Genomic DNA, 144,179 nt, shown 5'->3' on the forward strand with positions numbered 1-144,179 from the left:
TCTAGAGCCCGTGCTCCGCAACAAGAGAAGCCACTGCAATGAGAAGCCTGTGTACAGCAATGAAGAGTAGCCCCGCTTCCTGCAACTAGAGAAAGCCTGCACGCAGCAATGAAGACCCAATGCAGCCAAAAATAAATAAAAAAAAAAAGTCAAATGTACCAATATTTTCTCCTTGACCGTTTTTGTCATTTTTAGAAACACTCAGGTTTGTGTGACTACACAAGGTTGCATGTTTTCTTCCAGCACTCTTAAACTCCATGATTTAAATTTCAAAACTTGGATCTACTTTTAGATCTTGCATCTGGTGTAAGGACAAAACAAGTGATCCTACTTTTTCAGATTGTTAACCAGTTTTCTCCACAGTTTACTGAATAGCTATTTCCCCACTGATGTGAAAGGTACCTGGCCCCAGTCCAAACACACACAGGACACAAAGCACAGTCCTGTACTTTGTGTCCTGTGGTGGCCCCAACTTCTTTTCCATTTTTAGCTTCTTTTTATATATGAACTGTAGAGGCAATAAGAGAACAGAATGGGGAAAATTTTTATCGGGACTGCAAATTTATAGATGTCTTTATGATGTTATCTTTCTAGCCAAGAATAAGATAGTCTTACTTTTTTTTTTTTTTTGGCGGTATGCGGGCCTCTCACTGTTGTGGCCTCTCCCGTTACGGAGCACAGGCTCCGGACACACAGGCTCAGCGGCAATGGCTCATGGGCCCAGCCGCTCCGTGGCATGTGGGATCTTCCCGGACTGGGGCATGAACCCGTTTTCCCTGCATCGGCAGGCGGACTCTCAACCACTGCGCCACCAGGGAAGCCCAGTCTTACCGCTATTAATTTGAATGCTTGGGAATTTAGTTTTTTTCAACATCGGAATGCATACTATTCCTTATTTTCGAAGGCAGTACCAGAAAAGTCCCTAACTGCCACAGGACTTGAGAATCAGGCAGGATGGATCAATCTCACCTGGTCCAGTGCTTTCAGTTCACAAATCTAGGCGCAGAGAAGTGTGATGGCCCAGGTCACACAGTGATTGGGGAGTCAGGATGGGAGGGGATCCCTAGGTCCCATGCCTTCCCAAACCATCCCCTGAGGCTGCAGGCTGGTGAGATACCAAAGCCATGGGGTTCCAAGCAGCTTCCCAGTCCCCCGCCCCCACGTGTCCCTGTCACACAAAGTCAGCGACCCACAATGAAGAGAAAAGGTATTTAATTATTTCTCCATCTAAACTCTTAAAGCGCTCAAAATGTTTTCACAAGTGCCAGCATTTTACCAGTGATTCCGACATTCGCAAAGAAACTCCAAATCACCGTGCTTTATACTTATTTTAATTTCTGCACTGGAAAAGAAAAGGACGGTGTAAATGAGGACAGGTTAGTTTACAGTGACTCCATCTTTGCCTTTAAATTAATCTTTGCTCTTGGGAACAGAGGGGGATAGAAAGACAGGAAAACATCAAAGCACGAGAGTGAACCGGTGACCAGGATGCCTCCCCGTCCTGCTAACTAGGGATCTAAAAGCCTAGAGGCAGCGCCATAAACACTGAGAGACATCAGTTAAGATACATTAAAAAAAAAAAAATCCCCACGATTCCATTCTCAAAATCAAGCACAGAAACTGACAGTGAAACACGGGTTCCATGTGCGCCCATTGGCCCTGAACGAGCACCACTTGCTCTACAGCATCCGCCCTGCCGGCCAGGAAGGACCCGCAGGTGGGGAGTGGGAGGGGACGCAACCCCCCCGGAGCCACAGGCGGGTCTGTGTGCTTTGGAGGCTCTGCCTCTGGAATGTTCTGCGCGGGCAGGCGGTGGGTTTGAGTCACGCGCCACACGTGGTTGAAGTGCTCACTTTATTTTCCATGTGCAAACTGTCACCGTCTAAAGCTTTCAGAAGGACTTGTACAGACAGCATCACCCTGCGAGCGGGGCAGGCGGGCAGGCGGGGAGGAGGCAGGGTCCTCCCAGGGGGCGGGGCCGAGGGCGGGCACGAGGTGAGGCCCCCCCCCCAGGGGCAGGGTGGGGGCGGGGCAAGGGCGGGACACAGAAGTGACTGTGGAGCTGCGTTCAACCCAAGTCCCTGATTCCGTTGGTCCCGAGGAGGGCTCCTCAGTAGGCGATTGTCCACTCTTTGACAGAGGCGTCGTGGGAGGTCGTGACCAGCGTGTGCTCATCCAGCCAGGCCAGGCTGCTCACGTGGTGGAGCCGGTGTGCATCTGGGGAGAAAGAACATGCGTTCTGAGCCAAACCCAGGAGCTCTGCTCCCACAGGTACCTCAGACCAGAAGATGGGAAACCCGGGCCGAGATCACCCACAGGGCCACCGAGAAACCCAGCAGGATCCTGGTCAACCAGACCCCTTTCCTCTTCTCAGTGGGGAGCGTCTGGGTAATGGGAGGGGAAGCAGGTGTTCTCAGCCCCCCGCCACTGACGCTCCCTGACCAGCAGCGATCCTGGCTGCAGCTCCCAGCGCCAGCACAGTCCTGACAACCACAAACGCCCCTTGGAGGCAAAACTGCCCCTCCCCACAGGGGGTGAACAAGTCTTTCTATGTATAAAGCAACAATGTACAGACAATACACAAACAGTGCACAGTATATCTGTGGTGTTAAAATGGGGAGATGAGGAATAAAACGTTGAGAAACACAAGGCTGGGGTACCTGTGCACACAACAGCCCGACCTCAGGCCAATGCACGTCCAGTGACCTGTGACCCCACGGCCCAGACAAGGACCGGACTTTCCACCCTCTACCCTGTGAGCTCTTGCTGCCTCTTGAACTTGCTCGAGTCTGAGTCTTACTACAAAACTGCTGCTTTCTGTGGAGACCAGGATGGCCCATCTGAGTCTGCTCTGTCCCCTCCTCCATCCTGGACCAACCGCCTTCCCACCCACTTGGGGTCAGCTTGCGGGTCCCCTCCCTCCCCCTGCTGGGCATGGTAAAAAGCTCTGTGGGGTTGAAACAGAACAATTTTTGAATAGGAAAGGATCCCACTTACGTTCAAGACAAAAGGCTGCCTGCCAGGTAAAGAATGGATGGAAAGGGACCAGAGCCCATGTGAGATGGTGACACGGGAACAGGAGATCTGAGATCCACCCTGGGTGGGTAGGGTCCCCACCAGGGCCATGAGCCAGATGTGACTACAGTGCCCCTGAAGTGAGCTACTGCCACATGTGGAAATATGTTGGGTTAAATAAAACTTACTATTAATAATTTCACCTGTTTCTGTTTTAAATGTGGCTGCTGGGAAGATGTCAAGTCCACGTGTGGTTCTTGTTATGCTTCTATTGGACACTACTGTCCTAGAGTGAGAACCCAGTTATGAGTTTATATTGAAGGGGGGTGGGGGGGTGGGAGAAAGCAGGTATTACAGTCTGAATGTTTGTGTCCCCCCAGAATTCCTAAATTAGAAATCTAATGTCCAAGGTGACGGTGTAGGAGGTGGGGCCTTTGGGAGCCTACCTAGGTCACAAGTGGGATGAGCGCTCTTATACAAGAGGCCCCTTCCACCACGTGAGGACACTTGACGAGAAGTCTGTGACCTGGAAGAGGACCCTTTCCCGGCCAAGCTGACACCCAATCCTCGACTTCAGCCTCCGCAACCGTGAGCAGTAGACTTCTGTGCTTTAGGGGCTGCCTAGTCTGGGGTATTTTGTGACGGAGGCCCGAACAGACTAAGACAAAGGAGATGCCAGGAAAACCCTTTTACTCAGTGTGTGTCCCAGAAACCGAGACCACCTGCTTTCACGCTGGGCACACGGGCGTCCTCTGCCCAGACCAGCAGAGCTGATGTTTGCTGGAGCGCCAGGCTTCCGTGAGGCCACCTCCCTGAAGCACAGAAGGGACCCTCGAGCCCTGGGGACACCTCTCCGGAGCTGCCTGGGGAGCTGAGGAGGGCGCGTGAATCACCTTGGATCTTGACCCTGGTCTCGGGGTCACTCAGGGTCCACACGTACACCATCATGTCCATGCCGCCCGAGGCGAAGTGCTCGTTGTCTGGAGACCAGGCCAGGCAGACAATCTTCGCGTGGTGTCCATAGAAAACGTTGTTCTCCTGCGTGCAGATTAAAAACAGGTGGCGGGTCAGGGTTCAGGCCAGAGTGAGTGGGCAGCACGTCACCTAACCTTCACGAGGGCCAGTGCTCATGAAACGCTTTCTCTGTGCCTGGCTTCTGAAACTCTCACCAACTCACTGACTCCTTGTAACAACCCCAGGGTGCCCACTGCTTGAAGGCACAGAAAGGGGCAGCCCAAGATCAAACAGTAGCTACTGTGCCCCCCAGGACCCGGGACTCCAGGGCTGCCCTTGTAGCATCTATCACATGGGCCAGATGTGCCCATTCGCCTGCACAGAGCTCTCGGCCTAGGAAGGGGACAGACAGAAGTGCAAAAATGGGAGGCGCGAGAAGGTCTCGCCTGGCGTGGACGGAGCTCTGTGCATATGCGGATGGAGGAGGGGGCTGCCCAGACACGCGCCCTCACCCTGGAGCCTGGGTGGGGTGGGTGTGGCCTGCAGGCAAGCAGATGTGTCTACAGGAGGATGTGTCAGCCTCGAGCCACTGCCTTACCCATGACCAAAAATAACGCTTTCTGCTAAAGCTTTAGGAACGCTTTTACTTCAGAGCAGTCCATCTTGTTCTTACTCCCTATATTAACCATGATCTTCTTCTTCAAGGTTGCCTCTTCCATCTTTTGTTGATTCTACTCTGCAGATTACTTAGCACGCTGTAAACAAGGCTTGCTATATGCAAATGAAATTGCTTAAAGTGTGATAAACGCAGAATCTGATAAATGTGACACTGAGGTGGAAGGAACCTCCTGGGACGTGACATGTTCTTTATGTTAATGGAGGTGTGGGCGTACGTGCAGGTGCAGGCATATGCACAGCGCTGGTGTATACTTATGTTCCCACTCATCCTTCATTATATGTAAATTTTACAGCCAAAGATAAAACTACTAAACTCTAGTTAATAATATGTAGGCTGATATATTATACAGATGCCTGTAATTTACTTTAAATGCACTAAAATATTAGATTACTAGGTGGATAATGTGACATAGTAAAATGGTAATGGTAGAATCTAGGTGGTAAATTCTTTTGACTCCGCTGTAGATTTCAAAACTGTCCTAAGTGTTGGAGGTTGGGGGGAGGGGGCCAGGCTGACTCCATGGGAAGGACTGGAGGACGCTCCATCTGCCCCACGCCCTGGGGTCCAGTCACACCCAGCGGGTGACCGAATCCCTCCAGAGTGCAGTCTTGTTTGTGAAATGCGACTAACACTGCCCAACAGGGTTGGCTGGTGACACATGGGCACTCTCACACCTCACACGACAGTGTCCTTGGCTGTCCTGCTCAGAGCGGGATGAGCTTCCAGGGCCTTGGCAACCGGGTCCTCTCTCTCACCCATCCACCGCTAGGGAACCCACCCGCCCCCGAGTGCAAGGCCACGTCCGGACGACCAGCGCTCACACTTTATAGGACTTGAAGCAGCAGTGAGATTCAAGGGAAAAAAAAAAAAATCTAGCCTAAGCCTTTTGACAGAAGAGAAAAATAAGGCTCCAGAAGTCACTGAACCAGGCCGCCAGGTGAGCCAACCAGCCCGATTCCACAGCAGCCTTGCTGCCGCCCAGGCCCCTAACCTTTTGACAGCTGCTCTGTCCCGGGCCCACAAACTGCTGGACTGCAGGGTAAGTCTCCTTTTCCCACGTCATTCACGCTCTAGGAGCAACGAAGCTGCGTGTCCTGGGCACCCGCCCGGTCGGTGACGACAGGGGAGAGATGCCAGGGCCCCCTCCAGACGTCTGCGCTGCCCAGTGTGGAGACAGGGAGGGGGCCTGCCCACTCACCGAGTAGCCGTCAGCAGTGCTGAAGACTGTGACCACTTTGCTGGCGTCGCACACGGCGAGGAAGGCGCCGTCATGGGAATACGCCAGGTCCGTCACAGGGCCCTTGGCCTCCAGGAGCTTGCCCTCCTCCTTCAGCGTGCTGCCCAGGATGGAGTATAGGCGGACGTTCCCATCCTGTGGGAGGACAGAGGGGCAGTGGGTCACTCCTGACACGTGAGTGCGTGCACACACGCACGCATGTGCGCGCACGCACACACACACACACACAAACACACGCTCCCCCGACGTCCTTCTTTTTGGAGGGAGGCACCAGGGTATCAATAAGAAGCAGCGCCTTTCTTCCTAACCACTGCCCTGGCTCGGCCACCTGCCCACGTGCTGGCTCCTGTGCCAGGAGAGCTGCTCCTTTGTCCCCCTGGCACCAGAGGGCAACTCCTACAGCCCTGCGGCAGCTCTTGTGGTTGCACAGGCACAGTGGGCAGAGTTACATTAAGATAAGTTTAATTATTACATTAAAATTACATTAAAACGCAGAACCCCCCAATTGTGATTCTGCGTGTTTGGGGGCTCACGAGTCTGCTTTTTCCACAAAAACTCCAGTAAGTTCCAGCGCAGGCGCCCACAGGCCAAGCTCTGAGAAGCACCTGTACACGAGTTACCTCTCCAACAAGGGCCCCTCATCTGCCCTGACTGTCCTCGGCCGGAGCCATCTGCCCGTGCCCTGTACCCCACACCCGGCAGGTGCCCTCAGGCACCAGGCTCCTCTCCCTGCTCTGTCGAGCCCGGCTCCTAGCAAACGCCCCATCCTCGTAGGGTCCAGGCACCTCTCCTCGGGGGCCAGGAAATGAGGGGAAAGAGCAGGGGACAGAGGAGCGGCCAGGATGCGGGCAACAGGAAGTCAGACTCAAGGGGAACTGAAACCCTCAGGCTGGCACTCCACTTCACGGGTGTGAAGAATCTCCTGTCGCCTCCCTGAGCCCAGCGGGCCCGGCTCGGGACGCAACTCCTTTTACACGTGCTCCATCCACGAGCTCCCCAGGCCAAGGCATCCCTGCCCTGTACCCGCACCCCAGCAGAGCCCGCCTCACTGCCCGGGACCCTTGGTCTCCCAGGAGGCTGCCGTGTCACCTGGGGCTGGCAGCCTGGGGGGAGGGTGGCCTCGCAGGGCAGCCCAGGGAGGCTCTCACTTGGGCGGCAGGAGGCACCCCAGCTGGTTCCCGCCGCCATCCCTCCTGCCCTGAGGCAGCCCGGCACTCACACAGCTCACAGCGCCCCCAGCCCGGCCACATACCCCAGGGCGGAGGGTGTGGGGACAGGGCCTTACCGCACCCCCGATGGCCACCGTCTCGCCACCCGGGTGCACAGCCACCACCTCGGGCTCATAGCCGGGGCTGTCGATGCTGAAGCACTTCCTCTGATCCTTCAGCAGGACGATCTGGGAAACACACAGGCAGCCGTTAGAGAGAGGCCCCAGGACCGACGGCCCAGGCCCGGGCTGGGCTCCATCTTCAACCTTTTGGGGGCCAGGCTGGGGCTCCAGCCACACTAAGTGGGACTGGCCCCGGCCCTGTGGTGTTTCTCCCTCATCTGTCAGTATGAATGGTGCTGTTATCGCCACCCGCACGGGCTTCGTCAAAAGCCATCTGACGCCTGAACTTTGGTTCCTCCAACTCTACGTCGAACGTAATAAATGATCTTTGCAGAGCCGAGTTCTCACGGGTTCAAGAGGACGCAGCCCTCGGAAGTGGTGAAGCTATAAGCTGACATGGGAAATGAACAGGACAGGCTAGACTTCCAAGTTCTGGCTTCTCGGGTCCAAAAAACACCCTTTGCGACCTTGACCCGTGGTGTGTGAAAAAACTGATGATGTCCGTGCGTGAGTCCCCACAGCCCAGGGACACAGGGCTGGCACTCCACCTGCTGGGAGGGAACCCAGGTGCTGACTACAGCAGGTAGGCAACAGCGCCGCGAGGCTCTCCGCTAGCCCTCAGCCCCGGACGGGAAGGGAGGACAGGACAGACGGCTCACGGTGAAGTGGCCTGGAGGCACCCAGTGCACCACCCCCTTGCCCCGTCCCAGCCAGCACCTGCCTTGGCTCCCTCCTACTTGACAGGGCAGCACACGGTCCACGGACGGGGCTGAGCGCCCGGGTGTGCAGGCCCCACTGAGGCGCCCTGATGGCCCGGCTCAGCCCCCTGCTGCTGGGGGTTGGCGGGGTGGAGGGGATGGGATGGGTCACACACACCGGTTCATGAACTGAACTGAGCCTTGGCCTCCTAGGGGTAAGAACCCAGCAGTGCCTAGATGTCATGGAGACGGAATGCAGGGCTCAGAATAAACACAGGGCCTAGCAAAGGCAAACAAAAACAGCAGCTACAGCCCACCGTGTGGGAGCCACGCGCCTAACTAAGCGCGGTGTGTCTGTCCCTGGCATGGCAGGGTCACCTCCCAGTGTATAGGAGCAAATGAGATGCAAGCCCCGCAGCTCTCAGGGCCATGGGGTCCCAAAGCCCCGCCCTGGCAGCCACAGTGTGCCTTTGCCCTCTGGCGCACAGCCCAAGGCAGCCTGGCACGGTGACCTTCCACTGTCCTCACCCCCTCTCGCCCCTCGCTACACCCTCCTGGTTCTAATTCACTGGACCGTCCCAACAGGGTAGCCTCTCTCTGTGACAGCTCTGGCTTCACCCCATCACATCCCTGCTCAAACCACCAGCTGTCCCAAGGGCAAGCAGGCCCCTCCCTGCCCTCGGGGTGCGTTGCGGGCTGTGCTGTCAGGTAGGGGAGGCAAAGAAGCACCAGGCGGATGGGCGGCAGCACCCTCCCTAAAATTTGCTACAGAAAACGCACCTTGAGAAACATTCACCTGCATCACCTGCCCGACTCTGGAAGCACACTTACCCACCTACACCTGACAGGGGAAGCCTGAGGGCACTGGCCCAAATCTGCCTCAGAGGCAACACTTGAACGTGGCTGTCCCCTGACCTAAAATCGCGGGCCCCTCCAGGACACTGTGCGGACCCTGTGACCAGCCATGGGGAGTTCGGGTCAGGACGCCCTAGAGAACCAGGGCAGAGACAGTACATCACAGGACAATGGTCACACCTGATCCCGTGGGCCCTGGACTCCTCGGAACCTGGGGGTTGGACCCTGCTCTCGCCAGCCCCTCCCGAGCAGAGCCCCAGGCGGCTCTTCCCTGAACTTCCCCACGTGAGCCCAGCGTGAGCCTCAGAGGCCACAGCCTGTCCCGACCGCAGCTCCAGACAGGAATCTGAGGCCAGTGCGGGAGGCCGAGCAAGGCCGCAGAGCCCAAGGTCTCACCTCTCACCTACAGGCCAGGTGCTCAGACACGAGGCTGGGGGAGCCCCCTCCATGGAGCGGCAGCCTTCCCGCCCGTCCTTCTAGAAGGTCCTCGTCCAGTCTTTCCCCCACTTGCTAAGGCGCTCACGGCCCTTGATTCCTCTTGCGCCCCTGTTGACTGCCCAGGCTGTCTGCAATAACTGCTTGACAGGAGGTTCGTGTTATCTAGGACACACAGGAATCCACTCTCCCCAAAGCACTGAAGCTCCCAGAATGGAGGAGGGGTGGCGGATCTGAATGACAGCTTTCGGCGGTGGGTCTGTCACTTGTGCCAGTGGGCGGGGGCTCCGTCACACCTGCCTCCTCTGATCTGCACGCTGGGATGCCCAGCCCGCTGACAGATGGCGTCTGCTGCAGAGCAGGATCCTGGATAAAGTGGGTCAGACTTGGGTCTCAGTCAAGGGTGCTTCGTTCCAGAAATTCCAGGAGACGGCATGTAGAGACCTTACCGCCCTGAATGAGAACCCAGGCTGCGGGGCTGAACACCAGATCCCACTGTGCTGAGGAGCGGCCCTCTACGCCACCCGCCCATCACGTGGCCTCAGGGAGTCACGGTCACTATCAGCCTCCTCGCTCATGGAGATGGTACAAGGAGCCCGACACACACTTCCTCATAATCCTCCCCGTGAGCTGCGAGGGATGAGAAAACTAAAGCTCAGAGAGGGTGAGGAAAATGCCCGAAGCCACACCACCCCAATGCTACAGGGCTGGGATTCGAATGTGAATGGACACAGCTGCCTGGGCCGTGCCTCTCGTGGGCCTCATGGGCGAGGGATGTGCAGGGTGCGTGACCCTTGAGCGCAGGCTCTCACCAGGCTGCCCAGGTTCAAATCCCAGCTCGGCCCTTTGCTAGACGCAGACTTTGGGCAACTTACTCTCTGTGCCTTGGTTTCCTCACCTGTAAGGTGGGGATGACGCCATGCCTGACTGATAGGACTCCAGAGGATTCAGTGAACACGTGGGAAGCCCTCAGCACACGCAAACGGGGCTCAGTAGAAACGGGGTTGAATGCGCCTGAGAGGGGACGCGGGGACCAGACACTGCGCAGTGTCAGCCTGAACTGAACCCGGGTGGGAGCCATACCTGACCGATGCACACGACCACAGTGTAGCCCCCGGGGCCGACAGCCACGCACTTCGGCTGGATGTCCAGTTTCACGACTCCCTGTCCACTGTGGAGAGGAGGAAGTCGTTATTTCAGTCTCCAGGGGCACAGGGTGGGTGTAAATACACACTCACTGCAGGACCACAGCACTCGGGTGACTCAAGGAAATTCCACCTTGATCTCTACTGCATGAGCCTTTGCTAAAACACAGGAGGGGGTAAGGGAAGACTCAGCCTCTGGGAGAGAGATGCGGAGTCATGATGGGGGCTGGGACGAGAGGAAGGGGGTGGCGAGAGGAAGTGAAGGGATCACTCCCTGTTCCTACGCATCTGTGCCAAGTGCCGCCCCCACAGCTGCCCTGTCCTGGCTTCTGCCCACGTCCACCAGTTAGAGACCCCGGAACTCCCCGGGTACAGACAAAACTGAGCTCTGACCCCACCCGCCCGCAGTCATAACCAGTCTCCTCTGCAGGGCAATTAAAATTAAAAAACCCTGTTACTTTTAATTGGTGAAAATTGTGTTACCTATACTTTTGGTTAAAACTACGAAAACACAAACTAGAAAAAGTTGCACACGCAAAGAACTTCTTGAAAATGGTAAATGGAGAAAAATTCCACGTAACTGGCAAGTGTGGCGTCCCCAAGGCTCAGTGAATGGGCCCCTGCGACCGGGTGACCAGGCCGTGGCTCTGCCCTGGGTCCTCTCATGAGCCGAGGCTCAGGGCAGCGGCCCGGCCCCTCAGAGGGCTTCACCAGGGACGTGCTCAGGGAGGGGCACGGACTGGCCCCAGGCAGCTCTCACCTGTAGTCCCGCAGCGTGAGGTTGGTGTACCGCACCGTGTCGTCCATGCTGCAGCTCACCAGCTGCCCGCACTCGTCCACGGTCATCCTGGACACCTGGTTCGTGTGGCCCTTCCCGGCGAAGGAGTCGTTCTCCCCCGTCTCTGAATCCCAGTAATGTGGAGCAGAGATTAAGGAAGAGCCTGACGTCCAGGGCGCGGCGCGAGCCCCCCAGGGAGGCTGCAGCCAGGCCCTTGTCCCGGGCCTGGGGGACTCCTTGTGCATGTCCAACTCCGAATTTCAGGCAGCAGACGTTCTGGGGAGAGGGCCAGTAGGCCATTTACAACACCACACACCCAGTTAGACACAGTCCGCCCGTCTTCAGAACAGGAACCGGGCAGTTCACGGGACTGCGCTGCCCCGTAACAATGCAACAGCACAGCGCCTCCCTCTGAGAGCGGGCTCAGAAGGAAGATACCTTTCCCTGGGACCCTGCGTAACTGGGCCAAAACACAGCCCCCCTCCCCCGGCTCTTTCTAGCCTGCTGTCCAGCCCACGGTCCTCAGCAGGAGGCTGGCTGCGCCCCGTGGCTCAGCCGATGGCCACCTAGGTGCCACTGGGTAAATGGGCCTGGGGCTGACCCACCTGGGCAGGGCCAGCGTGTGGACTCTCAGCTCGAGGGGCTCAGGTGTGAGGTGTTTTAAGTTACAAGGTTCTCTTTTTACATCAACAAATGAGAGTGTCATTTGCACCGAAGACTGTTCCCTTAGGAAGCTGCATGTATATTCCACTCCTGACATGGTCTTGTGAAGGGACCGCCAGCCATCGATACCGCAGGAGGTTAACGTATGAGTGGGGAGGAAGGAGCGGCTCCAGGAGGGGGGACGCTGGGCAAGACCCTCCGCTGTACCATCTCCTTACGTATGATGGGGTGGAGGGTGACTTCTCAGCCCTCCTCCCTCGGGGCTGAGGGAGACCTTCCCAGGGAGGAAACCCTACAGACCAGGTGGGTCTGCGGAGGTGGGAGAAGCAGGGGGTCTGGAACAGCCCCTCCAGGAGGCAGGGCAGCCGCGGACCAGGAGCCAGGCTGCACGAGGGCAGGCCTCTCTCGCAGCCATGACACACGCACTGAGGCGGGCCCCTCAGACGACCCCTCCCACGCTCGCCATCCTGGGAGGAGGAGGTTGGAAGGGCTGCCGGGAACATCTCAGAGGGACTGCAAAGCCCCTCAGCGGGGAGCGGGGGTTTGGTTCCCGCCCAGCTCAGCCGTCGCCAAGCGGTGCAACGTTGGGGAAGGCACTTGAGGCATCTGAGCTACACTTTCCCCATTTTTAAAATAAGGGGACTCTCCCAAAAGGCTCTAAGTCCTTTGGGATTCTAACACATGTCGATTCTGCTGCTGCTCGTGAGAGGGAAGAGGCCGACACCAGGTCACAGACGGGGAGAAGCAGCTCAAGTTCAGGGAGGTCCAGCAACCATTCAAGGCCGCACTACGTGACCCACCAGGTCAAGGCCGCGGCCTGGAGCTGGAGGCCCCGAGTACGGACACGGCACCTCCCGGCAGCCAAGACCGGTCAGAGGAGCCCTGTGGCTGCCAGCCGGCTGGCCTCGCCTCCGGCACCGTGGGAACAGGAAACTCCCGACTCTCCTGCCAGGGGCCCCAGAGCCAGCGCTGTGAGTCAAAGGATATTAATGTGTCCGTCGTGGCTCCCAGAGTAGATGTAAGACTTGCCGCCGTTTTTATGCACCGTCAGGCACTGGATGGATTTGCTGTGGCCCTGCGGAGGAGACAGGCGGGGGGGTGACTCAGGACATGCCATCCTGCCTGTGCTTGTCAAATGCTCTCCACCGGCTAAGCCCCTGGGAGGGGAGGCAGAGCCCTCAACGCCACAGCCCCGGTGGGCCCGAAACAGCCCCAAGCTGAGCGACCACCTGACAAACCCTTCAAACCCTCGACATTCGGGCCTCCCCACCGAGGCACTCAACCCGACCTGGGTGGAGGATGGGGGTCTAGTGGAAGTCCCAACAGCGCACCCAGTCTGTGCAGATGGACCCAGCTACCCTCCCTCCCCACACAAGGAGGAAACGGCCACAGAGGGTGAGCCCCTACCCGAGGGGAAGCAGCAGTAGTGGGGAGTAGTCTTGGGAGGGACCAACCCTTGCAGAAGCAAGCAGGGGGACCCCCAGGCCACTCGGAGGCCCAGGAGGTCCCGGGTGCTGCTAACGGTTCTTCCTCTACCCAGGAGCACAGCTCGCGGCTCCGGCTCCAGCCCCTGGCTCGTGAGGTTTCTTCTTTCCCAGCTCTCCCCTTCCCCCGGAGGCTGTCCCAGGGCTGGGGCCCCACAATTTCCCCGACCGGCAACATGGTGGGCCCAGATCACTCATTTAGAACCAGTTGTCTGCTTCAAGAAAGGCACTTAACCTCCCCCGTAACTGCTCCTTGGATGGAAACAACCCGGAGGTTGGTCTAATCATAGTTCTTTCCCCTCACCAGAGGCAGGCGGGTCCCTCTGAGCTTTGCTGACTGTTGCCACAGTGTGGTGTGTATCTTCAGAGAAAGGTACACACCGTTCTCAGAGACGGGAGAACCAGTGAACAGACCCCGAGTCCTTTCCACAGGGCAGCAACCCACTGGCCCTGCTACTTAAAAGCGTGGTCCTCAGACCAGTGCTGGCCTCACCGGGAGTGTCGCCCCATGCAGCCTGGAGACTGAGAACCTGCGCTCGACAAGATGCCTGGCGACTTGTGCACGCCCCCCGCCTAGGGCAGCAGCCTCGCCGGGAACTTGTGAGGAATGGAGCTCTCCCGTGTCCCACAGATGAACCCTCTGAGCGTTGGGGTGTTGCCCACCTACCGTGTTCTAACAAGCAGCCTGGCTCAGGTGATTGATGCCCCTTCAAGCTTGAGCCGCAGGGTCACCTGGGTGCATCTTAAAAGTACCGGCACCTAAGAGCCATCCCTACGGTCTTGGCCTCTGACCGCATCCCACTGGGCCCGTACAGAGGCATCAAGCCCTTTGTGGAAGCTCCCAGGTGATCTCAACGTGCGCCGGGGCTGAGAACCGCTATTCTAACTATGTTCTTCTAGCTCCAGCTTGTTCCTGGGCTCACTCACAGCCCGACGTTAGCACCAAACACTGCTCGGGACTCACACATGTGCGGCAGGAGGGCTGGGATGTTTTCTCTTGACAACTGTAAACGCCCATGAGGTTCCTGAGCTGACCTGGGGGTGGGGGACAGGAGCCTGGCTAGTAGCGCCTATGCTGTCGGCGACAGTGACATCAGCGGGAGCAGTCAGGCCCAGGCCTCCATCACTCCCAGGGCGCCAGCAGACATGGGACGATGCCTGGGACAGCCACCCGAGCCCAGCATCAGGGCGGCTCACGGGGAGCTGCTCTTCTGGGCAGAGGAAGCAGGTGGACAGTAACGCCTGACTCTCTCCAGCAATTTCTCCCCATCGCATGGAGGCCCAGAGAAGTGACTGCGCCGGGGACCCCTCCCAGCTCCCCTGGGCTCTGTGCTAGGATGTATACACCTTCACTTTACACTCATCACACTGGGCTGGAAGCCTGTGGAGCAAGTGGCCCCAATGGCCCCATCCTCAGGGCCAAGTCAGATAAACCTTTGTGGAAGCAGAGGGTGCAGGGCCAGCACTGAGGGCCGAAGCAGCTGTCGCTCTGGATCAGCCCTTCCCGTCAGCAACGCCCCACTTGAATGGGATGCAGCAGGCACCGAGCCCACCTGGGTCTCACGAGCTAGTCACACAGGGTTAAGGGGGCAGACAGCCAGGCTCGGCCCCTTCCTTTGGACAAGGTCATCTGCACACCGAGTCCACAAGGGCCGCGACCTCAGAGACTGTGGGATGGGATGTACAAAGCGCTGCAGGGCCGGGCAGCTGGCCCTCACTGGGCCTGAGGGGAACAGTCCCAGGCTGGCCAACCCCAAGCCCGCAGGGCCCAGCCGTCTCCCAGAGCCTGTCTGCAGAGCCCTGAGGCAGCTGAGCGAGCAGGCTGTGAGGAAGCACTGGGGCTTGGCCCCAGGAGCTTCAGCTGCCAGGACGGGGTGCAGCGTGGAGCTGGGCTATGGAAACCCCTCCCTTGAGGGCACAGCTCGTCCAGGGTGACAGAGCAGGCGAGGCCGACCCCGAGTTCCCACCGCAGCCCACCCTCCAGCATAAGCAGGTCTGCAAAGGGCAGTGCCCAAGCAGGGCCCCAGGACACAGGAGCTTCTAGTCTGGCTGCGATTTCCCGAGAGGCCAAAAATTCCAGGGCTGACGGAGCGGCAAGGAACAGTCCCCACTGGAGGGGACACTCAGGGCAGACCCTGGTGATCAGCCAACCTTGAGTGAGCCGTTCTGGGAGACGAGGACGGGAGGCAGGCCCTCTAATCACTCCCTGCTGCCCAAACCTCACGCCTCGGCACCTTGGGCTCCGACTTGTCCATTTCCTCCCACTCCCCAACACCCCCTCATGCCTGCCCTGCTCTAACCACAGAGGACAAGTGCCTGCCCACACCCGTTCCCACGTGCAAACCCCGCACACTGTCAAGGCCCAGCTCCAAGGCCTGCTGGCCACCCACGTCTGCGGTGATGCCCCATGACGTGCCCTGTCTTGGGCTTCAGCATCTTCCTGGTCCTGCCTCACGAGCGGACACAGCCAGTGGCCTCCTAACTGGGGGAGGCTGATCCCCCCCTGACAGCAGGGGCACGGGCTGCTGCCCTGAACCCCAGGCCCCGAGCATCCAGCTTCACGGTAGCTCAAAGGGGAACGTGGCATCTGGCCTCCCACCTCTGCTAAACTCACATCCCCAAAGCAACCAGCATCCTGCCATTCCACTGGGCCTCACCTCACCGCAGTTGCCCTACGTCTGGCCGGGCGCCCACCTCCCCTCCAGCCAGCCCCTGCACACACAGCAGCTCCACAGCCCGGCCATACCTTGATGACCCGCAGAGGTTTGCTGGGGTTGTTTTTGTCCAGGTAATTGATGTAGCCGGACAGGGAGATGCTGAGGAGGTGGTCCTTCTGCCACAAGCAGCCCAGCTGCTGGTCCAGAACGTTGGAGCCCATGGTAAACGTGTTGACAACAGAGTTCACATTGACGTCCCAAATCTTAGACGTTTTGTCTCCGGAAGCAGAAAGCAAGTGGGTGCTATCGGGACTCCAGCTGACCTACTCAAACAAACGTGGTCATGGGTCAAGCATTCCAGAGGCGGAAGAGACTCAGACAGCAGCTTGTCCACAGCCCCCATTTCTGAGCAGGGAGGATGGCCCAGAAGGCGGTGGGACACACCAGGGCAAGGACAGGATGAGCATCCTGGCCACGGGCCTCTCCAGGCCACGCCACCGTGTCCCACGTGACCCTGAAGGTCTCTGCCACTGCCCCTACTTCTAACCCCCCATCTCAAGCTTCCAACTTTAACACGTGTGTACAGATGACAATAAACGCAGACATGGCCCGACCACGACCACAGACCACGTTGTGAACACGGACCCATACTTACAGCATAAATGCCGCCGTCGTGAGCCTTGCTTCCTCCCAGGGCACACAATTTCTCCCCCGTCTTCCCGTCATAGATGTAGATCTTTCAGGAAACACAAACAGATGCAGATCAGGCGTGCGTGTGTGGAGGCCCAGCATGCTGGCACGCTAAATGAGCTCCTCATTCCTGCTCCACCATCAAGAGGGAGGCATCAAGACTGTGGCTCTAACAACAAAGAATCTAAAGACAGATGAGTTTCGAGCTCCTTTAAAAGGAGAGAGATGGAGAGACGGGTCTACCATGCTTTGAGGACAGAGCCCCTTAACTGAGCTGCATCCCAGGAGGGGGAAGGAGGGAACTGTACATCGACACCAGCTTTACTAAGTCTGCCTGTTCTGAACCATCGCAGAGGACCAAGAGATGAACCCCTCCCTCCAGGACCCACAGCCCTTACCTGACCGTCGGCCCCGGCTGTGGCAAATCTGTTCCCATCAGGAGAGAACCGCACACAGTTGACGAAGCGGCTGTGGTCCTGCAGGAAGTGGGACAGTTATCCGGTGACAGGCAGTTCAGGAAAGCTCTCTATGCACCACGCGGTCCACAACCACCACGCGTGTGGATGCCGGTCCACGGAAGATTTTAGAGCTCAGCGAGAGTCCCAGCCCGCCCGCCGTGGCCGGGTGCATCTCTGCCTGGAAGGCCTCCCTCCGCTGTGACGTGCTCCCTGAGCTCCGTAGACAGTAACGCCCCCCACCCGCCCTCCAGCCCCGGAAGGGGGCTCAAGGCCGGAACCCTTAGGCTTATGAGGCCGGGACCGTGAGGCCTCATCCCCGAGTCCCCAGGGCCTGGCCCAGGCCCGGCACACGGCAGGTGCTCAGCGGGCATTTGCTGAACAAATTGAGGTTTTCAAGAAATTAAACAGTGGTGATGACCTTTGTGGGAACAAGAGTCTGAGTGACTGAGGAGATGTGATCTCCAGGGGCGATTCTGTTACCTGAATAAGTAAATGAGCTCATTCTTTCCTCAGTCAAGAAGGGTCTGCATCAGAGAATGATCCTCTGAAAACCCCACCAGCCTCCCATGCAAAGCCTGGCTGTTCTCCCACCGCACCTGCAAGCACGCAGGAAGCGTTAGCTATCAACTCTCCTGAAGGTACGTGGGGTGAACTGCCCCTGCAGCCATGGACGCCCAACCTGCAGGAAAAGCAATTCACCTCAAAGTGCATCACCTGCACCCATCAAGGTAAACCACCAGCAATTTTAAAACAGGAGCTGCCGGGGTGGTAGGAACTGCACGTGTTTGACTGTGTAACGTTATGGGTTGACTTGTGTCCTGAAAAGGTAGGTTGACATCCCAGTACCCGTCAATGTGACCTTATTGGAAACAGGGTCTTTATAGGTGTACTCAAGGTGAGATGAGGGCCTTAGCGTGAGTCCTGATCCAACACCACTGGTGTCCCTATGGGAAGAGGGAGATTCGGACTCGGTGCAGGCACAGGGAGACCACGTGAAGATGGAGGCAGAGCCTGGGTTATCCCCCCACAGCCAAGGCCTGTTTCGCCTTCTTGGTCTCTCGGGTACATCTATCCTGCTTCCACGGCCGAGCTTTCCTGCTCTAGGGTTTGTGTTCTGAGCTGGAGGACGGCCATTTCCCAGGAGGCGCACAACGCAACAAAAGCAATGATCTTTCCAAACTGGGATCTCTCAGGCCCTCTGACTGTTCTTCCCCCATGACTGTCACTCACCCATCATCCTACCACCTCGAGGAGCCCCGGGGAGCCTCGGGCGGCCCTGGGGAGCCTCGGGCACTCTTCCTTCTACAGGAGACAGGAGCCTGGAGAGGCTGGGTTCTGAGAGCCCAGTCTACGGTTTCTCGTCCAGAGCTCTCTACGCGAGCAAGCTGGCCCCGGGCCCTGGCCAGGAGGCAGGCAAGACGGGCGGGGAGCCAGCTGCACAGCCAGGGCCCGGGGCCCTCTGTCCCTCGGGTGGTTCAGAGCCCGTGGTGGGAGGGCTGCTGAGACAAAGCCCCCAGGCCTCTCCCAATCCCCCCAGGAACACTCTGTGGGAAGGGGAGGATGGACAGGCAGACACAGCTCCTCCTGGAGTAGGTCAAAGGCAAAGCTCTTAAGTGACAAAACCTCCCACACAACTGCCCAAACGTCTGGTCCTCTTGTCCTGACCTCTACTGGCTGACCTGGCCCTGCTGCTCCGGGGGAGGAGGCTGGGGCCGGCTCCCTGGGACGGACGGAGCCCCGGCCAGACCCCCCGAGGACCGGGGTGCCGAGAGCTCCCCTGGGTGGAGCAGACCACGGGGCTGAAGGGGGGCTGCGGTGGGCGGCGTGAGGAACACGCCGTGAACCAGAGGGACCCTCGGCTACACTGCAGTTCCAACTCGTCAAACTCCAGACACAGTGGTTCCCTGAGAGAACAGGACCGGCCCCCCCACCCACCCAGCTCAGGGGTCAGGGTGCCACAGCGGGGCCAGCATAGACACCAGGCCAGAGCCACCCTGCTTACGCCACTGCCCCCGCTCCCCTGACCACCTGCCCCCCTCTGCGCCCCTGGTGCTACAGGGGACGTCACGCATGTGGACGTGTCTGTCGTCTGTCTCCCCGCCAGGGGCAGGGTGCCCTTCCCCAGGCCCAGAACAACACGGGCTCCCGGGGTTCAGACTGGACAGGGAAGACGCCCACCCTAGGGACCAGGCGCTGTGGCTTTAGAAAGTTCTGTCAGGTTTTCTTGCAACTTGAGCCAAGAGGCCAAATGAGCAGGAGACTGATGTCTGCTCCTGAAATAGCCCATTTAAAGGGAGGAACAGTGAACAGCCCATTAACCAAAAAAATGAGGGCTAAAAACAGCCCGGTCCACAGGGAGGGGAGGCCGGAGGACCAGGAAGGAACGGGCTTGGGGAAATATCATGGGGGGGCGGTTCAGACGAGTGGGCGGGGCTCCTGGCCCCCCGTCCCTGCTAACTGTCCTGGAGGGGCAGCACCACTCCAGGCGGCCACCTCCGGGGTTGGGGCTGTCCCGCCCGGCCTCAGTCACAACCAAGCGGAGCTCTGGCTGGAACCTCCCCACCGTAATCACCCCCCAACCCTGTTATCACCTGTTCCCCCATCATTACCTCCCTCACCCTGTCATTACCCCTCCCCCTCAGCACTGAGAAACCCGAGATGGGAGCAATTAGCAATCATTAGGTAATGCACCCAAGTCCACGTCACTGACAGGGACGCAGCACCACCGGGCGCCACGGCGTGACCAGCCCGTCAGCTCAGGTGTCCCTGGGAGCCCTCCCGGCTCCACCAGCCTCAGCTGTGCCCTGCAGCAGGACTCCTACCCTCACGCTGAAATGCCCTGTGCCCACCTGCCGCGCTCCCTCGTCACAGGCTTGTGGAGGGACAAGCAGTTCAGACGCCCGTGCCCAGCACCCCGCTGCCTTACCGAGAGCATCATGTGCCTCCACGGTCCGCACTCCAAAAGTGGGCGTCCACCCCGACCTGAAACGCTGCCTCGCCCTCCTTCAGGCCACCGCACCCTCCTAAACCGGGCTCCCTGTTCTCTCTGCGAGGTCCTCCCTTAAAGTGCCTAGAAGGGCAGCACCGCATCCCTCGCCCTGCCTTTCCCGTCGCCCAGCACAGATCTGCCTGCCCAGTTACCACTTTCCCCTGGAGAAAGAGGACCTGATGAAGGGATGAAAGGCTCCTTCTAATCCTCTTTGGGCCACTGACCACCCATGGAGCTTTGCCGGGTCACTCCCTGCCATCGGCTCAGGAGTTCACCGGGAAGGAGATTGACCCTGCTGACCTCCCGGCTTTTTGAAAAGCCGGCACGGGTGTGTGTGTGTGTGTGTGTGTGTGTGTGTGTGTGTGTGTGTGTGTGTGTGTGTGTGTGTGTGTGTGTGTGTGTGTGTGTGTGTGTGTGTGTGTGTGTGTGTGTGTGTGTGTGTGTGTGTGTGTGTGTGTGTGTGTGTGTGTGTGTGTGTGTTGGAGCCAGTGCAAGGCGGGCACCTGATACACACTTCAACTCAAACTTCCATTTTCTGCCCTGTTGTAAGGACACAGGGAACAGGAAAAAAACAACCAGAAAACCTTGCATTTTAGAGCTCAAATTTTACTTGTCTAGGAAGGTGATACTTGTAATAACAGCAGAGACAGAGATTCCTAGAAGGAAGTGTAACTCCCCGTCAGGTAACGTGTGAGACACACAGGTGACAGGTTGTGCAGCCCACCCGCGCGGAGGAGGGAAGGCCAGGCGTCCCCTTCGCCGCCAGGTGCGGATGGGTGACCTGTTCTCAGAGGCTTGGGCAGATGCGGCAGGTAGTTTCCAGTCCAGATCACACGGTCACAGACTGACAAGCAGGCCCAGGGCAAATAAGAGTCCTGACACTTGTTGCTCTGAGCAATCATTTCATCAGACACACGCTATCCCATATACTGTGGACACAGCCCTCAGAGGCGCCCCCTCTAGGAGTGTCTGCGGTCACCTGGGCAGCCAACCTGCTCACCTGACAGAGGAAGACGCAGACGCTGGAGAGGCATAGAAACTCACCCAAGGCCACAGCGGGCCAGGTGCACAGACACACGGGTGAGCTAGAGACGCTTAGTGGGGCCTGTTACTACACATCCAGACGTGTCTATCACAGGAATGCACTCAGCAGGAAGAAGGCTCCACGGGAGAGGCAAGGTCCACCTGCCCACTTCTTTTCAGGCCACCCTTAGGGCCTCAAAGGGGAACCTCAACCCCTGCGCACAGGACACCAGAGGTGGACACCGTGCTGTCCATGGCCTCTGTCCCACAGCCGGTCCCCTGTGACCCTGGAGTCACTGCCCCAGGTGGACTGGGGCTAATTCCAGGGGAAAGCGTCTTCCACCTGGTGTTCCTACAGCCTCTCAGCCCGTTTCAGGTTCAGGTAAACAAGGACAGAGGACCAGGCGGGAACCAGGGCAGTCCGGCTAAAGTTGGGCCATGAATCAGCCTCGTCTTCACTCTCACTCTGCCGCCATGAGAAGTTGGTTTAAGCTAACGAACTCATGAACAAGAAGGAAAAGCAACTGGACCCCCGCACTCAGGCCAGCAGGGAGGACGGGTGGCCTGACTCGCTCCACACGGCCGCCCCACTGCTTTCCTTCCACGCGGGGCTGAGCCTCCTTGGAGTTGTTCTGGCCTGTACTGAAATTCGGAACACCACTTATTCCTTTTTGAGGCAGCAATTTGAACTCGACCCCTCTGTGCTCCTAACATAATCACGCCTTACCCCACGGTCCTGAACAAGGTCAAGAGGAAGGTGGCAGGAGCTGGAACGGGACGAAGGGCAGCCCTGCATGCTACAGCTTTACTCTGCGGCCGCGAGGGCCCAGGGCGGCTACATGGAACAGTCACAGGCTGATCTCAAGTTGTCAGCGTCTTACAAGGCTTTTCAGGTGGGTGTGGGGACCCGAGTGTCCTCCTGTCCTTCCTGCTTGAGGCCAAATGAGGCTGTTAGTCCTTTCCAGCAGAAAGAAACCCAACAATTCCTGACGGACACTGAGACGTCCACCAGCATCTCTCCTGTCGTCCCCACAGCTCTGCGGGGCCACTGGAGGAGGGTCATCTTCACCCCGTTTCCCGGGGGCCCAGAGGCACGGCCAGCTGGAGGGCCGCAGAGCCACCATCTGCAGCACTGGGCTGCCACCCCATGTCCCCCATTCTTGGTCCACAGCCCCTTCTGATCTCTCACTAGGTCCTTACGCAGGAAGACCTGGGGACAAGCTGTGTGCCCACCCTGGAGACAGGTGCCTGCCAGGGCCACAGGGTGAGGGCAGCGCTCTCAAGTTAGAAAGGAAGGGCTTCCCCAGTGGCAGAGTGGTTGAGAGTCCGCCTGCCGATGCAGGGGACGTGGGTTCGTGCCCCGGTCCGGGAAGATCCCACATGCCTCAGAGCGGCTGGGCCCGTGAGCCATGGCCGCTAAGCCTGCGCGTCCGGAGCCTGTGCTCCGCAACGGGAGAGGCCACAACAGTGAGAGGTCCGCGTACCGCAAAAAAAAAAAAAAAAAAATCTATGAAAGAAAGGAAAACGGAAAGAGGAAGAACCTTCGGACAAGTCCCCAAGTGAGCACACGGGAAAGCCTGGCAGGGTGGTGAGGGGCACAGATTCGGGACAACTCTGGACTCGAATCCTGGCTCCAGTCACCCGCCACCGAACCGCTCCATGCAGGGTTTAACCCACATCTGCAAGGAAGAAATGAATCCTTCTGGGGGGCGGTGGGGACAGGGAAAGGAGCCCTGCCCAACCACAGCCCAGATTATGGCCATGTGAAGCCAAACAGAACACGTGTGGCGGGCGTGGGGAGCAGGGCTACTTCACGGGTACGAGCTGGGATGGCCTCTCGCTGCCAAGGAAACCTCCCCTCCCTCCTCCCCTGGGTGCCGAGCAGGAAGCCCAAGTACTTGACTCAGCCTGACTCACCGGTGTCCCAGGGTACTTTATCCCACTAAAAACACATCGACCTTGAACCACGGCCTCCAACATAGTGCCACCACCTCCCCATGAGCAGCAGCCCTGGAGTCAGCCTCTGGGAGATGCGGGGTGTCGGGAGGGACTCCAGGCTGCCCGCCCTGCAGGGCGCAGAAGCCAGCCAGGCCCCACTCGGCGGCCCCGGGATGAATCCAACCCCATTTTACTACAAACAGGTAACCTGGAGAGCCCCTCTGCAACTGAGCCGAGACCTACCTGTGTCTGGACATGCTGCCCACGGCCCACCCCTGGGGACCCACCGAGGACCATCACCGCCTTCCCGGCCACGCCTTGCCTGCTCTTTGGGCTTCACTGCATTGTCATCAAAGTTAACAGGACTCCTCAGCCAGCCAGTAACATTCGAGACACGCCCCCAGACCTCAGCCAACCCCAGCCCAGCCGCCTCCAGAGGAAAGAGCTGGCCGTAAAGCACCGCGCATCCTCCGCGCTGCGGCTCAGCACGGTCACTTCCACCTCCACCCCTGGTGCTGGCTGCCTTTCAAGTGTTTTCACAAGACAAACTGGGAGGGCAGGTTCAGAACTATGGCTGCCATGACACTGGCCTGAGGGCCATCCCCTGCCAGGCGCCCTTCCTCTGTGCTCCAGCCTCAGACCCCAGGTCAGGAAACAAGCATCGTGGGCCGCTCTGGGCCTGCGGGCCCTATGCACAGATCAAATCCATGGTTAAAATGCTCTCATGTCCATGTCTCCACACCCATCTTGCAGATGGGAACGGTGAGGCTTCGAGGGTTCAGGCACTTGCCTCAGTCAGGGAGCACGTACAGAGCTGGGACTGAGGCCCCGAGCCATTTATACGCAAAACCTGTGTCACTCCACTGGGGCGTTTAGAGCACATACCCACAGGCAAAGCACCTAACTCTGCTCACCCTGTGTCACTTTACAGGTGTGACCCTGCCCATATCATCTCTCCCGGGGAGGTGCAGGAGGGAACAAAACCAGACATCCCTGGAAGCCCACCTCCTCTGCCACTCTGGTGGCTCAGTGGATCTCAAGCTGGTGCAACTAGAGGGCAGGCTGCCGCTGGGCCTGGGCTCCCCTTTCTAACAAGGCACCTCCAGGCCAGGATGCTCGCCTGGTCTCACAGCATCAGAGTTGTGCTTACCCCCACCCAGAAATACACCCATCATCCCAGGGCGACCCCCGCCCCATCCTGGCATTAATGCTGGGCGCCCGTGACCTTCTGCCATCAGCTTCTAACAGGTCTAGACTCCACTGGCTTCACATACAAACCATAAAGTTCACCGGAAAACCACCCTCCGGAGAAGCCCACTCACGCCAATTGTGAACTTGAACTTGAATGGTGGCCCCTCAAAGAATGCAGCGCAGTTGTCGTCGCTGCCGGTCACCAGGCGGTATGGCCGGCTCTGCTTGATGTCCACGCTGTTGATGACTTTGTTGTGTCCCGTGATCTCGCCCACAGAAGAGCCGCTGTCCCACAGGAAGACGGCTCCGAACCTTTACCCAGGAGGGGAGTCACAGGAGAGAACAGTCAGTCCTGGGAAGGTCACCACGGGCAGTTGTGTCCCCAGCAGTCAGAGGGCAGTGGTGCTGGCAGGGCAGCCCTGCTCACGACTGTGCTTCATACACGCTCCCCAAAAGAGCCAACACTGACGGCACCCAGGATTTGTCTGAAGGATAGGAGAACAAGCAGAAGCAGTCCCAAGTGCCTCTGGGAAGGGACTGCACGTCTGTGTCTTATGGCCCAGACCCAAGGAGCCTCCCACATGAAGGTGCCTTAAAAGCACCTGCCAGGGAACAGCTCGAGGCTTCATCAGTTTCACAGCAGTTTTAATAAGGGGTGGGGGGCGGGGGAGTGGATGGGGCGGGTTGGGGTTGGGCTGGGGACCAGGAAACACATTGGTTACCATCCCCTGCTAGAACGGAGATGCTGCCTTGCTGTCAGCCAGCAGTCTACAGTCAACGAAAATGTATTGTTTGGGTTACCATTTGTGACCAACAGGAATGACCTGAAGAAAAGCTATGGAAGAATGAACACCTATCAGAACACACATTACGAGGAGCCTCTAGGAAAGGGAAACAAAGATATGTGTCTGACAAGTACAAGTGATTGAGGGCGGCAGAGGTGCCGGGGAGGGAACCCTGACTGCACTCGGAATAAGACACCTGGGTTGTGGTACTGACCCTGCTGGTCACTGGCTCCGTGAGTGCAGCAGCCCCCCGGGGCCGCCCACCCAGCGTCCTGTCGCCCCTTCTCCCTCCTCAGTAAGGTGGCCATGGGCTGTGCCCAACTAGGGAACACATCCGGCCTCACTCTCGGCAGGTGTGGTCGTGGCGTTGCTGCTGGGAGGGACCCGATAACACTCTTAGGAGCTGCATCGCTTTCACCTGCTCCCTTTCCTGCTTCCTGCTGCCTGGATCGTGGGCAGGACAGCTGGGGTTCTGGGAGGTGAAGGGCCAAGGACATCAGATCAGAGAAGGTGCCTGGGCCCGGAGACAAACCCTGGGGGTTCCCGTGGTTACGTGTGGTTTTCCCTTGTGTGTTGCCGAAGTCCACCCTGAAGGAAGCCCAGCACCCACAGGACTCAGCACACACCAGTCCAAGCTGCACCGACGTCAACGCACCCCTCCCACCGGGGGCGTGCGGGAAAGAAAGCAAAGCAAGGGACACAGGCAGGAGGGGTCGAGGCCAGACTCACTTCTCCCTTCCTTCCCCGACCACTGCGATCCTCTTACTGTCTTCCGTCCAAGCAATGTCCTTGATCTTCCCAGCGAAAGGCTGATACTCATACTTCAAGAGGTGCTCCTTCTGCGTGGTATCCCAGACCCTCAGCTTCCCAGATACATCTGCGGACACAACAGGGCGGCGAGAGCCACGTTCACCACTGTGCCGGGGCCACGTGGGCACAAGGCATGGCCACCCAGCACCACCCAGGGTTTTGGAGCTGGCCGGGCGTAGCTGGGAGAAGGCGTGTGTGTTCATCAGATAAACAACACCCAGCCACCGCCAATCAGAGCCTGCTGCCTCCATGAGGACCAACAGGGGGTCTCTGCATTTCTCCAGGCATCACAGGGATCTCAAGCCTTGCATGGGTGTCAGGAAGCCCAGGGACGCACGGTGGCAACCCCCCACTCCTCCCCGCCGCCCAGGAAGCAGCTTGGGATATGACTGTATTCCTTTCCTTGGAGGGTTCCCTAACTGGCATACGGGCCCCGGGACACTCAGGAACTAAAGATCTTCATTTGTAAAACACGACAGTACTAGTGACACTGCATCTCCCGTGCAGGGGCTGCAGTCACCAGTACAAACGAGGGCATTGCTGTGTGTGCAGCTGGGCAGCTGGGGCATGCTGGGTCCCGCACGGGGGCCCCACCTGGGTCTGCAGGCCCCATTTCCCTCCCAGCTCCTTCCCCGACTTGGGCAATCGGCAGCCCCTACTCGGTAGAGCAAGGCACCATCCCACCACTCATGGCTGAGCCATGAGTGAGACCCTCTTGTGAGACACGCAGGTGGCTGCTGGAAGGAGTCTCGCTACAGGCAGAACTTGACGCCAGGCCTGTTCTCACTGCAGCATTTGCAGCAGATCGGTGATAAAGTAACACCCCCTTCTCTCCCCACCACCATCCCATCACCAAGTTCCCAGCACCAACCCCGACACATCCCCTTCCCAACTGAGCACTGACTTCCCAAATAAGGAGGAAAACTGGAGCATTTTAAATTAACTCGAGGCTAAGACCTCAGCCCCGCGTAGGTCTGGGCCAATTCCCCCCAGCATGTAAGCTCGAGTTGTATCCAGGACCCCTGGCCACTTTAGCACTGAACGCAAGGTCTACAGACTGTTCCAGTGGGAACAGCTTTCAACTTCTGTTCGGGTCCAGTCGAGGGTGGGCATCGGCTGCAGACATGGCCCTTGCCCCACACGGCTCTGTAGGCCTAAAACACCACCTACAACTGCATCCACAAGAGGGGGGATAACATGCCACCAGAGGGCTGCTGTGACGATAAAATGAGTCAACACGTATAAAGCCTTAGACTAGCCCCCAGGACACCGCAGACACTTGTAACGAGTTACAGTTAGTTCTAACTGTCAGTGAATTAACTAAGGCTCTGCAAAAGCCACTGGAGACCCCTCCCCGTGGGCAAACACGCGGGGCTCACGTCCGCCGTGGCACAGATGAGACGCTAGCCTCCCTGTGAACAGCACTCATGAGGGGGTCCCGGGGGCCCTGGCCTCTGGATGAGGTCCAGTCAGACTGCCTGGCACGCGGCCCGAGGCGAGCTCCAAGGCTGACCCAAGCCAGTTAAGTCCCTTGGCTAAACAAATGGGCCAACGGGGAAAGAAAAGGAAGGGGCAGAGGCCGGAGCCAGAAAAGGAGCACTGTGTGTGCAGGAAGGAAACACACACTCACGCGTGTGCTCACATTCATGCACACGCCGGGCTGTGTGGTCCCCGTGCTCAGGTCAGCGCAGGGTGCTACATGGAGTCATGGAGAACACAGTGTCTGCAGGCACAAGGCCGAGCCCGTTCCCCTCCCCACCCCTAGACAGCAGGAAGCCGCTCTCCACCCCTTGAACTCAACGGGTAACCCGCTTGTACCTCCCTCAGCTCAGCCCGCCTCCAGGCCAGGCATCCTAGTCATTCTCCCACTGTCTCCCTGCCCGGACCATCAGCCTCTTCTGATGGGCCCAACTCATGCATTTGATTCTTTTCAGAAGCAGCTGGGGCTGGAAACAGACAGTGGGGCTTGGAGACCAGGCACTCAGGCCCCATCCGATGAGGGCGGCCCTGACAAGGTGCACCTGGGTACCAGGCCCTGTGCCAGGTGCTGGGGGCGCAGCACAGACCAGGCATCTGCTGGCGCACACACACACACACACACGTCCACGCACTTACAGGACTACGGAGAAAAGCACCGCAGTGCAAGGTGACAGCGGGGAAGGGGCTCCTTCCCTCCAGCAGGGCCTCCTTGCACCACTGGGAACAGGTCTCCTCCCGGACAATAAGCTGCATCCGGTAATGGCCGTTCGTGGTGAGTCTGCCCCCCACCCCGCCTTGGTGTGGAACACACACCAGCATTGCTGGGGCAGCAGCGGCGGGGGCGTACTCTGCTCACACCTGCTCTGGCTCTGCAGCCTGGTCTCCACTCCCACGTGCCTCACCTGAGCAACCCTCACATCCTTCTCAGGGCACGGAGAACCCTATCCACGAGAGCCTCTACCCCGCAGCCTGGGAAGATCCCCTAGAAAGGGAAATCGGGCCCCGGAATGGCTCCGCCCTGAGAACATCACACAGGACCCAGGGTTCCCCAGGGCACAGACTGCCGTCTCATTCAGAGCTGGGGGTCCAGCCCCTGGCATGGGCTCCTCCCACGGGCCTTCCAGAAGTTTCGATCATTTTGCAGAACGTGGACCAGCCAGACTTACAGGGATCTAAAGACTCGCAGATCTGAGGTTGGAAACCGGTCTGGGAGTGACTGCAGGGTTCCCGAGGTATGGGGACCCCTGCCCTCAGGGACCCCAGCCCCACCCCAGGCACACCGGGTGCCGGGCAACCCACTTAGCCAGAGGGCACAGCACCTCATCTCCAAACCCTACACACCAAACTATTTTTATGTTTAGCCCAGAGCCCTAATCTCTGCAGTAAATGTTTTGTAGTCTTTGTTCCATTCAAAGGGCCAGCTCGCTAGAAACATAAAATACACCGCCCACGCCTGCCTGCAGCCCAACCTCCCTCACTTCCCCCACCAAGTCAGGGCGCTTGTAGGAGAGGAAAACGTCAGATGGAGCCTTTACTTCTGTGGACTGTCCTTTGCAACGGTCTGTGCACCAGCATTTGAAGAGCGTGATTCCTGTCTGGTTAAACTACCTGCCTGGGAACCGGAGGGCAGGCCTGGGCTCGTGAGTGACTCAGCAGCCGGGCCACAGCTCAGAGAGCAGCCAGGGAAGCTGTGCCAAGCACACTTCTCTCCTGAGAAGACACGGTTTTAGAAGGCACGAGGCCCAAATCACGGCGCTTTAAATGAAGGGGAGTTCTGCTCGCAGGCAGGGGTGGGGGGCGGGGAAATCACAGGGCTAGAGTAAATCGTAGGACATAAATTAGAGCAAGTTTTACAGATGGAGTCAGAGTAGGTCTAAACATAAAAATCATTAAGTGACCACTTTGTGCCAGCTCCTGGCCGAACCCTTCACACACAACCCCAGGCGGCCAGCATTAGCCGTCAGCCAGCACGCCTGTCACCCTGGTGCGTCCGGGCATTCAGTGACAGACACCACGGTCCCCTGTGGTGCCCACCAGTGCCAGGGCTGCCCCAGGCATTGTACATGCATTGCTGCACCGGGTCCTCCCCAAACCGATCTGGTAGGAACTAACAGTCCCAGTTTACAGAAGAGAAAATTAAGGCCCACGAAGGTAAGTTATTTAAGGAAGGCTGCACAGCTAGGAAGGGGCGGCCCCTTCCGGGACAGGTCTGCATTGCCTGCCATGCAGGGAGTGAGGGCACTGTAGACAACAGGCCAGCGGGGTGTATGATCCCGGCCCTCCCCCACTGGCCGTTAGTTCTTTCAGCAATTTGCTCATTTCTGTCACTCTCCAGGGAGGCTGATGAGGCCCACATCAGCTCATCCACCTGGCTCTTCATGGGGCCTGAGACCAGGCTGGACACAGGCAAGACAGCCAACATCTGCTGAGTGTATGAATGAACGAATGAACGAATGGGAGACTCGTGGTAAGCCACGCTAACTTGTGTGCCTCCCTTTCTCATCTGTAAATAGTAAAAGACCAGCCTCGAGGAATCGGGTGAATAGAGCATCCTACAATGTGATGAGCTCATGTCCCTCCTCTTGCCCAGCCCGGCTGGATGGAGCCAAGGCCCTGACCACCAATGGAACAAGTGCTTGCCTGAGGCTGGCGGTGTGCTCGGTACAGGGAACGGAACAGCAAAAGGTGACATGAGACAAAGCTACAAGTCAGAAACACACACACACACACACACACACACACACAAAACGGGCTCCGATACATCACGGTACAGCTGCCCGCAGAGGCCTCCAGCCAACCTCACGTGAGCATCTCCACTGACCTCCGAGTTGGAACCAGCTGGAACACGGCCAGCTAGAGTTCTGGAAAGGGGCTTTTTGCTGGCTTACCCTCTCCTTGTCAGCCCCAACTGAAACTCATCACATTCGCCCCACCTGCCATCCCCATCCTGGAGGGTCTTCCCTCTTCCTCCCTGCCTCCTCCACCCCCCAACCCTCCCAAGCCAGGCACCCAGCTTGGCCCCAGGACTGGGGGGAGGGGGGCGGCACACCACATGGACCAAGGAGCCATGCGCGAGGACAGACAGGTACCTCCAGAGGCGATGTAGAATCCGCTGGGCGCGTACTTGGCCACCACCACCTGGTGGGCGTGCTCCGTGTAGATGTCAGCAATGGCCGGGTTCTGCAGGGAGGAGACCAGAATGAACACAGGGAACCAAGAAGCAGGCAAACTGCTTTCCGCTCTCTGGATTAATGGATTTGGGCGGGAAAATAACACACACACACACACACAAATACTGAAGTCAAAACCTCCATAAAAAAATCCCAGAAGTATACTTACCTGCCTGAGTGATAGAATTCTAGGTAGTTTTTAACTCTTTTATAAAATTCGAGGTGATTTTCTTGCCTTTGTCTGCTTTTCCTTCCTTGCCAGAGTACAAGCAAATATGTACTTGTGAAATATATACAGGAAATACAAGTTTCATTAGAAACTTAGAAAAAATTAGAAAAAAACCTATGACTCTCATTTTCTCCCACTTTGGGGAGCTGCCGGCTGCTGCTGCCTTCTCTGAGTCCAGTTCCCCCAAAGCAGGTCTCCCCTGTTCAGAACCAACTCTATCACAGGCTGCCAGGCAGTGTCTGACCCGAACCAGAGCCTCTGGCCTGGAGATGCGGCAACAGAGGGGGGCAGGCAGCCAGGAGCCTCTCCTCGTCCAAATCCCTTGTTTGGGAAACTGCCTTTTGTGGCACAAATCCAAGGCTGGCTGGACTCTGCAGCAAGAACAGGGCCAGCATCTGGGACCAGGAGCATCTCTGCTACTCAGCAGTAAGGTTTCAACGTAGAATTTACTCTAAGTAGATCACGGCACTCCCTCCACCCCTGCACACACAACCAACGGTTCTCAGCAAACCTGGAGCATGTGCTGTGAGATGCTCTCCATCTGTCTCCACAGCCGAGCCTTCTCCCAGGAGGGAAGAAAGACCGAGCCATCTAATCCCTGATACCCATTGACAGCTTTCCGCGAGCCAAGTGCCCGTGGAAAAGAGGCAGCTTCCCACAGGCTGTGGACACATCGGGTCCCAGGGAGGCTGCTGCAGGCACACCTAACCTGACCCCCAACTGACCCCACCTCTACGACCACCCCGTTGTCTCCCCCCTCACCCCCTCCTTATGCCCCTCGGCAAGGTCAGAGGCCTGGACTCTACTCAGCCTCCCGGCCACTGGATCCCGCCCCCCATCCCACCAGAGTAAGCCCGGAGAAGCGCCCCCTAAGATCTAGCCCCGGCAACCACACTCCTGCCTTTCCTGTAAGCCCCCTGTCTCCGTAAATGCCGTGCCCTCGCCAGCAACGCCTCTCCCTGACCGCTAACACCCACTTATCAGGCCTAACTGAGGGGAAACCTGCGCGAAGCCTCCTGTGCTTCTCTCTCCTGTGCTTGCAAAGCAGTTCACACGCCCCTAAGGCAGTTATGACATACCAGTCCCTGGCCTTCTTGCCCCTCTCCTCCAACTTTTCTTTGACCTGCTTCATGTGCATTTATCTCTTTAGCCATCACAGCAGTTGGCAAATAACAGATGCTCAATAAGTGTTTTTTTTGGGGAAAAAAGTTTACATAGTCCTTTTCCCCCTAGGACTTAACACTCAGCATCATATGATACAGTATGTACGTGGTTCATAAATTAATCCATTGCAGAATAAACATTTGTTTAATGAAATTAGAAATATATCAGGCATCCAAAGATATTCTTAATGGCAAACAGGCACATGAAAAAGCACTCAATGTCGTTAGCCTTCTGGGAAATGCAAATCAGAACTACAATGAGAAACCATGACATACTCACTAGAGTCAATAAATTAAGACTGATGTCACCAACACTGGCAAGGATGGGTGGGGTACAGACTGGAATGCTTATATATTGCTGATGGGAATGCAAAATGATACAGTCAGAAAATAGTCCAGCGTGTTATCTATGAAGATTCACTTATACAAAAACACAGCGACCGCACTCCTAGGTATTTGTCCAAGAGAAAAGCGCATGTCCACAAGAAGACACACGTGGTTGAAGGTTCGTGACAGCCCCCAAGTGGAAACAACCCAAACATCCACCCACAGGTGCCTGGAGAAGCAAACCGCAATGTTCATCCAGCGGAACACGACTCGGCCAACAGAGAGCAACAAACTGCTAAACACCCTCAACCACAGGAAGGAGCCTCGAAAGCCTACGCTAAGTGACAAAGCCGGACACAAAAGAGAACACACTGCGTGGTTCCTTTCTGATCAAAGTCTAGGAAAGGTAAGCCCACAGTGACAGAAAGCAGGTCGGGGCTGCCAGGGTCTGGGGGGAGGGTGGAGAGGCTGACAGAGTGCAAGGGGCAAGAGGGCGCTTTTGGGAGTAACTGGAACGTTCTGTACCATGATCATGGCGGTGGTGATGGGACAGTATCAGTTTGTCAAAACTCAAGTTGTGCACTTAAAACGGATGGATTTTATTGTACCTAAATTACGCCTCAATAAAATGATGACCCCCAGGATCCATTAAACGTCCGTCTAACCCAACCTGTCCCTGCCCAGGTTAGTCCTTTGTACCCGAACATTCTAACGGAGACAACTTCCCTCACAGAGAAGCTGGCAAAAGCGGTCTGTGGCCAGGCCACCACAAGGGCTCTTGTTCAGTTGTCCATTTCGAGGCTGACCGAGGACTCTCACACCCACATGTGGGCACTACGGATGGGAAAGCCATCCCCCCGAGGGCAATGCCCATGCTGGATGTACAGCCTGGCATTGCCCTTAGAGGGTGAGTGGGTGGCTGGTGGAAGATGAGTCAGCAGCTGCTCTGGGAGGAAGTTCTGCCTCTAAAAGGTCAGGATGAGTGAAACCCCAGGGTCATCCCCAGCAGGCTCGGCCTTCTAGCAGGCTCTGGGCTGGATGAGACAGCACCTCTCCGTATTCCCAATACAACTGGGGGCAAGTTCTCCAGGCTGAACATAAAGAACATAATACATCCAACCAGGAGCAACCCCTCCCTGCTGCTCTGCACACAGGGAGGCCGGCTGCTTGAGCCAAAGATGATGCCTCCCTGTGCCCAACGTGTCCACTGCAGGCCAGGCTCATCACAGACCAGCAGGGTCAGGACTCAGACACTCAGGGTGGGCAGCAGTTCTTCCCCTCCCCCCTCCACGGTCTCCAGGCAGAACAGGATTTGGGGTGTGCAGTTTATCTGGGATAGCACTCGGGAACGGGGAATGAGACAGGAAGGGAAGGAAGCCAACTCCAGGAGCCGCGGGGAGACCTTCAGAGCAGGGCTGGGTTTTCTGCCCTGCCAGAGGGTGCGAGGCTGGCGTGCCCCTCCCCTGGGACTTCCTTCCTGCCCTGCCCCCATCAGGGGACAAGGGACCTCAGGCAGAAACCAGGAGGAAGCCCTGGCATTTGAGGCCCGTGGGTCCCTAGCAGATATGGGCAGAGGCAGGCAGAGCCCGTGAAAACCTCCTGTCATCTCACCGAGACCCCAGGCTCACCTCAGCCTTGCCCCTCACCCTCTACCCTGGAACTGTCCCTGCTCTGCCCCCCACCTGTGACCCCCCAACCCCACAGGCCTGCCCCAGCCCTGTCCCATCTTCTGCAACAGCTCTCAACCCCACCTTGTCTTTCTGCCCCAGCCAGACTCCATCCAGTTCTTCCTGCCCCTCCTGGGACCGGGACAATATCCTGACAATGTCGTTCGAACTGACCCCTCTGCCTTCCATTGATCCGCCAGGCTCTAAGTCCCAACTCTGATCGCATCATTGCAGAGGGCTGGTTCAGGGCCCAGCAGTGCAGGTGCCTTGGAGGAGGAGGCCACGCCCACCTCCCACCTGTGCGCGGAGCCCCCGCCCAGCAGCAAGCTAAGCAATCTCCCCCCACACCTTTCCACAACACAGTGGGGAAGTCAGTAAAAGAGCCCCTCAAGGCTCTCTCACGTTCCTTTGTCCTGAGGCTCAGGTGCTGAGGTCAGAGGTCACCACAGCACTTTACAGGTAAGGTTAAGGGGTGGCTCCGGCCACAGCGCATGGCAGCTTGCCACGGCACACCTGGCCCCCTGTGAACCCAATGGACATATCACGGATCGGGAAGGCCGCCCAACCACTGAAGCTGGGGACACGGCACTGCGGAGGCCTCCAGAGAAGGACCTGGGCCTCCTCCAAACCAGGCAAAGTGAGCACGACCTTCAGGAGGATTAAGTTTCCAGAACACTGGCTTTCTAAACACAGCCAGTTCCTAAAAGCAGGCGCTGGTGGTGGGACCTGTGCAGCAAACACAACTTGCAGGGCCCTCTGCTCACTGGCGACGAGGGCTCAACTCGAATGACTACAGAGCAACCCGGCTGCCAGGCAGCTCCACAAACCTCTGCGCTTCCCGACCTGCAGGTCCGAATCCAGAGGCTCAGCCTGATCACAGTGCCTCAGAGGGTGGTGAGAACACACCAAGCATTGTACATTCACTCCTCCAAAGAACTCCCCGCACCTGCACCTCCTCTGGGCTGGCCCAGGGTCCAGCAGTGAACCAGTGACTTCATACACAGTGCGATCAGCCTGCCCTGCTCAACCTTCAAGGCTCCCTCTCACCCAGAGGAACGCAGCCATATGTCTGGACCTACGGTCCAAAGTCCGTTTCCCATTCCGCCCTCGTCCCTCCTCTATCAGATCGCTAGCTGTGACTCTTCCCTTTATCTGCCTCAGTCTGGAATATCTTCCCTACTTCCCGGTCCCAGATAACCTTCTCCTAATTATCTTTTAACCTCAAGCAAAGGTTACCTCCTCCAAGAAGCCTTCTCTGATGCTCCAAGCTGGAAATATCTCTCCCAGCCCAGAAAGCTCACACTACCTTCCCTAACCTCCCTCCCCACTGCCCTTAGTACTTTCTTCCTTGGACTACATGTCATTCTTATATCCACAAAGCTTCCCACAGAGGGCAGGGCCCAGGTCTGATTCACCACTTCTTCCAACCTCCATGCACTTGTACTCCCTGTCTAGACTCCCCCCATCTCTGCTGTCTCAATGCCCTTCCTGGAGAACTCTTACTCACCCTCCAAAACCCAACTCAAAAGTGCCCTTTCTCCAGGAGCCTTCCCTGCGGCTCTGTGGCACAGCTGGTCCTTCCCTCTTGTTCCCAAAGCACTCAGGACACACTTCTTTTAAAGCGCTAACCTGATGTGTTAGAATGTTACCTACTGGGGTTCTTCAATCACCTCTGCTGACACTTTGGGCTGCAGGACAGCCCTGTGCATTGTGGGATGTTTGGCAACACCCTGGCCTCTACCCACTAGATACCAGTAGCACAAAAATGTCTTCAGACATTGCCAAGCATCCCTTAGCAGGGTGGAAGCGGGGGCGAAACCGCTTCACTGAGAACCACTGACTTAATCTTGGGCACTGTGGCTGCGGGCAGGGCTCGGCAAGATGGAATGTGTGTGGGCAACACCAAGACTGAGGATCGGATGAACCAGCTGATGATGCCTTAATCTTACAGCAGCTTCCTAACCGGTCTCCCTTCCGCCTCCCTTAGATACAGAACCAGTTCTCTACCGCACTGCTTATCTGCTGAAACTTTTCAAGGTTCTGGTGGCCTCTGGTCAGGGCCGGGCTGTCTCAGAGCCGCCCGGCCCACAGCACCAGAGCCCCGCACCCTCTCCTGCCTGCCTGTCACTCCCCCCAACCCCAGTACTCCAACCACAAAACTCCACAACCTGTGTGGGGCCCTCTCGCCACCCCTTCTCCACTGACTGGTCCCTTCCTGGGCCCCCAGCTGCTCAGAAGTCCTCACGGCACGTCTCCTCCTCTCAGCATCAGTCCCGACTGAGTGTCGGTTTCCCTGGGAGACTGCAAGCTCCGTGAGGACAGGCTTTTGCTGGGGTGTCTCCAGAACTAGGCATGGGCTTCACTACAAAGCAGGTGCTTATAAATACTTGTAACAGGATTAACTCGGGCTCAAGTAAAGGAGGTGGAGGGGGAAGGGTGGAGGAGAGAGAAATGGAAGTGCCCACCCGGAGCCAGCTGACACGTGGGGGGCCGCACCACGACTGGCAATGGGCGGGGGAGGGGGTGACACTGATGTCACATCCAAAGCACCTGAGGGCCACTGGCCTGGGAGCCAGTGAGGCACGTCCCCACCACTCGGGCTCCACTCGGCTCCGGGGCCTTCTCGGAGCCCGTTTCCTCAGTGCTCTCCCTGCCCTGGATCCACACGTGTGCTGCCTGCTGCTGACTTTCTGTCCAGGCGGTAATCAAACACGCCACTTCCTCCTGTCACCCGGGGGCCCGTTTCACTCCCACCCGAGGCAGCGAGCTCCGCGCAGGCGGGTCTTCTGTGTCTGCGCTCCCCGCCGGGCGGCGGCCATCCTGGACACGCGGCAGGGACTCGGAGGCACGTGCAATGGGACAGAAGGGACGAGGTCAGTCCTTCTCCCCCACCTGAAGGGGACGCACAAGGGGCCCTTCTGCACATGACTGGCAGCAGATCATTCTGCGTGAAACTCAGCACTCAAATTCAACACCTCCCAACCTGGTCTATACTCTGTTCAAGGAGATGAGTCCACTGATCCTGTGAGTGGAAGCAGAGCAACGTCAAACTGCTATAAACACTGCGCTCCCTGGAGTTTAACTTTATATAAATCATTTTTTCCAAATATATATATACACACACACACACACATATGTGTATGTATACACATATGTGTGTGTGTGTGTATATAAAATATATATATTAGTTCTGGAATTTAGGGACTGGGTATTTTAAAAAGCAAGCCCCAAACTTGCCCTTGTAGCAAATCTGCTGGCTGCTTCTGGCAGTGGAGGGGCCTCTGCCGGGAGGCTCACTTGCCAAAGCTGTTTTACAGGGAAGTGATCCTGGGCGGTTCAGAATATGAACAGGCTCCTTCATAGCCACTGGGAGGAACCTTCCCAGACTACATCTAGGTGATGCAGGCCTAGAGTTAAGAATGTATCAGGTTCCCTCCTTCTGGAATACCCTTCTGAACGGCCACATCACTGCATGCTTTTAACTGTGGAGAATTTCCTCTCCAAGGTGTGGCAATCGGATGTGTTGAAAGAAAATAGATAAGAAACACTCTTTTCTACCAGCTTAAGTGCCATTATGCTGGGTTCACAAAACAACTTTTAAGGAAATAAAGTGAATGACAGCCGTGGCTCCAAGTGGAAGGTCAGCAAGGGTCTGATACCTGCTTGGTGTTAATAAAGGTAGATGCCACACAATTTAGGTCCAGCAGCCTGAACCAGGCTAAGCCTTTCTTACTTCCATGCAGTAAAACCTTTAGTGGCTGCCTATTATCTCCACGACACAGCCTGGCTTTCAAGGCCTTTCAATCAATAAATGACTTACTGAGCACCCACTACATGCCAGGTACTGTGCTAGGCCAGGACATAGCAGGTTAGGGTGGCTGCTCGCTGGCTGGCTCCCAATGCACCATTAGCACCAAAGGGCAGAGAAGGCCAGGATGGGAGCGCTATTTAGGAGGGGCCCCTGCCACATGGCAACATCTAAACAGAAACATAAAGCAAGACAGGGAGCGAGCCATGCAGCTATTTGAAGAAAGAACATCCAGACAAAGGGCACAGCAATGCCCGTGTCCTGAGACCCATCTGGAGCGTGCTCCACGGAGAGCACAGAAGCCGGGGTGCCTGGAGCCCGCGGGAGAAGGTGAGCAGTGAGGTGAGATCAAAGGTGCAAGGCTGGACAGCAAGGCCCTATCAGCCTCGGTGGGTCGGGGAGAGCAAAGGAGCAACTTGAGCTCATATTTTAATACAACTGGCCCAGCCGTGGTGCTGAGAGCAGACTAGAGGAGGGCCAGGGTGGAAGACCAGTTTGGCCTTTTGTTTTTGCAATCCAGGCGAGAGAGCATGGTAGCTTGGATGAGTAGTTCTGTCAGATTCTTAAGTCTTTGAATGTAGAGTCAATAGGATTCACTGAAGAACTAAATACGGCATTGAAGGGGGAACTAAAGAGAAGTCCAAGGTTGGGGCCTGACCAGCTGGGGAGTGGCATCGCTGTTCTGGGGACAGACACATGGGAAACCCAAATATGGTTTGGGCACATTAAGTATGAGCTGCCAATCAGACATCTGCTGGACATTCCACGATCTGGTCCCCTCCTCCCTTTCATGTCTCTTCTCTACTGTGAGCCTGTATTCCAACCAGATCACCTTCCTTCCTATTTCCGGAATGTTCATTAGATTCATGTCTTTTTCCCAGGGGTACTCTGCCCTAATTAAAAATGTACCCACCTTTACTCAAGTACCAGTGGCCCACCCCCATTGAACAAAAGCCTAAATGCCTGATGTATGTCCAGAACAGAGAGGAAGGAACACATCGGCATCCCAGTGGTGGCCCTGTAGAAACTTACAAATAGATGGGAAAGGAAAGCAGATGCGCCCTCAAAAGAGAATGGTAAACTCTGGAGTACTGGTAAGAATAGAAAGCTCAGAAGAACAAGCAGAATGGGTTCCACAAGTCAGGGAATGCCTCCTGCAAAGAGGGTGCTTGTCTGTGGCTGTAAACAGCTTCTCCGCTGGAAGCAGCTCCCGTTACTGGCTACCTTCACCTCGCGGAGCCTGACCCCAGTTCTGAGCAATGGGTCTACTGCAGGCGGGGCAGGGTATAAAGGAGATGCTGAAGGTTAAGAACCTTTCATGGTACCAGACACACAGTAGGTCTTCATGTGAGGTCTCCCATCTGGAAGTGAGTGGAGCCTGCCACGATGTGTGTGTGACTTGTTAGGGACAAACCCAAGCATTCATTCCACTGCACTGTATCCCTGAGAATGCTTTCGCCCATTTTATTTGACAAACTACAAGTGAGTATCTATCTACTAAGGGCCATCTCAACTTTTATTTTCTCAATATCTCAGGACCTCTCTGGAGACCTCCAGATCTTTATGATCTAAGTCCTTGGTGATGTTTCCCCCAGTTCTGAGCAAGGCGGGATACACTTTCTAGGAATCCGTATCTAGAAGAGGAGCTGTTAGCACCTTCAAGGCACATTCACACCCACCCACCCCTCTTCTGCGAGGTGCTCAGCCATCCTGGGCAAGGGAGAACTGCCAAATGGCGCTCTGTCTCCCAGCAGACTGCTTGGCTTGACCAGAGAGATGGGGGCAGAGCCAGAAGTACCTCATTCCACACAGGGGCCTCTCCTCTCACAGACAAGGAAACCAAGGCCCACAGAGCCCCTTCATTCCCTCAGCCAGCCCTGAGGTTCCTGAGAACACGGGCATCTCAAAAGCGACAGTTCCAACCCCCCAAGGGTAATCATGCACAACACATGCAAATTTAAGTTGACATCCCTTGGGGGCATCGCCAATCAAAATCACCCACCTACAAACTGTGCACAAGGCCCCACCCCAAGCTCAAGAGAAACCCCCCATACACCCCCAAATGGTCATGTTGGTACCTCTGGCTTCCATACCCCACCCCACCACTCAGCTGAAGCAGGCAGAAGAAAGATTTCTGCGTGCCGTCCTAGCAGCCGGGAGACTGACCAGCAGACTGGGTCATTTCAATGATTACAGAGCAGTAATAGAAAATTTCCAGGATTTCCCAAGGAGTGGGCTCTAGAAAAATTCTCAGCCTGGGTACAGGATGCCCATGCAGATGATTCATGGGAAAACACTGGTTCCTGATTTTGCACTGGGGCTCAGATTCGTAGGCGGAAGATCAGGCTGAAATGCAGAGGCCTGGCTGTGAGTCCGGGCTCTGCCACACTGGGGGGACCCTGGATGTGAAATGATTACACACGAGTGCCATTTAACCAGTGCTGGGTGTCTGCCAGGCATGCTGGGCTGGAGGGATGTAGCATCTCACTCAGGGGGCCCAGGCAGACGGGGGAAGTGGAGGGGAGCCTCATCTCGTCACCTCCATTTTACAGATGAGAAAACTGGGACTCAGCGAGGCCAAGTCACCAATCACCCCAAGGTCAAGGTCCCACCCCTCGAACCCAGAGCCCTTCTTCTCTTGAACTGAACTAATCTGAGCCTCAGCTTCCCCACGAAGAAAGAGAATTGGGCCTGTATAAATTCGAAGGTGTCTTCCTGGGCTTCCTAGGTGTCTTCCCAAGGCTGAGGGGGCGTGGCGTCCTCTCCCCAGGCCGCTGAGCAGCCGGTGAGGTGGTGGAAGGGGAAGAATTCACCCAGGAGCTGCGCTCAGGGAAGGAACTAGCGCTTGGTGGGGGAAGCGGATAGGTACTCACGTCGATGTTCCTTAGGATGACGCACTTTCCATTGGTGTAAAGAAAATTGTTGCCCCTGGGGTCGCCGCCGATGATTTTGGAGACACCCCTCTCCACCTGGGGGAGGCTGGCGAACACCTTCTCTGCAGAGACACAAACGCAGCAGGGCACATGAGGGGCAGCCCCTGCCTCGGCCCCCCGCCGGGCTGAGGACAGACAGCAGGGGAGGGAAGGGGAGGGGGAAAAGGAGAGGGGCCCTGGGCCGGTCTCAGCCGGTCACCTGTTGCCTCTACCCGGAGGGGCGGTCGCCACTTTGAAGGAGCGCAGGGGACGGCGCGACTTCCTGGTCCGCGCTCTCTACCAGGCCCTTCAGGGATGCGGGGGCTCCACGGGGCTCCGACCGCATCGCCAACTTTGGGGCGTCCCCCTGGCCGGGGATCGCCGCGCGGTGCCCCTGAGGGCGGCGGGTCGCTCACCGGCTTGCGCCCGCACCCCTCCCCCGCGCCCCGGGGACCCCTCCAGGCCGCCCGCTCCTCGCGCCCCGCCGATGGCCGAGGGGTCCAGGCAGGGCCGGAGCCCATCCCGGGGGCACCGGGCCGCGGCACTTACTGATCTCGTACGGCATCTTTGCCCACTTGTTACCGCGCAGCGCTCGCCGAGAGCCTCCGGGGCCGCGCGCGCCGAGAATCAGACGGGGCCGAGGCCGAGCCGGGGACAGGGGCCGAAAGGCGGCGCCGGGCGTGCGGTGCGCGGAGGGGGCGGTCCGAGGCCGGGTCTCCGAGGCCGGCTCGCGCCCTGCCCTGCGCGCTGCCGCTGAGGACGCGCCGAACCCGGAAGCGCGGCCCCGCGCGCGGCTCGCCCCCAGCTTTGACCATATATAGTCAAGCGCTCAGCTCGGAGGCTGCGGCCCCGGCGAGCCTGCGCGGACCTGGCCGCGCCCCTCCCCCCGCGCGGGCCCCGCCCAGGCACCCCGCCCCCGGAAGTGACGTCACTCGAGGCCCTGTGAAAGGGCGGGGCCAGCCGCGCTGGGCGTCAGAATGCTCTTGGGAACTGGTGGGCGAGGTTTGTGAGGTTGGGGGTCACTGGGGAAGGTTGGGGTACTCGAGGTTGCTTCTTGCTGAAGTTTTGCGGGTGCTGAGAGCAGCGGAGCGCTCCGGGGAAGCGTTTTTCCTGCCTGTGTTTGCGTAGCGGGCGTTCCCGAGCCGCCAGCCTTCCGGCCGGGTGGGCGCCTGCTGTTTGCAGAAGCTGTGAGGCGCCAGCTTGGGATTTGTAAACATAGGAGAGTGCTTTTTCTTGCTTTCTTTTTAAAGCGAGACTAACTGGGAGTCGCCCTTCCTCGAAAAAAGCAGCCGGCAGGAGGAACTTTAGGGATGTACCTTGCAGGGCCGGGCTCTCTCAATACTTCCTTTTAGAAAGCTAGGAAGCCATAGAGCAAAGGGAATGTACGTTCGAAGAAAAAACTAGAGCTCATTTTCTAATGAAGAAAGCAGAAGGGAAAGGGAGCTTCCACTTGTAAGATCGAGGCAGCGGCTCGTTGCGAGGGGAGAAGCAAGGGTTCTGAGGTGTTATTAATACTTTGAACCTCACCTTTCAGCAGGGGCTGGGGGCTGTCTTTCCATCGGAATTGGGGGGAGGAGGGTAAATGTGAGAATATGCTAAAGGGCCTGAAGCCCAAACTAGAAAACCTCGGGGTGATCCTTGACTTTATCTAATCCACTGGGAAATCCTGTTCGCTCTATTTTCAAACTGCATCCAGGTTCATTTTTTGCGTCCTGCACTTAATAGGCCTGCAGAGCCCTGAAGTCTTACTTGGGTTAACTCAGGTATTTCCTATCTGGTCTCTTGGCTTTTGCTCCCCGACCTTCACCTTAGTCCGCTCTCCCGACTGCAACCTGTTGGTTTCAAAATTGAGGATGAAATCTGTTCCTCAGCTTAAAACTTGTAGGTGCTTGGAATCTCAAAATTCAAGCCTAAGGGATTAACATGGCCTGCTGGGCCCTGTGTGATGCGTTCCATGAGACTCCATCGTACTCTCCTTTGCCTTCAGCTCTGCTCCCCCTTTCTTGCTTTCTGCAGCACCCCAGCTTCCTTGGTACCCCAGGAATGCCCCAGGCTTGCTCTTGCACCCGCGGGGTCCCCCCCACCTCTGTTCGCTACCTGGAATTACTCTGAAAAGTACTTAAATGCTCTGCTCGCATCATCTTTTTCAGTGAAAGTCCCCTACCCTGACCACCTTATTTTGAACTGCAACCTTCCAGCCCTTGCAAGTGCATTCCTGATTCTCTGTTCCCTATTCTTGTCAGGAGTGTGTCCCTGGCACAGGGTAGATGGGAAGGTAGTTTTGTGAATTGAAGGAGCCTAGAAATGTTGTGTCTTTGTACATAAGGGTGAGATTTCTAAAGCAGAAATGAAAAACAAGTGTTCTCCAGGTGGGAGCTGTAATTAATTATTCTGAGAAACCAGGATTTAATTATTACCCTTATTGGGACTGGGTTAAGAGCAGGTGTGATAACTTAAGTTCATTCCTAGGGCATCTATGTAATGCAAGGACTGACTTGAAAGTAAAACTCAGGCCTCAGCCTCAAGCCCTTATGCATGTAGGTAAAGCCTCATTGGACTTGGTGAAAATGAGACTATAAAGCAAACTTACTTAGAATTAAGTTCCAAACCCCTGGCAGGATACTAGGCTCTATGGCTCTTTTAGCTTACAAGTAAATTAGGTTGGTCTGGGGGCTTGAGAAAAGTTTGGGTGCGGTGGGGATGCTGGCCTTTATAAAACATAAGTCGCAGACAGTGTGACTTGTGACTTGGCAGGGAGTTGCGGCAGCTGGAAGGAAGAGGGATGCAGGGTGCTTTTCTCTGGGGTGATCCTGGTCTGGTTGTTTCAGCTGTAAGGGCTCTGATACTTGAGCTGTGGCTAGCTGTGTTTCCAGCTCTCCTCGGTTTCTCCTACTCACCCACGCCTTTAATACAACCACCTAACAATGTGACCTTGGCCTCCAGTGGGGACCCTGAAACGACTGTACTCTGGTGACTCACTGCTGTGTCAGTCCAGCCACTTTTGAGACCCTCACTTCTGAAACTGCCTTCTGGCACGTCGGGAATGTCCCAGAGAAGCCGCCTAGGACCAAACCAAAGCGAATGAGACCGGACTCATTTGGGGGGGGTCCCTTCCTGCAGTGACCAGTGACCCCATCTCTCTAGCTGCACTGGTCAGAAACCTTATCCACCCATTCTCACCCGCACGTTCAATCCTTCACCAAATCTGATCTAGCCTGGCTCTCAAGCTGCTCTTTCACCGAGTCTTTCAGCTCTGCCACTGGCACAGCGCCTGCCTTGGGGCTACTGCACCTGTTTCCGGGCCTTCCCTGACACCCCAGTTTAATGGACACCCCAGAGTCCATTCAACTGAATTCTTAAACTGTATGTAAGCAGCATTTAACATTTGTTGCTGTGCCTGCTGGATTAATCCAGCTTGCTTACCCCTGCCCCCGCTGTAAACATCATGAGAACGGGGACCATGTTTTTCCAATACTTAGTGAAGGGCCAACCAGACAAGCTAAAAGAAGCTGCTGATTCTCATCCTGGAGAGAATGAGCCCCAAGAGCATCACATGACTTTGCACTGAATTCCAAAGCACGTAAAATAGTGTCTCTTAAAAACATGCACTTTGGGGCAACTCCTTAAGTCTTTCTCCAGGAAAACTCCTAGGCTGCCTTTGGGGAAACTGGTTGCAGTTACCTGAATTGGGTAACTCGGAGGAAACCCTTAGTCTGGCTCTAGATGTGTGTATGAAGAGGCTTTACCTTTGCCTCCTTTGGTTCTGCCAACTGCTTTGTAGTGAAAACGAGGGCTCAGGATGTGCGGCCCTACGGGAATCTGCCTCAGCCCGTGTTGCCTCCTCCATAAATTGGGAGTCTATACAGGGAGTCTATACAGAGCTTTGGGGAGAAACAAAGGAGCAGCTGGACAGGTGTTCTGAACTTCTGCTTGCTCACTTTCAACACTCGTGTTCTCACGTCAGGCTCTGAGGAAAGGGATCTCCTTCCTGTTCGAGTGTGCTGGGCCCCTGCAAAAGGGCTCCATGGCAAGTGCTGCAATGAGGAACAGGGAGCAGGGTGGGCACTGCTCCCTCCAGGAGCTCAGGGTTGGACTGGCCCACCTCTTGGAAGGGGATGTCGGGATGTGCTGTGCACTAGGGTAACCTCCCTATTACTAGCCCTGCTCCTCTAGGAATCTTACTTTTTCCTGGGTCCTTCTCTGTAACGTGTAAGCAAGCTCAGGTAAGCCACACTCAGGAAGCATCTCTATAAAGTGTCCCTGGAAGCGATCACCTCTGTCTCTCCTACCTTAAGCCAGTCTTACTGCCATCACCTTCAATCTGCAGACCCTCACTTCCAGATTCCCCGATAATTGAGCCCAGGTTGGATCAAGGGTCCCTCTGTTGCTGAACCAGTTTCATTCACCTGATGAGTACAGCAAGCCAAATGCTGAGACGCTGAGGTTTGTAGCTGAGAAATGACTTATTCAGGAGGCCCCCAAGTGAGAGAAGACTGGAGAACGAACCTCAAATCTGGCTCCCTGAAGGTGAGGGGCTTGGCATACTTATGGGTGAAGAGTATAGGGTGGTTGGATATGCAGGGGAAGGTGATTGGAGGCAGGAAAAGAGGTAATCGCTGCTCTGCACGTGTATCTGAGTTGCATGGTTCACGGGACTCGTGTTCAGAAAATGGCAACATTAACATGATCTGAGGGTGTTTTTGGCCCTGTGACGGCAAAAGGTCATCCATCAGACACTCGTGCAGGCCCAGTTGAATGGTCAGTGGTCTCGACTGGTTTGAGCTGGGCCAGGACTAGCTCCAAGTTCCTGAAAAACACTTAGGCAACTCTTCACTATTACGACCCATGTGTCAGCTGTTATCTATATGGGGCAGTTAAAGGCATCTCTTGATAAGTCTAGGCTCCGTGAAACTTGGAGGGGATGTAATTTGCAAGAACAATTACAGCAAGCTTGATGAGTAAAGGCAAGTTACAACTTATTCAAGCAAGTTACAGTACAGTTTAATGGATCTAGTCCTCAGTTTCACAACCATAGTCCAATTAGCTATGAACTGGGGTGGTGAAGGCGCATGGGGCAAACTTAGCTACATGGTACCCACCTTGTGTCCTGGAAACCTGGGGTGGGGCATGGGGCTGCCCTCCTAGAAGGGAGAACTATTGAGGGCCATGACAGCAAAAGCTCTGCTTTTGTCCTCCACACCTTTGTCAGAGGATAAATAATGCAAAACCCTGACCCGCCTATATAAACCTATGAGTGTTAACCTCTGTAAGTTCTTCCAAGGCAAGAGCAAGAAGTGAATTCTTACCTCCAACCCTGTGTGTGAGCTTGTTACTGGGTCCCTCCCTGGGCTGCTCAATTGAAGACAAGAAACAGTATTTCACAGGCTGGCAGGGCTCTGGGCTTTGCAAACAGGTGAGTGTCTAACACCTCTAACTAGTTCTGTAAGAGTTTGCAATTCCTTGCAAGCTATGAAACCTTGCATACAAAACTTTCCCCTTTGAGGTTATGTCCAGTGGATGTACTTCTGAGAACTTAGTAGCACTGCATAACTTCGGCCTAGATTTAATAAACATAGCTCAGGGGATATATCCTCCTTACTCAAGTTACTGGCCTATCCTCATTTCTTTAAGCCATCACCGCATAGACAACAACCTCCATTATCTGATCCTTCTAAGATCCAGGAGAGGAGCCCCGCACACCTGGTTTCAGAGACTTGGGCCTAAGTACTTCACTCACTCCTCCCCGCAGGGCAGCAGTCACTCCATTCCCCTGCTCCCCTTTGCTTTTTGCACAAAGAACTCCCATGAGTCATACAACTAACACAGCCCCACTTGCCTTTCCGCTGCTGCCTGAGACTCAGCATGGTGGCTGAAGTGCCCTGAGGACAGGTGACAGAGTCCTGTCCTCACCCCAGCCTCCCTGGTTCCCTTTCTGGAACAACAGACTTCTGCCCCTGCACTCACTTTCTGTGAGTCAGGTACTGGTTTTTTTGCATGCTCTTGGGTAGGGTTATGACTTGGCCCAAGTTCAAAAGCAAGGGTCACAACCAGGATTCAAACTTGGGTCTGCCTTCTCCAGAGCCCAAGCTGTTCTAAGCACATGAGAAAGGGCTAAACTGGACAGACCAACACTTGTCAGCCTTAGTTGTGTTCTTGAATAGGCAACTTACTCGATCGTGTTCCAAGAAATGGTAGAAACCAGTAGCTCTTTCAGGCAAGTTCAAGGATGACGTCAATTATACTTCATTTGAAAAGGTTTGCCCTTTTTGGGCAAATATTCAGAATCAAAGTGCTTCTGCCTCTCAATCCTGATGCCAGATGACCCAACAGTCTCTGGCTGGATGTGTGGTCGGTTGTGATGCTGGGCTCTGGGCACTGTTCTGTCCGGGTGGCACCCAGGAAGCAGGCACTTGGCTGCAGGATCTCTTGGCATCCTGTGTTACTGTGGAGTGTCTGGTCTGAGAGTCATGCTGGTGCCCTTGGTGATGACATGGAGCCTTGGGTCAAGGGGGCTTCGCTTTCTGCAGAAGGCTTCCCAGGTGTGTCCTTGCATTCTAGTCTGGTCAGCACTTGGGTCATTCTCCCTGGCCACTGCAGGCATGGAAAAATTCTGAGTCTCCATAACTGAGTGCAGGGTGTCTTCAAGTCTCAATTCTGCAGAAGTGGCTCCAACCCCTGCCCCAGATAACTGAGGATCTCGGACTGCCCAAACATTCTAGAAATTCATCCTGGCTTCTGCCAACACCTACTCTAGGCCAGTGCCTCTGACTCCTTGGGGCATCACTGCTGGCCATCTCCAAACCTGCTTCACATATATTGGTTGTTTCTCTAGTCTGCCTCTAAAATGTGAGGAGGCCGAACTCCTCAGCCTGGCTGGCGTGGCCATGAAGTACTTCCGCTTCCAAGGGCAGAGGGAGGGTGGTGTCTGCAGCCCAAGACAGCTCTGCCTCGATGCCCCCAGCTTGAGTCTGGGCTTGGAGAAGGCCCACGTTCCTTGTCCCTGGTTGTGTGGGCTCCAGTCTCTACTGATGGCATTGTTGGGACTGGATAGTAAGGGCCTCTGTATGCAGACAACATGAACTTTGAAGTTTAAGTTGGTAGTTCCAAAGGGAGATTGCAGAGGGTGACGCTGGTGTCAGAGCCTCAGCTTATTTATCTCCAAAGTTAGTGCATTAGGCAGCACCACTAGTGTACGTCTGGGAGTGGTTGGCATCTGGTTTTAATTTCAAGAGGCTTGCAGTCTCCTCTGGCATGTCCATACCATTTAAACCCTATGAACCTTTGGGCTGTAGTTGTCGTTTCTCAGGAGGTTGGCGCATCTGTGTCCCCTTGAACTTCCCAAGACTGGAGGATGCTATGGTGTTGGCCACAGTTGAAGGCTTTAGACATGCTGGGGAGGATGACTGTGGGTCCTTGGGAGGCTTGCTCCTGCAGGATCGAGACTATGTAGGTCAGGCAGCATGACTTCTGCAAGTCAGCCATGCACCCGGTGCCTGCCTGGTGTGCTATGGGTGTTGAAGTGATTCTCAGTTACTGCACCACTAGAAACCAACAGGAAGAGGTCGTTTAATTCCAGGAGTGGTAGAATCAAGAGAAATGTTCCCAGGAACACCACTGTGAACGTCTAAAACTTGGAAATTGTAAGTGCTTAATCCCAGGCAGAGTAAGTGTGGAGTCAGCCATTGAATGGATGTCCGTTTACTTTGTCATGATAGTTCAGGATTGGTTCAGAGGAAGTTTATTTCAACCCTCCCTTGGGTTCCCCACCCTCCAACCACTCCACTATCTAGTGTCAAAATATTGAGTATCACCCTTGATCGTGGGTGGAATTAAGAAAACATACTTAAAGGATGTTTCCAAAAAAATTTTGGCCTGTGTCAACTCATGGGCTCATGTTTGTTAGTTGAAATATCCATTGCATTAATCATGGGCGTTGAAAAGTTAGACACAAATAGAAAACCTAGTGTGCACTAGGCCCTGGAATACTTTCTATCCCTTTGTAAAACTTGAGCTCCTCATGGGGAAGAAGCATAACCTTGCTCAGATACAGTTGTTGGAAGTATATAACTTGGAAGAATAGCATCTTGGGTGTCATCTCTGTAGCTGGAGGTGCTACAGAGACATGGGGCATGAGGTTCCTCACTTTCCTAAGGTGTTGGAATATCTTCTGAGAGAAGTGACCTTAATTGAAACTTACAGTGTGTGGGGTGTATGATGGGGACAGGAAGTAGATAAAGACGTGTAGGCAATGGAATTTCAGGGTGAGGAAAGGAGCCCAGTGATGGCCGATTTCTGGCTTGGGCAATTGGGTGGTAGGTGATCTAGTCACTTAAAAGCTAGGCCACCAAGCAGATGATCTGACAACATGCTTTGCAGTTGTAAGCTTGGGCTTCCAGGGGCCCTGCCATGTGAGGAGTAGAACAGCTTGCGGGTAACCTGGTATCTTTTGGTAGCGCTTAAAACTAACTTCTAAAACACACTGCGTGTTAAACATATAGTGACATTCTTAGAGTTGTGGTTGGACCATAATTTTCATGGAGTAGATGACATCATGCAGCTAAATCTCCCATGACTGTTGAAAGATTTAGTTCCTCAGGTCCATGGAGAGTCCCAGCTATGGATGTGGGGGAGATGTACATGTGGGTCCATGGTCATTAACACTAATAGATGAAGAGTTTTCAGGGTAAGAGCATTGTTGGGCGCACTGTGCTGGGCAGTGGTCTTTGGCTGTGTCATGATAACTACCGGCAGCTAGAAGAACCAGTTCTCCTTGAGTGCCCTGAGGTGGGCCCTGGGACATGGTCCTGAGAAAAAATGAGTACCTTCTGTCTTGCATTGTCCCCACTTGATACAAACATCTAAATTTAGAAGGCACAGCTGTCTAACATCTCAACCTGGACAGAAAGAACTGTCTTTAACTTTAGAGGATGTAGAGTCCCAAAATTATTTCCCATAAAGCTACATCTGATTAGGTGGCAAATCAACCAGTTCCTTCTACGGCTGACTCGTTAATGATGATGAGCTAAGTTATGCTCAGTGTAAAGGGAATTGGCTGAGTTAATAGTGCTGGGGGCTTCCCTGGTGGCGCAGTAGTTGAGAGTCCGCCTGCCGATGCAGGGGACACGGGTTCGTGCCCCGGTCCGGGAAGATCCCACATGCTGCGGAGCGGCTGGGCCCGTGAGCCGTGGCCACTGGGCCTGTGCGTCCGGAGCCTGTGCTCCGCAACGGGAGAGGCCACAACAGTGAGAGGCCCGTGTACTGCAAAAAAAAAAAAAAAAAAAATAGTGCTGGGATAGCACATAAGACTTTCAGTGTCGATAAGTGAGCTCCAGACTAAGGGGGTGGGTATCTTGGCCATAAAAATACTTTCATTCCCATGGCAAATTAGATCACTAACATGACAACAAGTAAGACATTTAAATGAAACAGCAATTCTTGATCATCAGCAGCTGTGCACACAACTCAGTTTAGGTAGGTTTGGTTTTGTTTATGTTCAATTCCAGGTTAGCTCAAAAGAATCAAGGTACCCAAGCTTGAATCTGGCCCTGTGGACAGGAATCTAGACTGTTTCAGATGATCCTTTATTGGATGGAACGTACAAACGAGTCTCGGCCTCACGGATGTACTGTGACACAGGATATTTCTAGCTTCTTGCCTGTCTTGCTTTGCCAACTGTCTATCCAACTTCTATAAATGGTAGAATAGTATTTTGAGACTTCGAGCAGATAGTAGATAACGGTGCATTGTAAACTGTAAAATTACTCTCCGAGCGTGTGGCAAAATCAACACTGACTACACATCTATTAAGTTTTTACTATGTTCCAGACGCTGTGCTGTGTGCCCCAGATAAATCAGCTAAATGTCTGATTCTGCTAGGCTGTGTAAGGACTGCTAAGGTCGGTCTGGTGTTGGAGACAAACTGCACTGGCGAGGGTTTTATCCTGCAAATGAGATTGGATTACTCGTGGGGAGATAACAGGAAGGTAGTCTGTAACCAATGGAAGAGTCTGAATTCAGATGAGCAGGGCAGCTCCCTACCTCTTATGACCTGTGAGGATCTCTTAGGGGAAATGGCTTTGGAGCACAGCATCACTTTAGGGGTTACAGTATGCAAATTGAGGCAAACCTTTTGAGGCTTTTTGGCAGGGAAACCTCACCAGACTCCTGCCTGAGTGCCTGTCACGGTCTTCCAGGCCCTGGCTTCTGGCTTTCTCGGTGCTGGATCCGTGACTGCACTGAGTCCTGCAGTATACTTCTCCTCCTGTAAACTCACCCAATCCAGGCCTCCTGTATGTGGGATGGACCTTTGGTGCCCAAATCCAACCTTCAATTCCTTGCCCTTGAGGTTTCTAGAAGGCAGTGCCCTGCAGGAACTAATGACACATAGATGAGCCCCTTTTGTAATGGCGAAGCTCTGTGGGGAGAACTTGTCTCAGACTCTGGGCTGGTATGGCATTAACTTCTCACCAGGGGCCTTGTTTTCATGATCCAGGTGAAGCTGGAGGCCAGCCTGTAAGAACGAGCTTCCGGGGCTTCCCTGGTGGCGCAGTGGTTGGGGGTCCGCCTGCCGATGCAGGGGACACGGGTTCGTGCTCCGGTCTGGGAAGATCCCACCTGCCGCGGAGCGGCTGGGCCCGTGAGCCATGGCCGCTGAACCTGCGCGTCTGGAGCCTGTGCTCCGCCAACGAGAGAGGCCACAACAGTGAGAGGCCCATGTACCGCAAAAAAAATAAAAAAAGAACGAGCTTCCTGGTGTGGCTGTGAGGGGCTGCTGGCGTTCGCTGCTCTGGATGCTCCTTGGCGTAGACGGGGGCTGACGGAGTACGGCTCTGTGTCCGTGCTGGCTGAAGTTTAGCAGCTCTTATGGCTATGACTGGCTTTAACCTGCATGGGTGTGTGGACTCAGAACAGCTGGAGTATCAAACGTGGCCTTGACTAGTGTCCTGAGGTGCTAGGCTCCATCTGGGTTTAAAACAGAAAAGGAGTTTAATCTGACTCACTTGAGGCACACTTGTTTGCAACCTCAGTCTAAGCAGAGCTCAGGATTGGAGCAGATTTTCCTTGTCGGGGTCTAAAGAGGCTTGAAAGCAGGTAGTGACAGGAGGACACAGCACCAGAGCTTGTGACCCAGAAAGGAGCCCAGCTGGCTGTCATGTACTGAATGAGTCTCTGTGATGCCTTGGTTGGCCCCCTCTTGCTGGGACCGTGCTCAGTAGGGAAACTCAGACTTATTAAGATGGTGTGGGATGGAAGGAGTGTGGCGTAGTGAGCTCTACAGAGCCCTCCAGATGGTGATCCTAGTGAAATAGACCCCTGAGCTTAGAATTCATCCAGAAAAACCTGCTCAGGGATACATCGCTGGCTGACTTTCAGAGCCTGCTCTCTGCGAGCCAGAACAGATGAGCAGATCAGGAGCATAGAGGCTCCACCCTTAAGTCTTGGCCTCCCCGGCCCAGGATTTGACTGTCCCCTGTCCTGAGTAGCTGGGGAGCTGATTCAGTTGTCTCAGGACCCCATTGAAGCAAACTATCAATCTCAGAGTAGCAGATGTTTATACCCTACATGTGCTAAGCTTCTTCAGACCCTGCCTGTCATGCAGGGGTTGCTAGGCTTGGTGATAAGAACCGATAGGCTATGGGGGCCTGGCTGTGGAATTCAAAGAAAACAGAGCCCTGCTGGATCTTTCGTTAGCATACAGATGCCTGAGCTGGGGGATGGAGTCTTGGTCTGGGTATATGATTCCGGCTCCAGTTTCAATCCTATTTGGACGAAGACCCTACGAACTCATGCAGTAACTCGGATTCAGTGGTTCCTTATCCCATAGGAGATGGAGTAACTGTCATTGGAGAAATTCCCTGAAAGTCATCCATGTGAACAGCCTTAAGTGAGCACTCGTCCCAAAACACACCCGAGAAAACACCAGGACTATAGGGAATGTGGGGCTAGTGGTCCCATGGGAGTGACTCTCCAAACGCAGTAAATGTGGGGGCACCTTGGATGCTTATCCTTTAGGATACATGTGATTATCCACCTTGGAGAATAATCCTGTCGGTTCCCATCTCGCTACATCCTTTGGGGAAAAATTGGCTCACACTGGAGAAAAACCTCATCCGCTCACTGAACATAATGAGTCCTCTCCTTTCATGTGTGTCCAAAGCCTCACTGGAGGGCAAAGGGGATCCACGTGGAGGTACCGTCAGCCTTTCAGTTAGTGTGAATCCTGCTGCACAAACCTCACTGGGGTTTAACGTTTCGCTCTCGTTTGCTGCAGATAAGTTGGTCTGATTCAGCATGGAGATTTTTTTGCGAGACAGTGATGAAAATCCTATTAAATTTTAATGGTCCGAAATGCCGATCCTCTACAACCCCAGGCATGGCCCATTTAGGTGGGCCACGAATCCTAACGTTCAGGTCACAGCATCTATTCTTCAGTGGGTTATACTGAAGACATTGAGTTTAAGATAGAAAATAAAGGTGGGTCCTACGTGAATTGTTCTGAAGTCTTCGTGGCCAGGAATCTGACTTTTGTGGGGACAGCACCTCGTGCTGCTAGCACCTCGATGGGACTGCCTCACCCTGGTCTTTGCTGAAGTTGCTCTTCTGTGCCTTGGTCAGTTCTCTGCTGGCCATCTGTCATGCTAATGCTCTCGTGTTGCTGATGAAGAAACCTCCCTTCTGGGTGGAGATGGCCTGGGAGGGCTATAGAGACAGACACAAGGCTGGCCAACTTTCCTGTTGAATCATGAGATGTCTTGTTAGCTGGTCTGTTCGTGTCCTCTTTCCAAATATGACTTGGTGTTGGCTACTGAATTGCATGCGCAATAAATTACGGGTAGGTGAGATAGTGAGAAATGAGGCTGGCTGTGGGGAGCTGGATGCTACCAGGTTGTGATGGGCTCAGATGAAGTTAAATCCAAAAGAACTATAAGAACAAACGCCTCCTTTTAAAACTCCTCCGTTGTGAGGGTAAAGCTGCAGAGGTTGGCTTTACCTCTTGTGGTCCCACATCGTGGGACCTCCCCCAGATGAGGTGGGCCCCCCAGTCCCTCCCACTGGCAGTGCCTGAATGTGGACAGTGGTGTGATGGGGGGATCAGAGACCCAATCCTGGGAGAGTTGGGTCAACTGGCTGAGATGGGCAGAAGGGTGCCAGCTGCCCCTCCCAGTAAATCCCTTTGCAAGTGGCTCCCTCCCGAGAGATTACCAGAGATTCCAGGCTCCAGGTGGGCCCTGGGCCACGTCCTCCCTATGGGAATGACAACCCTGAGCTAAAACCAAGCTACGGCTTCACAGGCCCCACCCAGAAAACACGTCTGGAACTGCCAAGCAACAAACTCTGATTTTAAAACCTTGACCACCTTGCAGAAGCAGAGAATGTCATGACTTTTGAGGCAGGTGGGCACAGGGGCCCTGGAGGTGGTGCTAACAGCTGGGAAAGGACACCACAGGGAGGGAGCTGTGAGCCCGTGCTGGGGTTTGCGTGGTGGGTGGGTGTAGTTGAAGATTCGATAAACGGATACTGAGTTTCCTTGGCTGTAATGGGATTGCCGTGTTTCCCCTTAAACAGAAGGAAGGGGATGTAGGTGAACATTGTAGGATGCTGCTGACTTCATGGTAACTGGCTGAAATGGGGGAGAAGACCTAGGAATGGCCTCTCCAGCCCTTCATTTTCTCATGTGCTTACGTTTGGGAACCTTATCCCAGGACAAAATGTCCAAGGTTCAGACTCCTGGAAATAGGACGAGCTGTGTCCTCTGCTGGGCCCTCAGCACCCCCAATGGCACACAGCTCAGCCTCTGAACACGCCAAGCAGGGTGGCCACACCTGCCGCCTGCAAAGTTCTGATGGCTGCACCCTGGGGCCCAGGACAGGCTACAGTCCGAATGGGCTTCCTGGACCACCTAGAAAAAAAGATCGGGGACAAGAAATTCAAGAGTTTTTGGTAAAGTCTGACGCCCTGGCGCATGGCAGTCCAGACTTACGGGGGACTTTGGCTATCTGCTTAGGGCGGTGGTGCTGGGGATGGTTATGGCAGGTGGTTTGGGGGGCAGTCGCTCCAGTGGACGTGGAGTTCTTCCCACACGTGTCTTTACGAGTGAGAGGCACCTTGGAGCTTGAGGTCAGAGCAAGACAAAGGACTTCCTAAACTGAAGAATCTCTTTTTAAACCTAGGAATTTTGCCCTGGGCAGATGTTGGGGGCCTCAAAATGGACATTCCTCGTGGTCCAGGATGGGTCAGCCTCTTCCCGCGAGATGTGTGAGAAGCATTTCGCTGTGCTGGGAGAGCTTCTGGGGCAGATGCGTATGGGAGGTTTGGCTTTTCCTACCCACCGTAAAAGGCTACAAACACCAGGAGGCAGAGAACGCCTGCCTTGGGAGAGGGAACTTGGTGACAGGAGTCAAGGCCATCATCTGGAAGTCTGATAACATCACTGAATGCCTCTGCCTCTTAGTTGCCCTTTGCATGGTACTTAATGATATACCTTAGTTTTAGTCTTTCAGAATGATTTCTACTTTCTTTTGCCAGGTTTGTGTACTAAGCAAATCTGGAGAAGCACTGAGGGTGGTGTCCTGGAGCCGTGATGGGGAGAGAGGCTGGCAGACAGTGTGGACTGCAGCCAGGATCCAGGGGAGTGCTTCTGTAGGGGTCCCAGTGGAAGTGGGACCCTCCCTCCCTGGAGTCGGTGCCCCACAGTGCTCGGATGCCATGATGGTGAACTTGCAGGACTTGCTGCTACCTGTCACCTGATGTCAAAGTTGTACCTTCTCAGCTATAGTCTCTGCCAGACTGCAAGCTCCCTGAAGGCAGGGACGATGTGCTGATAACAGCGGTGTTTCTGGTGCTCAGCATGAAGTTTCCTTGGAGCCTCCCAGGGGTGTTGAGTGCTTGGATGTTGCCTCTTATGTGATCCGGCTCAGTTGTTCCGTAGGTTCTGTTGCTTCAGGATCACACTGGGCCTTATCTGCTGTCTCTCTTGTGAGCTCACTAAGGACAGGGAAGCAGGCTTTCCTTAGCTCCTTCCTTCCCCACCAAAAGTTTGGTGTAGCCTAACCCGAGGTGTTGAGGCAGGACTGAGCCCGTGCTGCTGCATGAGGAGGTGGGGTGTGGTTTCACTAAGTCCCTGGTTGGACAGGACTCACTGGCCCCACGGGGGCTGTCTTGTGACCCCTGGGTGCCAGAAACGCCTGCCTCCTGTCTGTAAGGGTCCTGTTCCCTCAGCTTTCGCATGTCCAGGTGCTTTTTGTGGCAAATGTTGCCCCTTTAAGTGGAGGTGGAGGGAAGAATGTCTGGGTTACTGAGAATAAGGGGAAGAGTCTTCAAATGTGGACTCGGGCCTGATGCACGGGTGTTACCGAACTGGGATCCTTAGCCCGAAGCCCCGCAAGCCAAACGCTGAGATGCAGAGACGTATAGCAGAGGAAGGGTTTGTCCCTGAGGAAGCCAAGCAAGGAGACAGGATGAATCTCTAATCCACGTCCCCAATGGGGAGGGGCTCAGGGTATTTATGGGACAAAGAAGCAGGGTGGCCTGGGGAGCGTGGGGAATGGTGACTGGAAATAAGGAAAAGGTGAGGTAGTCACTGTCCTGCGCAGGTGCAGCTAAGCTACAGGCTTCTTCATGGGATGCATATTTGGAAAATGGCAGTAGGATCTGAGGGAGTTTTTGGCCCTTTGATGTCAAAAGGCCATCCTTCAGACACTCGCACATGCCCATTTGGAGGGTCGATGTTCTTAACCAGTCTGAACTGCTGGGGCTGGAACTAGACAACAGCTGACTCCAAGTTCTTGGAAAACAACTTGTACACTAACATCCTGAATCCTATGTCAGATACTATCTGTAGGGCTGGTGAAAGGGTCTTCTAACTTTAGACTACGTGATGCTGGGAGGATATGCACGTTTTGGTAAACAAAGCGAGTTGACCCGTGAGGGCATCTTACAGATGATGAAGCAAGTTAGTTTAATGGCTCTAGCTGATGGCTACCCTTGGTTTACAGGGAGATGCCTTCTGAATTGTCACCAGATGGCACTTTCTAGGTGTCTGGGTCCTGGCTGCCTCCTCATGGGCTCCTGGGTTTATGTCCTCATGGTGAGATGTGTGGCTTCAAGGCACGTGAAAGAGCCACACAGCTGGGGAAACTCCTCAGGGCGCTCTGGTACAAGTGGAATAAGGCCACATCGTGTCCTTGTGTCTGCTTCACTTAGAATCTTTGAGGTTTATCCACATTTGTTACATGCGTCAACGTTACTCCTTTCTAATGTCTGAAAGAGACCTGGCATACATGTATCATCCTTCGTTTCTATTCATCTGTTAAGGACACTTGGGGTTTCCTTTTGATTCTTTGATTCTTCACTCTGGTCTCTTCCTAGCAGTCAAAGGGCACTGGCCCCATCATGGGGCTCTACCTTTGTGACCCCAGCTAAGCCTAATACTTTCAGAGCCCCACACCTCCAAATACCATCACACTGAGGGTTAGGAGTTCAACATATGAACTTTAGGGGGGCATCACACTGAGGGTTAGGAGTTCAACATATGAACTTTAGGGGGCATAGAAATATTGTCTATAACAGCTGAGCTTTTAGCTATCTCATCCTGAAGTAGGTGAGCTGTTTTTTTCCCCAAAACATCTTTTGTGATAAAATACCTACAACATAAAATTTGCCACTTGAACTATCTTAAGCATACAGTATACAAGCATTACAATCAGTATGCAATCGGTGGCAATCATTACTGATGGTTGTACAATATTGTTAGGGTAATTTGAAAACTTGTTCAGCACTGTACAAAAACTCTGCAACTATTAAGCAATGACTCACATTCCCCCCCCTGTCTCCAGCCCTTGGCAACCTCTAATCTATTAATTAACTTGCTTATTCTCTATTTCATGTCATTTGATCACAAAGCATTTGTCCTTTTGTCTGACTTATTTATTCTAAATAACTTCAAATTTCATCCACGTTGTGCAATGTGTCAGAAATCCAATCCTTCCCTGGGTCTGAATAACAATCCATTGCCTGGATATACCAAGTTTTATTTCTCTTCACTTGTTGATGGATAATGGGGTTTCCACATCTTGGCTCTTGTGAATGTTGCAGTCAATACTGGTGTACAGGTAACTGCTGAAATCCATGTTTTCAGTTCTTTTGAGTGTTTAACAGGAATGACTAGGTCAAATGGTAATTCTGTGCTTAGCACTTTGAAGAACTGTCAAACAATGAACTGGTTCTTGAGGCGCTTCTATGTAGAAGACATAAGGTCCTAAGGTCCTTTTGGAATAAGACCCCCCACAGGTGACAAAATCAACTCCTTGTAGTTTCATACTTGAAGCTGAACATCTAGGAAGGTCATATCTGCTACATTAACCTCTGGAAGAGGAAGCCCAGCCATCCATTCAGGGGGTCAAGATTCTTTCTTCAAGGACACTTGTGGATCATTTGTTGTTAAGAGTCAACAGAACTGAAAGCTCAGTCCTTTTCTCAATGAATTCTTATATGAAGATCTTCCCTGTTAAGTAGTTTCAGATTTTGAAGCCAGTGACTCCTTATCCAATGGCAGAAAATAGAAACCACGTTGCAGCTCTTCCGTAGCATCTTGTTTCTGCCTCACGAGATTTCCTGCTGTACTCTGCAACGCTTAGGAACATGCCTGACTTCCCTGAGGCAGCCAGTCTTGAGCCTTGAGTGGTTCACCATGATGCTTATCCTTTGATTTTGGGGGAATCTTTTCAGGCCTTGTCCTCGATACCTGGGGGTAGAGGGTCTATCTAGTGATGAGTAAAAATAGAAATATTAGTTTTAATCCCATCTTTCAGAATCAAGACTGGAGAGTTTTTATCATGCTTTTAGAAGTTCTTTGGACTGACTGGCCATTAAAAGTTTACATCCTTACAGGGATCCTGGAAGGGGGCCAGTTCTATGCATTATAGGCATACCTGGAGATACTGCAGGTTCAGTTCCAGACCACCACAAAAAAGCGAAGATCAGTGTCACACGTTTTTTGGTTTCCCAATGTGGATAAAAGTTGTTTAGACTACCCTGTAGTCTATTAAGTGTGCAATAGCATGTACATTAAATTACTTATTGCTAAAAATTGCTAACCACCACCTAAACCTTCAGTGAGTAATAACCTTATTGCTGGTGGGGAGTCTCACCTTGATGTTGATGGCTGTTGACTTATCAGGGTGGTGATTGCTGAAAGTTGGGGGGTAGCTGTGGCGATATCTTAATAAGACGACAATGAAGCCTGCCATGTTGACTCTCTTTCATGATTTCTCTGTAGCATGAAATGCTGTTTGGCTTTTTACCCATAGAACTTTCAAAACTTGAGTCAATCCTCTGAAACTCTGCTGCTGCTGCTTTCATTGACTAAGTTGCTGTAACATTCTAAGTCGTTTGTCATTTCAATAGTCTTCATGGCATCTTCACCAGGTAGATCCTTTCTCTTCTCTAAGAAGCAACTCTTCATCCGTTAAAGTGTTATAGAGCGCAGCAATTTGGTCATATCTTCAGGCTCCACCTCACTCTAGTTCTCCTGCTAGTTCTATCACCTCCATAGTTACTTCCTCTGCTGAAGTCTTGAACCCCTCAGTCATCCATGAGTGTTGGAATCGACTTCTTCCAAATTCCTTTGAATGTTTATTTGACCTCTTCCCACGAATGACAAATGTTCTTCATGGCATCTAGAATGGCGAATCCTTTCCAGAAAGTTCATGTACTTTGCCCAGATTCAGAGGAATCACTCCTCATGGCAGCTATAGCCTTATGAAATGTTTTTAAAATAATGAGACTTGAAAGTCAAAATGACTTCTTGATCCATGGCTGCAGAATGGATGTTGTTAGCAGGCATGAAAACGACATAAATCTCTTACATCTCCATCAGAGCTCTTGGGTGACCAGGTGTATTTTCAATGGGCAATAATATTTTGAAAGGAATCTTTTTCTGAGCAGTAGGTATCAACAGTTAAAATATTCAGGAAACCATGTTAACAAAATATGCTGTCATTCAGGCTTTGTGCCATTTACAGAGCACAGGCAGAGTCCATTTAGCATAATTAAGGGCCTAGGATTTTTTTTTTTTTTTTTTTTTTTTTTTTGCGGTACGGGCCTCTCACTGTTGTGGCCTCTCCCATTGTGGAGCACAGGCTCCAGACACGCAGGCTCAGTGGCCACGGCTTACGGGCCTAGCCGCTCCGCAGCATGTGGGATCTTCCCGGACCGGGGCACGAACCCGTGTCCCCTGCATTGGCAGGCAGACTCTCAACCACTGCGCCACCAGGGAAGCCCCGGGGCCTAGGATTTTTGAAATCATAAATGAACATTGGCTTCAACTTATTCCCCAGCTGCATGAGTGCCGAACAAGAGTCAGCCTGTCTTAAAGCTTTGAAGGCAGGCGTTGACTTCTCTTCAGCCATGCAATTCTCTAATATGAGGCTGTGTTTTCTGCATTGAAAAAATCTGTTTAGTGTAGCCACCTTCGTTAGTGATCTTAGCTAGATCTTTTGGATAACTTGCTGCAGCTTCTCCATCATCAGTTGTTACTTCCTCTTGCACTTCTAAGTTAGGGAAGATGGCTTCTTTCCTTAAACCTCCTGAACCAACCTCTGCCTGTTGGTTCAAACTTATGCAGCTTCCTCACCTCCCTGACTTCATAGTGAAGAGAGTTAGGGCCTTGCTCTGGATTAGGCCCTGGCTTAAAGGAATGTTGTGGCTGGTTTGCTCTTCTATCCAGAGCAGTAAAACTTTCTCCATGTCAGCAATAAGGCTGTTGAACTTTCTTTGTGCGTTCGCGTTCACTGGAGAAGCACTTTCAGTTTCCTTCAAAAACTTTTCCGTTGCATTCACAACTTGGCTAACTGTTTGGCACGAGAGACCTAGTAGCTTTCGGCCTCTCTCAGCTTTTGACATGCCTTCCTCACTCAGCTTAATCATTCTAGCTTTTGATTTAAGGTGAGACATGCGACTCTTCCTTTCATTTAACCCTACAATGGCCTCTAAGAGTTCATTCATTGGCCTAATTTCAATGCTGTTGTATCTCAGGAAATTCAGAGGCACAAGGAGAGGGGGAGATACAGTGGAGTGGCCAGTTGGTAGAGCCGTCAGAACACAGTTATATGGGTGCAGTTCATGGTGTCCCCAAACAATTATAATAACAACATCAAAGATCACTGATCAGAGATCACCGTACCAAATACAATAATGAAGTTCGAAATATTGTGAGAATCACACTGTGACAGACATGCAGTGAACACATGTTTTTGGAAAAATGGTGCTGATACTTGCTCGATGCAGGGTTGCCACAAACCTGCAATTTGTTTAAAAACAAAAAAGGGAAATGCAATGAAGTGGAGCACATAGATGAGGTGTAGCTGTGAAGCTATCCTGGTGTGTGGTCTCCTGCCTTCCACCACCTACCTGCCCTGGAGTGACTGAGTCTGGGGGTCCTGGATGGTCTTCTGTGGCTGGACCTGTCTTTCCTGGTCAGAGAAGTACCCAGAAAGGGCTGTGGGGGCCATGGAGGCATTTTTGATAACTTGGTACAACTGTCTGGGGCACCTGCTGGTAAAGAGAGGTTGGATTCCCAAGCCCTTTCTTTGAAGGTCAGCCTCAAGTACAAGCTGTGTGTTCACCTGATGGGGGCCAGTGTGCCCACCCGAGTGGCCGTGCAGAATGGAGAGGATGTGCACTGCCCAACGGCTTGCCCTCTCTACCCCAGCACTAAACATGGGGCATCCTTATAACCCCTGGGCTTGTGCCCCTCAGAGCCCAGAGAATCTCCAAGGAGTTACCATCCCTGTTGAGTCTGAGTTCACTCTCCTAGAATAATTCCTGCTTCTGAAACATAGTCTGTGGGCCTGCAGAGGAGGGGGTGCCGGTCCTTGTGCTGAGGGGCTCTGGCCAGAGGGAGCTGTTGGCCGAGAGACTGAGGAGAGGATTGAGCCCCTTGCTCTCACAGAGGAGAGGAGGCTGTCAGAGTGGCCAGAACTTGTCACATGTGTCCCCTACTGGTCTCCATTTGGTAGTCAGGTGCCGGCACTGCTGGGGGCTGGGCCATGATGCAGCTTTGGGGAAGTGTAGGTGGGTAGGGCTATAAAGCAATCTGCAGGTTAACCAAGTTCTTCAGGGTCATCTGTGATATGTGGCCTGACTTTCTGAGCTTCCAATAGTGTAAATTGGTTTTTTTAAGTGAAAATGTTTATATAGAGAGACACACTCCATAGACAGAGTGTGGGCCATTTCAGAAGGTGAGAGCGACCCCAATAGTGTAAATTGTGATTGAAGAGTAAACATTTACATGAAGCCCTTTGACTTACCTGTATATAACAAGGGCTTTATATTAAGGATCATGGTTTTTGTCTGTGAAACTTTGAAATGTATCACTTCTGCCAGATGGCAGTGAGTGGATTTGACAAAATCACCACCTTATCTGGCTCGTTAGGCAATTCACTTTTGCTGTTCTTGTACTGTGGGTATATTGTAGTTTCAAAATGTACACTGAAGCCATCCTTGGAAAATACCTGTCAGCTTTGCCAACTTGGGCAGGGTTATGGGCTTTCAAACTAGACTGTCCTCGTCCATGGCTTGGAATGGAAAGTATAAATGCTGCTCTGCCCCCATATTTCTGACCCTTTATTCTTCACACATTACTGCTAAGGAAAGGAATGAACTATATAAATTACTTAATTCCCTCTGGTTATTGCATGACAAAGTGAATTTTTAAAATAAATTTATTTATTTGGTTTATTTTTGGCTGCATTGGGTCTTCGTTGCCTCACGTGGGCTTTCCCTAGTTGCGAGCGGGGGCTATTCTTCGTTGCGATGAGCGGGCTTCTCATTGCAGTGGCTTCTCTTGTTGAGAAGCACAGGCTCTAGGCGTGCGGGCTTCAGTAGTTGTGGCATGGGGCTTCAGTAGTTGTGACTCGTGGGCTCTAGAGCGCAGGCTCAGTAGTTGTGGTGCATGGGCTTAGTTGCTCCGCGGCACGTGGGATCTTCCCGGACCAGGGCTCGAACCCGTGTCCCCTGCATTGGCAGGCGGGTTCTTAACCACTGCACCACCAGGGAAGCCCGACAAAGTGAATTTTAAGATCTCTTATTAGGAACATACTTAGACATAAACATACATAGTGAGCATAGCGTAATATGTACGCAGAACCATCTCCTTGACTCCGTGCAATTTGTTCTTGATTAAATGCCCTCCAAGCCTCACCTGAGGCAGTTAAGATAGTCGGGTGTATTAGAGGTGGTCACGGGATGCTGACTGTGACAAGCAGGTGACACATGTCACTCATAGGTCTGATAAACAGCATAGAAACTATCTAAGCAGGGACGATAATGTCAGGCCCTGGTCACCAGGACCACTCCACCTGCAGGTTGGATCTGGGAGAGGACTTCTCCCAAGCCCTGCTTAGCTTGACGTGACTGGGTGCCTTCATGTTAAAGAGAACGCATTTCCAGCTTCTCCAGAGATGGGCTTGTCTCATCTTAGCATGTCTTGCTGCCTGTGAACAGCATCTCTGGCTCATCCAGCTGCTTCAAGTTGGACGTGGTTGGGAGCTCCTTAGGGGTCTGTGCTCTGGTGCTCTCTGGCCAGGAGGTCATGTGGTGAGCCTAGTCAGGGCTAGCCCAGCCCTGAGGCTGATGCAGGGCCAGCAGAGAAGATGCAGCTAGAGAAAAGACGTGCCCAGGCCTACCCTAGTGCTGAGTAGGTTTTAGGGGTGTTCCAGGATTTCAGTTGTCTAGGTCAAGGTCTGATATTCGTAGGGAGCATAGCATCTCTCAGGGTGGGCTTGGGAGACCAGAAAGAATGTCAAGCTTCCACAGGCTTCTGCTCTCCATGTCTGCTGTTGTGATGCTCTCGGGCCACCAGGTGGTGCCAAAGGGCTCCCCTCAGCCAGCAGCCAGGCGGGAAACTCTGGGGACTCAAGAATGGGTTTTGGGGCTTCCCTGGTGACACAGTGGTTGAGAATCTGCCTGCCAATGCAGGGCACACGGGTTCGAGTCCTGGTCTGGGAGGATCCCACATGCCGCAGAGCAACTGGGCCCGTGAGCCACAACTACTGAGCCTGCGCACCTGGAGCCTGTGCTCCGCAACAAGAGAGGCCGCGACAGTGAGAGGCCCGCGCACTGCGATGAAGAGTGGCCCCAGCTCGGAGCTTCCGGGAAGATGGTGGAAGAGTAAGACGTGGAGATCACCTTCCTCCCCACAGATACACCAGAAATATATCTACACGTGGAACAACTCCTACAGAACACCTACTGAACGCTGGCAGAGGACCTCAGACCTCCCAAAAGGCAAGAAACCCCCCACGTACCTGGGTAGGGCAAGAATAAACAGAGACAAAAGGATAGGAACGGGACCAGCACCAGTGAGAGGGAGCTGTGAAGGAGGAAAGGTTTCCACACACTAGGAAGCCCCTTTGCGGGCGGAGACTGCGGGTGGCGGAGGGGGAAAGCTTCGGAGCGGAAACTCCGGAAGAGAGCACAGCAACAGGGATGCGGAGGGCAAAGTGGGGAGATTCCCACACAGAGGATCAGGGCCGACCGGCACTCACCAGCCCGAGAGGCTTGTCTGCTCACCCACCGGGGCGGGCGGGGCTGGGAGCTGAGGCTCGGGCTTCGGTCGGAGTGCAGGGAGAGGACTGGAGTTGGCAACGTGAACACAGTCTGCAGGGGGTTAGTGCGCCACGGCTAGCCGGGAGGGAGTCCGGGGAAAAGTCTGGACCTGCCGAAGAGGCAAGAGACTTTTTCTTCCCTCTTTGTTTCCTGGTGCGCGAGGAGAGGGGATTAAGAGCCCTGCTTAAAGGAGCTCCAGAGACGGGCGCGAACCGCGGCTAACAGCGCGGACCCCAGAGATGGGCATGAGACACTAAGGCTGCTGCTGCCACCACCAAGAAGCCTGTGTGCGAGCACAGGTCACTATCCACACCCTGCTTCCGGGGAGCCTGTGCAGCCCGCCATTGCCAGGGTCCCGGGATCCAGGGACAAATTCCCCGGGAGAACACACAGCGCGCCTCAGGCTGGTGCAACGTCATGCTGGCCTCTGCAGCCACAGGCTCGCCCCGCACTCCGTGCCCCTCCCTCCCCCCGGCCTGAGTGAGCCAGAGCCCCCGAATCAGCGGCTCCTTTAACCCCGTCCTGTCTGAGCAAAGAACAGACGCCCTCCGGCGACCTACACGCAGAGGCGGGCCCAAATCCAAAGCTGAGACCCGGGAGCTGTGCGAACAAAGAAGAGAAAGGGAAATCTCTCCCAGCAGCCTCAGAAGCAGCGGATTAAATCTCCACAATCAACTTGATGTACCCTGCATCTGTGGAATACATGAATAGACAATGAATCATCCCAAATTGAGGAGGTGGACTTTGAGAGCAAGATTTATGACTTTTTCCCCTTTTCCTCTTTTTGTGAGTGTATGTGTCTGTGCGAGATTTTATCTGTATAGCTTTGCTTCCACCATTTGTCCTAGGGTTCTATACGTCCTTTTTTTAAAAAAAATTTTTTCTTAATAATTATTTTTTTATTTTAATAACTTTATTATATTTTATCTTTATTTTACTTTATCTTATTTCTTTTTTTCCTTCCTTCCCTCCTTCCCTCCTTCCTTCCTCCCTCCCTCCCTCCCTCCTTCCTTCCTTCCTTCCTTCCTTCCTTCCTTCCTTTCTTTCTTTCTTTCTTTCTTTCTACTAATTCTTTCTTTCTACTTTTTCTCCCTTTTATTCTGAGCCGTGTGGATGAAAGGCTCTTGGTGCTGCAGCCAGGAGTCAGTGCTGTGACTCTGAGGTGGGAGAGCCAACTTCAGGACACTGGTCCACAAGAGACCTCCCAGCTCCACATAATATCAAATGGCGAAAATCTCCCAGAGATCTCCATCTCAACACCAGCACCCAGCTTCACTCAACAACCAGCAAGCTACAGTGATGGACATCCTATGCCAAACAACTAGCAACACAGGAACACAACCCCACCCATTAGCAGAGAGGCTGCCTAAAATCATAATACAGCCCCACACACCCCAAAACACACCACCAGACGTGGACCTGCCCACCAGAAAGACAAGAGCCAGCCTCATGCACCAGAACACAGGCACTAGTCCCCTCCACCAGGAAGCCTACACAACCCACTGAACCAACCTTAGCCACTGGGGACAGACACCAAAAACAACGGGAACTATGAACCTGCAGCCTGCAAAAAGGAGACCCCAAACACAGTAAGATAAGCAAAATGAGAAGACAGAAAAACACACAGCAGATGAAGAGCAAGATAAAAACGCACCAGACCTAACAAATGAAGAGGAAATAGGCAGTCTACCTGAAAAAGAATTCAGAATATTGATAGTAAAGATGATCCAAAATCTTAGAAATAGAATGGACAAAATGCAAGAAATATTTAACAAGGACCTAGAAGAACTAAAGTTGAAACAAACAACGATGAACAACACAATAAATGAAATTAAAAACACTCTAGATGGGATCAATAGCAGAATAACTGAGGCAGAAAAACGGATAAGTGACCTGGAAGATAAAATAGTGGAAATAACTACTGCAGAGCAGAATAAAGAAAAAAGAATGAAAGAACTGAGGACAGTCTCAGAGACCTCTGGGACAACATTAAATGAACCAACATTTGAATTATAGGGGTTCCAGAAGAAGAAAAGAAAAAGAAAGGGACTGAGAAAATATTTGAAGAGATTATAGTTGAAAACTTCCCTAATATGGGAAAGGAAATAGTTAATCAAGTCCAGGAAGCACAGAGAGTCCCATACAGGATAAATCCAAGGAGAAACACACCAAGACACATATTAATCAAACTGTCAAAAATTAAATACAAAGAAAACATATTAAAAGCAGCAAGGGAAAAACAACAAATAACACACAAGGGAATCCCCATAAGGTTAACAGCTGATCTTTCAGCAGAAACTCTGCAAGCCAGAAGGGACTGGCAGGACATGTTTAAAGTGATGAAGGAGAAAAACCTGCAACCAAGATTACTCTACCCAGCAAGGATCTCATTCAGATTTGATGGAGAAATTAAAACCTTTACAGACAAGCAAAAGCTGAGAGAGTTCAGCACCACCAAACCATCTTTACAACAACTGCTAAAGGAACTTCTCTAGGCAAGAAACACAAGAGAAGGAAAAGACCTATAATAATGAACCCAAAACAATTAAGAAAATGGGAATAGGAACATACATATTGATGAGTACCTTAAATGTACATGGACTAAATGCTCCCACCAAAAGACACAGATTAGCTGAATGGATACAAAAACAAGACCCATATATTTGCTGTCTACAAGAGACCCACTTCACCTAGAGACACAAACAGGCTGAAAGTAAGGGAATGGAAAAAGATATTTCATGCAAATGGAAACCAAAAGAAAGCTGGAGTAGCAATTCTCATATCAGACAAAATAGACTTTAAAATAAAGAATATTAGAAGAGACAAAGAAGGACACTACAAAATGATCAAGGGATCGATCGAAGAAGAAGATATAACAACTGTAAATATTTATGCACCCAACATAGGATCACCTCAATACATAAGGCAAATACTAACAGCCATAAAAGGGGAAATCGACAGTAACACAATCATAGTAGGGGACTTTAACACCCCACTTTCACCAATGGATAGATCATCCAAAATGAAAATAAATAAGGAAATACAAGCTTTAAATGATACATTAAACAAGATGGACTTAATTGATATTTATAGGACATTCCATCCAAAAACAACAGAATACACATTTTCCTCAAGTGCTCATGGAACATTCTCCAGGATAGATCATATCTTGGGTCACAAATCAAGCCTTGGTAAATTTAAGAAAATTGAAATTGTATCAAGTATCTTTTCTGACCACAACGCTATGAGACTAGATATCGATTACAGGAAAAGATCTGTAAAAAATACAAACACATGGAGGCTAAACAATACACTACTTAATAACGAAGTGATCACTGAAGAAATCAAAGAGGAAATAAAAAAAATACCTAGAAACAAATGACAATGGAGACACGACGACCCAAAATATATGGGATGCAGCAAAAGCAGTTCTAAGAGGGAAGTTTATAGCAATACAATCCTACCTTAAGAAACAGGAAACATCTCAAATAAACAACCTAACCTTGCACCTAAAGCAATTAGAGAAAGAAGAACAAAACAACCCCAAATTTAGCAGAAGGAAAGAAATCATAAAAATCAGATCAGAAATAAATGAAAAAGAAATGAAGGAAACGATAGCAAAGATCAATAAAATTAAAAGCGTGTTCTTTGAGAAGATAAACAAAATTGTTAAACCATTAGCCAGACTCATCAAGAAAAAAAGGGAGAAGACTCAAATCAATCGAATTAGAAATGAAAAAGGAGAAGTAACAACTGACACTGCAGAAATACAAAGGATCATGAAAGATTACTACAAGCAACTCTATGCCAATAAAATGGACAAGCTGGAAGAAATGGGCAAATTCTGAGAAATGCACAACCTGCCAAGACTGAATCAGGAAGAAATAGAAAATATGAACAGACCAATCACAAGCACTGAAATTGAAACTGTGATTAAAAATCTTCCAACAAACAAAAGCCCAGGACCAGATGGCTTCACAGGCGAATTCTATCACACATTTAGAGAAGAGCTAACACCTATCCTTCTCAAACTCTTCCAAAATATAGCAGAGGGAGGAACACTCCCAAACTCATTCTACGAGGCCACCATCACCTTGATACCAAAACCAGACAAGGATGTCACAAAGAAGGAAAACTACAGGCCAATATCACTGATGAACATAGATGCAAAAATCCTCAACAAAATACTAGCAAACAGAATCCAACAGCACATTAAGAGAATCATACACCATGATCAAGTGGGGTTTATTCTGGGAATGCAAGGATTCTTTAATGTATGCAAATCAATCAATGTGATACACCATATTAACAAATTGAAGGAGAAAGACCATATGATCATCTCAATAGATGCAGAGAAAGCTTTCGACAAAATTCAACACCCATTTATGATAAAAACCCTGCAGAAAGTAGGCCTAGAGGGAACTTTCGTCAACATAATAAAGGCCACAAATGACAAACCCACAGCCAACATCATCCTCAATGGTGAAAAACTGAAAGCATTTCCACTAAGATCAGGAACAAGACAAGGTTGCCCACTCTCACCACTCTTATTCAACATAGTTTTGGAAGTTTTAGCCACAACAATCAGAGAAGAAAAGAAAATAAAAGGAATCCAAATTGGAAAAGAAGAAGTAAAGCTGTCACTGTTTGCAGATGACATGATACTATACATAGAGAATCCTAACGATACTACCAGAAAACTACTAGAGCTAATCAATGAATTTGGTAAAGTAGCAGGATACAAAATTAATGCACAGAAATCTCTGGCATTCCTATACACGAATGATGAAAAATCTGAAAGTGAAATCAAGAAAACACTCCCATTTACCATTACAACAAAAAGAATAAAATATCTAGGAATAAACCTACCTAAGGAGATAAAAGACCTGTATGCAGAAAATAAGACACTGATGAAAGAAATTAAAGATGATACAAAGAGATGGAGAGATATAGCATATTCTTGGATTGGAAGAATCAACATTGTGAAAATGACTATACTACCCAAAGCAATCTACAGATTCAATGCAATCCCTGTCAAACTACCACTGGTATTTTTCACAGAACTAGAACAAAAAGTTTCACAATTTGTATGGAAACATGAAAGACCCCAAATAGCCAAAGCAATCTTGAGAACGAAAAACGGAGCTGGAGGCATCAGGCTCCCTGACTTCAGACTATACTACAAAGCTACAGTAATCAAGACAGTATGGTACTGGCACAAAAACACAAAGATAGATCCGTGGAACAGATAGAAAGCCCAGAGATAAACCCACGCACATATGGTCACCTTATCTTTGATAAAGGAGGCAAGAATATACAATGGAGAAAAGACAGCCTCTTCCATAAGTGTTGCTGGGAAAACTGGACAGGTACATGTAAAAGTATGAGATTAGATCACTCCCTAACACCATACACAAAAATAAAGTCAAAATGGATTAAAGACCTAAATGTAAGGCCAGACACTATAAAACTCTTAGAGGAAAACATAGGCAGAACACTCTATGACATAAATCACAGCAAGATCCTTTTTGACCCACCTCCTAGAGAAATGGAAATAAAAACAAAAATAAACAAATGGGACCTAATGAAACTTCAAAGCTTTTGCACAACAAAGGAAACCATAAACAAGACCAAAAGACAACCCTCAGAATGGGAGAAAATATTTGCAAATGAAGCAACTGTCAAAGGGTTAATCTCCAAAATTTATAAGCAGCTCATGCAGCTCAATAACAAAAAAACAAACAACCCAATCCAGAAATGGGCAGAAGACGTAAATAGACATTTGTCCAAAGAAGATATACAGACTGCCAACAAACACATGAAAGAATGCTCAACATCATTAATCATTAGAGAAATGCAAATCAAAACTACAATGAGATATCATCTCACACCAGTCAGAATGGCCATCATCAAAAAATCTAGAAACAATAAATGCTGGAGAGGGTGTGGAGAAAAGGGAACCCTCTTGCACTGTTGGTGGGAATGTAAATTGATACAGCCACTGTGGAGAACAGTATGGAGGTTCCTTAAGAAACTACTAATAGAACTACCATATGACCCAGCAATCCCACTACTAGACATATACCCTGAGAAAACCATAATTCATAAAGAGTCATGTACCAAAATGTTCATTGCAGCTCTATTTACAATAGCCCGGAGATGGAAACAACCTAAGTGTCCATCATCATATGAATGGATAAAGAAGATGTGGCACATATATACAGCCATAAAAAGAAACGAAATTGAGCTATTTGTAATGAGGTGTATAGACTTAGATTCTGTCATATAGAGTGAAGTAAGTCAGAAAGAGAAAGACAAATACCGTATGCTAACACGTATCTATGGAATTTAAGGAAAAATAATGTCATGAAGAACCTGGGGTAAGACAGGAATAAAGACACAGACCTACTAGAGAATGGACCTGAGGATATGGGGAGGGGCAAGGGTAAGCTGTGACAAAGCGGGAGAGAGGCATGGACATATATACACTACCAAACATAAGGTAGATAGCTAGTGGGAAGCAGCCGCATAGCACAGGGAGATCAGCTGGTGCTTTGTGATCACCTGGAGGGGTGGGATAGGGAGGGTGAGAGGGAGGGAGACGCAAGAGGGAAGAGATATGGGAACATATGTATATGTATAACTGATTCACTTTGTTAGAAAGCAGAAACTAACACACCATTGTAAAGCAATTATACTCCAATAAAGATGTAAAAAAAAAAAAAAAAGAGTGGACCCAGCTCTCCACAACTAGAGAAAGCCCTCACACAGAAACAAAGACCCAGCACAGCCAAAAATAAATAAATTAATTTAAAAAAAAAAAAGAATGGGTTTTGAGGACATCAATGAGGAATCTTTCCTCTGCCTAACCAGCTTTGCCCCATTTTCCTTCGAGGAATCTTGATCCTGTGTGACTTGCCTCCCCCTATACCAAGCTCACCTACCTTCTGAAGCGTAATTGATTCCACTCCTGCCAGACAGCCTGGGATCTGGCTCGCCCAGGGTCCTGCACTGAGCAGGTAAGCTCATTTCTTCAGAATCCTGTAGATTGTGAACACCTTGTGATGTTACTCATGTGGCCTCAGGTATAAATTTTCATCTGTAATGAGCAATTCTTATCTAAAATACTAATATAAATCCTGAAACTTCCCTTTGAACCATGATTTTAAAATTGAACTTGACGAAGGCACCAGAAATTGTTAAAGGATATAAGAAGCAGTTAGGCTTTTTCTACAAATTCAAAAAGCGTAACATGACAAATCACAGTAATCTGAGGTAGCAGTTACCGTGTTTTACTTTGAGTCTAAATCTTTGATTTTTGAGTATTCAGGGTACAGGGGTAAACCATAAAATTCTAACTTCATGACTCAAATATAGGTATCCAGCAACTATTTGTAGTGATTCTAGCAAAGTCTAAAGCATTTATTGAAACATACTTTACATATATCGCACATTGGTGACATACCCAGTGGTCCATAACTACATTTCAATCTCTAGGCTTTCAGGAAAATCTAAATCTATCCAGACTTCCTCTACTGTTGAGAGTAATCTCTTAAGCTTATGGTTTAACTTGCCAGTAAACTGCTTCCTCTAGAAAGAGGATTTCTGTTGACACTAGAACCAGGAGTGAGAGCCCAGCCCCAGGCTCCCAGGTCCAGATTCCATAGGCCAGGCCTGGCTAAATATCAGAAGGACAAAGATCCTTCAGGACTATTCCAGGAATCTGGCAAACAACTTCGATGTCTGTGTTTCATTAACAGCCTAAGGGCACTCCAAGTATATTACCAGCAGAGGTAAGGACAGAATAAGTTGTCTTGACCTCCTAAAGGGACATACAAGGGCAAGCAGAAAAAAGACTTCAAACAGGATCTTTACAAAATGTTAAACTCTTCCTGTGGTTAATGCTCCTTAGCTCTAAAAATGTTAGCTTTCACACTTGGCTTAGCTGCTGCTCTGATCTGCAAACAGAAGTTTTTCTTTTGAACATTAATTGTCTTTTTTTCGTGCACTGATTGGGAGATTGTCTGAGATATCAACTTTGAGAGGGGAGCCTCCCGGATCAGACTCAGGGAGGAACAGGAAGGGCTTGGGGACAGGCACACACACACCTCTGCTCAGTGCCAGGGAGGGTGAGGCTGCATTCTCCATCAGTGCAATCTCCACCCTTGTTCAGTGGCAGCCTTCACTGAGAGCCAGACTTCTTCCAGAGAAGCAGAGATATGAATCTGGAAACACTACTGTGGAGAGTGTAGCTGAAGTACTGCAGCATTTTGGGATCAGGTGGAGGCAAGGGAAGTTTGAAAAGCTAGAGACCTGCTGGGTCTAAAGGGATGAAAATGCTGGGAAGCCCAAGATTAAAGTGCCAGGAGATTGGCTTCCTGGTGAGAGCTCTCCCCCTGGCTTGCAGATGACTCTCATAAGGTAGAACGCAAAGGAACTCTAGTCTCCTCCCTCTTAGAAGGACACTAATCTCATCATGGGGGCCCCACCTATATGACCTCATCTAAACCTAATTACCTCCCAAGGCCCCACCTCCTAATGCCTTCACACTGGAATTAGTGCTTCAATATGTGAATTGGGGTGGGAGGGGGGGGCACAAACCTGCATTCCTAACAGAGTGTCACTGAATTTGGGGCTCAATCTGACTGTAATCTCACAACATTCAGACTTTTTAGTTTGCCTTTCTCAGAGAGCAGATGCTAAGACAAGGATACGGGTGGTAGGTGATCCCAGGAAGCATAAGTGAAAGTGAGGAAAGTGGGACTGGGGAAAGAGAATGTCAAAGGTTGTGTTAAAGTGGGTTTACTACTATGGGCATCTGGGGTTCAGTCCCACTGGGGAGCCTCTGATATATGGTACTGTGTAATGCTCATCTGGTAACACCCCTATGTGATAGGGTGGTTGACAGTCACTCAGTGACTATCTCTCCTTCATTAGCTGGGGAGTGAGCACCCTCAAGAACATTAACTCCCTTGTAGTTTCCACTTTGTGGCAGAGTGAGCTCCCGTAGTACCAAAGAAAGTAGTCAGGCAAACACATGCGGGCATTGAGGTGGGGAAGCCATGGATGTGCTGGAGAGGTCTCCCGAAGCTGCTGGTGAACTTGGGTGGACTGGGGGAGAGCATCACATTCCTGATTCTTCCTACCTTCTGGACCATGTTGAGTAGACTGCTGCTGATGCTTTCCAGTGGTTGTACTGTTATCCTCTGGGAAGCATATGCCAAGAGAATTAGGACTGCCAGAGATTTAGTGGGGGATAACACCTGTGAAAAAGGGGAAGAGGCAGGATTATGCAGAGGGAGCTGTCAGACCATAACGTGTCCCTGACATTTTCTGCCAGTCCCACAGGGAGCTCTGGAGCAGAGGACCAGTTTAAGGAATCCCACACTGGATGGAAATGGCTAGGCTCCCTCCATCGTTGGCTTGGAGCCACTCCAAGAATGTGGGCTAACAGCTGGAGGCTATTGGGTAGCCATGCTCCTCACAGATGGACAGCAAGCTCTTTCGAGAAGAGAGCTGTGTGGTATACCTCTATGTCTACCTGTGATGGGCAGCTATGAGCACCCAGATCTTCAATCACTGCTGCAGGTTGTCTATAAGGACCATCATTATAAGATGTAATATTTATCTCCTTCTACTCTCAATCCTAGATGCCAACACTTCCATTGGTTTAAGTTGCTTATTTTGGTGAGTGCCCAAGACCTTCACTTCTAAGAGGTCTGAACCCCTGGTGACCTTATCACTCCATGTTTGCTGCAATTGCTTATTTATGCTTAACATTGGGTGTGGAAGAACCAAGCAACATTCCAATGAATCATTTTTCCCTTTCCTCTCATGTAGCAGAAAATCTTGATAGTCTGCTGGCAAAAGAGCACTGTTTGTGTCCCTTGGTATAAGCATCTAGATCTAGGACCTCTAGACCTGCTGAACTTAACTTGTAGGGGTGGAAAGCACAAATTTCCCAATTGGGTCACTGGGTGTTAAGACAAGGGAGAAACTTAATTCCACTCCTTGGTTCCCAGACCTATATTCTAGCTCTTGGAGACACAGCATCATTTAATGGCCACTAGTTTGCTAGCAAAGTACACCAACACCATTGTGATGAGCATGATGCTTTCAAGTTGCAGTTCCTGTCTTGAACTGTTAGCAAACTCAGGTGGACTATGAAAGCAGGAATCACCAGTATGATTCCTTACACCCATTGGACCACGTTGAATCTACTGCTACTGATATTTCATGGTGGTTGTGCAGTTGAGTTTCCTGGAAAGGATACTCTGAGATGCTGACTTAGGAATGCAAGGGTTTGGAGTATATAGTGTTGATCAGAGGGGCAAAGGAAGGTCTAGGCAGAAGTCAGACTGGGATGGAAGATGGACCAAGAACGAGGAGGAGAGTGCCATGGCAGGCATCTTCTGTTAGTCATCCCACACCAGACTGGTACGGCTGGGACTTCTACTCCTGGCTCACTTGGCCCCTGGATGTGGGCTGCCCTTGGGGAACTGACAGCTAGCTCTTGCTGGCTGTGCTCCCTACCAAGCAGCACGTCCTTCCCTAAATGGAGATCTGTGCAGTGGGTTTCTTACAGAACACCCCATCTCTGCAGTTCATCGTCAGACTGATTCTTTACCTGGACATGTAAGAGGGCATTTCAATGACATGCTGGTCTGGCAGCTTCTTGTTAATATATGATAAAATCAAGGTTTCTGTAATCATGTGTCTCTGTAAGATGGATCGCTTGTCCCAGGTGACTTAATATGGGCTTTTCTGCAGTAAGTTAGGTATTCTGGAAGCCCCTAATGGTGCTAACACAGGCACTGTGCACGGAAGTGCCAGGGCATGGAAGGTAAATTCAAATCCAGAATAATTATCACAGAAGGATGGATGCTTCTCTCAGGAGGGGAGAGGTCAGATGTAATCACCTTGCCAGCAAGAGGCTGGGTGGCACCATATGGATGTTTAACATCTGTTTCTGTTGCTGACAGGCCAGCTTTAAAACAATGGCAGTAGCTAGAATGGCTTTGAGAGGGAGCCATGATATTGGACCCATGAAATGGGTAGACTTTTTTGCAAGCAACTAGGGGGCTGAGCACAGAAACCGGCTGACTTCTGGACAAGTCATCCTGTCCACTTACTGAGCACATCTTCTGTGATGAATGATCTGGTAGGCACTGCCATTTATTGATTGATTGATTGATTGATTGATTGATTGAGGTACACGGGCCTCTCACCGTTGTGGCCTCTCCTGTTGCGGAGCACAGGCTCCGGGCGCGCAGGCTCAGTGGCCATGGCTCACGGGCCCAGCTGCTCCGCGGCATGTGGGATCTTCCCGGACCGCGGCACGAACCCGTGTCCCCTGCATCGGCAGGCGGACTCTCAACCACTGCGCCACCAGGGAAGCCCGGCACTGCCTTTTGATTTAAAAAACAAACAAACAAACAACTTAGGCCTTGTGCCTATTCCCGTAGGTCCTTCTACATGCCTCTTCCCCAGACCTCCTTGTCTCTAATCTTCTAATATTGCTGCTTCCAGGACACTGAGCAGCCAGCCAACCCACTTGCTAATGCATGGAATTCTGAACACCCATCTTAGACCCCCTCGTTTCATAAGAAATGATCAAGTGTACTGATTGAACTCATGCCCACTGGGAGAATTCTCCCTCAATGTTCCTTAGGGTATCCTCTAAGGAGTCATGAGATTGCAGCCATCCATTAACAATTCATTGTTACATATTGAATGAATCTGTCTACGAACCAGGGCTTTACTTTTCTCTCCTTGTCACAGGGATTTCTTCATGGGACCACAGGTGTGAACTGAGAGGTATAAGTGCAACAGAGATAGGGGACGATGGGGGTGTGGAGTCATTTGTTCTTGTAACTTAAATGTGACCTTAGATTTGCTTGGGACTTTCCACAAATGCACTATTACCTGTGTAACACTGGTGCCCATTGGACCTTATGCTTTTAAGTCTTACAGTGTCCAGCTCATCATGGGAAGTTCTAAACCCATACTGGATGTTTCATGGCTAGGAATTCAGTCTCTATTAAGTCTCAGTATTATACTTGGAGCCAATTTCCAAGTTAAGTTTTCCATGGGCAAATGTATGAACTTATTCTGCAATCTTAGGAGTCTGCTGTTACCTCTCACATTCTGGCCATAGGTGTGTTCCAGAGTACTTGATACTTCTGATTTCCAGGTCTAACAGTATAACACCAATGATAAGGTGGACCAGAAAGACCTTTTGTGGAAAGTCAATATAATCAAGATTCCTGTTGAGTTCTGCAGGAACTTGCATCTATTCCTACCATGGGTGTGGCTAACACTGAGATCTGTCAGGTTGTATTTTGAATGGCCAGACCACAGGTACTCAAAACTGGCAGGCTTTGGAGCCCACTGAAAAATGGTTAGGGGCAGTATTCCCAAGTGTGACATATGCTGTATTTACAATCCAAAGAGGCCTACCAATTTTGAAGTTACACTTCCTTCATGGTAGGAGATAAAAGGTGCAGTAAATTGTCCTTTAATTTGGAAGTAGGAAGTGATGTCCTGCATGCCCTAGACACTTAAAAGCATCAGTGATGTGGCAGGCCCTGAATCTTTGTAGGTTTACCTACCACATTCTGGCACATAGGTCTTCAATTCTAACAAAACAATGTCAGTAATAAACTAGACCAGCAGAATCTTCTGTGGAACGCTAATATAGGTTCCAGTCTTTTTCATTGATGGTCTTCTTGCAGATGTCATTTTGGTGTGCTCGTGAGAAGAGGTGAGCTCAGCGTCTTCCTACTCGCCCATCTTGGCCGCTCTCGCCAACATAATCTGGAATGCCAATATAATCAAGATTTCTGTAGATTTTATTGTAGAGAGTAGGAAAGTTGTCATAACTCTAGGATGAGGCTATGAATGTATACTGCTGACTTTCCCATGAGAAAGCAAATTGATACTCTCTTCATTGAGGATTGAATAATGTATTCACTAGATCAGGAGATGCATGCTAAATGCCAGAAGTAGTGCTTTTTACTAGTAAAGATCATACCTCCATGACAGCTGTGATAGTTCACTGTCATCTGTCTTGGGACTCCAAATGTCTCATTGAAACAAGGAATGACAAAGACCTCTGATCAAATGCAGGGTGACTTCTATTCTTACTGGCCAAGGGAGTAGGCACACAAAAGAAGTCCTCTGGTTGGTCATCTTGAACCAGTGGTCAAAGTTCTTCTGTGTTGGGAAGCCTTTCTTGTCTCATTACTGAAGTTCTCCAAAGCACCGCTCTGTTCCATATTCCAGAACCTTTCTGATTGTCTTCCAAACATGAGTCCTGGAAGACCAGTTCCAGTTCTTTTGAGGCAGGACACTAATTGTCACGGACGTGTTCTTAATCTAGAAATCCAGGTTTCTTTAGGAAAACTGGGGTTCCAGCCCAAGACGCGGGATGGATAGAAATGCAAAACAGTGACCTGCTCACTGGGCCTTAACAATTGCCCCAGGTATGGGAGATCATAGTAAAAGGGATGCCCTAGGGACCACCATAGGGTGGGGTTGTCAGCAAGAGCTGCCTGACTCCTGTGGCATCTTTAGGTGGTAATCAGCCCTACATCCAACCCCCTCTCAAGTTGTGAGAAAATTGACTTCAGAGAAGCAGATCCTTCTGCCAGTGGGTACTCTAGGTGCAAACTGCCTTACTGTCAAGCCAGTGTGGGGGTGGGTGGAGCAGGGCCTGGGCAGGAAAAGGTCCTAAGGCCTAGGTTCAGTGAGCTGCCCACTACGTATCAAGGTGTAATCACCTACTTTTCCAAGCCAAGAAGCTGTGCCTGACTTGAGGTCTTTACTCCTTGCTTGAATTTTTCTTTCTTTTTCTTTAACCATAAATGAAGTAGTTGCCAATGAAACCATTGACCATAGCTCTATTCACATATTTGTCCTCAGGCTGTAGCAGATAGAATAAAGGTCACGTTCACAAAGATCTATCCTCTGTCTGGGGAGGTTTAGAATACAAGACACATTTTCTTTACATCAAAAGAACATCAGCCTTCACACTTTTTAGAGACCTGATGTGGTGGCGAGGTTATTTGAAGAGTGACAATCAGTTTACCATGAGGAGGTACCTGGAGTTGACTCGATCCCTGGGTGTCTTGAATGGCTCCAGGCTGTGCTCTTCTGGATCTGCCTCTGGTTAGATTCTTGTGTTGTAATGCTCACTGACTATTTCTAATCCATGTGGAAACATGGAAGCCTGGATGGTATCAGTATATGGTCCACAAGTCAGATGTGGTGGCGCCATCTTCATAAGCTGCTGGGTATCTCTTCAGTTTACCTGAGCATTAGTGTTGCCTGACCTTTGGGTGAAGAGGGCTATGACGCCAGTAGAAAGACTCCTTTAGAGGAAAGGAGGGAAGGAAGGATTCTTTCACGGAACGTTTGTGGACTTATCTCTTCAGGAAGAGAGGGAATTTCTCTGCCTGCTTCATTTTTAACCATGAAGTACAGGTCCTGGCTGGGCTGGATGAGGAAAAGGGCTTGTGTTTGGGACAGCTGGTCATCAGCAATTCCTATACTTGGAGACATGGTATTACCTTTGAGTTGAACAAATGTCCTAGAATTTCCTAAACCAAGCCCAGGGGCCAGTGTGAGGTGGGTGTGTCTGGGCAAAGGATTGTAAGCCTGAGTGCTGGCAGATCTGGGGTGCTGGGAGCTGGGCTTGAAAAGTCTGCTCAATGGAGTTGAAACTTCAGACTCTCTGCAGATCTGGGGGTGGAGGGGAGGACATACCTTGGCTGGCCTCTATTTTGACAACAGGCCAGGCTATGCGTAAACAGATGTATCATTGGATAAAATGGCCCATGACCAAAATGAATGTTGGCAAATACATGATAATAATTGTTCTAATGAAGTTTGAGTATTAAGTACAGCCCAGTGGGCTTTTTGGGGGGTCTTAGAATGGCTTAAAGGGAGTGACAACCATTTTTGTTCTGTTCTCTAAATTTTATTTGTAGAGAATTGAAGATTAGAGGCTGTCACCTCTTGGGTGTCTTTGGCTATGGCTTCAACCTTAGAGAATCCTCGTGTTCAGTGTCTTTTTCCTTGAAAAGGCTAGGCCTCCTGTCTATAGGATGGCATCCAGGTAGCTCATCTCCAAGGAATGAGAATCTAGATAAGGAGTCTACACTGGGAAACACGTGGCTCTGTAAACCTTGCCTGAGTGATTGTGGTCATGAAGCACAAGGACAAGGCCTGTCACTCCTATAGGCAGTTAGCCTGTTACTGACAACCAGGGGCTACTTCTGAGCCTGTGTGACACTTGCAGGGAACTAGGACACGTCAGGTGTCTTTGGTTTTCCTTATACTTTCACGATCTGTCCCTTGATACAGGAAAATGTTGTACAAATTTCTCCATTAAAAACTGGCACCATAACATCTTGACACATTTGACGTCCTTCAGAGACTAAAACTCTCAACTTTGTTCCTGCTCAGTGACTGAGCTTCATCTAGGATCCAGCCCCTCTGAGCTGCAGAGCAATTAATCTGGTAGCAGTGCCCCTGGAGATGACACCCCGTTACCAGGCAGCTGGGTACTGAAATCTGTTTGAAGTGTCTCTAAATGAAGCCTATGGGCTTCTGGAATTTTCTTGCTGGGGCAAGCATTGAAGCAGCTGTGAAGATAGTTCCTGAGTTTCCCCATCTTCCTCTGTGCCTAAGTGGCCTAAAGATGACTTCATTCCATGTCAACGTCTTACCTTCCTAGACCATCACCTTGAATAATACAGTCTGTTATTTGTCAACTAAAAATTCTACTCCTTCCCTTTGGTTCAAGAAGCTTTTCAAATCATCTGTGAGGTTGCCTGCTATCATGAGGCTTAAAGACAATCATGTAGCCTCCAATAAGTTTTTAAGGGATAATGACATGCATAAATGTAAATAGCCTAGGGTGGAGCCTTTGAATGCTTGGAACTTGGATAGCTGGGACCATTTTGTAGCCAGAGGTACATCTCATTCCAAACTGAATTCAAACATACATCCTTTACATAAAGCACTGCAACAGAGTCACATGTCAGACTGTGTTTTCAGGATGGGATTTGCACTGTGAAAGCTGACATACGCCTTGGCAAATGTGAGGGAGATGGCTGGACTCAGCCTCTGTGCTCACATCAAGCAGACCTTTGACGGCTGACCTTTGATGAAATGACATCATTTCCTTCACTTGGGTGGATTCACACTGCCAGAAAACTTCTGGGTTGCTATTTGGTTCCTAATTGACTTGTGTTCAGTGCAGACTTAAGGTGGAGGTAGGCATCCCTGTCCATGACTGAGATGAAGTACATCCCTTGGGCAGGTATCCGGACTGCCCTATGGAAGTGAAACATTCCTCACCCTAGTCCTACTGCTGAAAACCTTGTTTCCTGCCCACGTTGAAGAGCCTGAGAGGATCTCTCTGGGTTATGGGAAGAAGGCCTATTTGTGCATCTGTTACGTGCCTGTGTTAATGAGTTATCCTCTAGTATTGATGCGTTTATCATTATGTAATGCCCTTCTTTGTCTTTTGTTATATACTTTAAAAGTCTATTTTGTCTGAGTATCGCTACCTCTAATTTCTTGTCATTTCCATTTGCAGGAAATCTTTTTCCATCCCCTCACTTTCAATCTGTCTTTAGCTCTGAAGTGAGTCTCCTGTAAGCAGCATGTAGACGGGTCTTGTTTTTTATCCAAGCGTCCACCCTCTGCCTTTTGATTGGAGCGTTTAGTCCATCGACATTTAAAGTGATTATTGATAGGTCTATACTTATTGCCATTCATACACAAAATATAATGGAGTGGCACATGCCATAATGACTGGAGTTTGTACAAGGAGACACTTGTGAGGTCTTGGATCACAGGATTTTGAACTTTTCCCCTGGAATTTCTGAGCAGGGAGGCGCTTCAGAACTCCATGGCTCCTCTCTCCTTTAAGTGCTCTAGGAAGTAACTTGGTGAAGGACCATAGCAAATTTATGGCTTGAAGGATCTTGAGAGATCCACTCCCAGTTGGTAATGCACATACACTGGAGCTTTTATCATTCTAAAGAGCTTACTAGAGAACAAGAGAAGGATACTTCAGTCCTATAGGCTTTAGTAGTCGTTGCCAGCTGCCTTATTGTCTTCCTCAAAGGACCAAAGAAAGTTCTGGACCATCCTCTCTCCATCACCAGTATGATCCAGTAAATGATGGCTCTCTGCCTCCCTCCTTCATTTCTCCTCTACCTACCAGAGTTGGAGAAGGAGAATGTCATGTCTACAGAGAACTTTCTCCCCAATTCCCCAAGCCTTCCTGGGTCCTCAGGAAAAACTACTTATCAACTTAGGCTAACAATGAAGATCAAAGAACTGTCAAGTTTTGGAACACGCTTTAGACTTAATGGACAGATTAAAAGAGCACCAATCCTGCAATATGAAAAGAGGCACACAGTGAGATTGCGCGTCTGCTAAGGAGGATATAGGTGGCCCTCAATTTGGTTTGTATATTATAAGCCAAGCAGAATCTTTAGTTCCAAATAACAGTATCATTACTGTGCAATAGTAAACCCAGGGGGCTGATGATGGTTTACTCATTAAGCAGCAAAAGTTTCATTTCCTATGTGACCTAAAACTTTAAAGATTAAAAAACGGACATGTGAAAAGTCAAGTGTCTGGGTTTGGCTTCCCTAGAAAAGACTCCTTGATGATGACTCCCATGCGTTAGGTTTATAGGGAATGCACTTGGGAACAGCACTGGAAAGGAAGTAAAGACAGCAAGATAGGGCAGAAGGAGAAGTTCAACTGTGTATCCTCAACAGAAGTTTCAACCAGCCCCATGAGGAGTTCTGGAGCAAGAATGGCCCTCCAGAGTTGCCCTGAACTGAGCAACATGGCTGGACCTCTGGATACCTCAGTGCAGCCAGGGAATGTGACTTCCCCCAGGGAAGGGGCAGAGTCTTGGTTGAGGCAGTTCTCATTGGAGTAAGGGCCATTCCCAGAGGGAGATGAGCATCTTGGCACTTCCAGTGCAGGGATTATCAGTGGTGCAGCACTGCAGACATCTCAGGAAGGATGTGTATCATGTGCCCATCTGGAAATAAGCAGATCTTGGCAGATCTTTTTGTCCTGGGGTTATCCTCATCTAGTGAAATTTCCTTTTACATCCTGTTAGGTCTGTGAGTCTCAATTCCAGGGCCACAGGTCCTTCAAGGAAAGTTCAGGGGATAAACTGCCGGTTGGAAGCAAATCTGGATGAATCCCTTCTGATTGGCATAAGAAGCAGCCAAAATCAATAGAGGTGATTGTACTGAAACAGTGATATCAAGGGCCTTTGCGTGGTTTTGGGTCCTTTATCCCATTTCTAGAGACAGCCCCCAATCTTCTTGCTAGGCTCCAAGTCTTTATTTGGGGATTCTCTGTAGCTCTGTGTGACACCTCACCCATTGCCACACACAAATTGATTATATCAGATGAACAGGGTGGATCAACCAAATCCCAGGAACACACCACCGCTCACCGGGAATGTCACTTCCTCCTTGGGGACTATCCGATACTAGCTAGTGGTTAACTTTTGGTGAAAAGTTTACTCTGCCTACAACATCTCTTCCAGAATAATCACCCAGAACTCCTGTCTTAACCATAAGTAGTTTGAAAAGAAGCATAGTTTGTTTCTTGGATACTTAACTACCTTCACTTAATGAGGAAAGTCTGGGTAATATGGGAGACTGCTAACATAGCTGGAAAGTCGGATCATGCGCTCACCCCAAAACCATCAGTGCTGAAGACCTGTCCATGCCCTTAACAGAGCTTAGTGACCTTCAGTTGTGAATCTAGATATGAGAATGTACCTGCTTCTGATTAAGTGGTCTCTCTGTATAGACAGATGACTACAACTTGGTTCTCATCGTTCTTGTTAATGTCAGGGGTTTCTGTGCTTGGTGTCAAGAAGTATCTTAACAAGCCTCCTGGAGATGGCCCAGAGGTATACATCCATTCTGTACTCTGGGTAGAAGCAGTAGGCCAGAGTGGCTGATGGGAGAGGGTAGAGTGGTGACTGGGCTTTATCGGTAGATGTTACTGGAAAAGCAGGTGATGGATCTGCTGGCATCCAGGCTATTTTACTAGGATGCATCTTCTCAGTGATAAAACTTGGAGATGTCTTGGGATTGCTAGGAGGACTTTGCCAGGGTGAAGGGTGCCTTTAGATAATGTTATGGTTCCTTTTACATTTCTTGCTCAAATATTTGACTGAAATCATCTCTGCGTATGGCTCTGTTCTAGGTGTTTGTGGTACTCAAGGTAGAAGAAAATTTTTTCTTGTTTTCCATGAGGGGTTCTTGAAATCAGACCATAGGGTCTATTCATGTTTTTCCTTAGAACACCCTCCTGCAGAGCTCAGAGGTTGTGTCCCCTCAGGATGGACTTTCTTCTTCCACGCTAGCCTGTGCTGCATCGTGCACGTCTTCTCCTGCTCTCCATTGGCTCCAAACTGAACATTGTCTGACGCTCTTGTAAGTGTGTTCCCTGAAGCTTCATGGCCAAGACTATTCTAGGGAACCTCAGAAGACTGGGTGATGGGCTGATTCAGTATTCAGCAGATGAAATCCAGGAGTATGATACATGATAAAAGAACTGGGTGACCATCAGGGGATCTAGAACACATCTCTAGAGACACATCTAGAACTAGCATCAAGGGTAGATTGCCCTGGGCTGAGGAGTCTAAGCAAAGACTGATATATGGTTCACCATATACTGGGGCCCAGCCTGGCTCCAGATGGCCTGAGTGTGAAAAGTTGAGCAGATCCTTCATAGACAGACATGATAGCATTCATGGTGGTGGGGTCCTAGTGTCCAGAACCATGGAACATAGAGCTGGGCGGCTCTTTATGGAAAACAGGGGAACATACCCTTATCCTTGAAAGATTGAGTGTTTCACAGTCCCTCCCATGAATTGCTGTAAGGTTGCTGTCTCTACCCTTCATCTTCTGAGGATCTCTGTTACCCTGATATTTCATAATACATCTGTTTATCTTCCCCTTTCATGTTGAACCCCAAAATAAAGTCACATGGGCAGACAAAGAACGATGGCTCACTTCACCCTGGGCCTCTTGTTGTTCTAGAGGGAACGTCACCTAGTCATGTTGAACTTTGACCTCCAATCATCTTTACTTGAAGTACGTAATTTTCTTAACTTTATGGTAAGGGACTTGGCTGTTTTCAGCTTTGAGATCATGTTCTTTAAGCTTCAGAAGAGTTAGAAGTATCTGAACCTTATTAGACATGGAAGGGATATTTTAGCTTGATTGTATGTATGTGGCTCATCTGTGCCAAGAGTCTGGTGACCTCTATGTTGATCAATGAAGTTCCATTAGGGTCACCTCCAGCTGTTGAATGCAGCTCTCTGCAGCATTAAGACTACATCAATTGTGTAGGCCCCAGGGGCTTCTCCCACCAAAGTGTCAGGACCCAGTGTTTTCTTAACGTTATCCTGTACAAAGAAATAGAACTATCTTAGTTGTCAATTGCCATTGAAGTTAAGATATCTGTATTTCATGGATGCCTTGGTCTATTGAAGCTTATTCTGAGTTCACACCTGTGGGGCTTTTGTCTGTGTTGGTCTGCTGTTTTGTGGAAAGAATGCAGAAAGTGAAGACAAAGCTTAGCAAAGGGCACCTGGGCAGGACCACAGAGAAGAGTCCTGGGGTTTGAGTCCTGTACCCAACACACCAGACCTGGCCTCCAGTGCAAAGAATGACAGGCAGGTTGTTCTCCATTCATAGCTTTCAAGATGTCACAGTGTGGCAACTGTATTGTGTCCCCAGAGGGAAATAGAGCAACCTTCAACTCTGTTAACCTTCACTGTCTTTGTGCAAGCCCTTGGGGCAACAGTGCATGATGGAGGGGAGAGGTCTTCTGGCAAACTTTGAGGAAATAGGTGGAAGGTGGCTCATCTCATCTCTGAAGAACAAGCTTTCACCAACCAAGGTGGGGCTTTATCCTTGTGTGCTGCTTCAGTGTAAAGAGTCTTAGAACTCTTGAAGGTTTTGCCTGTGCTGTGCAGCATCGAAAGGCTTCATATTATTTGGACTTAGTCTCAAAGGCAGCTGGCTAGGTCAGGCCTTTCTAACGTCATTTGTATGGATGTTTCTGCCTGGCTGGTTCTTTGTTGTGCGAGGCTGTCCTGTGTGTTGTAGGATGTTGAGCAGCATTTGTCTATCATGACAAATGTCTCCAGACACAGCTATATTTTCCTTGGGGAGCAGAGTGTCTCCTGGTTGAGTCAATGAGCTAGGTCCCTCAAGGAACACCTGAGGGCATCTTGTAGCTCTTCTCCATGGGGCCTTCATGGATAGAGAGCTGGATGCTTAAGTATTTTTCTCATGAGCTTGGAAATATGGGAGAAAATTTCAGAGAAAGGACAGGATGGTTCTCCCACTGAAGCCAACTCTCTCCCTCCTTGGATTTCCTCAGTTTAGTTCCTACATCTTGGCATTTGTTTCATTTCCTCTTCTCATTTTGAGGAATCCTTTTCACCGCTCGATTCTTGTCATGAAACTTGAAACTAAACATATCTTTATTGCACATACCCCAGTGCAGCTTCTTGCTATTTGGGGCTGAATCTGAGTGACCTTTATATATTTGTGTCAGACACTCTGGATCATATTTAGTCCATCTGGGGGATGCTGAGTAAGAAACTAGTGTCCTGTTGATACCTGAAGGGGCCTCAATCTCTGCAGGTGACTTAAGGGGTTGCATCTGAACAATATGGTCCTGGAGCCAAAAGCATCTTCCAAAGACTTGACAACTCTCTGGATTTAAGTTAGGATTCAGGGTTTCTCTAGAAAAACAAATACCAGGAGATTCATTGCAAGGTGTTGACTCACATGATTTGGGGTGGCTTGCCAAATCTGAAATCCGTAGGGCAGCCAATTAGGAAGTAGAGTCTGGAACTCTTGGACTGCAACCTCAATTCCTGACTAAGTGGCTTTTCTTCATCAGGAAACCGCTGCTTTGCTCTCAATGCCTTTCACCTGATAGGATCAGGCCCACCCACATTATCTAAGATAATCTCCCGTACTTAAGTCCAACTGATTGAAGTACTCCTGTACTTCAATCACACAAAATACTTTTACTGAGACACTAGACTAGTGTTTGGGATAACTGGGAACTGTAAATTAGATAAGTTGATAAAACTGATCATCACAAGTTTTAACTACCTTACTTCTGGAGAAACTGAGTCGAGTGAAGGAAATCAGAAAAGATACTTCTGTACAATCTGACTTTCCTATATACAGTTGACCCTTGAACAACATGGGTTTGAACTGTGTGGGTCCACTTTATGAATTTTTTTTTCAAAAATAAATACTATAGTACTGCACGATCTGTTGAATCTGCAGATGCAGAACCATAGATGTGGCAGACCAACTGTAAAGTTACACATAGATTTTTGACTCTGTGGGGGGTTGGTGCCCCTAACCCCCCTGTTGTTCAAGGGTCAACTGTACTAATCTCTTGAAATCACTGGGTAGTTTCATCACCAGGATGTTGTTCCCAGAGCCTAAATCAAAGCCCAATAGACAGCCACACTCAGACCTCACATAGTAGTACCCAGGATGTGCTACTCATACTGCATATACCAACGCGAGGTACGGAGAAGGGTTCCAGGCCAGTGTGGTTTCATGAATTCTTCTCTGGTTCATTTCACGTGCTGCTATAGCTCATGTTGGTTCTATAGGCTTCCATGGACCTGGTTATGTGGATGGTACGATGAAGATGGGGAGGCAGATATTTGGCCTCAACTTATGTTTTACTGGATGTCTTTATATTATTACTTGATAACTGTGATTCTGAGCAAGTAAGAAAATAAAGGATGTTTTCCATGGGAGAGATCATGTTTCTGTTTATGTAGGGAATATCCATGCATTTATTGCCTACTTTATACTTGGCTATAAAATACCGGACAGACTTGACTTGCTGGTGAAGGGACTGGTGATGTTGGGACAGCTGGTCTTTGGAGATTCTTGCCCTTAATACACAGTGCTATCTGGATTGAGCAAGCAACCTGGATCCACCCTAAGGCAGGCTCTGTGGCCTTCACTTGGGCCTCAAGTTATTAGAATGAACCATGCAGGCTCATGTTGAATCAAGCAGTCCATTTTCTAGGCAGATGGCCTCAGACTTGATCCTCACTATTCACGATGGGGCCTTTCTGTGCTTGGTGTCATGGAATGGTCCTTAAGCCTCCTTGAGTTTGACTATAGGATGTGTACATCCCTCCTGTGCTCTGGCCAGATAGGAGTAGGCTGCCGCACTGGTGGGAGAGGTAGATGAGGCACCTGGGCTGTCTGGGTATAGACACCATCTTAGAGTTGGTCATGGATCTGCTGAAACCTGTCCTATCTGATAGGTGCATCTTTTTGGTAATGCTAGGAGACATCCTGTGAATGTAAGAGGACCTGGCCAGCGTGAGGGAGACTTTTGATAAGGCTGTGGTTCCCTTTCCATTGTCGTCCTTAATCCCAGTCAAATATTTGAGCATCTTCATGTGCTTAGCTCTGTTCTAGGTGATGGTGGTTCCCAGGAAGAAAAGTTTTTTCTTATATCCCATGAGGGGGGAGTCCTGTAGGTGGACCAGGTGGTCTGTTCAGGTTTGCCATCAACATGGCCTTATGCTGCGTTTCGAGGCTCCCCTGCATTGGCGGAGCTCTCTTCTTACCCGTTAGATTGTGCTGCTTTGTGAATGTAGTCTCCTGTTTTCCAATGGCCCCAAGCTGAACATAGTCCAACTCTCAAGTCTATTTCTTGGCTGTCCATGATCAAGCTTGCTTTCAGGAGCCCCCTAAATCAAGGCAGAGTGCCTTGTTTTGTACTGAGGTGGGTGATAGCCGACCAAGTCATTTCAATTAGTATCTTAATTTTCCTCTTGGAATGCAGCCTTTGTGGAGGACATAGGGGCATGGGCCCAGTCTCCCTCACCCCAGCTCTCTGGACCTCATTTGGAGTATGGAATATCTTCATGGCCTTGTACAGTATTAGGCCACCTGCCCTATGATCTAGTGTATTTATGTCTGGATATTGCTTTCTTGGCTGCCTCTCACCAACATGACCAGCTCCCGTTGATAGGGCTGGATACCTCACACCTTCAGCTTTATTCTTAAGTGCAGCAGAAGCTCATAAGAACTGACATTACAGAGGGACTAAAAGGAGGGCTGATAAAATGGCAGGGGGAAGCAACTGAGAGCTGGAGGGCATAAGACTAGACACTAAGCACACTTACCTTTCATTCTAGATGCTCCAAGGGCCTGAGGTCCTCTATTGTGGAAGGTTGACTTGACAGACGTGAGGTTGCTACTGAGGAGCATCTCATGTTAGGTGCACGGGGGCTGGTCTCTAGTGTCTGCGGCAGCACAGCTCCGTGGACTCCATTGATGGCAGCCTGTGGATGAGCAGGGGTGCCAACAGCTGAATGAAGAGGAATAAGACAAATATAGCTCCTGAGGATGGCCCAGTTAGCTCCTCTGGGTATAAAATACCTTTGAACCTTATCAGGCACAGAGGGGATGTTTTTAGCCTGAGTCTGTGTTCGTCTGCCTCAAGCAATGGTCTTGTAACCTTGATCCATGTTGACCAGGGAAACTCAACTCGGGCACTTTTAGTTGTGGAATGCAACTGCCTACAGAATTTACAGGACAATAGCAATGTGGAGCCTGCAGAGGTGTCCCCCACTGCTGAAATGTTGGGACCCAGTGCTCATCTTGAGGTTACCCTGCATGAAGAAAAAAAAATTAGTAGGCTAACTGACATTAAAACTAAGGCATATTAATTTCACAGGTCCCCCAGTCTACAGAAACTTAGAGTTTGAATTCATACCTGTGAGGCTCTTATCTGTGATTCTCTGCTGCTAATGTGACGAAGGTATGCAGGAAATGAACACAAAGTTTAGCATAGAGAAGGAATCTGGGCAGGACCACAGAGCTTTCTGTCCTGGGGTCTTAGTCCTGCATCCAACACGTCTGATTTGACCACCAGTAGAAAGAGTAATGGGTAGGTTAGTCTCTCAGTCACAGCATTCTAGATGACACCAAATGGTCTCTGTGTTGTCAGTGTCACCAGAGAAAGAGCCAGCTTATGTTCAATGTCTTGAAGGAAGTAGTGTGTAGTAGAGGAAGGGTCTTTGGGGGAACTTCAAAGAAATAGTTGGAAGATGCCTTATCTCTCTGCTCTAGGAAACAAACTCCAACAATTTGGGTTGGATTTGTTTGTTTTTGTGTGCTTCATGTCATGAATATTTTCAAAATCCTAAAGGTCTTACCTGTGCTCCTAAACAGATAAAGAGCTAAAAATTGATCCGATTTTCTCTTGCAGAAGTACCAGCTGGTTATATTTCTCAAGCTCAATACTGCTGAAATTTTAGTCTGAATGATTCTCTGTGGGAAGCTATGCTGTGCCCATCATAGGGTTTTTGACAGAATCCCTGGCCTCATAAAGCCATTAGCTTCCTTTCACAAATCATAACAACTAAAAACATCTCCCTCCATTGCAATATCATTGATAGACTGTGTCTCTACTCAAGAGCACTCTCTAGAATTTTAGACTACTAAAGCTCCTCTGTCACCTATAGACCCTTCTGGTCTTGCAGGAGAGGTTTCCTGCAGGGAATCTCCTTGGGCTGCCCAAGGCTGGCCGGCCAGCCCGAGCTCTTAGACACAGAGCCTGGTACTGTGTAGGGGAGTCTGCCTGACACCCAGAGGAACTTGAAACTGAAGCTAGAAGGTTGTGTTCCCCACCAAGAAAACTAACCTACCTGAACTGAGTCAGTCTTCCACTGCCCCCTCCCTGCCATCTTTCCTTCTGCTACTCTGTCTGGGGAATTGGTGCTTGGGAAAGAAGCTGGCACAGGATTGAAGAAACTCTCAGAAGTGCTCACCAAGGGATTCAAGCACCTACTGACCTCAGGGTCACAGTCCAGTCATTTACCAGTTGATGGAGCCAGTCTGATCTTTGGTTCTGTTGCTGAAGCAAACTTGGAGCTTTCTTGTCTCAGTACAATCCACTGCCCACAGGAGATTTGAGAACCTTGAATAGAGTTGCTTGGACAATGTGGTTGGGCATAGGCTTGTCTTTCCTCTTACAAGGTCCACAGATGTCATTTTCAGTCAGATGACCAGGCGTTTGGTAGGTGAATTCCTTTGTTGGACATCCTCCCTGTCACCTTGGACTCCATGGGAGTGGGCACCTCCATGCACATATGTATGTGAAAGTTGGTTTACATTCCAAAGCAGTATCTTTTTATATTTTTAACTCTTTATCCTTGGATGGGTAAAGTGAACTTTTTGACATCTATAAGTAAGTTCTATGCACCTCTATTTTATCATGTACTTATGTTGTATACAGTAGTGGCCGATTCTGTAAATGGATGTGTTGTACAGAGAACAGGAAGAGCTTATTTTACATCTTTGTCATTGCATTAAAGTGGTGTAATTGAAGAATAAAATACCTCGGTTGGGGGCAAAATTACCCCCCTGTTGAGAATCGCTGAGGTAGGTCTTTCCTAGGAAGACTAGTAAGTGTCCTGCAGCAACTTTTCCACTGGTTGGACAATGGGTGGAGTGTTGAATGCTGATGAATTGAAGTTTCCTTTGATTCCAGAAAGTGTGGAGAGTTTGGATGGCCTTGGATAGAGGCAGGATTTCCCCAAGAGAACAAGTGCTCTACCTCCTTGGACCAATTCCTTAAACTTAGCTCATATGGCTTCTGATTATTCTCGCTCTATCCCCTCCCACTTTGGGAAATCCCTTTTCAACTCTTGAGTCTTATTCAGCAACTTGTAGCTCAAAGTCATGTCCCCATGTTGTATATGTCAACGTGAGTTCTTAGTATGTAAGTTCGTCATACTTAAGTATCTGAATCTGACCTTTTTGTCCTCATGTGGGATGCTCTCCAGTCACATTTAGCTTGACTGGGCAGATGCTGAATGAAAAAGATGTCTCTCCTCTTGATGCCACTATGAATGGCATCCCTGGAGGTGGCATGAATGACTGACTACTCCTAACCATAAACAACTCATTGCTGATAGCCACGAGTTGGATGACTTTTGATCACTCAAGAAATTGATAGACTTAAAATCTCAATCCCTGATTGATGTCTTAGGAAAGTGGTTAGTTGTACAAAAACACTTTTCTGGTTTCCAATAGTGGCCACTGTTTCTGCAGCCATTCTGCTCAAACCTCCAGGTATTGTCCATCAATCAGATGTCTCATGGCATGAGTTAGCCTGATTCATTTTGATCCCTGGGATCTTTCCCCTTGCTGGAGGGCCATATGGAAAAAAGAGGACCTGCAATGTTTGAGGCAGCTGGCCATGGGATATTTCTGCCCTCAAATAGATACTGTTAGGTGTGGGCTGGTCAAGTGTCCTACAACATCCCAGACTAAACACAGGGACCAGTATAAAATAGGTGTGGCTGGGTGAGGGGTGCTGGCAGATCTTGGGGGATGCGAATTGGGCAAAAAACTCACTCATGGGAGTTGGAGTTACACGGGCTTTTGCAGAACCAGAGAAGAGGGAGAGGAAAACCCTTGGGTGGCCTGTGGTTTGCTGGTGATGGACCAGGCTGTGAGTAATAGGTGAATTATTGGATAAATGTCCCATGACCAAAGTGAAAGTCGGCAACTTTATAAATATTCCAATGAGGTTTTGTTGTGGCATTAAACACAGCCTGGTGAGACTTTTAAGAGATAAGGTGGGATGAGAGACATTCAGAAAGTTTCAAAGGAAGTTAGCACAAATTCTCCAAATTCATTCCTCCAAATATCTTCAAGTTTCAATCCTCTTTAATTGGAAGCTGTCAACTCTTGAGTAGTTTGGCTTTAAACCTAGGAAATAACTCACATGTTAGTCTCTCTCCCTGATAGTGGAAACTATGTTCTCAAGCTTCCTGGGTTTTTAGCTCCTTCCTTAGCTGTATCCTGCTCTTTGCAGGTAAGAGCCTACTTGTTTGCCCAGCTTTGGGAAATATTTGATCATGATACACCTTCTTGTGGAGGAAGATGGAGAATGAGGACTGTTAAGCTCTGATCTTTTACAAAATAATCACAAGCATTTCTAAGCATGTGGGGATCTTCCCTGAATGTATAACACTTGCAGGGAATAACACACTTCTGTTTCTTTTTCTTATTCCTTTACTGGTCTTTGGCACAAGTGATTTGAGCATCATTCTCTTCATATCAAGGACTTGCATTATGGTGGAGTGTTGTAGTGTAAAGACCTTATATTTGAAATTTGCTCAATGGCTGACCTGGAACCAGAATTTAGAAACTCCAAGCAGGTGAGCATGGCTGGCCCCATCACCCCCAACAAAATAATTGGGACCCATCCTTTGTCAGCACTTTCCAATATTAAATGTGTTTTCTGAATGAAGTCTGTGTTCTCTAGTATTTTCTTGCTTGAGTAAACAATAGAGCAGCCATAAAACTCATCTGGGTCTTGCCTTGAATGCTTCCTCTACTACTGAGAGCTTTGTAGAAACTTCCTTGACTCTCATTTCTTGGTAGGCAAGAAGGGTCTTTGAGTAAAGCATTTCATCCAGCAGGAGCTGAATACCAGGAAACTGAGGCTGTTTCTCCTTCAACTGGCAAGTTGATCCAACCACATTCCAGTGGCTACCTACCCCAGGAGTTCAATTCTTTTGGGAAAAGCATGTCACGGAGGTCTAGGCAGTAGTTAAGGTCAACTGCTGTGAATGAAGAATGGTAAATGAGTGTGGGGGTGTGTCCCTGAAATCCCACTGTGCATCTGAGGGGAAGGAAGGGTCATGACCTGAGAACAAGGTGTGGAGGCATGTTGAGTGCCAGTTGGGGATTTCAGAGCAAGGGGGGGAGGGGACAGGAAGGTCTGTCTAGAGGTTTGGAAGACTCTCAAACATGGGCCCCCCCAGGCCTCAGAGCTCAGGGTACAGCAAGCTGGGAGTATCTGGACTTAGATCATCAGTTGCCAGTTCTGTCATACAGGTTTGGTGACTTCTCAGTGTGATTCAGGGAGTGTTGACTTCAAGGATGAAAAATAAATGCTACTCTGCAGGGGTTTCAAAATGGATTCTGAAAGAACTTGGACTCTTGAACCTACAGTGGGTCTTCCCTCTGAAGTGGCTTTGCCAATGGTGACAAGGGCCCTGACCCCAAATATTGCTTCAGAGTTGGAGATGGTTGCAGAATGAAGCCATTGTCAGGACTTCATGTAGAAACAATGACATATAAACAATGACATTCAGAAAAGCTCCATTGTGAGGGCTGTAGTCTTTAACAAGAATTCATCAAAGCCTGATCCTCAGGGTTCTTTGGCTGAGTTACTGTCATTTTGCAGAGTTTAATTTCTAGATGTAGACTTCTTCAAAGCTTTAGTCCATCTTTGTGCGGTTGGCAATTGGTGCAAATTGCCTTACCATACTTGTTATATTGACAAGTCCTCATTGGTGTAGTGATGCACAACCAGAATTAAGGATCAGTGTCATCTTGTTTTTTGTTTTTTTTTTTTTGCGGTACGCGGGCCTCTCACTGTTGTGGCCTCTCCCGTTGCGGAGCACAGGCTCCGGACGCGCAGGCTCAGTGGCCATGGCTCACGGGCCCAGCCGCTCTGCGGCATGTGGGATCTTCCCGGACCGGGGCACGAACCTGTGTCCCCTGCATCGGCAGGCGGACTCTCAACCACTGTGCCACCAGGGAAGCCCCCAGTGTCATCTTTTGACTTTTCTTTGGCAAACCAATCTCAGTTCCCAAAATCCAGAAGTTAAGTAATTGGGTTGTCGAGGAGTTTTTCAATTTTTTATTACATAGACAGCCCCCCAAGTTAGGGGTGTAGGGCAAGAGTTATTGAGGACATTCACAACCTGTGAATTAACTCACTAATTACAGACATGAGTTCTAAGCCCTTAATGACCTCTTTTCTCATTCAAGATTTCTGCACTTCTACTGAGATTGCATGAGATATTAGTCTCAAGACATTAAGCAGTAACACTTACTTTTTCTAACTCTCCTGAATTGAATCTGCAGTTGGACTAGGTCATTCTACCTCCCACTAACCTTTCACTGGTTTTATTTGCCCCATCTAAAAGTATGAGGACATGTCAGGTGAAATTAACACCCAGTGTAGTTCTTGCTGTGCTTTGTTTTGACAATGCCTGGATGCTCCTGGCCAAGCCTATTTCAGGTCCTGTTCATTGACCAGGTCAGTGCCATTGACTGACCAATAGTCACTCTCTAGATAGAGTTTTCTCTCAGGATTCATATGCTAGACCCCAAGGCTGGACTTGAGGTTTGACCAACTCTGTCTCCGTCAAGGTCAAGTGAGCCGAGAGGTAGGTTACCACCTGCAGAGTTACAGATCATGGACATCTGAGGATTTGCAGGGGACCATGTGCCTGGGGAGGAGATTTTGTTCTGAAGGCAGTAAGGTCAGCACTGAGACTGGAGAAACAATATACCCATGTAGGGGAGCAAAATTTGCCACCATAAAACATCTCTTTGGCATGAGGATTAATTTAGGCTGATTACTTTTAAGAAACAGAAGGTTCAGGAAATTTTTCTGGTTACCTCCCCCTTAGCTTCCGTAAAGAATTAGATAAAGGGCCTGTTCCTGGAAGAACACCATCACCAGAGTTACCTACAAAGAATATGGGCTAGGTGTGGTGGGAGAACCTGGCAGGGTCTAGAGATCAAAGTCAACCCTGTGCCCCATTGTTTCTTCAGGGCCCAACAAACATTTGTTTTTATCAGACACTTGCTTTTCTATCTTCATGTGAATTGCCTTCCTCTCATGTCAAGTCCCAAGCTACTACCTCCATCCTCTTGTCTTTAGCTGAAGATGTTATTTAAAGTGAAGGCTTCAGCATTTTGGTGAGTTTCTTGGTTTTCCTGGGTCTTGTCCACGTATACATGTTATTAAACTTGATTTTTTCTTATTAACTTTATGTCACTTAATCTTTAGACCCATCAGAAAAACTTACAAGTGTAGAAGATTTCTTCCTCCCCACAGCCACTAATTGGAGGACAAGTGAGAGCCTAGAATGGTAACTGATATTCCATAGAAGCAGGCAGAAGAACGAGAACTAAATACACGTCCAGGGTCATTAGAGTGGGTTGATCTTACTACAGTTGTACAGTTTTTGTACATACATCTGACAACAACATAAAAAGCAGAATGCTGTGAATAAGAGTTCATTTGGGGCCTTAAGAATTACAGTTTGGGGGTACAGATTTGGATAAAACCAAAAGAATGTTCCAGGGAAAAGAGTCAGAGGCTTATAAAGACAAAAGTGGTGAGTTGTTAAAGTTGCCTGCAGAGAGCTGGGATTGACTTTGCAAGTCAGGAAATATTTGTCCTTAAGGAATCATGAGTTATTTTACGGTAAAGGTCTGAAAAGCCTCTTGCTTTTCTGGCTGATACTCTGTATGACTTCATTAGGACAATAAGTGGTCAAGAGGTCACATTCTATACAAGCTGAGATGTGCATAAGTCACACTTCCTTAATGGCCTCCCTGCTCCATTTTGCAGAGCTCTCTTAGTGATACCAACTCCATTTTGGTTTTCCTTTTCACAGTTCCTCCTTTTGATCAAGTGCTGTGGAAAGCACTGATCAACCATTTGGTTATTTGGCATAGGCATCAACTTCCTTGGCACCGGGAAGGCTCCTTTCCAGAGTCATGTCCCATGACTGGGGAAAGAGGTGGTTGTGTGAGTGGTATGTAAGGAGGAGCCATCTGGGATGTGAGTCTTAGATGGCCTTCAAAATATGAGATTCCTCCTAATGAAGATCCATAAACTCCTAGGAGTGGTTAATCTCCAGACATCAAGCTATCATAATTCCTGTGGAAGGGATCATAGTACAGCAGCAAGAGACACAAAGCTGTAAACTTAAAGAATACACACAGTAATTAACATTGCAAGAATCAATAGTAATGTCATAAGCAAAGATTTTGACCTATTTTCACCTGAGCCAAATGAACTTTTTAGTATTTCTCCAAGTCTAGGTATTTGATCATTCATTGCATTTATTTGCTTTTTCATATGACTTAAGTGGGTAATGCTAGGTGATTCATCTGGTATAAAAACACAACATTCAGTTTGTATTATAGCACAAGTACTATCTTGAAAGGCTGTAAGGCTGTAATGTCAAGAGCCACCTCATTTTGTAAGACTGCCTTATTAAAGATACTTCAGAATTTAAAAGATTTAGAACTTGTTGGCTATCATTTAGGGCTTCTTGGGTAAATCTGGTTAAAGCTTCTAGATGACTAATGACATCCTCAAGTCCCAGTGAGGATCCCACTAGTGAAAGACTGACCTAGCCCATCTTTTAAGTTATGTTCAATAGAGACCATGTTGAAGGTTATGCAGATATGCCCTTGATCTCAAGGAAATTGTAAGGTACAACCTTCTATCCACCTGGGAGGGAGCCAAGGCCAGAGGTTAGTTCTACACATCCATTCGATTCCATTTGGGGCCTACCCAATAAATACTGAGTCGTCTATCCCAATCAGTTCCAAATCAATCACTAGCTTTTAAAGTGATGTGGTATAAGAATCATGTAATCATCGAAGATGTTGGGTGGTCTTAGGTAAGTTCATCTTTATATGGTTGAGCTGTTCCCAACATAGTGGGGCTTTGGTACTTGGTTGTCCATAGCCCAGTGTCAACCATATAAATCCATCCCATAATTGGGGAATGGTGCCCTCCAGAAGACAAGAGGTGACATTCTTCAGTTTTAGTCTAGTTCTTAGATTGGGACTTCGTAGCATTAAGAGAAAGCAAATACTGGAGTACGGAGTCATTTAAAGTTTGGTTAATTGACCATTTGTATGAGCTCCAGTTAGTGAATCTGTGGTTGCTAGGTACTACTGGCCTTTCTTCTAAAATGAAATTTCCTAAAGCCAGCTAGTTGAATACTTGTTGTAGAGATATCTACCCGGGTTACCCAGAAGTGCTGGCTAATGGTAGTTACCCACAAATCCAATTTCACTTTTAAAACTAGCATACTATTGTGCCCATAGGAGAAAAACGTTTGAATCAAAAGCATTGATAGGTGGAAAGAGGCAAAAAATTACACAAGTCTGGTCCCAAATCTTGGAAAAGCTGTTGACAGACAGTGCCTGCTTCCATTATCCTGGCCTTTGTCTGGTTAACTTTAGTTTCAGCCTTCTAGGTGGTTGTGAAATCCAGGCAGGAGGTGGTGCCTTATTTAAATGAGAAACATGAATCTGTGAGTCAATGACCTTAAGTTTAGTGGCACGAGGGTTAGTTCACAATACCTGGTAAGTTTACCACCAAGGAGGTTGGAGGGCATCTTTGCAAAGGTGTCATTTCCAAGGCATAGTTGCCAGGTTAGAGGTCATGATGTTATAGGTCTTCATCTCCCAGAAGTGTACTATGGAAAGTTGCTCTACAAGCTTTGTATTAATTTCAGGGCTTTAGTTAATCCTTGGCAGTAGGTGAGATCTCCTTTAATCATAGTAGCTTCATATATTCCTTCCTTCATCTATTCACATGGATCCTGCTAGTAACAATTTCAAAGCAAAACAGTCTATTTTCTTCTGAGGGAGTAGATCTTAGATTAAGCAAAACCAAAGGTAGTACTTTGGGCAAAGGCAGCCTAAATGAGTCAACTAATTTTGCCAGCTGAGGTTCAATTATTTCATCGATGTGTTCTACCAATCCGGAGTACTGGGGAAGGTAAGCTCAGTGAAAGCGTCGCATAATTGGCCAAATGTTACTGACTAAAATTTGTCCTGTAAAGTGGGAGCCTCTGTCTCTACATAGTTCAGAGGGAATTCCCCAAGTTGGGATAATTTTTTCTAATGGCACTTTACTAACTGCCATGGCTGTAACTCTGCAACATGGAAATGCTTCCACACAGCGAGAGAACATACTAAAATCACTACCGAATATATTTAAACCCTTGAGAGGGAGACAACTGAAGTCCACTTGCCATATCTCCAAGGGTCCCCAGGGGAGAGAAAAATGTCCCATAGATGTATGAATAGACTCTTCTAGGTTATATTTAGAATAAATTTGACATCTCTGATACTCAGGAGGCCATCTTTGGGGATAGCTTCCAGTCATATTGTTTTTCCTCAAGATACCTGTGATCAGTGTTCCAATGAGTTAGTTTCTGTGTGTGATTCAAGATTTGTTCTTCTAGGCAATCAGTGAGAACAGATTGGCCATTAGGACTGAATCCATAGCCTCCTCTTAGAATCAAACCTGCAACTTTCTTCTACCCATTTTTCTTTGTCATGTTGGGTAGCCAACTGTTGAGCCACCATATATTTATCTTTTATGACTCCAAAAAGCTTCAGAGGCAATGGAGTTAGGGCTAATTCTACCAGGAATCTGGAGGGCGGCAGACTTAGCAGCAGTAGCCAAGGGATCTCCTTTGCTTTCCTCTGTGTTTGCCAGAGAATGCCCAGAAGTTTTTGAAATAGGCAAAGATTTAGGCCTCAGGATGGAATCCATAAGGGTTTTTTTTGTTTGTTTTTTTAAGGTTTCTGATGACTTATTTTTTATTTATTTTTTTAACATCTTTATTGGAGTATAATTGCTTTACAATGGTGTGTTAGTTTCTGCTTTATAACAAAGTAAATCAGTTATACATATACATATGTTCCCATATCTCTTTAAAACATGTTTTAAATCTTCTGCCCAGAAGAGGTCAAGAAACCTTTGTTTCCAGAGCACACCAAAATCATGAACTACACCAAAGGCATATATACTATCAGTATGTATGTTAGTTTTTTTGTCTTTGGCTAAAAAGCAAACTCAAGCTAGAGCAAAAAGCTCTGCTTCCTGGACAGAAGTGGCCTCCAATAAGGGTTTAGCTTCTATAGTTTCAGTTAAAGATACTGTAGCATATCCAGCTGTATGTCCAGCTCTTTTCTTTAGATATGACCCATCAGTAAACCAGATTCTTTCTGTATTATCCAGGGGTGTCTTCTGTAAATCTATGAGGAGTTAGCAACTGACTGGTCAATGTCAAGCAGTTATAAAGAGTTCCCTTGTATGGAAGAGGGAGAAAAGTAGCAGGACTCAAGGTGTTGCAGTGAGCAGTAGTTACATTTGGAGAGGAGAGCAAAAGGATTTTGTAAGAAATTGGTCTGCTGGTAGACTCTGAGTGTGAGATTAAGTAGGCCATTGGCTGAATGGAGAATGCATACTGTCAGTGGGGAGCCCATGACAATTTTCTCAACAACCTGTGATATGTTTGCTGTGGCAGCAGTTGCTTGCATACAGGGAGGCAGCTCTTTGGCCGCTGGATCTATCTGTTGACTGTAATATCCAACAGGTCTCTGTCCATGTCATTGGGCTAAGACTCCCAGTGTTTCCTTCTTTCATGTACAAAGAAGAAAGGCGATTTATAATTGGGATGCCCTAAAGCAGGGGGGTCATGGAGGCTATCCTTGATCCTTTCAAATGCAGTTTCGGATTCCTCGGTCCAGTCTAAAGGCTCTGCTTGTTCAGCCTTAAAGACTGAGTCATAATAAAGAAATTTGGAATCTAAATTCTACAGTATCCTGCTAATCCTAAAAGTCCTTTTAATTATATCTTGGTTTCAGGGAGAGAAAGACAGGATACCTCCAATGCAGTTAGGGTCTAATAGTAGCACCCTGTTTGAATATCACATGTCTAAATACTTCACCTGCATTTTAAAAAACTGAAGCTTTTGATATTTTCTGTCCTTTACGTGCTAATTCTTTTTTTTTTAACATCTTTATTGGAATATAATTGCTTTACAATGTTGTGTTAGTTTCTGCTGTATAAAAAAGTGAATCAGCTATATACCCATATATCCCCTCCCTCCCTCCTACGTCTCCATCCCACCCCTCTCGTGGTCACAGAACACCAAGCTGATCTCCCTGTGGGATGCAGCTGCTTCTCACTAGCTATCTTTTTTACATTTGGTAGTGTATATATGTCAATGCTACTCTCTCACTTCGTCCCAGCTTACCCTTCCCCTTGCCCGTGTCCTCAGTCCATTCCCTACATCTGTGTCTTTATTCCTGTCCTGCTGCTAGGTTCTTCAGAAACTTTTTTTTTTATTTTTAGAGTCCGTATACATGTGTTAGCATACGGTATTTGTTTTTCTTTCTGACTCACTTCACTCTGTATGACAGACTCTAGGTCCATCCACCTCACTACAAAGAACTCAATTTCATTTCTTTTTATGTCTGAGTAATATTCCATTGAATATATGTGCCACATCTTCTTTATCCATTCATCTGTCACAGGACACTTAGGTTGCTTCCATGTCCTGGCTATTGTAAATAGAGCTGTAATGAACCTTGTGGTACATGACTCTTTTTGAAGTATGGTTTTTTCAGGGTATATGCCCAGTAGTGGAATTGCTGGGTCGTATGGTAGTTCCATTTTTAGTTTTCTAAGGAAGCTCAATATTGTTCTCCATAGTGGCTGCATCAGTTTACATTCCCACCAACAGTGCAAGAAGGTTCCCTGTTCTCCACACCCTCTCCAGCATTTATTGTTTATAGATTTTTCGATGATGGCCATTCTGACTGGTGTGAGGTGGTACCTCATTGTAGTTTTGACTTGCATTTCTCTAATTATTAGTGATGTTGAGCATTCTTTCATGTGTTTGTTGGCAATCTTCATATCTTCTTTGGAGAAACGTCTATTTAGGTCTTCTGCCCATTTTTGTATTGGGTTGTTTGTTTTTTTGATACTGAGCTGCATGAAATGCTTGTATATTTTGGAGATTAATCCTTTGTGAGTTGCTTCATTTGCAAATATTTTCTCCCATTCTGAGGGTTGTCTTTTTGTCTTGATTATGGTTTCCTTTGCTGTGCAAAAGCTTTTAAGTTTCCTTAGGTCCCATTTGTATATTTTTGGTTTTATTTCCATTCCTCTAGGAGGTGGGTCAAAAAGGATCTTGCTGTGATTTATGCCAAAGGCTCTTTTTTCTATGTTTTCCTCTAAGAGTTTTTATAGTGTTTGCCCTTACATTAAGGTCCTTAATCCATTTTGACTTTATTTTTGTGTATGGTGTTAGGAAGTGTTCTAATTTCATTCTTTTACATGTAGCTGTCCAGTTTTCCCAGCACCACTTATGGAAGAGGCTGTCTTTTCTCCATTGTATATTCTTGCCTCCTTTATCAAAGATAAGGTGATCATATGTGTGTGGGTTTATCTCTGGGCTTTCTATCCTGTTCCATTGATCTATATTTCTGTTTTTGTGCCAGTACCTTACTGTCTTGATTACTGTAGCTTTGCAGTATAGTCTGAAGTCTGGGAGCCTGATTCCTCCAGCTGTGTTTTTCTTTCACAAGATAGATTTGGCTATTTGGGATCTTTTGTGTTTCCATATAAATTGTGAAATTTTTTGTTCTACCTCTGTGAAAAATGCCATTGGTAGTTTGATAGGGATTGCATTGAATCTGTAGATTGCTTTGGGTAGTATAGTCATTTTCACAATGTTGATTCTTCCAATCCAAGAATATGCTATATCTCTCCATCTCTTTGTATCATCTTTAATTTCTTTCATCAGTTTCTTATAGTTTTCTGCATACAGTTCTTTTGTCTTCTTAGGAAGGTTTATTCCTATGTATTTTATTCTTTCTGTTGCAGTGGTAAATGGGAGTGTTTCCTTAATTTTACTTTCAGATTTTTCATCATTAATGTATAGGAATGCAAGAGATTTCTGTGCATTAATTTTGTATCCTGCTACTTTACCAAATTCATTGATTAGCTCTAGTAGTTTTCTGGTAGCATCTTTAGAATTCTCTATGTATAGTATCATGTCATCTGCGAACAGTGACAGCTTTACTTCTTTTCCAATTTGTATTTTTTTTTTATTCTGATTGCTGTGGCTAAAACTTCCAAAACTATGTTGAATAATAGTGGTGAGAGTGGGCATCCTTGTCTTGTTCCTGATTTTAGAGAAAATGGTTTCAGTTTTTCACCATTGAGAATGATGTTGGCTGTGGGTTTGTCATATATGGTCTTTATTATGTTGAGGTAATTTCCCTCTATGCCTGCTTTCTGGAGAGTTTTTATCATAAATCGGTGTTCAATTTTGTTGAAAGCTTTTTTTGCATCTATTGAGATGATCATATGATTTTTATCCTTCAGTTTGTTAATATGGTGTATCACATTGATTTGCATATATTGAAGAATCCTTGCATTCCTCGGATAAACCCCACTTGATCATGGTGTATGATCCATTTAATGTGCTGTTGGATTCCGTTTGCTAGTATTTTGTTGAGGAGTTTTGCATCTATGTTCATCAGTGATATTGGTCTGTAGTTTTCTTTTTCTGTGACACCTTTGTCTGGTTTTGGTATTAGGGTGATGGTGGCCTCATAGAATGAGTTTGGGAGTCTTCCTCCCTCTGTTATATTTTGGAAGAGTTTGAGAAGGATAGGTGTTAGCTCTTCTCTAAATGTTTGGTAGAATTCACCTGTGAAGCCATCTGGTCCTGGGCTTTTGTTTGTTGGAAGATTTTTAATCACAGTTTCAATTTCAGTGCTTGTGATTGGTCTGTTTGAACCAGGAAGAAATAGAAAACAGCCTTGGAAGGTTGTACTTTTCTAAGAATTTGTCCATATCTTCCAGGTTGTCCATTTTATTGGCATATAGTTGTTTGTAGTAATTTCTCATGAATCTTTGTATTTCTGCACTGTCAGTTGTTACTTCTCCTTTTTCATCTCTAATTCTGTTGACCTGAGTCTTCTCCCATTTTTTCTTGATGAGTCTGGCTAATGGTTTATCAATTTTGTTTATCTTCTCAAAGAACCCGCTTTTAGTTTTACTGATCTTTGTGATCATTTCCTTCATTTCTTTTTCATTTATTTCTGATCTGATCTTTATGATTTCTTTCCTTCTGCTAACCTGGGTTTTTTTTTGTTTTTGTTTTTCTGTCTTTAATTGCTTTAGGTATAAGGTTAGGTTGTTTATTTTAGATGTTTCTTGTTTCTTGAGGTAGGATTGTATTGCTGTAAATTTCCCTCTTAGAACTGCTTTTGCTGCATCCCATAGGTTTTGGGTCATTGTGTTTTCATTGTCATTTGTTTCTAGGTATTTTTTGATTTTGATTTCTTCAGTGTTTTCTTGGTTATTTAGTAGCATATTGTTTAGCCTCCATATGTTTGTAGTTTTTACAGTTTTTTTTCCTGTAATTGATATCTAGTCTCATGGTGTTGTGTTTGGAAAAGATACTTGATATGATCTCAATTTTCTTAAATTTACCAAGGCTTGATTTGTGAACCAAGATATGATCTATCCTGGAGAATGTTCCATGAGCACTTGAGAAGAAAGTGTATTCTGTTGTTTTTGGATGGAATGTCCTATAAATATCAATTAAGTCCATCTTATTTAATGTGTCATTTAATGCTTGTGTTTCCTTATTTTCATTTTGGATGATCTGTCCATTGGTGAAAGTGGGGTGTTAAAGTCCCCTACTATGATTGTGTTACTGTAGATTTCCCCTTTTATGGTTGTTAGCATTTGCCTTATATATTGAGGTGCTCCTATGTTGAGTGCATAAATATTTACAATTGTTATATCTTCTTGGATTTATCCCTTGATCATTATGTAGTGTCCTTCTGTGTCTCTTGTAATAGTCTTTATTTTAAAGTCTATTTTGTCTGTTATGAGAATTGCTACTCCAGCTTTCTTTTGATTTCCATTTGCATGGAATATCTTTTTCCATCCTCTCACTTTCAGTCTGTATATGTCCCTAGGTCTGAAGTGGGACTCTTGTAGACAGCATATATATAGGTCTTGTTTTTGTATCCATTCAGCCAGTCTGTGTCTTTTGGTTGGAGCATTTAATCCATTTACATTTAAGGTAATTATTGATATGTATTTCCTATTACCATTTTAATTGTTTTGGGTTTGCCTTTGTAGGTCTTTTCCTTCTCTTGTGTTTCCTGCCTAGAGAGGTTCCTTTAGCATTTGTTGTAAAGCTGGTTTGGTGGTGCTGAATTCTCTTAACTTTTGCTTGTCTGTAAAGGTTTTAATTTCTCCATCGAGTCTGAATGAGATCCTTGCTGGTAGAGTAATCTTGGTTTTAGGTTTCCCCCTTTCATCCCTTTAAATATGTCCTGCCCCTCCCTTCTGGCTTGCAAAGTTTCTGCTGAAAGATCAGCTGTTAACCTTATGGGGATTCCCTTGTATATTATTTGTTGCTTTTCCCTTGCTGCTTTTAATATTTTTTCTTTGTATTTAATTTTTGATAGTTTGATTAATATATGTCTTGGCGTGTTTCTCCTTGGATTTATCCTTTATGGAACTCTCTGCACTTCCTGGACTTGATTGGCTATTTCTTTTTTCATGTTAGGGAAGTTTTCAACTATAATTTCTTCAAATATTTTCTCAGACCCTTTTTTTTCCTCTTCTTCTTCTTGGACCCCTATAATTCAAATGTTGGTGCATTTAATGTTGTCCCAGAGGTCTCTGAGACTGTCCTTCATTCTTTTCATTCTTTTTTCTTTATTCTGCTCTAAGGTAGTTATTTTCACTATTTTCTCTTCCAGGTCACTTATCCGTTCTTCTGCCTCAGTTATTCTGCTCTTGATTCCTTGTAGAGAATTTTTAATTTCATTTATTGTGTTGTTCATTGTTGTTTGCTCTTTAGTTTTTCTAGGTCCTTGTTAAATGTTTCTTGTATTTTCTCCATTCTATGTCCAAGATTTTGGATCATCTTTACTATCATTACTCTGAATTTTTTTTCAGGTAGACTGCTTATTTCCTCTTCATTTGTTTGATCTGGTGGGTTTTTACCTTGCTCCTTCATCTGCTGCATATTTCTCTCTTCTCATTTTGCTTAACTTACTGTGTTTGGGGTCTCATTTTCACAGGCTTCAGGTTTGTAGTCCCCGTTGTTTTTGGTGTCTGCCCCCATTGGGTAAGGTTTGTTCAGTGGGTTCTGGAGGGTACTGGTGTCTGTGTTCTGGTGGGTGGGGCTGGATCTTGTCTTTCTGGGGGGCAGGGCCACGTCCGGTGGTGTGTTTCAGGGTGTCTGTGAACTGAGTATGATTTTAGGTAACCTCTCTGCTAGTGGGTGGGGTTGTGTTCCTGTCTTGCTAGTTGTTTGGCATGGGGCTTCTAGCACTGGAGCTTGCTGGCTGTTGGGTGGAGCTGGGTCTTAGTGTTGAGACGGAGATCTCTTGGAGAGCTCTCACTGATTGGTATTGCATGGGCCTGGGAGGTCTCTGGTGGTCCAATGTCCTGAACTCAGCTCTCCCACCTCAGAGGCTCAGGCCTGACACCAGGCTGGAGTGCCAAGACCCTGTCAGCTACATGGCTCAGAAGAAAAGGGAGAAAAAAAGAAAGAAAGAAAAAAAAAGATAAATATAAAGAAAAGAAAAAAAGAATTAAAATAAAAAAATAATTAAAATAAAAAAATTAAAAAGTAGTAAAAAAAAAAAAAAAAGAGCTCCCAAACCAATTAACAAATCCACCAATGATAACAAATGCCAAAAACTATACTAATATAAACAAAAATTAGAAACAAATCAGCCACAGACAGCAAACCCCAAGTCTACAGTTGGTGCCAAAGTCCACCGCCTCAATTTTTGGTTCATTCGCTGTCTATTCAGGTATTCCACAGATTCAGGGTACATTAAGTTCATTGTGTGGATTTAATCTGCTGCACCTGGGGCTGCACAGAGAAACTTCCCTTTCTCTTCTTTGTTCACACAGCTCCTGGGGTTCAGCTTTGGTTTTGGCCCGACCTCTGCATGTAGGTTGCCCTCAGGCTTCTGTTCCCACCCAGACAGAATGGGTTTAAAGCAGTAGTTGATTTGGGAGCTCAGGCTCACTCATGCTGTGGGGAGGGAGGGTTATGGTAGTTATAATTGGAATGCAGGGCGAGCCTGTGGCAGCAGAGGCTGGCGTAACGTTGCAAGAGCCTGAGGTGTGCCGTGTGTTTTCCTGGGGAAGTTGTCCCTGGATCACGGGACCCTGGCAGTGGCAGGCTGCACAGGCTCCCAGGGTGGGTATGGGTAGTGACCTGTGTTTGCACACAGGATTCTTGGGGGCTGCAGCAGCAGCATTAGGGTTTCATGTCCATCTCTGGTGTCTGAGCTGATAGCCATGGCTCATGCCCATCTCTGGAGCTCATTTAGGCAGTGTTCTGCCCTCTGTGGGTAGACAGGGAAGGAATCCCCTCTCCTTTTGTACCCTGAAACAATGGTCTCTTGCCCATTAGGTAGGTCCAGAGCTTTTTCTGGACTCCCTCCCAGCTAGCTGTTGTGTACTAGCCCCCTTCAGGCTGTGTTCACGCAGCCAACCCCAGTCCTCCCCCTGGGATCTGACCTCCGAAGCCCGAGCCTCAGCTCCCAGCCCCCACCCATCCCAGCGGGTGAGCAGACAAGCCTCTTGGGCTTGTGAGTGCTGGTCGGCACTGATCCTCTGTGCGGGAATCTCTCTGCTTTGCCCTCTGCACCCCTGTTGCTGCGCTCTCCTCCGTGGCTCTGAAGCTTCCTCCCCGCCAACCCCCATCTCTGCCAGTGAAGGGGCTTTCTAGTGTGTGGAAGCTTTTCCTCTTTCACAGCTCCCTCCCAGAGGTGTAAGTCCTGTCCCTATTCTTTTGTCTGTGTTTTTTTCTTTTTTCTTTTGCCTTACCCAGGTATGTGGGGATTTTCTTGCCTTTTGGGATGTCTGAGGTCTTCTGCCAGCGTTCAGTAGGTGTGCTGTAGGAGTTGTTCAACATGTAGATGTAATTTTGATGTATTTGTGGGGAGGAAGGTGATCTCCATGTCTTATTCCTCCCCTGTCTTGAAGTCCCCCCCCATGCTAATTCTTCTATCAGATGAAGGCTGTCTTAAAGTGTCCTGGTTTCTTGCAATAATGGCATACATCCTTAGGAGTACCAAGAAAGCCTTCGAATTTTGGTTTGGTGGACAATTATTTCAGCTGAAAGTTTGAGTTGAGCCCCTTGGATCTGAGAATCTATGGCTCTGATAGCTTTCTCTTTAGATTTTTGGGCAAGAGCCTGAGAAAGCTGTGCAACTAGAGTAGCACATTCATGAGGTGTCAGAATAATCCATGTTAAGGAATGTTGTTTAAGGTACTTAAAGTATCTTTTAACCCTGCTGTAAAGGTAGAGTTAAATAGACTGACACTAAGGACCTGACAGATGAAACCGCCAGAGTTTTGAATTTTTCAAAATGGCCGTAACCAGACACTTTCATCAGGCTCATACATTGTTGAATAACACACCAGTCAACAGACTTAGGAAATAGTTGAGAATTTGTGGAGATCTTTAGCCAACTTTTAAACATCTGCTTGTGCCCTTGTGCCCACTCTAAAAAAATCATCAGTAGGATCTTTCCAGTCAATAGCTTCCATCCCTACTTTAGACATAAGCTCTCCCACAAGCAGATGTATTAGTTGATATAAATCCGAGTAGGCAGGCTGATAGGTTTCAGTGAGGAGATCAGATTGTCTTGGACAGTCAATGGAATCCTCTTAATATTGGGAAGTCCTTAGCTATGCAAGTAATTCTGCCTTAGTCCAAGGGGTATATGATTGTTTTGGTGCCGTCCTCACTGGACCTGGCTTTAAATGGGGCAGTCATTACTGGAGGGCAAGGCGGCTAGCCTTCTGTGTGGGATCAATTTCGGTGTTATCAAAGGAAGTTCAGGAAGAGGGATAACAAGGAGAGCCTTGTGGTGGAGACTGAGAGAAACAGGAAGGAGCAGAGGGAGGCAGGGAGGGAGGGCTCCCAGAAGCCTTAGAGGATTTTTCTAATTTGCAAATCCTTTGAGATAATTGAGTTAGTTTCTCTGAGGGAAGCAATTCACTATTTTGTTTGGAGGCCTCAAAATTCCTACTCAAAATTCCTACTGAAATATACCTTGCATTCTTCTTGTGGTGTCCTGTAGCATTTTTTCCAAATGAGCGTGCAAATAAACTCTCTTAGGAATCCCAAATGAGCAGCAAGTGGGCCAACAGTTTCGAGTTGTCATGGGTGATCTTAGTCCAAAGCAACAAATCGAGAAGAGGAGGGCCTGTAAGTTGTAAACATAAGAAGAGCCAGAGTCCTGGACGACAGCTGCCCATAAGTTGTGCCCTTAGAAACCAAACTCCCTGTAACTGAGTACTCTCCAAGATGAAGGATTCCCTTTCCAGATAAACTCAGCAACAGAGGTCACCCAAATAAAGGCTTAGAACCTTAACCAAAATGGGAGGCTTGGACCAAGATGACCTACCCCCATGACCCAAAGCCACCAGGGAAATGATGGGGCACAAGGGACTGTTGTAGGCACCTCACTTGTGTCTGGGGAAGCCCTTGGAGGTAGAGGTGAGTCACTTAGACTTGCTGGTGTCAGAAGCGGGAGCCAAACAGTCAGAATCGAGGCACTCATCAAATGTGCTTTGATAAGCAGGATCAAGTCTTCAAAGAACAAAGACTTTTTGGAGCCTTAGGAACTACAGGAGACACAAATACACAAACTAGTACTTGAGGAGGAACCACAACTCCATGAGACAGTGCTGGATGACAAGATACTCTCTTGGACAGCTTCTGAGCCACTTAGCAAACAATACCCAAACCTCAGGGCTCTACAACAGACTGTTCGTTCTCATCCTCACAGGTCTGGGGGTCGGTGGGAGCAGCTCTGTGCGTGTGTGCTCCTCTGAGACCCAAGTATGTTTAATGGTCAAGTTCCACTGAGGATTTCCAAACAGGGAGGTGCTTTGTTGGGTTTGCCCTGTTATTTCTTCATCTGCTCTATGGGAGTGAGCAGTCCAACTACAGGAAGCAGTCAGACTTTGAGCAAGGAGGAACTTGATGGTCCCATACAAGAGAGGAGCCACATCCAAAAGAACTATGTAGTTATGAACCTTTTCTAGAAATAACCCTCGATCTTGCTCACTGCGATGCTGTTTTTGCAATTTGCCTGGACAGGGAAACATTCCCTCTTTTCCACTTCCGGTTGCATCAGGACCAGGTCAGGTACTCTATTTAGAGTGAACTGAAATCCAATCTCTTCTTGTGTATTAACCCAGGGACAGATGCCTGGCAACTTAAAGCAAGTGCCAGTGTGTTTAAGTGGTTCCCTCTTACTGAAGGGATCATTAAGGAAGGGCCTTGCCAGTGACACAGTTTCCACACCCCGTCATCTACCACAAGTTGCTCCTACTTTGGGAGAGTAACTATGCCTCCCCTCCTGCAGGAATGAATGGTCAGCTGAGCCGTTCCAGCCTGCTCGAGGTCATGTTTATTCCTTTCAGTTTCTCTGACATTCCTTTCTGTGAAGGAATAAACTAGAGATTGATTGAAGGGACCATCAATTCAAGGGCCAAGTTATCCCAGGCTGTGAATCTGAAAAGAAGCCATTATAGGGAAAATGTGGGTTCTGTCCGGTTTTATACCACAACTGGTCTAGTCAAGGATGGGAAAGTGGGATAAGAGAAGGGATTGTCACCTCAGTTATCTGTTTTTGGTTATCTGGAAGTGGTAATCCATTTCTGAAGGATAGTGTCATTGTGTAAAGAATTTTTGTTTGAAAGTCTTTTTCAGCATTTTGGATATGTGGTTCTAGTGCCCTCTTGTATCTATGATCTCTGAGAAATAAGTTGTTAATCTTATAGAGGCTCCCTTGTAGGAGAAGCACTGCTCTTCTCTTGCTCTTTTCAAGGTTCTGTCTTTAAACATTTGGACTATGATGAGTCTACCTGTAGATCGAGTTTATCCAGTTTTGGAGGCGATTGAACTTCTTGGCTGTGTCAAATGTTTGGTCACCTTGGGAAGTTTACAGCCATTTCTTCAAATATTCTTCTCTCCTTCTTGGACTACCATTATGTATATGCTGGAATACTCGATGCTTATATTCATAGGTGTCTGAGGCTCTGTTAATTTCTTATTTTCCCAGACTATAACCTCGATCAACCTATCTTCAAGTTTGCTGATTCATTCTTCTACCAGCTCATGCCTGCTATTGAGTCCCTCAAGTGAATTCGTTATACTTTTCAACACCAGGATTTATGTAGTTCGTTAAAAATCATTTCTATTGACTTTCTCTAATTGATATGACATTTGTTCTCATGTTCCTTTACACATGATTTCTTTTACCTCTTTGAAGGTATTTAAAATAACTCACTTAAGTTTTTTTTATGGTAAGTACAAACCTCGATTTCCTCAGGACAGTGTCTACTGACTAAATTTTCCCCTGTGTATGAGAATATTTATTTGTATGCCTCAATTTTGTTAAATTGGATATTTTGAATGATGGACAGGTCTGGAGATCAGATTCCTTTACCCCCAGGGTTTGTTTTCCTGGCTTTTCTGACTAATTATCTTAATTCTGCATGTTCAGCCATTTAACTGTTATCTTAATCACCTAACGATTAGACAGCTATTTCCTTAAATGCTTTGGATCAACAAGTCTTCCAGCCGTGGATGGAGTACTGTGTATGTGGGGCACAACTTTAATTATCTGGCACTTGTAACTCTGCCTTAGCCTTTACTCTCCACTGTGAGAGCCTCAAGGTCAGCAAGAAGTAAGAGATTAGGGCTTTCTTGGATCTTTTTTTGGTGTGTGCACAGCTATGCACCTATATGTGGCTTTCTGAAGTCCCAGAAATAATGCTGGAGCTTTTTTCAAAGCTCATATGAACATCTCCTTCCTTTCTTTCCAAGTTTTTTTTTTTTTTTCTTTTTTTCCCCCATCATCCTCTTGTCTCTTAACAGAGATGTAGCATTACCAGATGGGTCAAAAAAAAATTTTTTTTTTATAAGAACATTGGGAATAGTACTGTTTTCAGTGATCCACCTCTAAGTAAGGTCAACTAAAGCCAGTCCCAGAATAGGACTTTTGCTGGGTAGTGCTAGACAGGTCAAATTGTCCTAATTTCAGGGGCAAGGGATTCTTATGAAGATCCAGACTCAATTTGCCCCTACAAAGGCTGATAGGCTGACATGTTTTGCAGCTACAATTGTTGTGAGGCTGTTGGTTTTCAAGTCTACTGTGGAATTGGGGAGAAGACTGGAAAAAGACAAGTTAGAATGCCAAAAAGCTCACTGTTCTTAGTAATTATTAGGTACATTTTTTTCTGAAATAAACACTTTAGATTGTTGCAAGCATCTGGTTAACTTCCAGAGTACTGGAAAAATTAACTGACAGTTTTGTCATTTTGCTCACTGCTTTTATGTAGGAAGACCTTTAGAGATCCTTCCTCTACCATTCTGGAAGTGCTTATTCCACTGTGCTCACATTATTGGGGAAAATTCTTACAAAACTATTTTGCTTTGACTTCTGATCGCAGGTCTCTGTGTGTAGGGGGTGTGTGATGCACATCTTGAGACCATACTGGATAGAGCCTTGTGGATGTTTTGCTCTTGTCTACTTGACATCCCTATTCCTTTGTCTCAATAAGGGGTTCTTTTCCATCCTAGAGTACTTGGGATGGTCAAGGTGATGTTTCTCATTATACAGTTGCCACCTGGAAGAGGTTAGCTCTTCAACTTACCCCAGACAATTATCACTGGAACTAGATTACATGGGGGATATTGACTGTTGCCTCCGGGTACTATCTTCTCCTCAGGGTTCTGAAACACTTGGCTCTCTGCTCTGGGGAGGCTGTGATGTCTCAAGGGGTAGCACTGTGCATTCACATGGAGGAAGCAAAGGACTGAATGCAGAAAGTTTGTGACTAGGTATCCTCTGCAATTCTTTAAATGGATGCTTTTGGCAGAAATAGGGTTGTTCCAGACAGGCTGGGGACAGTGCCTCAGATAGTCGACATCAACACCTTCTCTGAGAAGGCAGGGGACCAATCCAAGATTTACGGAGCAGATGGCTCTGAAACTATTCCTGCCACCATAGTACCACGTGCTGGGCTTAAATGAGGCACAATTATGAGCCAGAAATGCTTCCATTGAGAATGTAACCGGTGGACATAGTACTTGCTCTTGGTCCTCAGTGATAAGATCGCTGTGCTTCTGAGGTGCTCTGTGCCCTGGCTAACCCACAGAGGGAGGCAGATCAGAGCTTGGACTGTCGGCATCACAAGGGGTTGAGGTTGCTCTTCAGCACCATGAGATGAGATGTCCGAGGTTGAAAGTGGCTCCTCATTTTGATTCTGAATTCCGTTCTTCCTCAGAAATCAGAGCTGCAAAACGAGTCTTACTCAGTTGGGAGCTGTCTCAATGATGACTTTTTGCAGTCCTATCAATGCAGCTCTCATCAGGGCTGCTTGAAATGGGGAATGTGCAGTATGCCTGACGCTGAGCATCCCTCTGAGACTTTGAAATCCCAAGGGCTGAAAACCAGATTGAATCAGGAGCTCGCAGCGGGATGCAGGCAGCAGGCATGTTGCTGTCCTCCAGGCTGTGCCCAAAACAAGTGGGCACAAAGAATGTGGCATGGATCATGCCTAGCCCCTGCCGCTCATTCATCCCAGAAGAATGTCAAACCTCCTAGGCTCTCCTTTCAGAGAAAGAGGGATGGGCTCAGTACCTATGGAGTAAGGCTATGATGATTCCATAGCTGAAGTCCCAACATCCATCTTCTTATGATGGTGGCTTTTCCTCTCCTACAAATAGATTCTTCAGATTAAGTACTGCCTTCATTTCTACTTCCCAGTAGTACCTGACAAAAGATGTCTCAGAACTCTGATAATGGGATAATATTTTACTTTCACTGGATTCTAAGGATTGTTTTACTTAAGTCTCATGTGTTTTAAATCTGCTATGAGGTGCATGTGCATTGTTTAATGATCTCTAATTAGATCTGCCTTAGATGATGAGATTTTGTAAGTCATATGTTGGAAGAAATCTACAACTCATTTTTTTTTTCATTGGGATAAAATGGCTGCTCGTGTATTAGGTTTCTAGACCTGCATGATTAGTTTAATGTCAACTGGTGGTACACACCTCACTTTCTTAGTTCATGGGGAGAAATATAATCTGAGAATTTAACATTTTTCCATTCATTATTTGAACAATATCCTTCTCTCTGGGTTCTAGAACAGTATTTATTTGATTTGAGCCTTTTGTGCTTTTTTTGGTGGGAAGAGTGTAATTCTTCTAACATTCTTCCAACTCTTTCAGCTCTCATCCTCTGTAAGACCTGGTTTCTTGTGTGCTTTCTTCCCACTGAAAACAGGGTTGAATCAGTGAGAAATGAACACCGTGTTCTTAAAACCCTCTTCTGCTTGCAGTCCTTGGCAGAATCTAATCCGGGAGTGTGGTTGACCCTGATTCTCTCCTGACTCTCTAATGGTAATGTTTCAAAAGCGATTTTAATTGGACTTTTGCCTACAGGGATGTATGCATATGGGTGAGGGAGGGGCAGGTTGGGACCCTCATCATCCAAGCCCCTACTGGGTAAGCCTAGGTCCTCCTTTCATTCTTATCTTCCTGACAATCCTGATCCTTTGATCTCGAAGTTCCTTCTCATCCCAGAGTACTTGAGATCATCCAGGTGAGGTTTTTGACCTTCTTGCTTCTATGGAAGAGTGTTTTTGTATCTCTTACCCCAGGCAAGACCCAATGGAAGTTGATTACATGCACAATATTTATTTTGGCCTGGGTCATCAGGGTCACCTCCCACACCTCTGGCTCTCAGACTCAGGGTGTTTGGTTTTCTTCCCTTTGGTGTGGTGAAGGGCTGAAGTCAGGAACACATTGATGTGAGTCTGAGTTTTCTCCCAATGGGTCAGGCTGTTCTCCAGACTCTCAGCTGATCTCAGGTGGAGCTGCAACCCAGGTTGCGTGGAGAACTTGTCACATCTTGTCCTCTTTATGGAACCCGGGCTCTGACATTCCTTAGTGTGGTCAGTGGCTGGAGGGAAAACTGAGTGGAAATCAAGATAGGAATTCACCTTATAATCCTGCTGTAATGTTAGAGTTAAATAAACTGACAGTGTTAAATAAACTGGCAGCGTTATGTGTCAGGTCCTTAATGGCAGAAATTGGAAAATTTTTTCAAAATCGCCATAATGATCATAGACAATTTCATCAGGCTGTTGATGCATTTTTGAATAACATGCTAGTCTTTGTGACTAAGAAATAGAATGGGAATTTGTGAAGATTATTAGCCAACGTTTGAACATCTGCTTGTCCCCTTGTGCCTACTCTAGAAATATCACCAGTAAGATCTTTCCAATCAACATCTTCCATCCATTCTTTAATATATCTGCTTGTGTGTGAGGTTCTATCTAAATCTGAATAGCCAGGCTGATATGTTTCAGGGAGGAGGCCAAATTGTCTGGCAAACTCAATGGAACCCTCTTCAACATTGGGAAGTCCTTAGCATGTAATTCTGCCTTAGTCCAGGGGGTATATGTGATTGTTTTGGGGCCATCCTCACTGGACCTGGCTTTAAAAGGGGCTGTCATTACAGGAGGGCAATATGACTAGCCTTCTGTAGGGGGGTCAATCTCAGTGTTATAAAAAGTTCAGAGACAGATGGACAGCAAGGAGGAGAGCCTTGTGATGGACACTGAGAGGAAAAGGAAGGAGCAGAGGAAGCCAAGGAGAGAGAGCTCTCAGAAGCCTCAGAGGATTTTTCCAATTTGGAAATCCTTTGAGATCATTGCGAGTTGGTTTCTCTGAGGGAAGCAATAGTGGATTCACTATTATGTTTGGAGGCCTGAAAATACCAGTTGAAATATGATTTGCATTCTTTTTGTCCTGTTCTAAACCTTTTCTCCAATTGAGCATGCAAATAAACTCATTTAAAAGTCTCAAATGAGCCGAAAGTGGGCAAACAGTTTCAAGTTGTCATAGGTGATTTAAATCCAAAGCAACAAATTTACAAGAGGAGGGCCTGTAGGTTTTAAACCTAAGATGAGTGAGTTCTGCACAGCAGCTGCCCTTTGGCAGTGCCCTTAGAAACCAAACTCCCCATAAGGGAGTACTTACCACAATGAAGGATTCCCTTTCCAGATAAAGCCTGCAACAGAGGATATCCAAGTAAAGAAAGGCATTTAGTACCTCTGCCAAAATGGGAGTCTGGGACCATGAGTAAGTCATGACCCAAATCACAAGGAAATGACAGAGTCCAAGGGACTCTTATAGGGGAATTATTCCCATTTGGGGCTGCGCTGAGGTAGAAGTGATTCACTTTGGTTCCTGCTTCTAACAATCAGATTCAAGTCTGCAAAAAACAAAGAGCTTTATTTGGAGTCCTGGGAACTATAATTTGGGCAACAAAAATACCATATGTTCTCACTTATATCTGAAATCTTGAAAAAACAGATGGGTGTTTTGCTAAAGGCGAGGTATGGTATAGGCAAAATGGCTGAAGAAAGACAAAAGGTACAAACTTCCAGTTATAAAATAAGATGTGAGGGTGTAATGTACAGCATGGCAACTATACTTCATACTTTATTACATATTTGAAAGTTACGAAGAGTAAACTGTAAAGTTATCACAAGAAAAAAATTCTGTAACTATATATAGTGACTGGTGTTAACTAGACTTACTGTGATCATTTCACAATACATACGAATATTGAATCATTATGCTGTATATCTGAAACTAATATTGCATGTTAATTATACCAAATACTTGGGAGGAAAGGAGGGAAAATCTTGATAACAGGGTGGGGCCCTTCAAGGGTAGGGTGACCTGTAATACACACAGGAATCTTCTGGGAACAATAGGGAAAGACATTTACCAGAAGGAGGGTTTTCTCTTGAAGTCAGATATGGTCAATTCCACCTTTCTCAATCATTTGGCTGACACTGGAGGGTGGCCTAGTTACTGTGTCCCAGGGTGTTCTTTGTTCTACTCTGGAATGTGTCTTACTCTCTTGTCTTGACCAAAGGTAAAAACTAAGTTCACAACCAAATGTTGTGTGGTATTAACAAAATTAACAGAATCAGTTGCACTGCACTATTTACTATGGAAATTTTATTACCTTATGCTGAGAGTTTTGCTATCTCCTCCTGCCTCTCATGGGAAATTGCAGCTGGTCATAATCTTCTGGTAGAATCTCAAAACTTGAGGGTACATCTACAGACACTTCTTAGCCTACCACTTCTCCAGGTTGTGTATGTTGGTGGGGAGGGAAGAGTTATCTCATCTGCCTTTGTATTCCAGGACCGTGCTCATGACTTCAACCCTGGCTGTAGAGTCCCTGAGGAGGGTCAAGTTAGACAACTCACTTGTATTCAAGTGTAATCCTTTGTTTCTACAAAGTGATGCATTTTTCAGCAAGTTTCTTTCTTTCTTTCTCTCATAGAAAGAAAACCAGCGAAAATGCCTAGTAGAACCTATCACTTATCCAATAGTAGATTCTCAGAGTAGCATTTTCAAGTGAAAGGCTCCTACTTTATTGAGGAAAAACCTTACCAGCCTGGATGTCATCTTGGGAAATCCACCAGTCCTCTAAGTAACTAAAACAACAGGGAACTATTTACATGAAAAACAAAGCTTGATAGTCAGTGTTATATGACCAATAATCCTTGTTTATTCCCAGAATCAATACCTTAAATGGATGTATAAAATGAAGAACTAAAATGGTCATGTTTTTCAGAAGAATCTATTTCTGTGTAAAACTTGTCTGTTTAGCTGCCAATTCCATCCTGGATACATAGGTGAAAGAATGCTGTAGGCTCCCACCTGGTTTCTAGAGAATATGAAGTTTGGCAGTAAAGTCCAGAGGGCTTTTGTGCCAGGCTATCTTGTCCAGGAGTTGTTTGTACTGGGTGCCCACCTGACTTCCTTTAAACCCATCCTTCCAGGGAGAAACTAGTACTTGAGGATGAACCACAACTCCATGCAGCAGTGCTGAATGACTCAAAAGCTGTCTGTGAGAGAATCTTGTCAGCCAGCACCCAAACCTCAGGGGTCTACAACGGGAACTGTTTGTTCTCGCCCTCACAGGTCTGGGGGTCGGTGGAAGTAGCTCTGTGCGTGTGCGCTCCTCTGAGACCCAAATATGTTTAATGACCAAATTCCACTGAGGGCTTCCAAACAGGGAGGTGCTTTGTTGGGTTTACCCTGTTATTTCTTCAGCCTGCTCTGTGGGAGTGAGCAGTCCAACTACACGAAGCAGTCAGACTTTGAGCAAGGAGGAACTTGATGGTCCCATACAAGAGAGGAGCCACATCCAAAAGAACTTTTCAATTATAAATCTTTTCTACAAATGACCCTCAGTCTTGCTCACTGTAATCCTGTTTTTGCAATTTGCCCGGTCAGAAACACATCCCTTTTTTTTTTTCACTTCGATTGCATCAGGACCAGGTGCAGGCACTCTAAATAGAGTCAACTAAAATCCAATCTCTTCTTGTGTATTGACTCAGATGTCTGACTACTTAGAGCAAGTGCCAAAGTGCTTAAGTGTCTCCCTCTTACTTGAAAGGATCATAAGGGAGGGGCGTGCAAATGAAACAGTTTTCCACACCACGTCGTCTACCACAACTAGCACCTCTCTTGAGAGGAGAATAACTGTGCCTCCTCTCCTGCAGGAATGGTCAGCAGAGACAGTCCAGCCTACTTGAGTTCATGTTCATTCCTCTCAGTTTCTCTGGCATTCCTTTCTGTGAAAGAATAAACTAGAGATTGACTGAGGGGATCATCAATTTGAGAGCTTAGTTATCCCATGCTGTGAGTCTGAAAAGAAGCCATTATTGGGAAAACGTGGGCTCTAGAATTACCCTGTTTTGTAACACAACTGGTCTAGTCAAGGATGGGAAAGTGGGACAAGAGAGGGAATTGTCACCTCAGCTTTTGTTCATCTGGAAGTGTATTAATTTATGTTTGAAGGATAGTGTCATTGGGTAAGGAATTCATGAAAGTCACTTTCCTTCAACATTTTCAATGAGCTTCTAATGCCTTCTGGTCTCCATGGTGTCTGAGAAATCAGCCATTAATCTTATTGAGGCTCCTTTGTATGTGATGAGCTGCTTTCCTCTTGATGCTTTCAATGCTCTTTCAGCAGTTGGACTGTGATGTGTCTAGTTTTGAGTTTATCCTACTTTGGAGTTCATTGAGCTTCCTGGATGTGTCAAGGTTTGATCAGTTTGGGAGGTTTACAGCCATTTCTTCCAGTATTTTTTCTGCTCTTTTCTCTCTGTCCTCTCCTTCTTGGACTGCCATTATGTACATGTTGGTATGCTTAATGCTGATATTCACGGATGTCTGAGGCTCTGTTCACTTCTTTCTGTTCAGACTAATCTCAATCAACTCATCTCCAAGTTAGTAGATATGGGCTGGTGGAAGAATGCATCTGCAATTGAGCTTTTCAAGTGAACTTGTTTTTGCATCTTTCAACTCCAGAATTTCCATATGATTCTTTAAAAACTTCTATTGATATTTTCTACTTGATGAGACATTGTTCTCATACTTCAGTTTTACACATGATTTCCTTTACCTTTTGAATGTATTTAAAATGGCGGATTTAAGTTTCTTTTACAGTAAGTAGAACATCTAGGTTTCCTCAGGGACAGTGTCTACTGATTGGAATTTTTCCCAGGTGTATGGGCCTGTTTGTTTTGTTTTTTGGCATGCCTCAATTTGTTGTTAAATTGGATATTTAAAATGGGCAACTATGGACATTACTGGCAACTCTGGAGATTAGATTCCTCAAATCCAAGCTTTGTTGTTGCTGATTGTTTAGTGACTTTTCTGAGTAATTCTGCAAGGTCATAATTCAGTGGCTTAATTGGTAATCCACTGAACTCTCTGCTCAGTTACCTTAATCACCTAACAATTAAAACAGCTATTTCCTTAAACGTTTTGGACCAATAAGTCTTCCAGTTGTGGATGAAGTGCTGTGTATGTGAACCACACCTTTAATTATCTGGCAGTTGTAACTTTACCTTAACCTTTACTCTCCACGTGAGAGTCTCAAGATTGGCAAGAAGTAAGAGATTAGGGCTTTCTTAGGTCTTTCCTGGGTATGTGCACAGCCATGTACCTGTGTGTGGCCTTCTGAAGTCCCAGAAATATGCTGGAGCTTTCCAAAGTACCCTATGAATATCTCCTTCCAGTCTTTCAAGTTTGTGATTAGCCTCTGAAAACACTCATGGCTGAATCAGGGAAGAGAAAAACATGTTCTTAAGCCCCTTCTCTTGCTTGCAATCCTTGGCAGAACCTAACCTGGGTGTGTAGTTGGGTCATCAGTGTTAACTCCCACACCTCTGGCTCTCAGACTCAGGGTGTTTGGTTTTCTTCCCTTTGTGGTGAAGGGCTGAAGTCAGGAACCCATTGATTTGAGTCTGAGTTTTCTCCCAATGGATCAGGCTGTTCTCCAGCCCCTCAGCTAATCTCAGGTGAAGCTGCAACCCAATCGCCTGGAGGACTTGACACAGGTATGTGCCCCCTATGGAACCCCAGCTCTGACATTCCTTAATGCAGTGAGTGGGTTGAGGGACTACTGAGTGAATGTCAAGCTAGGAATGCTCATTGCTTGATGTTCTTGTGCAGAAACAGATTCTGTAGCCTGTTGGCCACCAGAAGTTATGTGCCATGTGATGGTGCTAGGGGCCCACGCAACTTAATGAGCAGGAATTTTTGTCTTGTGTTGTTTTCTGGATGAGCAGGTGCTTATTAAGGTGCTTCCATCTGAAAATCAATTGTGCCTCTCTTGAGTAGTAGCAGCTTGCATTATTTCAGAAGTGATTTTTTAAAAACGTTTTTCTGATCCTGGAGGCATCCGGTATGCTTCAGGAGTGACTAGATCAGAAACACAGAAATGAAAAGTATTTCATTTCTTTCCCTTTTTTTGTTCTCACAGTAGCCAAGAACCTGACATGTATTCCTAGGTCCAGTGAGGATAAAGCAACCGTGATTTACAAGTGAATTTGGATCAAAATCTGCAAACTAATAAGGATGATAGTTTATGACTTTCCAAGCAACTGACCACCTGCAACTCTCACAAAGTTCTCTCTAACCCAGAGGATCAGATGAGCTGCCCAATGCATAGCAGGCCCCCTGCCCAGTGCCATGGAGGGGACCCTACAACTCAAATGTTAGAAGCTCCTGAGCATTCATCTTAAATCTTGGCAGGGACATTTGAGGGTTCAAAATGAAAGCACTGTCATATTAACTTGTTTCTGCTTTCCTTATATAATCATTCAGGACAGCGACAACCCAAGGGATTATTAAAATGCTGTTTCCCTCAAATCCAGACTCAAGTCTTTCCTCTCTTGATGCTCAGAAATGTGTGAGACTTTCGGGTCTGACTGATGGGTCCTCTGGGGTAATTGCCTCCCAGCCCTTATCTGTACAATGTAGTTGAGCTCATTGAGCTTGGTCCTCTGGACTCTCCTGACCCAGAGCACGAGTGCAACCCCTGTGTGTGGCTCTCAGAATTGCATACCTTGGTGCACTGAGGATGACCTTCTTATGGGCATGGCACATGGGGCTCTGATTCCTGGGCTGAGCGCTAAATCTGACCTGATATTCCCGACTCAGTGTCCAGTCTTGATATCTTTCCTGATGGGGCTCAAATGCTGCTTTTATGGCCACAAGAATTGCCGATCTCATCCAATGTATAAGAAGTTTATACAGAACTAGGCTTTGCCAAGTATGGGGCCTTGAGCATCTTTCACTGTGCACTTCATCTTAAGTCCAGTCAAATGCCCTTCTCTTGCATATAGTGAAGAGAAATATTGAGTTTCCGCCTGACTTGCATGGAGGATGCTGAGTTGTATATTCGGGGTTCTATTTGCAGACGGTCTGCGGTGTGGGCTCTATGCAGGGAAATGATGGGTCAGCAGCAGGTGGTCAGCACCACCAAGAGCACCCCAGCTCCCTCAACAGTAGCCCTCAGAGAACCCAGCTCCAGAGCATAAGCTGCTACCCAGGGAAGAATTGCATGGTAAGCAGATGCTGTCAAAGAAGATTCCTGAGTCCTGCTTTATCTGGTGAAAGAGGCAGCAACTCCAGGTGAGAGGCGTAAATCTGTCCCATCATCATCTAAGAACAGTCTCCTCTGAGGGTTTTTCTAGCTTGGATATTAATCATTTCCAGACAGTCCTTTGGAGGCCCCAGTGGTCAGCAGTCTCTTAAAATGCTTAAAAGCAAGCATCTCCCTTCAGAAGAGTTGAGATATTACAGCTCCAATACCATGCTACATATAAGTCACGACAGTCCTGTGGATCTGAAGAACGCCCTCGTTCACTAAGCCACGGCAACACATGCTAGAACCTCCCGAAGGGTGGGTGGATGCTTGGAGCCACGTGACAGGAGCATCCTTTGGAATCCTGAAAGTCACTGCCCAGCCCAGTGAGCAGCTCTGCAGTGAGAGGCACTTCAAGTTTCACTTTAGTATTTTCATCTAGGCGCTACACTTGTGCAGGATCATTGCTTAACCTGGACCTTGCAAACTACTCGGCAGCCTAGTTCCAGAGACTGAAATGTGAAGTCCACTTGTCACAGGCTGCCTGCACTGTCATCCTGCCCCCAACCCACCTCTGACCTTTGTTCTCTCTGGTCTGGGGAAGCAACTGCATGTGGACGTTCCTGGAGCCAAACTCTTCTGTGTTTGGACAAGGAACAGCTGTCTTGTCAGTTTTAGCAGGGTGGTCCATGACCCCCATCCTTATGTGACCCCTGGATTGCGGAGCAGATCGTGGACTCTCCTAGGCACAGCTCACCTTGTGAGGAGCTTGTGAGGAGAGGTCATTCTTGGAGGTGACAGACTTAAATCAGCTCTGGCATTTTCTGAGAGTGGTCACTAGTGGGTGCTGCATTTGGGGAATTCACCCAGGGGAAGTGAAGGTCTGAATACAGGAAGCACAGAGTGGAAACTTCTGCCTTTCTTTGATGCCTTTGGTACCAACTGAGATGTGTCCCAAAAAGTCTGGGACAGTACTGGTCTTGGTTAACACTAGCACCTTCTCTGGGCAGGAAGGCTTCAGTGTTCCAAGGAGCAGGTTTCAGAGTCGATCCTAGCACCCCAGTGTTTGCCCCACAGCCTGACAGCCCAGGATTCTAAGTGTTAGCTGGTGGTACCTTCCATGATGGGCAAACAGCTGCTGGTCTTGCTTTCCGGGGCTTCCACTTTTTGTTGTTGTTGTTTTTTGTTGTTGTTTTTTCACGGTATGCGGGCCTCTCACTGTTGTGGCCTCTCCGTGGCAGAGCACAGGCTCTGGACGCGCAGGCTCAGCGGCCATGGCTCACAGGCCCAGACGCTCCGTGGCCTGTGGGATCTTCCCGGACCAGGGCATGAACCCGTGTCCCCTGCATGGGCAGGTGGACTCTCAACCACTGTGCCACCAGGGAAGCCCCGGGGCTTCCACTTTTTGGTTGTGATTTCAAGGTGTCTTTGGGGACCTGGACCACGGCTGCCCTAGGAGAGGACAGTGAAGACTCAGGGCTGTTTGTCAGGGCACAGTAAGAAACTTATCACCTCTTCTGGGAGCTCTGATGACTCATAGTTCCTGTGAAGCAGGTACCTTGCGGTTCACCCTGAAAGGCAAGGCCTCTCATAGCATCTCGTTCTCTTTGGCGGGGAAGTAGAGAAATAGACCAGAAGTATTAGACAATCCACTTAGTTTTAGGGAAGAGAGCCCTTTAGAGAAATTTGTCTTTTTCTATTCTTGTGAATAATTTGTTACATGAGTGGTGTGTTTCTAGATGAACTGGTAGTAGAATCCTACAAGGAAGTTATCTGGGCCCACATAATACTTTTGGGGAGGGTTTCAATTGTGTATTTAGTTCCTTTCATAGAAGCACTGAATATTCAATATTTATTGTATATAAGTTTTAATAATTTAAATTTCAAATGCATAGGTATAAATGCCTTGAAAGACTCAAATTGAACACTCTTCATACCTTCATTTGTAGGTTGGGATGCTAGGAAGATATGTTGCTATGAGGCTTTCAAATATTTGAAATGAACTTTAGTGAGCTAGTATGGATTCCTTTGAACGTAGAACCTGAAATACCAATTTTGGGCAGGCACTGTATTAACTTCCTATTGCTTGTGTAACTAAATGACCACCGGGTTAGGGGCCTAAGTGAAGACAAATTTTATCTTAGAATTCTGGAGATCAAGAGTTTGACATGGGCCTCTCTTGGGTAAAATCAAGGTGTTGGCAGGTTTGCATCTTTTTTGGTGGTGGCAGGGGACAGTTTGTTTCCCTGCCTTATCCACCTTCTAGAGGCCCCCAGAAGTTGCTGGCTTGTGGCCTCTTCTTTCGTCTTCAGATTCTTGACCCTCTTTCAACTTAAGAGTTGGCAGTGAATATTGAAATCTGCCTCTCACTCACCTTATTTCACTCTTGTGAATACATTGGGCCCATGTTGCATAATCCAGGATAATTTCCTTGGTTTAAGGTCGGCTGATTAGCAAACTTAATTTCCTCTTCTGATTAACTCCCCCTTGCCATGTGACATAATGTGTTTCCAGGTTCCCAGGATTAGGATGTTAACAATGTTGGGGCGTGCTGTTATCAACTTTATGGTAGTTTATTTGGAAGTGATCCCCAGGAATTCCAGAGGAAGGGGAAACCTGAGACCAGTTGAAGGGAGCAGGCTCTGAAGGGGTTGTTATTAGGTTGGTCACCTATACAGGTGACTGGTACTCAACCCCACTTGGGACCTGTGAGGTGCCATGTGGAATGTATCTCATAATTGTGCCTCCTGGGGTCAAGAGTCTGGCCATTTACCCACTATCTGCTGTGTTCTTTGCAGTTACTCCCTCCCCCGAGCCATCTGTTCCCCTGCGCTTCTGAGATATGATTCTGTATGAAAACAAGGGGACAGAGAGGGTCAGGGTGTGGCACTGGGCAGCCCAATCCTTTCAGTGGATGCCAACCTCCTGGATTTCCCTTTTAGAAGAAGAGGGACTAGTTCAGGGCTGCTTACAGCAAGATGCTCCCTGTTCTATCTTCCTGCGATGGAGACTTTTCCCTCTTCTGGGAAATCTTTTTTATACCTCCTTAGATCCCATTTAGCCTTGTTCCCATCTCAGCCTCCCACAATGTCTGCCTGTATTTAATATCTTAGGATGCCCCAAATTAACAACATTTCATTGTATTCAAGGGTGACTCATTCTCTTCCACAAACAGATGAGAGTATACTAAGGATGTGCAACTAAATCTACCTCATTGCAGATCTCCCTTACAAGTCATGAATCATTCTAAGATACGTATTGTAAAAATTCGAGAACTGATTTCCTTGTTGGCATGTGATGGAGATCAGCAGGTTTAGGTTTTCACATTCATGTAGATACTATCACACGTCAACTCTTGCATTTCATTGCTATATACCTCTACCGTTTAGGGGGGAATGTGATCTAAAATCTTTATTTTGTTAATATTTAGTTTTCTTAAGTATTTTCAGTTTTGAGATTCTAAGAAATGTCTACATCTCATTCGAATTGGAACAATTGATGCTTTTTTAATGAGAAGAATTTCTTCTCTCCTGAGAGTCTACCTTCCTCAGCTCCCATTAATTCTTGTGAACCTAGTCTGGTCACGTTGCCTTCCCCCACTCCCCCACTTAAAACTCCTAAGATTGCATGAGAAGGAAAAAGGGGATGTGTTGAACTCCTTCTCCTGCTGGCAGTCCCTGGCAGGCCTAGGCCTGGATGGACCAGACCCTGTGCTGCTTCTAGAGGAAGCTTTGGCCAAGTGCGCTGGGCTCTGGCTTCTCCCTCAGCTGTGTGGTGTTTGCCCAGCAGGGGCTGGGATGATGGGGGTCAAAGCCTAGGTCCTTCATTGACCCATGTCTTCCAGAAACTCCTAGTCTTTGGTGCCTATACGAGAGTCATCTCCAAGCCAGAGTATTTAGGTGGTTCAGATGGTCCAGGTGGGGTTTCTTACTACCTGTCTGTTCTGGGGGAGCGAGCACTCCATTTTGCCCCCAGGGATGCTGATGACCAGGGCAGGATTTACTGTGAGCCTGGGTCACTCAGGTGACCTCCCTCTACCACATGTGTGAGTCCAGATCTCGGTCTTACTCTGTGCCATGGGCTCTCTGCAGGGTGGTGAAGGGCTGAGGCTCAGGGGTCGGTAATGTCCACACTGTGTGCAGGGCTGAGCCCCTGGTAGATCATATCTCTGGAAAGATAGCATTTCCCCCTCTGCCCTGGTCATCTTAGGTTACCAGGCAGTTGTGACACACCTGTGTCCTCTTAATGGAACCAGCCCTGACATTTCTTATCAGGGTGAATTGACTGAAGATGAATTGAAGGATTTATCCAATTATGGAAAATGCTTGCCTGACCCTTTCCTGTGAGGCAGGAACAATGCAGCCTCATGGCCCCCACACAAGTCATGTGGCAGGTGCCTGCCTTCCCCAGGGCCCACAGAACACTGCTCATTTTTCTTGATGGGGCAATTTCCCCTTGTACTGCCTTCTCAAGAATGGGTGTTTTCCATCAGAAATTGTTCCATCATTAAGCCCAGTCCTGTGGTTCTTCTTGATTAATGTTTTAGAAGAGAAAATAGTTCTCCGGTTTTTGTGATTCTGAGTGGTCCAGTGTGAATCAAGATTGACTAGATGAGGAATCCAACACTGGATATTTTCCTTTTCAGCTCTCACAACAGCTAATTATTAATGTGCTATAGTTCTTCTAAATGGAGTCAGGATAAAAATCTGCATTCCCATTATTCAGATGATATTTTATACTGATAGAAGTGATGACTTTGTAAACATGACACAGAGAACTTGTCTGTTACCGCCTGCTACTCCTGATACATCTTCTATAACTCAGCCAGATGAGCTGCCTGAGCATAGCAGGCACCATGGGTGAATTACACGTCCAGCACGGATGGGACCGTGAACGTATGTACTATCCTCTACTTTGCACCCTGGCGGCCCCTAAGAGAGGGGAGTTTGAGTGATTGCAATGAAACTATACTGTCTTCCACACTTTTGCCTTTCCTTTTCCTCCTGCTTCTGGGAGGTTTCTTAAACTGAATCTTCGGCCACATTTATTGTATCATTTATCCCATATTTTTACAGAGTATTTTGATGATAATAACTCTATATCTCAATTTCTTGATCTTAATCTCTTCTTCAGGGAGGAGTATAATTTGTCTCTTTAAATCTCATGCTCTTTCTACTGCAAAAAATAGATGAGACTGTGGTGTTTAAGGATCTAAAATTAGATCTACCTCATATGTCAGATCTCTTACCTGTTACAAGTTGCTGTAGATAAATATTTTCAAAGAAATCGACAACTCTTTCCTCATTGGAATGTGGTGGAGGTTAGGGGGGTTTAGATTTCCACGCTAGTTTATTATGTCAGTTATTGCATTTAATTGCTACATACCTGTATATATTGTTTAGGGGCAAGTATGATCTAAAATCTTAACATTTAGTGCTTGTTAAAGTATCCTTTTCTCCATTCTTTGAGCTCCTAGAACTGCCTACATGTCACACAAATTTCAGTGATTGATGTGCTTTTTGTGTGCGTGTGTGAGAACTTATTCTCTCCTCCAAAGTTTCCCTTCCTTTAGCTTCCACGAGTTTTAAGGAGCCAAGCAATTCACCTGTCCAGCCATTTAAAACTCTTATTAGAATGAATGAGGAAGAAGGATTTGTTTGAAACCCTTCTGCTTGCAGTTGCTGACAGGCTAACCCAGGATCGAGCAGACCCTGTATTGATCTCAAATGGAAGCTGCTGCCAGGGCGTGTTTGGCTTTGACATTGTCTTCAGCTGTGCCAGAAGCTGATCCCCACCCCCCATCATCCTACCCATGTTCCACATGGTCCTATCATCCTCTGATCACTGTATGCTGACCATTCCTGTACCTTAGGCATCCATATGGGGGTCATTCCCAAGCCAGAGTATCTGGAATGGTCCTGGTGAGGTTTCACACCACCTAACTTCAATTCCTTTTACCCTCATCGAAGTTCCACTGAATGTTGGTGTACTTATTGTGTGCCCGGATCACTCTGGTCTTCTCCTCTACACTCCAACATCTGTAGTTCTCAAAGACATGTGTTCAGCCTTCTGTGCCTTGAGCTCCTTGTAGGTGTGAGGAAGACTGAAGTTCAGGACCCAGGATGTCTGGGCTATGTGCAGGGCTGAGCCTGTTATAGTTCCCTTCTGTGACAGACAAGGAAAGCACTTTCCCCTCTGCCCCGATCTTATGTTGAGATCCTAAGATCTCCAAGTGGTTGCCTGGAGGTCTTGACAGAGGTGTGCCTTTATGGAACCAGCCCTGAGTTTCCTCATTGGGGTGAGTTGGTTGAAGGTGAATTGAGGGATTTGTCCAACTAGGAGAACTCCTGGCTTGATGCTCTCCTGTGAACCTCAATCAAGGTTTCTAGCCTCATGGCATCCAGACCAATCAACTGGTAGGTGCTCATGACAGATGTCACTCTTCATTATCTTTCCTGACTGGGTGGTTTTCCCTTGTTGTGCCTCCTGTCAAAGTTGATGGGTTCCATGTTAAAAATGGTTCCATCTGAAAGGCTTAATCCCACAATCCTTCCAGATTAAGGGTTTTCCAGGAAGAGAGAATAAGCTAGATTTTAGTGATTGCCCATCCTGTGAGTGGCCCAGCATGCTTTAGGAGTGAATAGATCAGGAATTCAACAGTGGATCTTCCAGGTCTCTTTTCAGTCCTCACAAATGCCAATTATTTTGATGTCCTGAGTTCTCCATTAAATCTGGATCAAAACCTGCCTTCCAGTTGACATGGATCTTATATTGAAGGAAATAAATTTTCTAAATATATAGTGTAGAAAAGAAGTGTTGTCTTACCTACTACCATTTCTTCACATGTTTTCATTCACCCAGACAGTTGGATGAGCTGTCCAAGCACAGCAGGGTCCATAGGTATTCGAACCACACATTCAGGGCCATGGAGGGGACCCTGAACCCAAATGCCTGAAAGTCTTATACTTCCCTCTATAGTGCACTGGGAGGGGCCCCTGAGATGTAGGATGTCTGAGTGATTGAAATGAATAAATTCTGGCCCTTTGTCTTCTACATTCTAGACTTTGTAGTTTCTTGATGCCTCTGGAAAAGTTTCATCTGATCTACAGCCATGTTGATTGTCTTTATCCCATATACTTTTGCACCAGTACTATATTTCATGCTAAATATTTCCATGTTTTATGACTTCCTATTCACACTTTATTTGACTAATCAGCTTCTATATCTTTGAAGAAATGAACTTGCTGTTATGTCTCTTGATATTTGTTTAATTCTCTTCATTGACAATAATAGGTTCAGATTTCTTAAAGACGGCATCTTTTAGGTGACTTTTTTTGTCCTGTGAATTCTTGTGGTGACTCTCCTGCCTGAACATATATATTGGCTAAGACGCTTGAGATATACTTGTCAGAGGTCCACCTGGGTTGAATGTCAAACTATATGTTATCTGGATGTCCTCAGAAGATGTGATGTCTTAGGAGCTGCTCCTTCAATTTTCCCCACAGGATACAGAGACCTAAATGCCAGAAGCTTGGCCCTGGATGCCCTCTGTAGTTTTTCTGAGTGCCTCTGACATTTCCAGTAGTAACATGAATGTCCCAGGCAGGTGGGGGACAGTGCTCATCATAGGCAACATTATGCCTTCTCCTCTGGGAAGCCAGGTCCTGTCTCTGAGACAGGGAACAGTTCTTAAGCTGTCATAGTTTCATGGTGTCAAACTGCTGGGAATATCTGACTCTTTGCCCCAAACTGATCAGATATTTTCTGCTTGGGAGGCACAGCTGTTGGTCATGATTTCTGAGCGTTAGCTCATTTCTGGCTTATTCCTGGTGATGTTTTCTGTGGTGATTGAATCAGAGCTCGTGGGGGATACTATACCTAATAAGAGGAAAATAATGCTAAAGGTTTTCCCCAGTTTTGCTGCTGTCAGTGTACAGGGTGAAGGGTTTTGTTTGTCCTGGCAGCTCTGCTGACCGACAAGTACCTGTGAAGCCAGGACCTCACTGGGCAGCTTGTGAAGGCTGAGGAGTTCCATATCTTATTCTAGTAGTAAAGCAGGTGAGAATTCAACCACTGGACTTAGTGAGTCTATTTGGTCCTCAGGGATGAACCCATTGTGAGTCTGGGATGCTCTGTGTCATGACTACCCTGAAAGATCAATTCAGCCTTGACAATTTTGTAAGGGGGAATTGAAGTTGCTCATCATTATTGTTGGAACAGACTTCTGAGTGTGTAATTGCATTCTGTGTGTATTCCAAACTTTTCCTCCTTCCTTAGCAGAGTTCTGTGTCTGTCTTCAATGGTTGGGTTGTTGTGATGAATGGAGTCCACATTGGCTCAAAATAAGATGCTCCAGTTTTGTTTGTCATATTGACTTTGCTGGCAGCTCACCATTGCCCATCCAAGGATGGGAGCACATTCAGACTACTTTTATTCTGGCTCTTTTATCTTCATCATCACTTGTCTATTGTTCCTTGGTCCTCCTGCTTGTGACTGGTCACCTTGATATTGTATCACATTGAGAATAGAAAGTTAGTCTTGTATAGGTAGAAGAAAATCTTAAAGTCATAACTAACTGGAAGGTTGTAACCACACCCATCTTGTTCTCTGAAATTTATCAGAAGGAAGAGTTCCTGTGTCTCTGTCCAAAGCGGAGATGGGCATGAAAGACCATGGGTCTTCCAGGAAGATGTGGGAGCAGAGAGTTCATTCCCAGTCACCTACCCCAAACATTATCACTAACCCACAGCCCCAGGAGGGTTTCTGAAATGCTCATATTCCTGTGACTGTTAAGTACCTGATTAAAAGGGGGTCTGTAAGTTATTTTGGGGAAAACCTAGGCTTAGAGGACATCCAACAGATTGTGTGTCACCCAAAGATGGAAAATGTTAGACAGGAATTTTCAGGATTGTTCTTCTCAAACAGTCTCATCTCAATCAGGGAGGAGTTCATTGTGGGAAAATCCCTGCTGGCTTCTGAGAGAACTGAGCTTTTCTTCATTGCATCCTCTAGTCACCAAGCATCTGGAGACTGCTTGGTAGACATGGGTCTGTTCTGAGCAGTAAGATGACGCCATTCGGTTTTGTTTAATACCATGGCCCATAGGTAGGGTGATAATTTAAGCTCTGTGCATTTGCTGGCATGTGCCACTGGCTGTTGGGCACCAGTTAATTAAGTAGACAACCCAGAAGGGTGTTATATTCTGCTCTAGCCTTTCTTAATGTATAACCTCTCCTGAGACTTAAGAGCTTTCTTTTTCTCTGCCAACTTAGATTGTTGGACAGGTCATCGGGACCTCAACCACCTATACAATGGCAAGTTAGCACGACTGATAAATCATCTTTTTCTTTGTCATTTTAATGTAGCTGCTCTTAACTGTTTTCTCCCTACCTGCTCTTTGTTGTTGAAGGTTCCTTGGAGACATCACCACTGTCTCATTTGGGTCCTCCATGAAACAGCATATGAAGATATTTACACTTTTAGATTCTGGTTGGTAGTTTGTTCTTGTAATTCTTCCTTGGCCAGAGATAGTTCATGATGACATTCCTTCTCTCACCATTTTGCAAAAATATAATGTAGATGAGGAGAGGATAAATTCTTTTTGTAGAAGAGCGTGTTTGTGAAGAGACCGATTTCGTCCTCTCCATAAGAGCAACAATCCTCCACTGAAGTAGAAATGAGGGATGTGTGCCTCCACCTTAAATCTAATGACAGATCTGTGGTGTCTTGTTTCCCAGTTGGATTTCTGCTTTGGCCCCCTTTAGTTAATATGCCCTGTGATGCCTGATCCAGGAGAAGACTGTGGAGGCATCTGGACTGATGAAAGGTCCACAGAGAGGAGCCTGTATTCCCAAACTTCTCTTACAGGGGCCTATGTATCCCTGGGGTCACTTGATATAAAGCTGGTTTATTCAACTTGGTTACATAAGTAAGTTCTGCCTACTCTGGGGTTCTCGTATGTAAACAATAGTGACATCTGGCCTTCAGAATCTTGTTCCTTGATTCTACTGAGACTAGTCACCTTTATTTTGAAACACTCAGGATGGAAAGTTGATTCTCCCTTGGCTTAGGAAAGCAAGATGATAGCAGCTGGTCCTGGATAATCTCATGGGTCCACAGGTGGGTTCCCAGTACTTAATTGTGCATTACCTGATATGGGTCATCAGGTAGAGGTGACCCTCTATTTTGAGAAATTACACATGTGGTTAGTTTCCATTGCAAATATTTTCAGAGAATTACACTCCAATGTGATTTCAAAGTTTTCTTCTCCTTTCCTTCTCATCATAGATGGTTGAAGACTGCACGTTGACCTGAGCACTTGTACAGCAAGACATTAGAACTAGGGATACATCATATGTTTTACTGTCCACTTTGACATTGCTGTTCCCTCACACCTGGTTACACCTTACCTGTGCTGTTATTGGTACGACCTTGGCATTGTTACTGCCATCTCATGAGGATCTCCCCCACAAATAGGATATGGGAGTTTTTATGTGTGTAGTCTAAATTGATGCCCATGAATTGCTGTATGTTCCTGAGATTATTCTTTGGAGAGACCATTTATGATTGTGGACCACCACTTCCACCACCCAATTTGAATGAAGCTAATGTAGAGTAGGAGAGAGGAAGTTATCTCTTTGCAGAGAGCAGAGTTTGGGGGCAGACCTATTTCCCTCTTATACTTTCGTTTCTACTTCAGTGGGTGATTGTTGTGAGAAAGATACATACTCCTTAACTGAAATCGCAGCACACTAGCCTAGAGTGACACCTTAAAAAAAAAAAAATGACATGTCTGCAAGAAAGAATGAGTGCGCTGTGTTGGCTTATTCCCCAGTGGCTTTCTGTGTGGGCCACCTTTTCTCTAAGCTTCCCTGTGATGCCTGATCCAGATTCAGATCTAAAGAGAGGGTCATGGTCAGGGAGGAGTATTACTATACCTTGGTTTGTCCTGTTCTATTTCCTGTGATTCTTGACTTTTAGTCACAGTGCCTCCTTTTCACTAAAATAGCATCTCACTGCTGTGCTGTGCTAAAAAAAAAAAAAAAAAAAAAAAAAAAAGGAGTCTAGAGGATGTGTCATATGGGAATCCAATCTCTGCTAGAAATGCCCACCAATTCCAAAAGAATGCCATGCTCCTGGGTTTTCCTTTAGAGAGGAAGGGTACAGATCAGCCCTACTGCTGCAAGGCTATTCTGATTCCATAGCTGAGGTTTGACATCCATTTTCTTGTGATGGTGTCTTTTTCCCTCTCCTGAAAAGATAGTCCTTATAGACCTCTAATCACTTTAGCCTCAATCCTATTTCTACCTCTGTAATCTGCCAGAGTCAAGTTAGGGTTCCAATAACTGGGGATTAATCTGCTTTCTTTCCAAATGTTTTTTCCCATTCAGGAATAGAACACTGATGTACTACCTAAAATTCAATCTGACTTAGCTATTGTAGATTTCTCCCACAATAGTTTTATTGAGAAATTCATTACATTTGTTTCTTACATCAGAGTGAAATGGATGCTGAGGTTTTGGGTTTCCATTCCTGTGTGAATGCCTTAACATGTCAATTACTGAATTTCTAATAGTTCACACTTTACTATATTCTTGTCGTTTAGAGGAGAATGTGATCTAAAATTACCTTTTAAGTTTTGGAAATGGTTCCTCTTCCTTGAGCTTCTAAGAACTATCTACTTCTCTCAAACATGATCCACTTATGTTTTTTAGAGACAAGAACCTAAATTCCATTAAATTCTCAATGTCTATTACACAGGAAGTATTTATTATGGGCCTGAGTCATCTAGATCTTCTCCCCCAGAAACCCACACTCATGGTTCTTAGGCCACAGATGTTCAGCCGTCTGTGCTATGGCCTCCCTTTTGAAGGGTGGTGGTGAAGGGCTGGGCTTCAGGGCCCAGGATGCCCATGCTGTGTGTAGGGCTGGCCCACTGGTAGATCCCACCTCTGACAAAGCATCTTCCCTTTTACCCTGATGGTCTTAAGTTGAGCTGCTGTTGATTGCCTGGAGGTATTATCATATGTGTGTCCTCTTAATGGAATGAGCCTTGGTTTTTCCTTGTTGGTATGAAGGCATAAATGAGAAATGAGAGTGTAAAGCAGGAATATTCTCTACAGATGTTCTTCTTGTGATACTTAGAAAGTTCTGTAGGCTCCTAGCCTCCAGGAAGAACTCAGGGTAGATACTACTCGCCACTTCTCATCTTTCCTGATTGGGCAGTGTCCCACTGAGCTGATTTTTTTCTAGAAGTAAATGGGCTGCATCATGAAGTTACTCTACCCAAAAGCCTTATCCTGGGCTTCTCTTTGAGTAATGGCTTTCCTTAGGTGAGAGACTGAGATGTTTCAGGTTTCCTGATCCTCTCAGGGTGAGCCATGTCTCGGGAGTGATTAGGTCAGGAACTCAACACTGCATATTTTATTTTTTAGTTCTTAAAATAGTCTAGCCATTGATCCTGAAGTATACCTTTCCTTCTATATTTGATAAATTGGCCCTGATTTCTCCTTTATATTGTCTGAATATATAAGATACTAACATTCTCAATTAGCTTGGAGATGCTTATCCACATACATATTTCCTACAGCATAATTTACATGGGTCTCCTCACTTGCACTTTGCTCCTCCTCATGAAGTCTTCTGTCATAACCTCAGAATGTACAGATGAGCTGCCAAGAATAGCAAGGTCCATAGGTGCTTGTCACCTGCCTAGTGCCCTGGAGGGGACACTGGGCAGAAATGCCAGAGGGTCCTGAACCACCCTCTAAGGGCCTCTTTGGAGAACAGGGGGATGAGTGAAAATGGAAACATTCTGTCTCTAGAGAGAATTACCTCTGTTTCTTCAGTCATTCAGGGCAGTGACAACGTAAAATGTTACAGAAGTGCTGCTCTCCACACATTCCGTTCAAGGCTTCCCTCTCTTGAGGGAAGAACTTCAGACCTGTCTCAGGAAACCTTGGTGGAGAAAGGCATTTCAAAAGTCCATTTTCCTTGTTACTGCTTTGGGTAAAGAATCATTTACCATTGCCAGCATCTCAGTGGATATGTTCTTTACATGCTCAACAATGTTCTTTAGAGGGTAAAAATCTCAGGGGGTTATTTTATAGGAGGCTATTTTATCCTCCTATGTTATAGGAGGATATAGCCTTAGAGTCTTTTTGGCATGGTCCTAGCCATCTTTCTATGCCATTGTCTGAAGATTGAAAGTATGTTTCATGTAGTCTTTTCCCTTATTTTGGCATTAACTTTTCTCTTATTCTTGGTATTCTAAAATTTCACAGCAACACAAATTTGAAGTATTTTTTTTCCCTTGGTGTTGAATACTCATGCCCTTTATTTTTCAGAGTATTCTTGAAATATTTCTTTTAATTTTCTCTGTTTCTTTCTTAAGATCTGAATTTTCTTCATCTAATTGTTGACCTCCATTATGAAGATTTTATTCCTTTAATGGTCTCACCTCTCTCGTCCAATGTCCTCCTTACTGACCAGGCAATATGTGTGATCCCTTATGGCAATGGTGGAGCAAAAGTAGAGGAGTGTGTCTTGAACATTTCTGCTTGTGGGTTTTCTAAGAGATGTCCATTTGACTAAGACATCCCAGCAAAGATCTACTCTCCCATAAACTACATTCGAAGGGAGAAGACGGTTGTAGAGGTAGAAGATTGTCCTTAATAGCAGATCAGGGACCTGTCATTGAATGTATCTATCTGTCCCTACAGAAAACTCATTCTCATAGGACCCAGGATGGATCGTCGTCAGCCACTGGCCACAGGGTGGAGTGGATAGTGGCTCTGAGTTAGCCTGAGAATAGCCACATCAGGAGAGAAGGCTCTAGGTGTGCTGAGAAAGGTAGGGAGATTTGCCTTGCTTGTTTCCTGTAAATCTTAAATTTTAGACGTAATGTCTCCTTTAAAGTAAAATATCTCACTGCTGTATTGTGTTAAACAAAAATTCTATAGGATGTCACAGTACCCCAGCCTCTGCTGACATCTCCACCTATTCCAGAAGAATGACAATGTTCCTAGGTTTTCCACTAAGCAGGAAAAGTACAGACTAGTCCTAGTACAGTAAGTCTATTCCAATTCCATTGCTTATATCTGACATTCATCTTTTTGTGATGGTGTCTTTTTCCTCTCTTGAGAAGAGACTCCTTATAGATTCCTCTCCTTATTCAGAATTGTCCCCATCTTGCCTCTCAGTTGTCTGCCAGGATCAAATACCTTAGAATTCTGATTACTGGTGATTCATTTGCTTTCATTCTACTTCTTTGGGTAATTTTGTTTTCTTTCCAAATATATTTCATTTCCCTCCAAGAATGTAACACTGTTACTTAAAATTTAGTCTGACTTGAATGTAATGTTTTCCAAAAATTGATACTGTAGATTTCTTCCATAGATTTCCTTTCTACTTTGCAGTGGATTGATTGCTGAAATTTAAGGTTTCCATTCATGTGTGAATATTTTAATGTCAGTTACTACTTTTCTAATTGTATAAAATTCATTTCATTCTTTTTTGTTTTTTAGGAAACAAAAGAATTTTTTAAAGTTTTTTATGAAGTATAGTTGATTTACAGTGTTGTGTTAATTTCTGCTGTACAGCAAAGTGATTCAGTTATACATATGTATATACATTCTTTTTTTAAAACATCTTTATTGGAGTATAATTGCTTTAATATTGTGTGTTAGTTTCTGCTTTATAAGAAAGTGAATCAGCTCTACGTATACATATATCCCCATATCTCCTCCCTCTTGCGTCTCCCTCCCACCCTCCTTATCCTAGCTCTCTAGGTGGTAACAAAGCAGGGAGCTGATCTCCCTGTGCTATGCGGCTCCTTCCCATTAGCTATCTGTTTTCCATTTGGTAGTGTATATATGTCCATACCACTCTCTCACTTCGTCCCAGCTTACCCTTCCCCCTCCCTGTGTCCTCAAGTGCATTCTCTATGTCTGCGTCTTTATTCCTGTCCTGCCCCTAGGTTCTTCAGAACCTTTTTTTTTTTTTTTAGATTCTATAGATATGTTAGCATACGGTATTTGTTTTTCTCTTTCTGACTTACTTCACTCTGTATGACAGACTTTATGTCCGTCCACCTCACTACAAATATCTCAATTTTGTTTCCTTTTATGGCTGAGTAATATTCCACTGTATCTATGTGCCACATATTCTTTATCCATTCATCTGTCGACGGACACTTAGGTTGCTTCCATGTCCTGGCTATTGTAAATAGAGCTGCAATGAACATTGTGGTACATGACTCTTTTTGAATTATGGTTTTCTCAGGGTATATGCCCAGTAGTGGTTTGCTAGGTCGTATGGTAGTTCTATTTTCAGTTTTTTAAGGAACCTCCATACTGTTCTCCATAGTGGCTGTATCAATTTACATTCCTGCCAACAGTGCAAGAGGGTTCCCTTTTCTCCACACCCTCTCCAGCATTTTTGTTCGTAGAGTTTTTCATGATGGCCGTTCTGACTGGTGTGAGATGATATCTTATTGTAGTTTTGATTTGCATTTCTCTAATGATTAGTGATGTTGAGCATTCTTTCATGTGTTTGTTGGCAATCTGTGTATCTTCTTTGGAGAAATGTCTATTTAGGTCTTCTGCCCATTTTTGGATCAGGTTGTTTGTTTTTTTGATATTGAGCTGCATGAACTGCTTGTAAATTTTGGAGATTAATCCTATGTCAGTTGCTTCATTTGCAAATATTTTCTCCCATTCTGAAGGTTGCCTTTTTGTCTTGTTTATGGTTTCCTTTGCTGTGCAAAAGCTTTTAAGTTTCGTTAGGTTCCATTTGTTTATTTTTGTTTTTATTTCCATTTCTCTAGGAGGTGGGTCAAAAAGGATCTTGCTGTGATTTATGTCATAGACTGTTCTGCCTATATTTTCCTCTAAGGGTTTTATAGTGTCTGACCTTACATTTAGGTCTTTAATCCATTTTGACTTTATTTTTGTGTATGGTGTTAGGGAGTGTTCTAATTTCATTCTTTTACATGTAGCTGTCCAGTTTTCCCAGCACCATGGACTTGACCAGTTAGGAAAACTCCTTCCCTGATGCTTTCATCTGATGCAGGGACAGTGTCTGTGGCTTGCTGGCCTTAAGACACATCATTTGGCAGGTACCTTCCTACATCAGGGCACACTTTGACTTTGCTGATGTGATTCCTTTGGGAGTGCAATAGTTAATTCAGCTGGGTCACTTCTAAGTTTCTGTCTGCCTCAATTTTCTGTCCTGTGGACTGAGTCACAACATTCTTACATCACATATCCTGTGCCTTTTTTTTTTCCCTTGGGTAGCAGAAAATGTGATTTTCACCACTGTCACTGGCTAACTAAAGATCTTCTTAGCAGGGAAGATGACCATAATTAGATTATCTTGTATGGCATGGTTGATGGAATTTTGTGAATGTAACTGGGGTCTAAAATCAGTAGTATCGTATTTGCTGTCAAAAGGGAGATTATACTTAGTGGGCCTGACCGAATTAAGTTCTTTAAAGAGATCCTAAGTCTTCCCTGAGGGAAGAGGTTCCAGTATGAGCAGACTGTCCCCATTGTGGCTTTGATCAATGTGACAGTCACAAGGAAATGATTCTACCAATAACTGAGGGATCTGGAAGTGGACTCTTGCCTAATCAAGCTTCCATATGGGAATGCAGTCCAGCTATGACCTTTGCTTGACTCTTGTGAGACCCTGAGGAAATCCCAGTTAAGCTGTGCCCAGATGTCTGAGCTCCAGAAACAGCGATATAATGAATGAGTGTTGGTTTTAGCCACTAAGTAGGTGGTACTTTGCTATAGAGCAACAGAACCTAGCACCCTTCCCTAAAACGTTGCTCTGTCTAACCTACCCCAGGAGCCCAGAGCTGTTGATGTGCGGAGTGAGCTGGGTGGCGCTGCCCTCGTGTTTGTGATTATAACTGCACAGGGAGCCCTTCACTGGGACTCAACCCCTCATATAATGACAAGTTAGTGCTAGTGATTTTTCCTTCTCATGTGGATATAGCTTCTCCTCCTCATCTGCCTTCACTCTTTAATGTTGAATGTATTTTGGCGACATCAACATTGTTTCATTAGGGTCCTCCATGAATTATATGGAGAATTTTGTTGCTTTTAGTTCCTGGTTTGTTGGTTGGTTGGTCTTAGAATTCCTTTGTCAAAGAGCTTATGATGACCACTCTACCTTCTATCTTTTTTTTTTAACATCTTTATTGGAGTATAATTGCTTTACAATGGTGTGTTAGTTTCTGCTTTATAACAAAGTGAATCAGCTATACATAAACATATATCCCCATATCCCCTCCCTCTTGCATCTCCCTCCCACCCTCCCTATCCCACCCCTCTAGGTGGTCACAAAGCACCAAGCTGATCTCCCTGTGCTATGCGGCTGCTTCCCACTAGCTATCTATTTCATATTTGGTAGTGTATGTATGTCCATGCCACTCTCTCACTTCATCCCACCTCCTATCTTGCATGAATATAGGTAGATGAAGAGAAAGGTAAATCTCTCTCTGGTCTCCTTACAAATACCATCTTCTGCAACTCCTGCTCTAGATGAGTGTAATAACCACACAGTGAAAAATGGGGCTGTATCCTTCCCTGTACATCTGATGGCCACTATATGGGTTTTTTGTTCCCTGGGTGGACTTCTGCTCAGGCGTCCTTTTAAACTAACCTGCCCTGTACTGCCTGATCCAGATGAAGGATATGTAGGTAGTTGATGTGAGGAGGGGTTTTCAGAGAGGATCCTGTGTTCCCATGACTTGTCTTGAAGGGGCCCATGAGTTCCCAGAGTCAACCTGAAAAAATCTAATTTTCCTCCTGTCTCTCAGGCAGCTGAGTCCATAACTACATTCTGTTTACTCTGATGTAATATAATGACTTCTGGCCTTTAAGACCTTGGTCCTTATTTCTACTGGTTGAGACAGAAGACTGATCAACTTTATATTTTGAAACACTATAGAGGGTTAATTTCCCCTTGGCTTAGATAAACAAGATGACATCAACTCATGCTGGATAATCTCACGGGCTCACATGTGGAATTCCAGAACTTAGACCCTGTTCTTTTTTTGGGATATGTCATCAGTTAGAGGAGATCCACTATTTTGAAAAATTACTCATGATGTGGTTAATTTCCATTACAACTATTTCAGAACATTAATCTCCAATGGGACTTGAGTTTTTTCCATTTCTTCCCATCATCTAGAATAAGGAGGACGTCATGCTGACTTCAACCATTCATAAAGCAAGAGTTTAGCACCAATGCTAAACCATACATTTTACCCTTCCATTTTGATGTGGCTGTTCTATTATAGGTATGACCTTGACATTGTTCCCTCTGTCCCACAAGAATCCCCATAAATAAAATATGGAGAATTTTATGTGTGTAGTCTAGGTTGTTTACCATGAAGAGCTGAATTCTTTCTAGGATTCTTTACTGAATAAGATACCTTATGATGATCACTGCCCACCCCCACCACGTCCAAATTTGAGGGAAAGTAATGTTGAGTTGGAGAGTAAATTGTATCTTTAGAAGACGGTATCGAAGAGAAGTACTTCCTATTTTATGTTTCCAGAGCAATCTTCCACCAAACTGGAAGATAGAGATATATTCCTTACCCCCAAATCCTAGCAGACTAGCTTAGAGTGAAACTTTTTATTTATTTTTTAAAATTGTATTCACATAGTACATATTTTTTTATATAAATTTATTTATTTTATTTTTGGCTGCGTTGGGTCTTTGTTGCTGGGCGCAGGCTTTCTCTAGTTGCAGCGAGCTGGGGCTACTCTTCTTTGCAGTGAGCAGGCTCCTCACTGCGGTGGCTTCTCCTGCTGTGGAGCACGGGCTTTAGGTGTGCGGACCTCAGTAGTTGTGACATGCAGGCTCAGTAGCTGTGGCTCGTGGGGTCTAGAGCGCAGGCTCAGTACTTGTGGTGCATGGGCTTAGTTGTTCCACAGCATGTGGGATCTTCCCGGACCAGGGATTGAACCCGTGTCCCCTGCATTGGCAGGCGGATTCTTAACCACTGCACCACCAAGGAAGTCCCAGAATGAAACTTTTTAAAAAGGTATGTTTCAGTGGAAAGATGACAGTGGAGTGGTGGTTTATCCTCAGCGGGTTTGTGTTGAGCCTCTTTTTTCTAAGCTTCCCTATGCTACCTAATTGAGAAGACAGCTGTACATCAAGCTGTCCTAGATAGAGGGTCACAGTAAAGCAGGACTACTTCTGTAACTTAGAGGGTCATCATGTACATTCCTCATGAGTCAACTTGTATGAAGTTTAAGTTCCTGTTGTCCTCAGTTAGCTGGGGTCATGTAAAGAGTGTCTGGGCATGGGATTGAGCAAACTTCTCTGATCTTCAAGATTCTTTTAAAAGAATATTGTATTTTCTCCTCCTTCTGGTGTCCTCCTTACTGACTAGGCTAGAAGTGACTCTGTCTAAGAATGGCAGAAGCATAGGAATGTGCTGTGACCATTCTCGCTGATGGGTTTTCTAAGAGATGTCCATTTGACTAAGACATCCCAGCAAAGATCTGTTCTCCCATTCAGAAACCTGAGCTACATTTGAAGGGAGAAGAGGATGCCAGAGGTTGAAGATGTTGTCCTTAACACCCAGATCAGGGACCTATCATTGTGTGTATGGTCCCCACAGAGCACTTTTTCTCATGTGACCCAGGATATATTGTCTTTCAGCCACTGGTCACACACGTGGAATAAATGGTGTCTCAAAGGTGGTCTAAGAAGAGCCACATTCAGGAGAAAGAGCTCCCAGCTTGCCAGGAAAGGTGGGAGAGATTTTTGTTTGTGTATCTCCAAAATATAATGTCTCCTTGCATCTAAAATATCATCTCACTGCTGTGTTGTGCTCAAAGAAGTGGTGTAGAGGATGTCACCAGTCTCTGCCACGCTTACCACTCAAGAAGAAAGCCAAACCTCAAACCACATGAAGCAAGGCTATTCTGATTCCATAGCTCATGTCTCTGACATTCATACTCTTATTATGGTGTCTTTTTCCCTCTCCTGAGAAGAGATTCTTTATAGACCTCTAATCTCATTTATGCCTTGTCCCATCATTGCCTCTCAGTGATGTCTGCCAGAATCAAATACCTCAGAATTCTGATTACTGGAGATTCATTTACTTTCATTGGATCCTGTAAGTGGTTTTGTTTGTCTTTATAAATATTCTTTTCCATCCATGACATAACACTGTGTTCTTGTTTTATCTAAAATTCAATCTGGCTTGGATATAATGAATTTTCTAAGAAACATTCCATGACAAACATCTACAATATCTCTTTCCTGTATCACAATGAAGTGGATACTGAGATCTTAGGTTTCCATTCCTGTATGAATATTTTAATATATCAATTACTGCATTTCTAATGGTACACAATTTGTTATATTCCTATCACTTAGGGCACAGTACTATCTAACTGTTCTATTACCCTTAAGTTTGGCAAATGACCCTTTTCAGAACTTGAGTTTCTAAGAAATGTCTACTTCTCTCTTAAATATGATCCATCTGGGTTTTTTTTTAATTGTATAAATTTTATTGGTAGAATTTCTTTTTTTTACTTTTTTTTGGTGGAGGGAAGTACTTAAACTCCAACTCTGGGAATTATATTTAGTACCATGAATTCTAATCAAGCCTGGCCTGAGAAGCGCTGCCTTTTCTTTTGAAACTCCAGGATTGAATCAGAAACAGGGGTGAGGTGTGTTTGAAACTCTTGTCCTGCCGCCTTCTCTACAGTGTCTAACCCAGTGTCACAGTGGTTTAGACACTGTGCTGTTGGACCAAGCTGAAGGCTGCTAAGGCTTTGACATTCCCGCAGGTATCTATGAAGGTTTTGTTTGACCCTCATCCTGCCAATTCTCCCATGTCACAGCCTAGGACATCTTCAGCTTTTCTGCCTGATTGTCTTCTTCTGTATGTCTCAGAAATAGGGTTCTTCCCTTCCAGAGTACTTGAGATTGACCAGGCAAGGGTCTTACTTTCTGGATGCTGAAAAAGTGAGTTTAGTTTTAATTTCTTCCTGGACAAGTCCATGCTAATTACATTGGCAGTGTGTACTGGGAGCCTGGGCTTATCCAGTCTTGCCCTCAAGGCTGACGTACCTGGACTGTTAGTAACAAGATGATAAACGTTGGAAGGAGGACCCCACGGCAGTGTGATGAAGACTAATGCTCTAAGTTCAGCATCTTAAAGTGGTGGAACCGTCAGATGATAGACTCTTTCATCTGTGCATTTCTTTCCCATTGGTTGTAGTGACTCTGACAGAGAATGTAGGTTCATAGGTTTTCAAATCGCATGTCAAGACCATGGAGGAAATCCTGAACCCAAAAGCCTGAAAATATGTACTTCCACCCTGCATGTGGAGGCCCCTGTGAAGGGAGAGGGTTTTTTTTTTCTTCATTTCAGTCCACATAGGTTTTGTTTGGTGGTGTTTCTTTGAGATAACCAGAGGGTCTTAGGATGACTCTCCAAAGGGAAGGTAGAGAAGGTGCAAAGCTGGTTTTCAGAAACAACTTGCTAGAGAAGTTGAGAATGGGACCAGCATATTCATCAACCCACTTGCTTGTCAGGGAAGAGAGCTATTTGGAGAAATTGACTTTTTTCTTTTACCTGGTGTAATTTTCACGTGATTGGTATATTTCTGTCTGATCTCATGGAGAATATAGGAAGTGAGTTATCTGGGCCCAGAGAATGCTTCGTGGGAAGGTTTTAAATGTATACTTAATTTTTTCATAGGAGATCTGGATATTCCATATTTACTTTTTCTTGGATAAGCTTTAATAATTGAAGTCTTCAAAGGCATTTCTGCTTCTACATTAGGAGTTTAAATTAAATGAACATTGTTCATAATCTTTTCAGTACCAAAGGAAGGATAAATTGCTATTTTTATAGCTATTGTCGGTTGATCAGTGCTGCCAAGGAAAGAATAGTTATAAGTCCTATTATTTGAAATATAAAGTAAAGCCCAGTGAGTTAGCACTGCATTTCCCTGAATACAAAAACTGAAGTAAGAATTTCGAACAGTACTATATTAATTCCTAATTGCTCCTGTAACAAATGACCAAGTTTTGGCTTAAATCAAAACCAGTTCTATTTAACAGTTTTGGAGATCAGAAGTCTGAAATGGATGTTACCTGGATAAAATTGGGTGTTTGTAGGGTTGCCTTTTTTGGTTGTGTGCAGGGACCGTGGTGATATTTCTTCTGTCTTCTTAGGAGCTTCCATGGTATAGAAGTTGAGGAATGGTGTGCTGTTCAGATACTTGCTGAAAGTTGTTCCTGCAATTCTCCCTTGTCCATAGCTATCTTGCCCGCCCCCAAACTAACTTGCATGAAAATGTCATAGTTTAGAAGAAGCTTGAGGAGAAGTAGGACTGGTGAGGACACCTGTTCTCTTCTTCCCTCAAGCACTCCTCTCCCCCATTGAGGAGTGTGTGGGGCTTACACCCCTCCCCCTAAATCTTAGAGTATCTTTTGAATGAAACCTTTAAAAATTGGGCATGACTGGAAGATGGGACGGCCATTGTGTGCTTTGTTGCCAGTTGGGTTTGTACTTGGGAGGTAACCTGACCTGTGCTGCCTGATCCAAGAGCAGACCTTACTGGTCACTGTCCTGAGGAGGGGCCATAGAGAAGGAGCTTGTATTCTTCCTATAGCTTATCTGACAGGCCCACCTGAGTTCCTCGTGACTCAGTCTGAACAAAGATCATTTCCATGTCTCATTTCAGTTAGCTGTTGTCACTTAGCTATGTACTGGACCTTGGATGTAAGTGGAAGTGTTGACTGACCTTCAGGTCATGCTCTTTAATGGATGTGGAATCACCTTGTCCTCCATTATCCTTGTTATTGACTGAAGCTAAGATTGAACCCTTCTAGGGTTGGCAGAGCTAAAGCAGAAGAGTGTCCCTTGCGCATTCTTGCTGGAGCATTTTCTAAAAGGTGTCCGTTGGGCTAGTCCATCCCAGCAAAGAGCTGCTTCCTATACATGACCCTGAGCCATGTTTGACGGGAGAAGATGGTCCTAGAGGTGGAGTTAGGGTGTTATCACCTCCAAATCAGGGGAACATACTATAGTCTGTGCTCGTGCCTCCACAGCACCCACTCATTACCCTGTACCCCAAGATGTTGGTTTTCAGACATCATTTGCAAGCTGGAATTGAATGCATCACAGTGTTAGGAAGAGAAACAGCCCCATCTAGGAGG

The 144,179-nt window shown here is 47.9% G+C and overlaps 1 protein-coding gene across 2 annotated transcripts; it reads right to left on the reverse strand.

Moving 5' to 3' along the window:
* Nucleotides 1-1,569: 1,569 nt before the first annotated feature.
* On the reverse strand, nt 1,570-41,330 carry WDR1 (WD repeat domain 1). 2 transcript variants are annotated; one of them, XM_060299157.2, is made up of 15 exons: nt 41,119-41,330; nt 40,531-40,652; nt 30,383-30,473; nt 25,734-25,881; nt 24,351-24,531; nt 17,019-17,096; nt 16,586-16,666; nt 16,020-16,253; nt 12,775-12,864; nt 11,109-11,263; nt 10,287-10,374; nt 7,171-7,281; nt 5,847-6,020; nt 3,909-4,053; nt 1,570-2,217 (listed from the first exon to the last, which is right to left on the reverse strand). In XM_060299157.2, exons 1-15 carry the CDS (start codon nt 41,132-41,134, stop codon nt 2,111-2,113), a joined length of 1,821 nt encoding a protein of 606 aa, XP_060155140.1. In that variant the 5' UTR covers nt 41,135-41,330; the 3' UTR covers nt 1,570-2,110. The 2 variants fall into 2 exon arrangements, with proteins under 2 accessions (XP_060155140.1, XP_060155141.1); XM_060299158.2 differs by having other exon boundaries at nt 11,109-11,260; nt 12,772-12,864; nt 41,119-41,267.
* Nucleotides 41,331-144,179: the final 102,849 nt, after the last annotated feature.

The sequence above is a fragment of the Globicephala melas genome, chromosome 5 (assembly GCF_963455315.2).
Source record: "Globicephala melas chromosome 5, mGloMel1.2, whole genome shotgun sequence".
In the NCBI taxonomy this organism is placed as follows: domain Eukaryota; kingdom Metazoa; phylum Chordata; class Mammalia; order Artiodactyla; family Delphinidae; genus Globicephala; species Globicephala melas.

What these genes read in the sequence shown, in the direction of transcription:
- WDR1 (XM_060299157.2), bottom strand. An exon ending in GTCGGGGAAGGAAGGGAGAA is followed by an intron (nt 24,532 to 25,733) that starts GTGAGTCTGGCC and finishes TCCTGGGTAAAG; the next exon opens with GTTCGGAGCCGTCTTCCTGT. An exon ending in CTCACGCTGCGGGACTACAG is followed by an intron (nt 10,375 to 11,108) that starts GTGAGAGCTGCC and finishes TCCTCTCCACAG; the next exon opens with TGGACAGGGAGTCGTGAAAC.